The 100,951-nt window shown below is 45.0% G+C and overlaps 1 protein-coding gene and 1 pseudogene across 1 annotated transcript; both read left to right on the plus strand.

Moving 5' to 3' along the window:
* Positions 1-17,276: 17,276 nt before the first annotated feature.
* On the plus strand, positions 17,277-83,856 carry TBC1D22B (TBC1 domain family member 22B). The gene is made up of 13 exons (XM_068960494.1): positions 17,277-17,332; positions 30,197-30,253; positions 38,750-39,057; positions 41,570-41,749; positions 42,323-42,393; positions 43,757-43,885; positions 45,466-45,531; positions 49,148-49,262; positions 67,004-67,110; positions 67,693-67,768; positions 70,247-70,374; positions 70,651-70,746; positions 83,618-83,856. The coding sequence occupies exons 1-13, from the start codon at positions 17,277-17,279 to the stop codon at positions 83,744-83,746; spliced, it is 1,518 nt and encodes a 505-aa protein (XP_068816595.1). The 3' UTR covers positions 83,747-83,856.
* Positions 71,292-76,484, plus strand: LOC138069628 (lactoylglutathione lyase-like; annotated as a pseudogene).
* Positions 83,857-100,951: the final 17,095 nt, after the last annotated feature.

Raw genomic sequence — 100,951 nt, forward strand, 5'->3', positions numbered from 1 at the left:
TGAAAACATTAGGTTTTGAGGAATCACTCCTCCACTATGTATCAAAACTTGAGGAATACAAATGAAAGGTGTATTTTAAGGGAAATTTAAAACCTTAAAATAGAATAGCCTTATCATGGAAAAAGAAAAGACAATAATGAGCTAGGCATTCAACTCAGGGAGTTAGGGGGGAAAAAAATCCAAGCAATGATAAGAATAAAAAAAGACAGGAGGAAGGAAAGAAATAAAAGAACAGAAATCAATAAAAAGAAAGAAAAGATAAAGCAAAAGGACTTCTGATTGCTAATTAGTGGAGCCAACTTGCTGATTAAAAAAAAAAACCTAAAAATTGCTGGATAAAATAGTTTTTAAATAGTCTTGAAAGTACAGAAGCACTGACAAGATAGGAAGGAGGAGAAAAACAGACTATAGGACTTCAGGAGCTGGGACAGGTAAGCAAGCATGCAAGTCAGATCTGCTCTGAGGGTATTTGCCAATCTGTGTGTGCATGCTTAGTCGCTTCAGTCCTGTCCGACTCTTTGTGATCCCAGGCTTCTCTGTCCATGGAATTCTCCAGACAAGAACCCTGGAGTGGGTTGTCATGCCCTCCTCCAGGGATCTTCCCTACCCACGCATCAAACCCACATCTCTTAAGTCTCATGCATTGGCAGGCAGGTTCTTTACCGCCAGCGCCACTTGGGAAGCCCCTTTGCCAATCTGGGCAAACTTGAATTTCATTATGAGAACTCTGCAATGTAACGTGGGATGAGATTAAAGCTCAGGGTCCACCAAGGTGGGGAGTCTATTAGAAGGCCTTCCCTATATTAGTCATGGCCCCAAAGGGTTATGATTACAGTAAAGGGGAATCAGAAGCAAACTTGCCCCCATCCTCTCCCAGGAGACTCCAAGGAAACTTAACTGAACATTTCAGGAGAAAATGCTCCTTGAGACATTGTCACTGTAACTAACTTTTTACAGATTTGTAGCCCAAATTACGTGAAGTATTTAAAAAAACTTCTAAGTAATAAATCTAGTTTAAAGTAGTCCTAGGACTTCACTGGTGGTCCAGTGGTTAAGGATTTGCCTGCCAATGCAGGGCGTACAGTTTCACTCCCTGGTCTGGTAAGATCCCACATGCAGCAGAGCAACTAAGCCCTGCACCACAACTACTGAGCCAGGGCTCTATGAACAAGTACTGAAGCCTGTGTGTCCCCGAGACCGTGCTGTGCAACAAGAGAAGCCACTGCAATGAGAAGGCCCCTCTCGCCACAACTGGAGAAAGCCTGTTCACAGCAACGAAGACCCAGCGTGGCCAAAAATAAAACAAAAAATAAAGCAGTCCTAAACTGGAAGTGTCTCCAAATGCCTGGGAGAAACGAGCTCACATCCTCTTTGTGCGGGTCCTTAAAGAATTACCTTAGTAATTCTCCAGGGACAATGACTAGTACACAGTGAAAAATACCTGAGCATATAGGGAACGAGGCACTGGGAGGACCAGCAGGAGCAACAGAACGCCAAAAATACCACATTATGAAACAAGCATGGTTATGACAGTTTCTGCAATCATTTAATTATTCAAATGTTTAAATTCTATTTTTATCTGCAGTGAAAACACATAACTTAAACTCACCACCTTAACCATTTTAAAGTATAAACTGTTGTTTAGTCGCCAAGTCCTGTCTGACTCTTTTGACTCCATGGACTGTAGCCTGCCAGGCTTCTCTGTCTATGGGATTTCCCAGGCAAGACTATTGTTATTTCTGCTTAGCTTCTCCATTTACTGTGTACTTATCCTTCCCAGGCCTTGGCTTCCACATCTTTTTTTTTTCTTTTGGACTTGCTGCGCAACTTGTGGGATCTTAGTTCCTCAACTACAGGGATGGAACCTGTACCCCCTGCAATAGAAGCATGGAGGCCTAACCACTGGACCACCAGGGAACTCCCTCCACACTTTGTTTTTCTTCGGCTGTGGCACACAGCCTGTAGGATCCTAGTTCCCTAACCAGGGATTGAACCCATGCCCCCTGCAGTGGGAGCTCAGAGTCTCACCTACTGGATCACCAAGGGAAGTCCCCACATCTTTAAAATTGGGTGTACTGGTTACTTTTTTCTCTTTCTGTAACTTTACTAGTTATTATAATAAAGTATGGGCTGCCCTGGTGGCCCAGTGGTAGAGAACCTGCTTGCCAATGCAGGAGACAAAGGTTGGACCCCTAGATTGGAAAGGTCCCCTAGAGAAGGAAATGGCAACCCACTCTAGTATCATTGCCTGGGAAATACCATGGACAGAGGAGCCTGGTGGGCTGCAGTCCATGGGGTCGTCAAAGTGTCAGACAGGACTCAGCAACCAAACAACAACATAACAAATTACTCCAAAACTTAGTAGCGTAAGACAAATAAGTCACCTATTTATTATGCATGTGGATTCTGTGAGCGGAGGACTCTGGAGGTTAGCTTAACACTGTACATGATGAGGAATTTGGACGGGACACATCCAGGAGATCTTGTCACCACTCATGAATTTGGGGGACCTCTCCTTGAAGACTCATTCACATACATGTCTGACAATTGCTGCCAGCTGTCTGTTGGGGGTCTCGGTCCCTCTCCATATAGGACTTTTCATGTGGTCTCTCTGTGTGGACTCATCTGGGTTTCTTCACCTCTTGAAGAAACTGGCTGGCTTCTCCAGAGCGCATGTCCCTAGAAGAGTGAACTAGGGGAAGCTGTATCATCTTGTTTCAGCTTGGCCTTGGAAGTTGCACAGGCTTGCTTCTACTGTACTCTGTCCTTTTCTCTTTTTTTGAAGTATAGTTAATTTACAATGTTAGTTTCTGGTGTACAGCAGAGTGATTCAGTTATGTGTGTATGTGTGTATGTGTGTATATTCTCTTTCATATTCTTTTCCATTGTGGTTTATTACAGGATATTGAATAGAGTTCCCTGTGCTATACAGTAGGACCTTGTTTGTCCATCCTATATAGAATAGTTTATATCTGCTCATCCCAGACTCTCAATCCAGCTCTCCTCCTTGGCAACCACAATCTGTTCTCTGTGTTCATGAGTCTGTTTCTGTTTTGCAGCTAGGGTCATTTGTGTCATATTTTAGATTCCACACATAAGTGATATCATATGGTATTGTCTTTCTCTGTCTGACTTACTTTGCTTAGTATGATAATCTCTAGGTCTATTCATGTAGCTGCAAATGGCATCATTTCATTCTTTTTTATGGCTGAATACCATTCCATTATATATATGATATACGTGCATATATCATATATATATATATATCACATTTTCCTTAGTTAGTCAACTGTTGATGGGCATTTAGGTTGTTTCCTGGTCTTGGCTATTGTAAATAATGCTGCACTTTATTCTTGTGAGTCACCAAGGCTGGGCCATTTTCAGAGGGAGGAGAAATGGATTCTACCTTTTGCGTCAGGAGTTTTAGGGAATTTTCTGAGGTGCAGGGGATTCTTGTTATCTCAGTGGTCAAAATCCAAACTTCCACATTTGCCAGGCTGACCAGGGAAGGAAAAGTGACCATAACAAGGAAATATTCACCAATGAACTGATGTTCCCCATTTTCCCCTATCACCACAACATTCCTCTAGGCTGAAACTAAGGGTTCTATGTGTGCACCAAGCCCATCAAATCTAGTCTTTATTGTTCAGCCTCTCTCTGAGAGCCCAGTGTAAATAACTGATGACCCAAAGCAAATAATTTGCAAAGCATCATTGCGAGTCTTGCAAGATCTCATGCAGCGATTAAAAATGATGAAGAAAACTGCTCAAATTACATGAAGCCTTTAGCAATCCTGGATATGATAGAGTTAGTCCAGTGGATAACTAGAAAAGGAAAAAGTCACTAAGAACATAATAGGTACTTCAGTCAAGAATTGTTTGAAGATGAATAAACTGCTACATATTCACACAATGGGAGGTTAAGCAGTCATCAAAATGAATTACTGTAGCAACACAGAACAGTTGGAATGAATCTTACTAATGTAATAGCAAATGAAAAAGTACCAAAAGAAGATATACAGTTAAAAGCAACTATAGGTATGTTATACACACACATACACAATTTTTGGACTCTATATCTAGATGTGATAAAACTACAAAACTGTGTAAGGAAAATAAAGGAATGATGAACTTAGGATTCTAAATGACCATCACCTCGGGCCAGAGGAGGAAGTGAAATGGGTTGGGGAGATCATATAGTCATATCTGATTTACTGACAAGATCCTAATTTTACTTTGGGTAGAGGATTTGAGGGTAAATGTTACTTTATTAAAAATAACTAATAATTTTAAAGTAAATAAAGGAGTTATGCATGGATCAGTTAGGGCTATGTCATGCACCAAAGATTATGATAAGTCTAACCATGAGCATAAGAAGTATGGTAAAAAAAAAACACTAAAACAAAACAAGGATAATAACAGTATTTACCTCATAAGGTTGCTGCGAGGCTTAAACGTTAATATATTTAAAACATTCAGAACAGTGCTTGGAACATGGTAAGCATTGTACTATATACGAGTTTTTGCTATTGTCATTTTTGCTTTATGCCAAGGGGACTACTATTTATTATGTATGTAAAACTACTATTTATTAAGTTGTGTTGCAGAAGATATCAGTTTCCCTCCCAATACCCATTTCCTCTTCTTTGCTAACAGAAGTCTACTTTAGGTCAACTAAAGCTTGGACTCTGTCAACCTTGGCCCCAGTTTTATGCTGAATTCTCCTCTGCTCAAGTCCTCTCATAAATATGCATGTACCCCAAGCTTGAAACTTCCCCAATTCGCTGTTCAGGGAGACATTGCTTTGGAAAAGATCCCCAGTGTTCTTATTTGCTGCCAGTAATAATAAATCCTTCCTTCTCCCTATCTTTGGCTTGGTTGTGTCTATTGGCACCTACCAAGAAGCAAACTCAGTTTTTAGGTAACACTATCTCTACATTTTCTTTCTTCTTAGCTTGAATGTGGTATGATGCCTAGAACCTCAGCAGCTATTTTGTTACCATGAGGCAACAGGCATAGGGACAAAAGCAAATATGCTATGGCTGTCAACACTGAGAGAGCATCTTTTTGTATTTTATTGATTACTTCTAAAGTTGAATATTTTTATAAATATCAATATGTGATTTTAAAGTCTCTGTCTAGGGACTTCCCTGGTGGCTCAGTGGATAAAAATCTACCTGCCAACCGAGGGAACATGGGTTCAATCCCTGGCCCAGGAAGATTCCATATGCCACAGAGCAATTAAGGCTGTGCTCCACAATTACTGAGCCCAAACTCTAGAGCCTGTGAGCCACAGATACTGAAGCCCACACACCTAGAGCCTGGGCTCTGCATCAAGAGAAACGTTTGCATTGAGAAGCCTGTACATGACAATGAAGAGTAGCCCCCACTCGCCAAAACTGGAGAAAGCCCTTGCAAAGCAACAAAACCCCAGTGCAGCCAAAAATGAATAAATAAACAGAAAATACAAAAAAACTACATCTAAATAAGTCTGAAACTATCTTCCCTGGCAGTCCATTAGTTAAGACTCTGCGTTCCCCATATAGGGCGCATGGGTTTGATCCCTGGTCAGGGAACTAAGACCATGCAGGCTTTTGGCACAGCCAAAATAAATAAAAGATAAATAAGTCTAGAATCATTTTGATAAGTAGAAAATAAAAAAATACAAAGTGGTAAGAAAGCATGAAGGCATAATTTAATTAATAGTATTTTTCTCTCAGTGATATCTGAAATATTAATGCATCTTGCATTTGATAATATCTTAGACTTACACAATTATGGTAAGAACTTTAGTTCTTAGTTGGGGAATCTTAGTTCTTAGTTCCCCAGTTAGGGATTGAACGTTTACCCTTAGCAGTGAAAGCGCAGAGCCCTAACCACTGGGAAGCCAAGGAATGCCCTCAATATTTTTAGTTCTTTTCACAATTCAACTTGTGGTTCCAACAGAGGATGTTGCTCCCAGCTCCCTTCAGCTGGATCTCTGGCATTATTGGGTTGAGGCAGGGAAATAACTAATAGCAATGAACACATTATAAAGTAGACTTCTCTGGCAGTCCAGTGGCTAAGACTGTGCTCCCAACGCAGGGGGCCCAGATTTCATCCTTGGTCGGGGAACTAGATCCCACATGCTGCAACTAAGACCCAGTGCAGCCAAATAAATAAAAAAGAAAAAGAAGAGCCTAAGTCACCTATGTCAGTTAAAAGGTTTTGTTTTTTGACGTGAACCATTAAAAATATATTTGTTCATTTATTTAGCTGCATCAGATCTTAGCTGTGGCATCTGGAATCTTCGTTGCATCTTTCAGGGTCCTTCATTGAGACACACGGGCCCAGGAGTTGTGGGGTTCAGGCTCAGCTGCTCCAAAGCATGTGGGATCCTAGCTCCCTGACCAGGGACTGAACCTGAGTCCCCAGCACTGCGAGGATCACCAGGAAGTCCCTGTGGACCTTTTTTTTTAAAGTCTTTATTGAACTTGTTACAATAATGCTTCTGTTTTAGGTTTTGGTTTTCTGGCATGAGTCACTGGGATCTTAGCTCTGTGATCAGGGCCCAAACCTGCACACTCTGTATAGGAAGGGAAGTCCCAGAGCTATATACATAAAAACAATTGTAAAAATACTAGATGTAAGCAAAACACCAAATGCTTGCTACAAATTCACTCTCCCACCAAAAGTAAATGTACATCCCTGGTTTAGAACATAATTTGTCATAATTTTTTTTTTTTTTGGCCGTGCCATGCGGCTTGCGGGATCTTAGTTCCCCAATTGGGGAACCTTTACCCTTAGCAGTGAAAGTGCAGAGTCCTAACCACTGAGAAGCCAAGGAATTCCCTCAAGAAATTTTTTTTTAACACCTCAGTAAAAATGCCTACACCTTATGTGGAGTTTAAAACAGGGGCTGGTGGGCTTCAAGTCTCTGTTCTGTGGGTTGCACAAGGCAGCTGCCCACAGCCCTATGATGGCCGTGGGTAAGACCTTGGCTTCTGTTTCTGGCACCAGGTTCTGCCTCTGGATTCCGAGGCATCCCTGAGGGCCAGAGGAGCTCTGGTCATAATGGAGGTTGGATTTCCTCCTTGCCTGGCAGTATCAGGCCAATTTAATTGGATTTTTTAAAAATGAAAATGGATAATTCGCATATATAGGAGCTTGAGTTCTTTGAGATACATCTTCTACACTCTCTTTAAAATAAATCTATCAACTTAAAAAAAAAAAACTGCTGAGATAATTTATGAACCCTTCTCACTCCCTCTCCTTCGGCTTTGTATATATACCACAGAAGGAATTTGTACCATAATCGGACACTCTAGAGCAAGAAAGCAGGTTTATTACTATTTTTTTTTAATTATTTACTAGTTTACTTTTGGCTATGCGGCATCTTCATTGCTGCGTGGGTTCTTCTCTAGTCGCACCAAGCAGGGGCTACTCTCCAGCTGCAGAGCACAGACTTCTCATCGTGGTGGCTTCTTTGGCTGTGGACGGGCTCTAGGGCTCACAGGCTCAGCAGCTGTGGTTCCCAGGCCCTACAGCACAGGCTCGATATTTGCGGCACGCAGGCTTAGCTGCTCTGCAGCACGTGGGATCCTCCTGGACCAGGGATTGAACTCGTGTCTCTTGCACTGGCAGGCAGATTCTTTACCACTGAACTACCAGGGAAGCCCCCTCTTCTATCTTTTATTTTTAAAAAAGTAATATAAAATCGGACTCAGTCGTCTTCCTCAAGGAGTTAGGGGAAAATTCTATCTCAAAGTGTTTTTCTCTCTCCCCTTGATGGAGTCACATTGAATCCCCAGGTTCACCCAATTCTAGAATCTCACGGAAGGGCTCTGGACTTTAGGCTGTGTGGTCAGTCATGTGAGAGTGTGAGAGGCTTGATGTCCTAGCCTCAGTGGTCCCACTGCTCATAGCCCCAAAGGCTGTAGCTCACAGCTCAGTCCCCAGCCTGGGGTCCACGCAGCCAACCCATCAATCATCCTGTCGCTCCGGGGTCAAACACAGGTCCCAAGGTGGGCAGAACTAGGCACTTCTCCATTCCCCGAGGGTAGGGAAACCCCATTCACTGTAGGAGTCGGAAGTGATTCCCTGCTCGCTCATCTTTTCAGATCTATACCCCGACCCACCCACATAATCAAGATCTCTGCCTTTGAGAGCCTAGATTTTCCAAAACAAAAGTATTTTAACTCTCTAATAGGGGAAGAGATAGGCAGTCCTCTTAAACCTACAAAAGGAAGATATCCGTCATGCTTTGTGGTAAATCAGTCAACAAACAGGAAACCAGTCCCAGCTATGAATGAGGCAATTTGGACAATAAATCACACTGCTGCTTACAAAGTCCTCACCATTTGACTCCGATCCAACTTTCCAGGAACATCTCTGTGCATTCCTCCTTGTGTATATAATACTCTCATTTCCTCCAATGTCTTTCCTCCCCTTCTCCACCTGGCTCGCTCATACTCATCCCTCAAGGTCATGTGAATCCTTAAGAAGGTGCCAGGGCTCTAGTTTGGTATTTGTGATTCTCTTGACCTTTCTTTTGTGGTCAGAAGTCTCACATCAGTACCACAAGCAGGAGAGCGCCAAACTCTCCTTTGCATTTGTCTCTTTCATAGGAAGGAAACCACTTCCCAGAACCCCCAGCAGCCTTCTTTTCCTGGCCAGAGCTGGATCACATGGTCACCCAACACTGCAGGGGAGGCTGTGGAAGTCAGTTTCTGATAAGCTCAGTAGGATTGCCATAACTGGTTAAGACATATCGTGATTCATGCCAACTGGGAACACAGTTGTCCCACCTCTCCAAAAACAATGAATCCCCTTCCCAAGGAAGGAGGAAGGAAATGGCTAATAAAGTCAATCACAGAGATCCTGTTCCATTAAGTATCCCCTTTTCCTCACTGACACGGGAAGAACTATTATTATTTGTTTTCCCCTTCTTCCACAGAAGCAGGAATATACACACAGTTGGCCAGAATAAGGTTTGCCTTTCTTTCCTGGCCTCCCTGCCAGCTGATGGTAGCCATATGACCAGTTCCTGAGAATAGGTTGAAAGGGGGAGAAATGAATGGGACCAGCTTCCCTGATGGCTCAGGGGTAAAGAATCCACCTGCAATGCAGAAGACACGGGTTTGATCCCTGGGTCGGCAAGATCCCCTGGAGGAGGGCATGGCAACCCAGTATTCTTGCCTGGAGAATCCCACAGACAGAGGAACCTGGAGGGCTACGGTCCATCGAGTGGCCAAGAGTCAAACATAACTAAGCATGCACACACCACGTATTAAGGAGAAAGTCATCTTTCCTTTCCCAACAGCTGAAATGTGGATGGAGTAGGGGGAGTAGAGGGTGACCTCGGGCCAACTGGACAAGGACATGATAAACACAGAGGGTCTAGGCCTCTGAAGATTCACAGAGCAGGGCTGCCACTCTTACCCCGGCTCTTAGGTGACCGAGGGAAACTATAAACTTCTATCACGGTGATGTGTGCGTGTGCACATGTGCACGCTCAGTTGCGTCCAACTCTTTGCAACCCCATGGACTGTAGCCTGTCAGGCTCCTCTGTCCATGGAATTCTGCAGGCAAGAACATTGGAGTGGGTAACCACGCCCTCCTCCAGGGGATCTTCCCAATAAAGGGGACGAACCCTTGTCTCTTGCGTCTCCTTCATTGGCAGTGGGTTCTTTACCAGCTGAGCCACCAGGGAAGCCCTCTGTCATGGTTAAAGCACTGTTATTTTGCATCCATCCTCATGTCCTAACAAACACAACTGCCTCCAATCCTTTGCCTGTAAGCATGCCAAAGTCTCTTCCAGCTCAAACAATCTCTCCTTTGACCCTGTGTTTCTCTCTTATTTACATTCAGTCTTGGTGTCAGGGCAAGCAACAAATACTGGCTCTTGGCTGATTTAAGCAGAAAAGTCATAGCTCATAGATGTGTGCAAAGGGTCAGTTATTTATTGCCACAACAATGCTACATAAATAACCACAAAACCACAGCAGTGTGTAACAATGAACAGTACTTAGTTCACCAGTCTGTGGGGTTCAGCTTCTCTGGGGCTGGGCTGAGCTGGGCTGATTTCAGCTGGACTTACTTGATGTCTGGGGTCAACTGTTGGTTGACTAAACAGTTTTGTTGATTTTGGCTGAGTTCATTCATATGCCTGAGGGTCAACTGGCTGTTGGCTGACTTAGGATGGCCTCAGCTGGGATAACTCAGAGAGACTTGGGCTAGGTCCACGTGATTCTCATCATCCAACAGGCTAGCCTAGACATGTTGCAATGGCAGAGGCCCGCAGTGAGGGTGCTACAGACTGAATGCTTTTATCCTCCCCAAATTCATATGTTGAAAACCTAATGCCCAATGAGATGGTATTAGACGGTAGGGCCTTTGGGAATTGATTAGGTCAGGAGGGTGGAGCCTTTCTGAATGAACAAGTACCAGAGAGATCCCTTGCTCCTTCCTCTGTGTGAGGACATGGCAAGAAGTTGGCAGTTTGCAACCCAGAAGACAGCCTTTGCCAAAACCAGGCCATGCTGGCACTCTGATCTTAGACTTCCAGCCTCCAGAAATGTGAGAAATAAATATCTCTTGTTTACAAGCCACTCAGTCTGGAGAATTTTGTTATATAATCGCACACAAACTAAGCCAGAGAGCAAGTGCAGCCACATGAATGGTTTCCAAGCTTCTGCTTGTATGCCAGCATGCATGCTAAGTCACTTCAGTCGAGTTCGACTCTTTGCAACCCTATGGACTGTAGCCCGCCAGGCTCCACTGTCCATGGGAATCTCCAAGCAACAACACTGGAGTGGATTGCTATTTCCTCCTGTAGGGGATCTTACCGATCCCGGAACTGAACCCAAGTCTCTTATGTCTCCTGCACTGGCCTGCAGGTTCTTTACCACTAGTGCCACATGGGAAGCCCTCTGCTTGTATAATGCTTGCTAAAATCCCTTGATCACAGCAAGTCACAAGACTGAGTCAAGAGTTAGAATGAGAAGGTCCCACAAGATAACACAGATGCAGGGAAAGGTGAAGAATTGGGGCATTGATACCATCATCTATCACACCACATTCGGAGGTTTTGCTTACAGGATGGCAGCCAATATCATGCCACAGAGCTGGGCCGCTGAAGACTCTGCTGCTGCCAGTGATGAGCGTCTGATGCCAAAGTTACACTGAGAGGCCTTCTGGCAAAAGACTCTAGGTATTGCTGCTGCCTGAGCTTTTCCCTTAAGTTGGGTGTTGCTGTCACAACTGGTACTGCTCACCAGGAATGAGTTCTCTTGTTCTCTTTTTCCTTTGCATCATAAGCTCCTCCTGATTCAAAGTATACTTTGGGAAAGTTTCAGCCGCAGAGCCTATGACATGTGCACTTGACTTAGTTCACAAGAAAGGATGGGAAAGTAAGTAGCTGCCATTTTTAGCTGCAATACTGGTAGGTGGGCTCTGCTTCCCACAAAGTTTCATAGAGTGAAAAATTCTCCATACATGGGAAAGGCGTTTATATTATAGGCATCTAAAGAACTACAACAGAACAGCCATGATGGCAGGGAGGAAGAGGAGGAAACTAGCTTCTCAATCTCCTCACAGCTAAGCTGTTTTTCATATGTTTGTTTGTTTTTGCCATATTGCTTATGGGATCTTAGTTTCTCAACTAGGGATTGAACAAAGTCCCTAGCACTGATAATGCTGAGCCCTAACCGTGGGACTGCCAGGGAATTCCCCACAGCTAAGTTTCTTGAAAGGGTACTCCTAGCTCTCTTTCCCCTCCTACTCTTTTTCCATTTCACTCTGTACTAATCAGTTATGGCCACCTTAACGATGCAAAATCCAGTGGTTTACAACCACAAGCATCTATTTTTCTCACTATGCTTCGGGCTGCAGGTCGACCTGGAACAGTTAAATACTCATTTGTAGTAACATAGGCAAGTGGTGCTATTTATAAAATGGAATATTATACAGCAGTGAAAATGAGTGAATTACAGCCATAATCTATCAACATGGATAAATCTCAAAACCATCCTGTTGCCTAAAAGAAGCAAGCAACAGGAGAATGAATACCATACACTATCATTAAATCATTAATATAAACAATACATTATTTAAGGTTACAAAAACAGGTCAAAAATATACATACACAGAGCATGTTTAATACAAAATTCTGCACAGTGGTTACACTTGAAGGCAGGGGAATGCCCAGAGGGGAAGCAACTCCCAGGAGGCACCTAAGGTACTGGTGATGTCCTGTTGCATAGCGTGGGGAGTGGGGGACGTTCAGGGAAATGTTACTGTTATTCATCAAACTATACATATTAGTGTTATACAATCTTTTGTGTATGTGGTGTATTTAATATCTCATGAGAAAAACCTACTATAGTGAGGCTGTGAAGCAATGGTAACTCTTACCCACTGCCGTGAGGACCAGTGTAAATTGGAAAAACCATTTTGGAGAGCATTTTTCAGTATCTAGTTAAGTAGAAATTGTGCACATTCTATGATCCAGCATGTTTTTCCGGGGTATCTCTCAGCACCTTAAAGCAGTGGTTTTTTGAACTTTGTGACAACAATCTCTTACTGAGATACATGTTTTACGTTACAACCAAGTACACACATACACACATATATAAGTGCGTAAAAAGTGGAAATAAAATTTTTGCACAATAATGCCTTTTCCTATTACATGCAACACTCTGATGTTTTCTAATCCTGTCTATTCTTTTTCTTTTTTCATTGAGATATAATTGACACAACATTGTCAATTTTGTGTATCAGGTATAAATGTCCCCATTTACTCTATTTCATGAAAAGTGCCAACTTTTAAATGTATTTAAACTCACTATAATAGTTGACAAGCTGTCCTTTGAAAAACACCATACGAGAGAAAATTGTGCGCTTGGTAATGTGTAGAAGAATGTTGACTGAGCACAGCTCAAAATAGAAATAACTGGCAATGGCAATTGAGGAATATTTACATTATGGAACACAATAGGGCAGTTAAGATGAGCAAACTAGAGCTCTTTGTATCAACAGAATGCAGAGTGAAAAAAGCCAGTTGCTGAAGCATATGTACAGTGTGTTGCTATTTATAAAGTTTCAAAACATGAAAAGCATGTTGTTTATAGAGAGGCACATATATAGTAAAGAGAAGGCGATGGCACCCCACTCCAGTACTCTTGCCTGGAAAATCCCATGGGTGGAGGAGCCTGGTAGGCTGCAGTCCATGGGGTCGCAAAGAGTCGGACACGACTGAGCGTATATAGTAAAAGTGTATAACATGGAAGAGAGCGAATTGTGGTTTCCACTGGAGAGAGGGAGGGGGGTGGGACCAAGGAGGGGCAAAATGGGAACTTGGAAGTTTTTTTTTGTTTCTTAATCTTATTCTCAAATGCTATTTATTCTTTATTCTTTACTGAAGGGCTGGCAAACTGCATCCATAGCCAAATCTGGTACAGTATTTTTGCATGGTCTGTGAACTAAGAATGGTTTTTACATATTTTAATATTTGGAAAAAATTGAAAGAAGAATATTTTTTAACTTGGGAAAATCACATAGAATTCCAATTTTTGTAGTTACAAATGAAGTTTTATTGGAACACAGCCTTGATAATTTTGCAAAGCTGAAAACTGTTTACAGCCTGGCCCTTTATAGAAAAAGTCTGCCACCCTCTAACTTATTTATTTACTTACTTACTTATATTTTTTGGCCCACTATGGGGGATGTGGGATCTTAGTTCCTTGACCAGGGATCAAACCCGTACCCACGGCAGTGGAAGCACAGAGCCTTAACCACTGGACTTAACCACTGCCAAGGAAGCCTTGACACCCCCTAATTTATTCTATGACATATATTTCATAAGGATAAAAATATGGTAGCACTAGAGAAGAATTCTAGAAAGAAAAGGATGTATAATTATACTAACAAAAGTTGCTAAAATTTTCCATGTTTTCTTCTACTCTTTGATAAGAGTCAAGTATATTTTTATTGAAATCAGGCAAAGATTTTTTGCATTCTGCCTTTTCCCTGCTGGACATCACTTCATAAACCTTTTTGACGTGCTATGTAGCATGCAAATTTGCACGATTTAATGACATAGCCTGGTTCAAGTTTACAAACCACATGCCATAATTTGTATAACCATCTTCTCATGTTTAAACCTTTGTAATCTTTTGATTTTCCCCATTTGTTATTGGTTACAAGGCAAATAATACCTTTGTATACAGAGCTTTTCCCCTCCCTCTTTTTAACTGACTTTCTTAGAATAAATTCCTAGGAAAGAAATGCTTTATCTTCCTTCCACCCCTTCAGACTCTACTCTCTCTTTCTTTATTCCTATAACCTCTTGCTTCTTCAGTCTTTTTGCTTAGCCTTTTGCCTTCCCTGACATAACTGATCTCTCTCAGTTGACTCTCTCAGTGGTTGTTCAGGTGCTGAAAAAGCCCTTTTGCTGTTGGATCCCAGTTTGACCTCACCATTCCTTTGGCGGTCCAACTTTCTGCGGTGCCTTGTGAAGTCTGCTTCTTGCTCTCATTTCTTAATTCTTCTCTCAGCACAGAGTCCACTCCACTCCTACGCTGAGATTAAAGTCTGCTAGTGATCTCTGGGATTCCTTGGTGGCTCATATGGTAAAGAGTCTGCCTGCAATGTGTGAGACCTGAGTTCGATCCCTGGGTTGGGAAGATCCCCTGGAGAAGGAAATGGCAACCCACTCCAGCATGGACAAGAAACAGGCATAAAATATGGCAGGTAAGGGTAACACTTTAAAGAAAAATAGACATTTGAGGGGAAAGAATCCCAAGCAGAGGCAGTGGCTAATGCGAAAGCCTTGAGGTAGGAACATGCGTGGAGTGTTCAAGGAACAGCAAAAAGCCAGTAAGTGTGGTTGGAGCAGATTAAGCAAGGAAGAGAGTGGAACCAAACCACAGAGAGTCGTTAAGGAGCTGGAATGTTATGCCAAGTGAGACAGAGCCATTGCAGGGTACTGAGCAGAAGAGTGACATAACCTGACTGACCTTCTAACAGGCTCTCTCTCTCCCCCTCTGTGGGGGAGAATAGACTCTAATGGGACAAGAGTGGAAGAGGCCTACTAGCAGGCTGCTGTAAGGATGTGGTTGGTTTAGATTTGGTTGGTCACAGTGGTGGTGGTGGTGAAAAAAGGCTCAAGGATTTCAACTTCTCTAACAAAGACAATTTAAAAAGTTATCACTAGACAATTTTTTTTTTTTAATTGTGGATGGGAAACTGACTTAGAAAACAAAAAGTAGGAATATTAATGGCTTCTCAGGGTTGAACAATGTTAGTAGCATCCTCTGGGAATCAGTGTTATTTAACATTTCATAAATGATTAAGAAAAAGGAATATTTTGAGACTTTTCTAGGTACACAAATTATTCTCTGCTTTCCACATAGTGAAATGTCAAGTCAATTGGGAGTGCCTCTTGGAACATTTCTAAAGCTATATGAGTAGGCTGGAAAGTGGTAGATGACTTGCCATGTGGACAAGTCTAAGGCAGTTTACACAGGAGGAGACAATTCAGGGGACATCTTTAACACAATGAACTCTGAACTGTCAGCTGCCCCCAAGGAAAGGGATCAGAAGCTGCTGTAGGTTATTCCTTCAAGACATCAGTTCTTGTAAAATCCAAAATGCCAGTAAAAGTTCTGGTGGTTTTAGAATAATGACAAAAACATCAGCTTCAACAAAGACCTCAGGAACTCCCTTATGGATCTCAGTATGCAGTGTTAGTCACTGCATCCTGTGAAAAATAACAGCCAAGGAAAAGCCACTAAAATGATTAAAAGGGTAGAGGGACTTTTGTTTGATGGAGGATACATCTATAAATATGAATATCTGAGACAAAATAAGACGAACGTCTACAAAAACATGAGACATTCAGAGAAAATTAAAATAGTCCTTTTCATGCAATCTCATGATTGTGAAATTAGGGGACAAAAACAACTTAAAAATGGGGGTAATGTCTATGTAGGAAGAGGCCATTAGCGGGCCTATTTAAAAAGGTCTTTTAGAGGGAGGTGGGAGAGGGGTTCAGGATGGGGAACACACGTACAACCATTGCGGATCCATGTCAACGTATGGCAAAACCACTACAATATTGTAATTAGCCTCCAATTAAAATACATAAATTTATATTAAAAAAAAGATCCTTTAGACCTTCCAATATGTGGAAGGACTGTGATAGCAATAACCAGGAGTGACGGGTGAGGAACAATCAGCCCACTTCAAGAGTCCTTTGATGGGATAGAAATTATGTGGACTAGGGTGTGCTTCCTGCCCTCTCCCGGCCCCATCACTGTGGTACACAAGCACAGAAACTCAAAAAGGGCAAAAAACACTGACAAGACTTTCAAAGGATTCAAAATGCTAATATTAAATCTCATTCTGAGTCAAAACTAGATCGAAAATAAAGTCAAGGGTGAAGATTTATAGTAGATTAATAAGGGATTAAAGATGTCCACTGGCGGTCTGAATTGGACAGATAAAAGAAGGTTATTTCCTGAACAGTTTGTCCGCATCTAGGTTCTCTTGGTCAGAAAGTGACGGTTATTGGTTGAAACAGAGATTTGATCATCTGAATTTCAAGCATGGCACAAGTCCTTTCACGGGGATCAATTATCTGAGGAGAGAGAGGCTCTTATGAACCAACCGTTAGTCACGCGTTGTGTTGAACAGTTAGCAACTCTGGACCGTCGGGTCAGTTATTGATTTTCCTCCACCGATTGAAAGAATCAGATTCCGAACGGACCGAGGGGAGTGGCAAGGATAATAACCAGAGTGTCATTGAATTGGGAGGCCCTTATATTAGGTCAAAGATTTATATACATAAATATATATGCTCTTTTCAAAAAATATTTGACTCAATAACCTCATTACCCCCAAAGAAAACAGCACCTTCTCCTTCTTCCCATAGGTCCCTTTCTTTACCTGCTTCTTCCCCGGCCCAGGAGAAAGAACTTTCAGCCCCGCCTCCCACCTCGTCCAAGCTCCGCCCTCTCGGTTCACCTGTGTGCCCAGCCCATGACGTCACTGTTCGGCTTCAGCGGCCTGCAGGATTCTGGCTCCCGATTGGTCCGTCTCCCACAGCCTGCGCAGCCCACCAATGGCAGCGGCGCTGGGTTGGGGGGTGCCCACATCCAAGATGGCGCCCCCGGGAGCTGGGAGCGGGTGACCGGCAGCGGGGAAGCGGCCTGAGCTGGCCCTGCGATTGCGGGGTCCTGGGGGCATTTCGCTGGGTAGCCCCTGGCCCGCCTACAAAGCCTTCCCCGGGCCGGAGCAATGGCCGCCGAGAATAGCAAGCAGTTTTGGAAGAGGAGCGCCAAGCTGCCGGGGAGGTGAGCCCAGGACGCTGAGAGGAAGAGGAGATTGGATCAAACCCTTCTAAATCCTAAGCCCTAATTCCCGCGGGCCTGGGGCGCCAGCGATCCAAGAATGCTGGTTTGGAGAACCTGGGCGTGGGGCGGGGGGGAGCTGGGACTGCCTGGTGGCGGCAGGACGGCTGTCAGGCAAAGGAGTGGGCGGCGAGCTTTGGAGATGGTTGGGTGTGGGACCAGACCCGGGTCCGGGGGCGTTGGGCTCTTGAGGGGCTTCCCTCAGCCGGGAGGTGGCCGGAGTCCGCGCTTAGGGGACAGTGGAGTTGAGTGAGTAATCAGTGTCGGTTCTGGGTTTGGAAGGCTGTCCTCAGAGCTGCTTCTCACTTTAAGAAGAACTCTTTCTTGAGAGGGCAGGGGTCTTCACCACGCACAGGTGGTTGTTTGCACGAGGATGGCCCCTTCACTTGCCCCCCGCCCCTGCACGTACGAATATTTCTCCTGGACTCCTAGAGAGGTTCTGGTGGGAGCTTGAGACCGTCTGCCGGGGGGCGGGGTGGGAGGGGCGGGGGGAATAAGAAAAGTGAGGAAAATTCTTCAACTCGACCTCACTTTAAGATATCTTGAGTTGGTCCTTTCCCATTAGGAACTATTACAGGATAACTTAGAATCGAGATGATTTCTTTAGCATTTTCTAAGGATTTGTCATACCCCAGTGGCCTCTTCTCCCCTGCCTGGTAATGCGTCTTGTGCAAATGCATTAAATTCTTTCCTTCTAGAGTTGTTTAGGTGGAGAACAGATTATTTCTAAGATAATCTCCACTCCCGTCCCACCCCTTTTTGGTATACTTTGAGACTCTTTAACAATTGTCCATTCATCAGTCTACTATTGGTTTATAGTTTCAATTTGTTTGGGGGTAGTGCTGAGAAGTAAAAGGAGGAGTGTATGTTTCAATCTTAAATTTAAGATTTCGACCAGCCACAGTCTGTCTGACGATGAAATTCATGATTGATTGTACCCCATGTGCTACCCTTCCTGGCTGACTGATAAAGGGATAACCCTTTAAACCTGTAGCTTTTTTGGTTTGTTTTATCAATAGCGAGAGAGAAATCAGGGTCAGTGGTGGCTATGTGGTGGACTTATTTATTGATAGGATCCTGTTAGACAGTCAGGGATCAGTCTTTCTTAATATAGTAAAAAAATAGGGTAAGGGAATTCAGAAATAACTTCAGATTGAAATGTTGTGGAATAACAGTGTTAATACTAAAGACTTTTATGTTTTTAGATAGGCAGTACTTCCTGCCTACTGATTCCTTTTCCTTCCTGGTCTAGGGAGCTCTCCAGTCTTGCTAACTGCTGTTCTCCGGGGTTTTCCATGGTGAGATCATTAAATTTTGACATCAAAAGTTAGATCTATAGGAAAACTGTTAAATCAGGAAGCAGTATTTGATATGTGGGATATGGCATAATCTTTTTGTGCCTACCAACTGCTGATAGTTACTAACAGTTTTTATTTTCTGTATTTCCTCTTTTGGATTGTAGAAGCAGTCTTCTTTTTTGCAGAGCACTATTTTTTGTGAGATAGGAAGAGGGATCTTTTCAGTTTCTTTAAGTTTGTGGCTTCCTTTTTCATTTTGAAGAGGAATATGAAAGGATAGAGGAGAGAACATTTGAGTTCTGAAAGCTTTGGATTGTTATTGGAGTGTTATCTGTGTGATCAAGGAGAATTAATCTCTTTAAGCCTCAGTTTCCTTATCTGTGAAAAGAGGATAAAAATACTTTCTTCAAGATTCCAGTGTGGATTGAATTAAACATCCTATTTGTAAAGCACCTAAAACAATATTTATAGTTGCTCAATAAATACTAAGTATTTCTGTTATTATTAGAGAAAGTATACATTTAAAAGAATACTTCTCTGATCCTTATTCCAATAAGAGGTATTTATGTTCATTATTTATCTTAAGACATTAAAGTGTTGCCATGATTCATAATGGTGTTTAGTACCTTGCTTGTTGAAGAGAAATATTGTTCAACTATGCGCTTTTAGCAAGAAGCCCTAGGAGCCCTTGGTTATGGGAGAAAATCAAAATTCTTTTAGAGAGAAGGTGCTTTGATGTAAGGAGAATACTAGTACATTTTCTCAAGAATAGAACTTTTGCATTTGTACTCTTTCGGGTATAGCGAAGAAAAACTGTCTGGGTGGAGAAATGACACAGATAACTGTCCAGGTCCATGGCAACTTAGAAGTGAGAGTAGCTTCCCCTTTGCAAATTGAAAGGTAAAAATTCAAAACGATAGCAGATGACTTTCAGTTTCTTTGATCATGATCCAGCAACCTTAATTACAGCAAATAGGAATTTTATGTAGTAAAATATCCTCAAGTTCAAAACGAATTAAACATCCTTCTGTAAAATAACAGCTTTATTGAGATAATTCACATATCATAAAAATTCACCCTCTTGAAGTGTATAATTTGGTGGTATTTAGTACATTCATCTAGAGTATAAATGGTTTTGTGCAACCATCAACACTAATTTCAGAGTATTTTCATCACCCCAAAAGAAACCTCATATCCATTAGTAGTCACTCCCCCTCCCCACCTCCCTCTGGCCCTTGGCAACCACTGATCTTTTTGTTTATATGGATTTACCTATTCTGAACATTTTGTATAAATGGAGTGATGTAGTAAGAGGCCTTTAGTGACTGGTTTCTTTTAGGTATAGTGTTTTCAAGGCTTATTCTTGTTGTGGCATGTATCAGTATTTCATTCCTTTTACGGCTGAATAATATTTCTTGTCTGCATGTACCTCACTTTGTTTATCCATTCATTAGGTGATGGACGTTAGAGTTGTTTCCACTTTTGGGCTCTTATGAATAAAACTGTGAAATCCGTGTGCAGGTTTTTTTGTGTGAAAGTATGTGTTTTCCATTCCTTTGATTATATGTAGAATTGCTTCATGTAGTAATTTGATGGAATTAAACATCTTTATAAGTGCTCTCTGTTATTCATAAGAGCCCCATGTGCTTAATATATCAAATGGTCCTTGTGTGGATGCCTAGGAAGACAGGAGGCAGTATGTACCATGTGGTTAAAAATACAGGCTCTGGAAACTTGAAACTAGTAGATAAATAAGTTCTGGAGAGATAATGGACAGCATAGTGATTATCGTCAACAACACTGTATTATAATCTTCAAAGTTGCTAGGAGACTAGAACTTAATTGTTCTTACCACAAAGAAGAAATGTTAATTATGTGACATGATAGAAGTGTTAGCCAGTGGGACAGTAGTAATCTCACTGCAGTAGAGCTGTCCCTCAGCGTCTGGGGGGAATTGGTTCCAGGACCCCCTTGGATACCAAGATCTGCAGATGTTCAAGTCCTTTATAGGAGGTGGTGGTACAGTTGACCCTCCATATCTATGGAGTTTGTATCCATCCACAAATTCACCCAACTGTGGACCAAACTTCAGAGAGAGACTGTAAGTGTACTGAACCAACAGAATGTACGTCTTAAACTTACACAAGCTTATGTGTCAATGATATCTCCAAAAAGGGAGGAAAAATGGAAAAGAATGCAAGCTCTGGAACCTGGTTTCAAATCTCAGCTCTGCCACTTTCTGTGTGACCTTGGGCAAGTTACTTAACCTCTTGGTGCCTTAGTTTCCTCCTGTAAAATGAGGTCAGTGTGTCTACCTTATAAGGCTGTTAATCAGAATTAAATGAGGTAATTCATGGAAAGTACATAGAAGGTACTCAATAACATTAGCCATTATGAAAATGCTAGTTGTGATTACAGTAGCTTCTATTTTTATTTGTTTCTCCTTGCTCTAGTTTCAGAAACTCGAATTGAAGAACTTTGATTAGTGGTGTGTCTGGAGCCCCGCAGTGAGTCCTGGGTGGAAAAAATACTGCCTGTTGTTGATTAGGTGGAGGGTTTATGGGAGCACGTAAGAGCCTAATGCAGGGTCACTGCGACTGTCAGGGGTTCATTAGCAATGAGGAGTATGGTTTTGAGCAGTGCTTCTCAAACTTTAATGAATCACCTGGAGGGGCTCGTTAAAACATAGATTGCCAAGCCCCACTTCCGAGTTTCTAATTCCGTCCATCTGAGGTGGAACACCAGACATGGAATTTCTGAGAAGTTCCTAAAGGATACCACTCCTGCTAATCTGGGAGCTGCACTTTGAGAACCACTGAGTAGAGAGCCTTGAATTAGATTGAAAGAAACCCGATTTCTGATGCTGGATGCTTTTCCTCAGTGGATACTGAACAATTTTTTTTGGCCATATCATGTGGCCTGTAGGATCTTAGTTCCTGGATCAGGGATCAAACTTGAGCATGGAGTCTTAACCACTGCACTGCCAGGGAAATCCCTGGATACTGAACAATTAATGCATCTCTGTTTTGCTGTCTAATAGCATCTCTTACGTAACACATCCACGCAGAACTCTTGATTTCCACATTTGCCCACTCCTGCAAATCTACTCTGTCCAGTCTCACGTAAATAGTCCAGCCATTCACCAAGTCCCTCAGACCAAAAATCCTAATGTCTTTCATTGTCTTTCTCTTCCTGCTACATCCGGTTCATTTGCAGGTTCTGTGTTGGCTTTTCAGATTATATCCTGAATATGAGCAGTTCTCATCACTTCTACTCCCTACTTTCAGAATCAAACTGAGTCCTCTCTTGCCCGGACCACTGCTGTACCTCCTTCCTCATTGGTCTCCCTGCTGTGAGTGGGGGCTTCCCTTGTGGCTCAGCTGGTAAAGAATCCACCTGCAATGCGGGAGACCTGGGTTCGATCCCTGGGTTGGGCTGTGAGTGGAGTTGGTGCCCCTTACCCCCATTGTTCAAATCAGCTGTAGTTAAGAGTCTGCTGCAGTTAATACAGGGACAGGGCATGAGGTCTTCGACTAGGGTAATGACAATAAAGGACAAGTTTGGGAATACCTAGAGGACTTGGTAAATCACTGGACTTGGGAAGTAAGGGAGAAAGGGGGGCTAAAGGGATCTCACCCTGAGGTTTCTGGCTTAGGTGGTCAGGTAAGATTGTGGTGTCCCATCCTCAGAAAGAGCCACAGTTTAGGACAACACGCTAACTACTCCATGCTCAATTTCCTTATCTATGAAATGAAATCTAGATTAAGTGAGCTCTGAAGGTTCTGAAGTTGAGTGTTAAACTTGGCAACTCCAACTCATGTCACCGGATGTTTCTTTTCTGCCCTGTCAGTCACAGAGGTATGATTGATACATAAGAATAGCTTGGGGGTGGGCGGGGAGCCCTGAAGGTAAGTTTTTCTGTCTTGTGCTTTGGAAAGCGGTGAATTTCTGGCCCCACCACACGTCTGAGTGTCACGAAATTGTAGAATGTTATAATTCGACCCTGAGAGTGCTGCTGATTGAGGAAACTGAGGCCAGAGAGGGAAAGTAGCCCCAAAGCACACTGCAAATTTCTTGACTCCTGGTCCGCACTCTGCTGCTGCCTCCCCCTTCCCTCAGTCTCTGCTAAGATTAAAATAACCCTGTCCAAGCACCTCATCTGGTTCAAGGATGTAGATGCTTCCAGTGAAAGTATGGATGAGACTTGGAATAGGAGAGACAAATGTGAGCCAAAGCTGGGATAATTCCCCACAATCTCATCCCCAGTCTTTCTGGGAAGGGCTTCTCCCTCTTTTTAAGGAAAAGTGGGCTTTCCAGGTGGTGCTAGTGGTAAAGAACCTGCCTGCCAGTGCAGGAGACATAACAGATGGGTGCTCAATCCCTGAGTCAGAAGATCCCCTGGAGAAGGGCATGGCAACCGACTCCAGTATTCTTGCCTGGAGAATCCCATGGACAGAGGAGCCTGGTGGGCCACGGTCCATAAGGTCGCAAAGAGTCAGACACAACTGAAGTGACTTAGCACACACGCACGTGTGTTATTAAAGTCAAGGAGCTCTTTTAATATTCAGTGACTCTGAGAAGTGTCTGATTCCTTGAATTACTTAGGAGCCTGTAGATTTTTAACTGAAACCTTCTCTGTCATTTGGTCGTTTTTTGTAACTTTAAAGAACCTGATAGTAGACTCAGTGTAATGGTCCCAGCCTGTCTGGGCAGGTACATTACAACCTATTCTTAGCTTGGAAATGCTTTACTGATTAAGTCAGTGACTAGGAGATACTAAATTATCACCACAGCAGCGTGGATCCCCAGTTCTGGAAGACTTCCATCGAGTAAGCGTGTGACCCTGCGTTGAGTGCCAGCGTGTTTGGCTCCAAAGTGGATAGCTCTGTTCCCATGTTTGCTTTAGCTCCTCTGCCAGTGCTGAACAAACACCTGTTGATCTTTCTTCCTATCAAGCTTTTTGCACTGTTCCAGCTACGTAAACCAGCTATGCCAACACGTTCTGCGGTGTTGGTTTATTGAAGGGAACAATGGAGGTGGACCCAGACTTTTGCTTCATTTTTTCCTTTGTTGTGGCACAGCCCGTGGCCTTCTTTTCTCCGTATATGCAGTTTGGTTTCTCTGAGATATAGTGTGAATCCCTCTTCATTTTTAGGTATAGCTAGACAGGAGTCAGCTTAAACAGAGGCCTGGGTTCTTCATGGTTCCAGGCTTGACTCACGGAGTACTGTTGAGTGCCTGCTGGTGTGTGTCATGCTCTGCCAGGTGGTGAGGGGACTACAGAAAAAGACATGGCCCCACCACTGCGCTGCAGACTCTGAAAGGACTCGGCAGCTCAGCTTCCCCATGGAGAGGATGCTCAGTGTTACTGTCTTTCTGGTTTTTCCACTTAAGCATATGTTACTTTTGTAATCAGAAAAACTGGAAAGCGGAGCTGGGTGGAAACACACTGTTGAGTGAGAAAAGCAAGATGTAGACCAGTATGTATCATGTGTAGTCTTTCATGTAAAAGTTTTAAAACATAAAAAAAGATATTGCATGTTTATGGATACATGAATATATGTAAAAGTATGAAAACAGATGGGAAGGATTTTGTATCCACTTCAGGATAGTGGGTATCTCTTGGGGAGGCGGGGGAACGGGCCTGGGGACTGCAACTGGAACTTCAGAAGTCTCTTTAACACTTTATTTTCTTAAAAAAAAAGAAAAAGAAATGTGACCGGCGTTAATTATTTGTTAAGTCAGAGTGATGGGTTCGTGGTTGTTATATCTTTCTCTATACTTTTCTTTGTTTTTGAAAATGTGAGTTAAATGCCTTTTACTCTTGTGGTAAAGCAAATGTTTTTTAAATGTGTGTTGGAGAAATCAGCCAGCCAGCCATGAAATTCAGTAAGACTTAAAGTAGCATTTATGATTTAGCATCAAAGTAAGTTGTAAATACGGTGTGATGCCATTTATATGAAGTTTTTCAAACATGCAGAACAGTACTCTATATTGTTTCAGGATACATGCATAGGACATATAAAAACAAAAATGAGGATGAAAAATGCCAGACTCAGTGGTTTCCTGAGAAGGGTTGTGCTGGGGTTTCGACTCCATAATGTCTTATTTCTTACGTAGGTGTTTAGCACCCACCTGGGTATACTTTATGTTATGCTCTAAATCTAGTTTACTTTAAAAAATAGTTTATTCTTTAAAAGCAGTGTAAGCTTCAATTTCTGTGTTTTAGGGAGTCAGCAAAGGCATGGGTTAGTGGATGCTGGGGATAGATAGGCGCAGAGAAAGTCTCATGGGGCAGAGGGTGTAGAGTTTGAAGGGATGTTTCAGGATGGATAAGATTTTTAAAATGAAATGGGGAGAAGAGCCTGGCTTAGCGTTTGAGGTTAGGGTGTGTGGAGGCCGGCCTGCTCTAGAGTGGAGTTTGGGTCTAGTAGAAGCGTATCGCACAGGTTGGTAGGTGAATTGCACATGCCCGGAAGTTGAGCACCTTAATCACCAGGCTCTTTCCGTTTGTCTTCATTCAGTCATCTGGCCTTCTCTCCCTTTTCTGACTTCTTGCCTCTCCTTTTTGAGATTCAGTAAACGGATAAATTATCCAGAGTGTTCCAGGTACTGACACATTATGGTTTAGTTCAGGAATATGTTAATTAAAAATGTTAACAGATACATTATGGTTTTAGTTCAGAAACAAGTTCAGTTTAGGCTCTGATACCTTTGCTGATAAAGTCCATCATTTATCTTGGCCTTTCTGGCTATGCCAGCACTCTGGGCTGACGTCTTTGAAAAAATAGTCTACAGTGATGTTAAGGTCTTTTTCCTGGGTGATTATTGATGGCGTTTAGCTCATAAACCTGCACCATTAGGATTGCTTTTTTTCCTGCTGTATTACTGGCAGGTGGTAATACGCTCTTATGGAAAGAATCTAAGGATTCTTTCTTATTCTGCTACTGTCACCCAACCCAACCTTCCCATTAATATCTTCCTGCAGAGTTTATTCTCTGATCTTTATATTTTGCTAACATAGAAGCTTATGGACTTAGTTCAAGGGTACTCATCTTAAGAGTATTTGCAAATGCTGAAATACGAATCAGAGGCCCTTTGGGTTTTCTAGTTTGTGCTTTTTGTTTTGTCTAAGCTTTCTCTCTCTAAGCCAAACTTTCCTGTATTCTTTAATCCTTCTTTTCTCTCTTCTTTTCCTCTGCCTGGGAAACTGTAAACACATTCACGTAGCTTTGTTTGTATTTCTGTGGTAGTACATGTGATGGTTTGTTTACAAATTACTTAACAACCTTCCATGGATGTTCAGAAATCTTACCACTAAAAAGGTCAGGGCCCTACTCATAGCTAAAGATTTATACATGAATATTCCCTTTGGAATCTTAGAAATCGATGTGAAAATGATCAGATTGACTACATTTTTATTTGAAAGCAACTTTAGGGTCCCATCTTTATGTCAAAGTACTTTATGTCAGAGGTACTTGGTAAACCTACTTGTTCTGTTTTCTAAATGTTAGTAAGAAATAAATTACAAAGATCGAGGGGAGGAAGAAAACCAACATTTCTTAAGCACTGAGTGTGTGCCAGGCAGCATTTACCTCATCACCTGCTGTTATTGCTTAACTACCTGTAGGAATTGTGCTGAAGGACTTTTTACACTTTATTCCATTTAAACTTCCCAGTGCTCTTGCTGCTGCTGCTGCTGCTAAGTCGCTTCAGTCGTGTCCGACTCTGCCACCCCATAGACGGCAGCCCATGAGGCTCCCCCGTCCCTGGGATTCTCCAGGCAAGAACACTGGAGTGGGTTGCCATGTCCTTCTCCAGTGCATGAAAGTGAAAAGTGAAAGTGAAGTCGCCCAGTCGTGTCTGACTCTTAGCGACCCCATGGACTGTGGCCCACCAGGCTCCTCCATCCATGGGATTTTCCAGGCAAGAGTGCTGGAGTGGGGTGCCATTGCCTTCTCCTCCCAGTGCTCTTAAGATTGCTTGATTTATTTCTTAGACAGGTGATCATGTATACAATACTAAAGAAAGGTATAAAAAGGTTTGCACTGAAAACTTAGTCTCTGCCCCAGGGCCCTCCAATCATCGGTTCCACTTCCATACCACTGCTTCTGAGTCTTATGTGTTCTTTCAGAAATGCACTGTAAATACATAAACATAATCATATGTAAGTATGTGGATATATTTTATTTTAAAGATTTTTACACAAAATGGAGTTATTACTTTGCATATAATTCTGCATCTTTTTTTCAATGAGTGTTTCATGTCAGTGGATATAGAATTACCACATTCTTTTTAACAGATGTGCTGTAGTTGATTTTACCAGTCCCACTGATAATAATCCCTTTTCTTTTAATAGATAAGTTTGACCCATATATATTTATTGGAGTGACAGATATATTTGGTTTTAGTTCTATTTTTAATATTTTCTTTTAAAAAACTTTCACCATCAGGACTGTACTTGCTTTGGGAGGTGGGTATATTCTGGTGTAGGTTCTGATGATTTGAAAGTTATCTTTTTATTCTAGTGATTGTGTGTAACTTTATACCATGTGTCCTCAGACAGTGTCTGTTGACACCCTACCATGAGTAATGATGAAATTAGTACTATTTCCTGCCTCCTTCCCACCTGCTTTTAGTTGATTATAGTTGTTTTTCTTAGTTTCATTTTAAAATAAATATCTTTAAATATTTATTTAAATATATTTTATATTTATATTTATCTTTAAATGTTTATAAATATCTTTAAACATACCTGTATATTAGGGCATCAGAGAACAAGATGGCTGAATGGCATCACCAGTGCAAGTGGACATGAACTTGGGCAAACTTTAGGAGCTGATGAGGGACAGGGAGGCCTGGTATGCTGCAGTCCATGGGGTCACAAAGAGTCAAACATGACTGGGAGACTCAACAGCAACAACGACATACCTATATGTTACTTGAACTGCCAGTTATAAGTGTCTTTTGAGCCTTGTCAGTAAAAGATGAGGAAATTAGTCTACTTATTTCAGCCCACTTCTCCTCCATCCCACTTTAACATTTGCCAGTTACGTTATTTTTGCATTCTCTTCTGCAACCAGAAAGCCTCAAATTTAAGGCTCAGTGTTTACAAAGTTTTGAAAATTTACGTACTTATTTACTTTTGTCTGCACCGGGTCTTGGTTCTATGTGGGGGGCTGCTCTTTAGCTGTGGTGCAGGGCCTTTTGTTGCAGAGTCCAGGTTCTAGGTGGGCGGGTGGGCTCCAGTAGTTGCAGTGTGTGTGCTCAGTAGTTGGGATTCGCCAGCTCTAGAGCTTGGGCTCAGTGGTTGTGGCGCACTGGCTTCGTTGCGCTAGGGCATGGGGAAGCATGTGGAGTCTTTGCAGAACAGGGATCGAACCCATGTCGCCTACACTGGCAGGTGGATTCTTGTCCACCACTAGCCTTTTGCCATAGTGTCTCCAATTATTACATTATCAACTGAAGTTTTGCCTCTAGTCGTTTCTTCAGGAAGGAATCAAGAAAACCAGATTCCCTGAGTTCTTACATGCTGAAGCATGCTTTTCTGTTGCCTTTGTACTTAAGCCACGGTTTGGCTTAGTATACAATTATTTCAGGTCACTCTTTTTTTTCATTTTTTTAAAACTGTGAACTACTGTAGAAAAGTACAGAAGACAATTGTGAGGTATGGTAACTTGATAAACTTGATAAATAATCAGAAAGTGAACGCCCCGGAAGCCCCCGTGTCTGTTCTCAATCACACCTCTTTCCTTCTCCCCCAGGAGATAACCACATCCTTTTATGTTAATCACTCTGTGCTTCCTTTATTGTGTTACTAGTATGGATGAGCTCTAAGCGATAGAAATCATTTTTGCCAGTTTGTTAAGTATGTATAAATAGAATCATACAGTATTTACTCTTTTATTCTTTGCTTGTTTTTTTTGTTCAATGTGACACTTGTAAGATCCATTCACATTACTTGCAACCTTACTCCATTTATTTACATTGCTGTAAAGTGTTTTATTATATGGACACATGAAAGTTTTATTTCTCTGTTGATAGACAGTTGGGTTATTTCTAATTTGGAGCTAAAAGGATCGATAATGCTATCAGTTCAGTTCAGTCACTCAGTCGTGTCCAACTCTGCGACCCCATGACCTGCAGCACGTCAGGACTCCTTGTCCATCACCAGCTCTCGCAGTTTACTCAGACTCATGCCCATTGAGTCCGTAATGCCATCCAACCATCTCATCCTCTGTCATCCCCTTCTCTTTCCACCTTCAATCTTTCCCAGCATCAGGGTCTTTTCAAATGAGTGAGTTCTTCACATCAGGTGGCCAAAGTATTGGATTCAGCTTCAACATCAAAGTCTCAGCTTCAACATCAGTCCTTCCAATGAATATTCAGGACTGATTTCCTTTAGTATGGACTGGTTGGATCTCCTTGTAGTCCAAGGGACTCTCAAGAGTCTTCTCCCTCACCACAGTTCAAAAGGATCAATTCTTTTGGCGCTCAGCTTTCTTTATAGTCCAACTCTCGCATACATGCATGACTACTAGAAAAATCATAGCCTTGACTAGACTGACCTTTGTTGGCGAAGTATGTCTCTGCTTTTTAATATGCTGTCTAGATGGGTCATAGCTTTTCTTCCAAGGAGCAAACATCTTTTAATTTCATGGCTGCAGCCACCATCTGCAGTGATTTTGGAGCCTCAAAAAATAAAGTCTCTCACTGTTTCCATGGTTTCCCCATCTATTTGCCATGAAGTGATGGAATTGGATGCCATGATCTTACTTTTCTGAATGTTGGGGTTTAAGCCAGTTTTTTTGCTCTCCTCTTTCACTTTCATCAAGATGCTCTTTAGTTCTTCATTTTCTGCCATAGGGTGGTGTCATTTGCAGATCTGAGATTATGAACACTTTTATATGTGTTTCCTGATACACATATCTTTGTTTTTCTAAAGACATATATATATATATATATATATATATATATGTATCTTTAGTCTTAGGGTATGCATATTTTGTTCTTCCTCAATATAGCCAAACTTTTTCATAGTGGTTATATCAGTTTATACCCCTGCCAACAGTTGTGAGAACCCCTTGGGTCACTCTCTTGATCTGTGGTACTGCTTCCCTGTCGTGTAGTCCAAGTGGTCCTTTGGGGTAGGCGATATTCCAGTTTTGCAGATAAGAAAGCATGTTCAAAGTGGTCAGGTAATTTAGTGAAAGTTTATACTGGATGCCACAACCTGCATTTGAACTGTATTCTGTCCAACTGTAAGCCTTCCCATGCTGCCTTGACAGATAGAACTTGCTGATAATTGCATAGGGTGCTGAAACCTCACCAGGGAAGAAGATGAATTTTTTTTTTTAAGAGTAGGTTGCTGTCTTTTGGCTTGGGCATAGTTGTTCTTGGAGATCACCTGTTTCATAGAGTCCCTTCCAACATTGTGATGCAGGCGGTACTCACCCAACATATCTACCTTCCTGACAACTTGTGTCTTCCTATTTTTTCTTGCTTTTAGCATCCAGCCCGTGTATGGAGCACAGCACCCTCCTCTGGACCCTCGGCTCACCAAAAAGTAAGTCAAGATATTTTTCCTCTCATGCATGTACTTCTAAAACTGTGGAACCCTTCCCTACTTTGTAGAAGTGACAGTTTCTGCTTTGACCTTTTCTAGCTTCTCCTCTGTTCTGTTTTGGATCAGAAGATGAACAGTCTTCTTACTTCTAAGCAGTCTGTTACTAAGGGTAAAATTAAGTTACATCAGAGATCTTTTTCTTACGTTGGAAGGTGGTTTATATAGGGTTTCTCTCTGTTCTGTGAGAAGGTCTTTATTTGGTAAATATTGTCCTAAAATTGGCTGATTGATGATCTTCTGGCTTCTGAAGACCATGCTTCTGAAGATCTATAGATAGATAAATGGATAGATACACCTCCCCTCTTCCTTACTTGCTCTCTGAGAACCAGGGCAAATAGAACTTAACTATGAAGCTGTCATTCTTCAGATCCTTTTTCTCTTTGACACACTCAAGGAAACCCAGCCAGATGGTGGAGTTAAAAGATCCCTGGAGGCTATTTCTTCCAGTAAAATTCTAATAAATTATTTTCAAACACAAAAGAGCCCTAGTTAAATCCCAGATGTGTGGGTGTGTTTTCATACCCCCAGTTATCACTTTATCATACCTTTCTCTCATAGGCCATCGTTCAGTCACAGTAAGTTTAAATGATGGGTCATCTTCTCACATGTTTTAAGAACTTTGGCCTCTCTCTTTTTGCAGGTTTAATCTTAGAGTCTTACCTCTAGGAAAGCTGTCATTTGTAGTGAAAGCTGAATGATTTAAGAGGTGCAGAGACCTAGATTTCATCCTTCTGGGGCCTGTGTCATAGTAGCCACCCTTTCTTCCTTCATAGTCAGTGGGGAAGTAGAGAGAATATACATTAAAGTATTTTGAATACCTGGAAAAATACCTTACAAATATGCATTATCAATATCTTAATATTCTGTTAATAACTTAACTGAATGTGTGGTGAACTTTTCTCTAATTCCACCAACCCATTCTTTTTTCAATTTGGCCAGTATGTAGAGGGTACAGTCTTCTGAAATACTGTGAAGCATGACTGCTGTTGATTTCTGTAAAATGCAGTTTTGTTTTATCTTTTGAATCAGAACTTGCCAGTGAAGCTCTCTGAGGGCTGGGACTTTGTTTTGTTCACCAGCGTGCCTTAACACCCAGACAAGCAGAAAAGAAAATTCAGCAAATGTTACTATGAAACGTTTATTGCCCTTATTTTAGGTCCTAAGGAACTATCACATATTTATGGAAAGAAGGAATGAAATCCCTCCATTTACTTAGACAGTAGATTTTTCTCTAACGTTTCTTAGTATGTATCTTGTATTAGATCTTCTCAAGCGGATACATGTTTTCTGTGCTGTTTGCGTAATATTTCCATTAAGTATGGTGGGTTCTGTTTCCCAGTTTTACTCACAGTGGACTGTCTGGTTTGTTGGCCAGTGGGGCAGGCACTGTTAATTACCTACCCAGCCGCCTTCCTGACCCCTGCTTCGTCCTTGCTCAAGACCATAGATGCATTCAGCTCTTGAACAGGCAACAGTGTCCTTAGAGTAGGCATCTGGGTTAGTTTAAGCCTTTTGTAATAATTCCTTGGTAATACCAGTGACTAATCTGTGATGGGCTCATCTCATTGGTTCTGGCCGGTGAGCTGTAAAAGGAAAGTCTGAAGGAGGGTTTTTGGCAGGATTTTCTTTTCCAATCAGTAAGAGATGATTTTGTGAAGAAAGCCACTCTCTGCCTCCACTCACATTTCCTGCTTTTGCATGTGTTAATGTGAAAATAAGGTGCGAAAAACTCTTAACAGTTAACTTGTAACCTGAGGGAAAGACAAGAGAATTGCAGACACACCAGCTCAGTGCCCTGACATCACGGTCTTTACGGTTTAAGTGTCAGAGTTGAGTATTCTGTTCTTTTAGCCAGTTCTGTTTACAGCCAGGATTTGTCCATGTTTGTAAGGCAGTGGGGTTCACTATCCTGTTTTATGTTTGGTTCAGAGTCACCATACCTTGCCTGCACCTGTCAACAGCTGAGTTTTCCTTGAATCTGTGTTTAGAATGGGTCTTAAAATATCACCATTTCCCAAACTGCAAAGGCAAACTTTATATACTCTTGTTTTGCACCTGTTAACAATATAAAACCATGAATGTTTCCACTGGTCATTCAACAGAATTGCATTCATGTGACCAGTAGAAGTAGTTCTTTAGCTCTGCGATTTGGGAGGAATATAATTGTCACCGAATAAATTGCGTCCCCTTTTTTGTGTGTGCGCACACGGTGGTTTGGCATTAGCACTCGACAGTAAGGGGCAACATGTAGGTCTGCACTGGACCATTTTACAATTCCAGATTGTTACTATAAAACATTTATTGCCCTGATTTTAGTACCTTTGTTGGGACATTTTTATTACTTTCTATGATACATGATTATCGTTCCACTTTAGGCCATTAATTACTGAGTGGTTAATCCTCATCACGGCAGAAGCCTTAATGTTGGATCTTCAATCATCTAAACTGCACAAGCACAACCAGTTATTCCCTGTCTGTGTATATTGACTTCCATTTGCCAAATTATTGCCATTAGTGATAATACTGCCTGTAATAATTTTTTATTGCTCAGATAAAACTAGGCTTACCGCAGAGTGGCCCCATTGGCCACCTGGTGGTATGACAGGCTTCTAAATTTATTGTTTTCTGAATTGATATCCTAGTTCTAATTCTAGTTTACACGAAGCCCCTCTAGTTATTGACATGACTGGGTTTACCAAATTCCCCACTTGCTTACATCCCTTACCAGTGTCAAATAAATTTTTGTCATATTTCTACTAAATGAACAGCCATATCAGTAAAAAAAAACAGTATAGTGTTAATGCAGTCACAGAGTGAGTGATCTTTTATTTCTTAACCCCTATAACCTGTAGCCACTCTTCTCCAAAATATCCTGTGGTTTGTGTTAGCATTTAACAAGCTATCAGTCATCAAACAACTGAGTTTCTCTTAGTGGGTCAGTCATTATGTATTTGTGAGTTTAGAGTGTCACCTGGACTTCTTAAATGTCTTTTTATGCATCACTTACTAATGCCATGATCTTGGGCAAATTACTCAACCTTTCTGACCCTTAGATTCCTCATCGATGAAGTAGAAATAATAAGGCTCACCTCACAAAGTTGTTGTGAGGATGAAATGAGGTATCTGCGAAAGTGCTTTTTAATCTATAATGTGGCATACAGCTGTAAGGAGGTGTTTGTATGAGGCCAGTTTGGTTGTAACTTCGGTGTAGTTCTGTTTAAATAATTTTGGTTAAACTTGAAGCCACACTGTGGCATTATTGTGCCTTGGGTTAGTTATAGGTTAAGTTGGGACCATGTTAAAATGAGGCAGCCTGTATGCCAGAGGCATCCCCAGCTAGAATCACCTGGATTCACTTTTTACTGTGACTGCTGGGGTCAAAGGGGAAGAGAGACATTTCTCCTCCAAGAGCCACATCCCGAGATGTGGCCTCCTCCCATTCTGGCTACCAACACACACAGCCTGTTTGATGCAGAGAGGAGAGTCTTCCTGCAGAGTTAGGGCTGCCAGCCGTGGGCACGTGGAGATTATAGCTGTGGTGCAATGTGCTCAGTTTGCTTCGTAACTCCTCTTCCCAGGCTGCAGATCCTAGTCGTCCTCATCTCAATTTATCTTTTTAACCAGTTCTTCCAGGCATGGTGGTTAGAGAGTACAGGTAGACCTGGATTTGGGCCCAGACTTCGCTGCCTGCTCGTGACCGCAGGAAGCCTCAGTTTCCTCATCTGTCTGTAGGGATAATAATAATAGTACCTCCATAGGCTTAGGAATGAGCATTAGTAAGAAAAGTGGGTATATGTAAACAGTGGTGCAGAGCCTGGCACCTGGTGAACAGCCAACAAATGTTACCTACCATGTACATAAGGGCTTCCCTGCTGGCTCAGTGGTAAAGAATCTGCCTGCCACTCGGGTTTGATCCCTGGGTCAGGAAGATCCCCTGGAGAAGGAAATGGCAGCCCACTCCAGTATGCTTGCCTGGGAAATCCCGCAGACAGAGGAGCCTGGCGGGCTACAGTCCATGGTGTCGCAAAAGGAGTTGGGTACGACTTAGAGACTCAACAGCAACAGCGGAACCGTGTGTGTGTGAATTCACCTTATTCCCTGTGGAGAACAGTATTAATAAACATAGGAAAGCGTCAAAGCTTTTAAACCTTCCCATCATTGCTGCAGGCCTGTAGCTCTTTCTGCTTCCTCTGAGAGGTATCTCTTCACTGTCACGCTCCTCTTTTTTGGTTTGTTTTTGGCTGTGCTGCGTGACTTGCAGGATCTTACTTCCCCAACTGGGAGTGAACCTGAGCCCCTGTAGTGGAAAGCACAGTGTCCTAACCCCTGGACCACCAAGGAATTCCCTCCTGTTTCATTCTTGAGAGCGGTTCTTACAACCTTATTCTGTCCTCAGACTCCTTCCCCTATAGGTGATGCCAACCCCTTCCTCCATGAAGGTCTCTTTCCTAAGGACAGAGCTGACTTCTTTAACTGGCTGATGACTGAGTTTGGGCTTTTGTGAGGTAGGTATCTCTAATTTCTAGCAGACTGTAAACGGGCAGCTTGGACTCTTTCGTGTCTTCTCACCACAGGGAAAGGCAACCTTTCCTCCCTTCTCTCCTCTCCATTGTGTTGGAATAGTTCCTTCCAATGTCTATTTGCAAAGTGTTCATCTGAGTAATTCCAATTCTTATTTTACTTTACTTATTTTGAACCTTCATCTGCTTCAAAAATATAGTGAAATACTTTAAATGCATAGAAGGGTTAAAGGAAAAAGATAACAAACACTCATGTACCCACCACTCAGCTAATTTACCTTCTTCACGTGTATAGAAAGCTCAGCATCTGTCAGAACCCAATGCTCAGCATAACCCATCTCTTGGTGCCGTGTTTTAATCCGTTCCAGGGTGTCCTTATTGCTTCACTCAGTGTTAAGCTAACCGTATCCAGTCAGTTCTTTGACTTGAATCAAAATTCAGCTTGATTTTGAGCCTCTTGATTCATGGTTTATTTAAAGGATTCTTTTTGGCCCATGCAGAGCCGCTTTTAGGATCTTAGTTCCCTAACAGAGATTAGACCTGGGCCCACAGCGGTGAACAGGCCAAGTCCTAACCACTGGACTGCCAGGGAATTCCCTAAACAATTCTTTTTTTTTTTTTTAAGATTTTATTCATTTATTTATTTTTTAAATAACACCAAAAGCATTTTATATTGGGATATAGCCAGTTAACAATGTTGTGATAGTTTCAGGTGAACAATGAAGGGACTCAGCCGTACATCCCTAAAGAATCCTTAAGACTTCAAGAGGGTATTTAGGAAACATCAACCAGGAGAAAAACAGATAATAACCTTGTCCTCCCAAGCCCTTCATATCACTGTTGAATTTGTCATGCGTAGTCTTGAGGTTCACGTGGTCTCCAAGGAGGAAAACCACAGCCTCCTGTGTTTTTGTCCATTCTTTTTTGATTCCAGCTCTTTCTGACACATCTGCCTGTTTGTTCTTGACAGTGGACCCTCTGAGTTGAGTACTTCAGGCTGTGGAACTGGGTTCCCTTTCACAGAGGAGAAGCCGTCATAGTGACCAGAATGAACAGCCTCAGAGGTCTCCAGAGGAGTAATTTGCCTCTGGGTGGATTTCTGATGAGCAGGTTTTTGTGCTGCGTTGCCTCAGTTTTATTATATTTTTTCCAGTAGGTTTAGAAGTACTCTTTCTTTGGGGATTGACGAGAGCCAACAAAACAACCGTTTCCAGTGATTAATAAAAATAATATGCTCATTGTAGAAAACATGAATAATTCAGAGAAGTATAAAAATTAAGTGTCAGCTATCATTCCAGAGCCCAGAGATAAGCAGTGTTAACATTTTTGATGCGTTTTCTTCCTGGTCTTTTCTGTGCACATACTTTTTAAGAAATAATAGAGATCATAAAAAATACATAATTTTGGTTCAATTTTCACTTTATTGAGATCACTTTCTAGTGCTATTAAATAGCCTTCACGATGTGATTTTCAGTGGCATCTGGTTGCTGAACCATAGTATATTTCATCATTTGTAATTTCTAGATGTTTATGTTTGCAGTTTTTAACCAAAATGCATAATACCATTATAAACTGTTACAGATCACCTTTGTTTGACCCTCTGATTCTCTTTTTTTTTCAGACTTTAAACTTTTTATTTTGTATTGGAGTATAGCCGATTAACAATGTTGCGATAGTTTCAAGTGAACAGCAGAAGAACTCAGCCATACTTACACACCTATCCATTCTCCTGCAAACCCCCCTCCCATCCAGGCTGACACATAACACTGAGCAGGGTTCCATGTGCTACACAATAGGTCCTTGTCTGATTATTTTCTTATGGTCAGAGATTATAAGTCATTTTAAGGCTCATGGTATGTGTTTTGCTAGATTTGTTTTCCTAAAGGTGGTACGACATACACCCAACCTGTGCTATTAGAGAGCTGGTCTCACTACATCTGGGTCAGCACCGAGAGGATACGTCTTTGAATCTTTGCTAATTTAGTGGGTGGAAAATAGTTTCTCGTTTCCGTCATGTTTGAACTGTTACATCGTGTAATCTCATGTTATCTCTTGCATCTCGTGTAATACGTTTTCCTTTACTCTGTGTGAGGCCAGTGTTTGAAAATATGCCTGTCATATCTTACTCCTTTTTTGGTGTTAGTAATAGGGTCATTCCGATGAGCTGTGTGAGTTAGCAATCTGTCTTTATCAATGCTAACAACAGTTATCTTTCAGAATGACTGTTGGACATATCTTGGGAGGTGTCATAGGTATTAGACCAGCCTCCTCTACCTAAAGGGAAGAATATCTCTTGGAAATGGGGGACTTCAGCTCTTCTGGCGGAGCCTGGTTTTTAAACTAGAGTTTCCCTGCCTTGCCGAGGGAAATGGTGAGGCATTTTAATGATGTTGCATTCCAGTCCTCAGGTGTAAATTTACATGAGGCTGTATTCTTTGATTCCCTACTTGGGGTATGAAGGATGTTAGATAAGACTCAGTTATAGAAACATCCCAACCATATAGTCCCCTGGAACCAGATAAGGGCCACCAGACCTTAAGGGATTCACAGAAAGAGGATAACTTCAGGGGGACTTCCCTGGCAGTTCAGTGGTTGACTCCATGCTTCCACTGCAGGGGGTGTGGGTTCAGTCCCTGGTTGGGAAACTAAGATCCTGCATGCCGCATGGCACAGCCAAAAAAAAAAGAGGAAACGTTTAGGAAAATTGGACTCGGCTACCTGACTCTTGGGACTAGGCTGTCTTTCCTCAACAAGTTAATTGAGTATTTCCCAAACTCAAGTCATGTACCGTCTTCATGACTTTTTTTCAATACTTTATACTATTATTTATTAAATGCTCTTAAAAAAATAAACTTATGTACTCAATTAGATTTACTTTTAAAATAAATCTTACTAGTTCTGTAAGTGGAAAACCAGTATCATTTGCCCCAAATAGGAAATAACCTTAGAAATACAGTGAAACATAAAACAGTCTTATTAATTAAATTCTAAGCCAGATTGTGTTGCTTACAAAATGTTGAACCTGAGGCTGCCCTCACTTTGTTAAAAAATAATCCTAAAGATAGAGTGGGGTCAAACTCAGATCCCTCCTCAAGGGCCGCAGGACTTCAACAAAACAAAAAGAGAACAAAACTTGTGCATTTTGAAACTCAACGTTTAATAATAATAATACACGTGGGCTACCTAAAATTATCTCCTGTTCTACCAGTAGTCGATGTCCTGCACTAGAAAAGATTTTAGGGTATGTTGCCGTAACAGATTAACTCTGAAATCTCAGTGGATTGACACAACAGATGCTTATTTCTCACTCATGCTTCCAGACCAAGGGAGGGTAAAAGTGGGTGTGGAAGGCGGGCTCTGCTCCACATAGTCACCCTGTCATCCAGACTGAAGGGGGTGCCACCACCTGGAGCCTCGCCAGTTATCATGGCAGAACAAGGCTTGCGGAGAACTCACCCATAGGACTTCCCTGATGGCCCACTGCACTTCCATTGCAGGAGGCTCAGGTTCGATCCTTGGCGGGGGAGTTCTGCATGCCACATCGTTTGGCCAAAAAAAAAAAAAAAAAAAAAGGGAGAACGCACCTCTGTTCTTTACACTTTGGCTCAGAAGGGACGGCCTCACTTCTCTCCTCAGCCCGTTGGCCAGAACCAGTAGCCTCACCTAAGTGCGGGGGCTGGGACGTACAGAGGAGCACGTGGAATATTTGGAGAGTGATGCTCTCTTTGTTTCATCTGGTTCTGCAGCATAGTGCTGCTCTAGACGCTTCTAGATAAGGAGTGGATGTGGATATTTTCTATTTGAAGAGGGTAATGATTGTGTATGAGATAATTTGTAATACTATTGATAATCTGTTAAGAGAAAGTGGCTGGATATGTCAGACTGTTCCTTGGTAACAGCGTCTCCTTTCTTAAAGCTTCATTAAAGAACGGTCAAAAGTCAGCACAGTTCCTCTGAAAAATAAGAAGGCCTCCAGTTTTCACGAGTTTGCCCGGAACACCAGTGATGCTTGGGACATTGGTGATGATGAGGAAGAGGACTTTTCGTCCCCTGCTTTCCAAACTCTGAACTCAAAAGTTGCCTTGGCGACTGCTGCCCAAGTGCTGGAAAACCACAGCAAGCTGAGGGTGAAACCAGAACGGTCCCAGTCAGCAACATCCGATGTACCTGCCAGCTACAAGGTCATAAAGTCCAGCAGTGACGCCCAGCTGTCCAGAAATTCCAGTAAGTCCGTCCAGTTCCCCGCCATAGGCTCAGCCTTTTCAGCAGAACGCACTTTAAATAAAAATCGGTTCTGGTGGGGGCATCCCTTAGATTGTCCACTGGATGATAAATAAGTGAGCTGGAGCCTGAGGGCCCTCAGGGGGCCTCACTGGTCAGGAGCTGTGCTTGCTCCTCCTGCCTGGATGGCTGCCTGGCCCTGGCATCCTGGGCTTCACTTCGGACACCCCTGTGTTGCCTGCCCTTCTCTCCTTCCTTTCCCTGTGCTGGGGTCCAGAATGCTTATGGCGTGGCTGCTTCACATTTCTTTGGGCCTGGTCAGGTTGAAGTGTGTTGACAAAATGTAGTTGAAGTTGTTAGTGGCTGAATTTCAAACATGTCTGGTACCGTTCCTCTGTTCTGGGGAAGAGCCCCTAGCAGCAAGTCGTTTCTCTGCTCTTCCTCAGGACCGGGGTCCCTGTCACAGCTCCCTGCCTGCCAGGTCTGGGTGGGGCGGGAGGAGAGCCCACCTTCTCTTCAGGAAACTGGCCCCACTAACCGGTTGAGATGATGGTGGTTTTATGAGATGCTTGGAGACACTCAGTTCCATTGCTATGTCTGCTGCTGCTGCTAAGTCACTACAGTTGTGTCCGACTCTGTGCCACCCCATAGACGGCAGCCCACCAGGCTCCCCCGTCCCTGGGATTCTCCAGGCAAGAACACAGGAGTGGGTTGCCATGTCCTTCTTCAATGCATGAAAGTGAAAAGTGAAAGTGAAGTCGCCCAGTCGTGTCTGACTCTTAGCGACCCCATGGACTGTGGCCCACCAGGCTCCTCCGTCCATGGGATTTTCCAGGCAAGAGCACTGGAGTGGGCTCCCACTGCCTTCTCATTGCTATGTCTGATGTTGCCCTAAAGCGTTTTATGGGAGTCAGTCGTTCTGAGCTGGAGGGGGAAGTGCCCTCATGCTAGTGAGAGTTGAAACAGCTGACTGTGGTAGAGGGTGAAAAGGAAGTGGGATGTCGGAGCGTGGCGCGTGTCCTGGCTCCCGTTCTCGGAGAACTTCTTTTACGGTTTCAGACAAGGATGTGCTCCGGAAATGAGGCTGTAAAGCCTGGAAAATCATTCCACAGTCACTTCACATCTCTGATTTGGGCCCCAGTGACATGCCCAGACAGGCATTCAGTGCCCACTGGCCAGGTGACCACAGCTCCTGGCTGTGGAAAGTATCTTCACATGAGACCGAGGGTCTTCAGAGGGTCCCACTGTGAGGGAAGGCCCCACCATGATCCCTGACGAGCTGCCCTTGTGCAGCCAGGACCACCCAGAGCACTCCCGTTACAGGGTTCCCTCCTGTGAGCGTCGGTCAGCCAGTCACTGATAACTGGAAGCGGCCTTCAGTCTCAGCTCTGTAGCGTGTGGTCTGCATTTTCTCAGCCCCATGTCGCACTAGGCATCCAGACCAAGTACCCTGTGAAAGTCTGTAAACCTCCTAGTGCTGGTTGATAAGGATTCCCTGTTTAGTTCTTGTGCTGACTACTTACTTGTTAAGGCCCAAATATGTAAAGAATGTGAAACAGTCATGAAAGGATGGTCAGAATTTAAAACTGAGTTTTGTGTGGGGGAGTAAAATAAATAAGGGTTTTGGCGTCAGACAGACCCAAGATAACTCAGCTCTCCCTTGCAAATTTCTTAACCTCTCTGAGCTGTAGTTCCCTCAAAATCGGGATAAATTCCTGCTGTAGCATGTTGTAAGGGTCAAGTGAGAGGACATAGGTAACTGTGACCAGCTCAGTGCCTTAGTAAGCAGTCAGTAAATGTTAGCGCTCTCCTGCTCATTTCTGCTAGCTACCATCTTGTTCAGAAGTGTCTAGAACCAGATAGAGAGTTCAGCTTGGTATGCCTGTTATTTCAGTCATATCCCAGCAGAACTAAAAGCCGGTTCATTTTGGTGAGAAATGTCAAAGCACAGAGGACCCACCTTAGGTCAGAGCCTCTCACGTGTGAGCCGAAAACAGGTGAGAGCTGTGCGAGGAATACTGGCCCTCTTAGCCCTCGGGGCAGCCAGCTGGGGCCTTGGTCTTCGGGAGAGCAGCCATCACCTTTCTTTTCGCAATGTGCCTTTGCAGTCATTTTCTATATGCTCTGAGAGGAGGAAAGGAAAGGCAAATACTGCCTTTGACTACATTGCCCCCACCCCCAAACTCGCTATTAGACACCCAAGAAAAGTTCCAGGTTGGGATAAAAAGAAAGCAATAGATTTTCCCTCTGAAGTCACACAAAATTTGTCAGATTTGCTGCAGTAGCTGTAGTCTCTGCGCAGAAGGTGCCTTGGTATGTATGATAAACACGCAGCCCTTCCCCTGAGCGAACAGAGGGCGGCTGGGTTTCCACCCACTGGCTGGCGGCCTCGCCCTGGGCAACCTGGCAGCCGCGGCTGTGGAGGAGCCCCATGCCCAGCAGTCAGGTCTAAGGTGTCTCTGGATCTGTGCTCATCACACAGCCTGTCCTCTTTCTCTTTCAAACGACCCCTCAGGTGACTCATGCTTGAGGAACCCGCTCCACAAACAGCAGTCACTCCCTCTCCGACCCGTCATCCCGCTTGTTGCCCGCATCTCAGACCAGAACGCTTCTGGGGCTCCCCCGATGACCGTCCGGGAGAAAACCCGCCTGGAAAAGTTCCGTCAGCTTCTCTCCAGCCACAACACTGACCTGGGTGAGTACCGCAACCCCCCCGCCCCGCCCCCCTGAGCCGCCCCGCCCCCGTGAGCCCTGGGCAAGCCCGGACCTCTCGGTGACTGGAATTCTCAGAGACCCGGAAGCTACTGCTCTTTATTCTTCCTTCTTTTACTTTTCCAGCATCTCCTGATCTGGTGCCCACTGAAGTGACACGCAGGTATCACAGTTAGAAACATGTTAACTAGAAATCAGGGGCCAACTTAGGCGGGACTGGACTCCGTGGCCTGTAGAGCCTAGTGCACCAGTGGCTTTGGTCTCCTCTACCTCCATGCGATTCCTCCTGAAATCCACACCTCCTGGTCTTCCTCCTCCCTCTAACTCTAACCTCTGAGCTGACTGGATCACTGCTGCAGAGCTATGACCTTGGCTGCTCAGGGCTGTTGTTTTGGGCTTTTCACCCACGCTTGTCGGTAGCTGGCGGTGGTGGCGGCAGTGGCGATGGCGGTCATCCTCCTGAAACGCTGGGGGGCACCAGGCAGCACTGGCTGAGGCTCGTTTCAGGGCACCCACGGGAAGGACTAAGTCCAACCACACCTTCATCTTTTTGCAGATGAACTGAGGAAGTGTAGCTGGCCGGGGGTTCCCAGGGAGGTTCGGCCTGTAACCTGGAGACTCCTGTCGGTGAGTTCTGCCCCCTGGGTAGAGAAGTGCAAGCCTCACACGGCCCCGCCTGCCTGCGGTGGGTGGTCTGGGGACATCAGTCTTGCCCTGTAGACTTCTCTGGTCAGACCCGATATGGGACTGAAGTCCTGTCTCTGCATAAAGAATCACATCCTCGAGAGTTTGTTCCCACTCTTGTAGAAGAGCGTAGGTTTGTGTGGATAGTCCCGATCTTGCCTTCTGAGCACCAAGGAGGAGTACAGTGAGGCTGGGTGAGCCAGCTCTCCTGTGGGCAGGTCCCACTTTCCTTGTGCTTCCCTCCTTTCTCAGTAGGAATGACTAAGGGGGTTGAAACCCACTTCCCAACTGTGAAGAGTTGATAAACGGGCCTCCCTCAGAAGCCTGCTCTCGTCCCACGCTCACTAAGTCACAGAGCCCTGTGCCAGCCGCTGTGGTAGGAACACTTTGATCTCCTGAGCCTGTAAAATCCATTCATTCATAAGGATTTATTGAGGGCAAGCTGTTTACCGGGCACGATGCCAGGTGCTGTAAGGATGCATAGAGGTGGGCCCAGCACAACTTCGGCCCGCCAGGCGCTTGCTCGCTCTGTGGACGTGTCCCTTCCCTTCCTGTGAGAGGATGACAATTGCTCCTAATCGGCCCCCACCCCCGACTCTCATAGCCGTGGAGTCACTGCCCCTGCTCCTTCTAAGAAGTCCAGATGCTATTAGAAGTAGCTGCAGTGAGAATGGAAGGGGAACAAGAGATGTCAGAATTGAGAGTGGGATCTAGACCAGGGGTGGCCCGGAGCTGGGGCCAGGAGCGAGGGGCTGCTGCCAGAAGTTCTGTGTCTGGACGTTGCAGCTGCTGGGTCACAGATTCCATTCAGCCTCCTAAGCTGGTAATTCTCAACATTACTGCGGGAAAGAATTATGTAACTAGCGCAGGCTCACACGGCATGCCACTAAGATGCGCCGTGGAGGCGGCCACCTCTCCGTGACCCTGGGAAGGATTGCCTTGCACACACGCAGCCCCAGGAGTCCTGACTTGGGTCCAGTTCCCTCCCACTGACCTACATTTGCTGCTCTACTGTGCCAAGCCTGGAGCTCTGCAGTGCTCCCCAGCAGGATCCGCGCCCAGGGCTGCAGGAGTACATGACCCCGAGAAACCCGGCTGGGCTTCATCTGCCCACACGTGTGTCTCATTGAATGAGGACAGGGCAAACCCTGGGTGGCCAAAACCAAAAAGGGATTTACCCTTGTCCTCTTGGCAGCTTTCTTTCCCTTCCTTTGAAAGTTTCAAAGCCACTGTTGAGGCTAAAATACAAGTTAAGGATTCATCCAACCAGTGCCTGTCCCCATCTGACAAGCGGTCCTGTCTACAGGGTTATCTCCCGGCAAACACGGAGAGGAGGAAGCTGACCTTGCAGCGGAAGCGGGAGGAGTACTTTGGCTTCATTGAACAGTATTACGACTCTCGAAATGAGGAACATCACCAGGATACCTACAGGCAGGTACGTCATCACCTGCTGCCCTTTTGCCCACTAGTCATAATCTTCAGCTGCGGCTCCTGGAAGTGCTCTCGGGGTACAGGTTTGCCAAGTCTTCAGGCTGTTGTGGTTAGGAATTAAATTTATTCCCAGAACTACCTCCTTTCTTTCTAATTCAGTAGCTCTGATTTTAGCCTTCTTTTCTTTTTGACTGTGCTACATGGCGTGTGAGATCTTAGTCCACCAACCAGGGATCAAACCCACGCAGCGGAAGCATGGAGTCTTAACCGTAAAATCGCCACGGAAGTCCCTAGACATTTTCAATAGATAGATTTTGGGGGGGGTCCCTGGTCAGGAGCAGTGCTTCTTGGACTTTAATATGCATAGAAATCACCCAGGATTTTGATAAAATTCCAACTCGGGATTATGGTAAAATGCAGATTCTTATTCAGGAGATCTGGGGTGAGCCCTTGGCTTCCAGCGAGCTCCCAGTCGATGCCAGCGCTGCTGGTCCACCGATGACCCTTGTGAATAGGGTGGTGGGACACAAGATGAAGAGTGGGTCCGCTCAGTGAGCCCACCCCTCTGGCCTGTGACAGCAGTGTGTCCTTCTGACAGCTGCAGTGCCTCTTTGGCTTGTGTGTCTGTCTGTTGGAGCGATAGCCATCAGCAGCCTTAGCCGGGAGAGCCCTGCCATCGCCCATAGTGGTCCACACCGCGGTGGAAAGGTGGAGGGTGTGTAAAGGAGCCTGATGGTTGCAGAGGGGAAGATACTGGGTGCGCGCAGCTGTCTGCAACAGGCCCCAAGAGCAGAAGTAGCTTCAGGTGCTGCTGAGACAGTCCTTAGGGTTGTTGCTGTTGTTTAGTCCCTCAGTCGTGTCCCCGACTCTTTGCGACCCCATGGACTGTAGCCCAACAGGCTCCTCCGTCCATGGGATTTTCCAGGCGAAGATACTGGAGTGAGTTGCCATCTCCTTCTCCAGGAGATCTTCCCAACCCAGGAATTGAACTTGTGTCTCCTGCATTGGCAGGCAAGTTCTTTACCCGCTGAGTCACCAGGGAAGCCTGGTGGGTTATTAGACATTGGTAAATCCCAAGGCCAAAACCAGTCATCGTGACATCTTTGGTAATAGAAACCAGAACTCTCAGTGCCAGGCATTCAACGCCAGCTCCTTCTGGTTCCCTCTCCTGGTACAGTTTTGGAGCTTTCCGAGCTCTTTTAGTTCTTACGGACTGTTGAGGATTAAGAATCTGAAAGAGGCGTACACATTTTGATCCTACCTGTTAAATTTAAGTACAGGCCCAGAGTAAAACACATGGTAGGCAACAGGGAAAGCAGCTGGTTCTCCTAAGTTGTGAAGCCTGTTGCTGTTTGGTGTTAAGTGGTTTGTTTGGGGAGGTTTCATTACTGTTCAGTTAGCTGTTGCTGTCACGGGAATGTATTCCACATGGACAGGTAGGTTTCTAAAGCCTTCTAAAGTTCTTTCCAAAGATAAAATTTGACTCTCATTCTTACTCCCTTTGATTCCCATATCCTAAGAAAATGGCTTCTCAAAAGAACAAACTGGCATTTGTGTTTTTGGATAATGGCTTCTCTTTTTCAGATACACATTGACATTCCAAGGACGAATCCTCTCATTCCATTGTTCCAGCAGCCACTTGTACAGGAGGTGAGAGAAGTGCTTAACGCTGTCGGCCCTTCCCCTAACCCCCACACACCTCTGCAGCACTGTCCTTGTGGGTGAGTGCTTGGCCCCATCTCCAACCTCGGGCAGGTTTATGGCTAATCATGATGGTACCTTGCGTTCGCAGATGGAGCTTTGGTTTTTCAGAGCACTTTCTTGTGGGTTCTCATTCTGTCCTCATAACAAACCTGTGGGCTGAGTAGCACTTTTAGGGGTTAAGGGACTTGCCCAGAGTCAGAGTCCACCTGGAGACTGAATGAAGACTGGAAGCTGCTAGAATTCCTAGTCCTGTGTTTGCTGTACTTGATAAAGCTGGGAGTAGTGATTTGTATGTGTGGGGGGGGTGGGGGAGGGTAACGATACATAACATAAAATTTACTGTTGTAACCATTTTTAAGCGTATAGTTCGGTGGCATTAAGTACATTCATATTGTTCAGTCATCACCATCATTCATCTCTACAACACTTTTTCGTCTTCCTAAACTGAAGCTATGTACCCATGATGCAATAATTTTCCATTCCCCAGCAGCTGCCATTCTACTTCCTGTGTCTATGAGTTTGACTATTCTAGGTACCGCAAATAAATGGGATCATGCAGTAATTGTCCCTTTGTGACTGGCTTATTTCACTTAGCGTAATACCTTCGGGGTTCGTTCATGTTGTCAGAATTTCCTTCCTTTTCAAAACGAACTTGTATTCCATTCTATGTATGTAAGACACTGTTGATCTGCTGTTTGTCAGCGGAAACTTGCGTTGCTTCCACCTTTTGGGTATTGTGAGTAGTGCTGCTGTGAATGTGGGTGTGCAAGTATCTGAGTCCTTATTTTAAGTTCTTTTCAGATACATACCCAGAAGTCAAATTAGTAGTGATACGTTGAGACCTAACAGTTTAGTAGTTAGCAAAACACATAAAAGGTTTCAGAGGGACTGTTATCTTTTGATCAAGCAAGAGGTGTAAACTCCTCGAGATTAGGGATTTCCTTTACAGCTTAATAGTAGCTAGGACTCTGGGTGGAAGTGCTCCTTGAATTATGTTTTCACTCATCCTCATAGTAAAGAATGTGATTTAAAATGCTCAAAATAATTTCTTTTTGACTTTAGATTATATTCAGAATTCTGTTTAAATATAGATGTGTCTAATGACGGGATCCCTCGTAACCTACCAGTAGCGTAAAGAAGGTTTTGAGGGTCATGCCGTTGTTTTGCCTGTAAGAATCAGCTCAAAGGAAGGTAAAAACCCACTCAGGATATCTTTGTGTCTCCCTTTCAGTTTCCCTTGGCTCAGCCCTACTTATTCCTCATTTTAACTTGAAGATGTTCAGATCTTTCACCTGTGCATGCTTCCTTTAAATTTGGAGATAGGGCAAAGTACTTCATTTAAAAGGATTCTCCAGGCAGTGGAACCAGCAGACAGAGAAAGAAACTCAAACTGCGATCTTCTCAGTTTTCCTTGAATCACCTTTCCACCTAGCAGAGTCATCCTAAACAGAATAAATTGCCAACCAGGGAGCAGAGAATTAAGTAACACTGAACATTGAGAGACTTGGTTTACAAACCTGAAAGATACTTGAGAATTGAGAAGAGAGAGAATTACCCACACTAGTAGCAGAGGTGTCTCGGAGGTAGAGAGCCCTGTCCCAGCCTTTTTCTGTAGTGAAGATTCTGTGGTCTCCCCAGGTCACCAGGCGTGGTGCTCTCCCATTTCCATCTCTGGCATTTCCACTTGCATGGCGTGAGTATGTCTGCTTGTCCCATCCTTACTAGAGAGGGATTACTGCAGGTCTCCTGCTTCTGAATGGCTAGCTTCCCTGCCCTTACTCACCAGGGATGTGTGTATTTACGAGGAACTGATAGTTTGAAATAGAAGCGCTGATAAGTCCTTCAGAAGGGCTGACCTGGAGGAGGCGTCCAGTCAGACACAGGCCACTGGAGGTGTGAGGAGACAGAGTGGGCAGGGAACTCCTGAGAGCTTCCTGAACATGGTGGGTCTAGCTTGAGCCCTAGTTTCAAGGGAGGGAGGAGGGCGTTTAGCAGCAGGGGAAAGAATGTCAGAGGGGCCCCATGGAATGCTGGGCCTGACTCAAATGAGGATGCCACGCCCTTCCCCTCAGCCCCAGGGAGCAGGCAGGCCCTCTAGGGGAGGCAGAGGGGCCAGCTCCTCCCAGACAGGGCGCTGCTCACACTGCCTGCTAGGACAGGGGTGTTGAAGATGGGAGTGATTGTCGGCTGGCTCGGCCAGCTAGAAGGCAGACCCAGCACGGGATTTGGGCTGGGAAACATCCTTTCTTGTGTCTCTAGATTCTCCACGTTTCTCCTACACTAGCTAACCAACTCCAAAACCATACAACCATCTCTTTTTCACTTTTCTCCGTGGGAAGTTTCTGCTCCCTCACGCCTGACCTCCGGAGGCCTCTTCAGTCTGCCCGTAGAGCTGACTGATGGGGCTCCGCAGAGTACAGGTGCGGTGGAGGCCCCCGCATCTCCTGTCCCCCTGCACCTGGTCATTGTCACCTATCATCCCTCTGGTGTGGTCCAGAGACAGGAAGCAGTCCAGTCAGAGCCAGTCTGAGGGATATGTTGGGCCCAGGAGCTGTGGTCAGCAGGCTGAAGCCAGGACGAGTACCAGCAGGCAGAGAGGAGACAGGAAGCCCTGAGGGTCTAGTGCAAGTGGAGAGGAGAGTCAGAGAAAGGAACTGTCGGTGGGGACTCTGTAAAGGGACCCTAAGGGTCTTTTCCTTCTCTCCAGACTAAGCCTCTGGCCTCTTGTGGCTAATATACTTAACCCCAGAGGCTTTCCCAGCTGTAGGATTTGGTTCATTTGACTTCCTATCCCCAGCAAACGTCCGAGTTGCATCCTGATGTGTGAAACGACTTCCTGAATGTACTGTCTGTCACTGGTTCCTCGTCAGGCTGAGTAAATCCAGATCTAGATCTCGTTCCATCTCAGCGGGGAGACAGAAGAGGGTGGTAGAGAAGAGATTTCCTCTCTAGGTACTGTAATGAGCAAAAGAGATTTGGAAAATGTTTCAGAACTTAGATATTCCAGTATCTTGCTCCTGGAAATAGAGAAATAGCATTTATAAATGAGCACAGTGGCCTGAATTAATGACATCCATAGCAACCCTTTCCCTAAGCCACCCATGTCACTGTCCTTTCTGTTTCCCAGGTTTATATCACGATGACTAGATACTAGAAAGAGAAGTAAAGGGCAAGAAGTACCTGTTGTTGTGGTGGTGTTGTTTTTTAGTTGCTAAGTCATGTCCGACTCTTTAGCAACCCCATGGACTATAGCCTCGCAGGCTCCTCTGTCCATGGGATTTCCCAGGCAAGAATACTGCAGTGGGTTGCCATTCCCTTCTCCAGGGATCAAACCTGCATCTCCTGCATTGGTGTTTGGATTCTTTACCAATCCTTGTTTAAAAGCGATTTGTATCTTAGAAACTTTCTGTATTTACAGACTTTCTTTGTCCCACAGTAATTTTTAAATTTTTCCTACAAATTCTGCGGCAGTGCTGAGTTAAACTGTGAGGGAGGTAAACGGAGGGAGGGAGAGTATCCCTATGATTTAACGTCATGACATCTTTCTTTCTCATTTTCCTAGATCTTCGAAAGAATTCTATTTATTTGGGCCATCCGACACCCTGCCAGTGGGTATGTCCAGGGAATTAATGACCTGGTCACTCCGTTCTTTGTCGTCTTCCTCTCAGAATATGTGGGTAAGAAGCATGAGTACCAAGTTGAACAAGCTATTGCTCTTTTTTTATCTGTGGTCTGTTTGTTTTTCCCAAGAGTGCAGCCAGTGGGCACATCTTTCTAAAAAAAGAGGTAGTGGCTTTAGAATACACAGTTGAACCTGTTTTAACAGCAACAGCAGCCTGGAATTTATCTCCCGAGATGGTCACAGATCTCACCTAAAAGACCTGCTTTGCCACAAGAATGGCCAAGTTGACATATTTCTGTTCCACCATAAACAGATGGTTTGATGCTTTATCTGAGGTTCTTTTAGGATTATTTTGAACTTGGCTGTAACACAGGCCTGCATCTGTGAATGCTGGGATTTCAGATTATACATCAGGCCTCCATGCCTTACTTCTCATGCCGTATGTTAGAGCAGGGTATGGGCCTGCAGAGGAGGCAGGGTGGTGCCAGGTTCCAGCTTATGTGGGCGGTGATGAAATGGGCCAAGGAGAGCTCCAGGACCTCGGTTTCTCCCACTTCCTTCTTCGCCCCTTACCTCACTGTGTTCTTGTCACTTTTTTTTTTTTTTTTAAGGAAGATAGTTCTTTTTAAAAGTTCATTCATTTATGGCTGCACTGGGTCTGCATTGCTGCTTGTGAGCTTTCTCTAGTTGCAGCAAGTGGGGGCTACTGTCCAGTTGCAATGCACAGTCTTCTCATTTCAGAAGCTTGTAGAGCACGAGCTCTCGAGCACGAGGGGCTTCGGTAGTTGTGGCGTCAGCATGCAGCTCGTGGGCTCTAGAGCGCAGGCTCAGTAGTTGTGGCACATGGGCTGAGTTGCCCCATGGCACGTGGAATCTTCCTGGACCAGGAATCAAATGTATGTCCCCTGCAGTGGCAGGTAGATTCTTAACTGCTGGACCATCAAGGAAGTCCCCAGCAGTTAGGTTTTCTTACAGTGCCAGCCACACTACTCCAGCCAGGCCTGAATCAGGCAGTCTCAAAAGGCATTGAGGATTCTCCGCTTCTCCTATCGGGTCCCTTAATCTCTTGTTGTTTTGCAGAGAGTTTTCACTTTTGTCTCAGGTTTAAAGGATTTGTTAACAAAAGAAGCCACGTGTTATATTCAAATAAACAATATCAGTATTTATTAGGTTTCCCTGGTAGCTCAGCTGGTAAAGCATCCCCCTGCAATGCTGGAGACCCCAGTTTGATTCCTGGGTCAGGAAGATCCCCTGGAGAAGGGTTAGGCTACCTACACAAGTATTCTTGGACTTCCCTGGTGGTTCAGCTGGTAAAGAATCCACCTGCAATGAGGGAGGCCTGGGTTCAATCCCTGGGTTGGGAAGATACCCTGGAGAAGGGAACGGTTACCCACTCCAGTATTCTGGCCTGGAGAATTCCATGAACTGTATAGTCCATGGGGTCGCAAAGAGTCAGACACGACTGAGTGCTTTTCACTTTGAATATTTGTTAGAGAATTATGTCACTTACTTTCAATATTCTAACATTAAAAGAGAAATAGAAACAGCAGAGGATACATCATCAAATTGGGTTTTGACCAACATCCATAAACTCAAACAGCCCTGGAAGTCCTGTGTCACAGCACATCTGGAGTCCCAGTTGGGCAAAGGTCCAGGCAGCGTATCCCCTCCACGGTGAGACTTCAAGAATTGCAATTCGGGGTTCCGCTTGTAATCCCAGGATGGAAACTGATGTCATCATCATTCTGTGAGCAAATTGCAGCTCTTATTTCATTTTAATGCTGTTTGTTTTGTCATGTAAAACTTGGGATGTCATTAAGCCTGGGGCTTGGTTGGCCAGGCCCCTTCCAGGGGCTCAACAGTCTCAAAATTCAGCCCCTATCTTATCTGTGGTGCTGCCAGGCTTGCACTCACAGCAAGCAGTCAGGGCAGTGTCCAGGCAGGATAGACGCAAGGTCAGAGGCCTGCTCTGCTTTGTCTCTGAAGCCAAACAATACTGTTTAATTTCCCTAACACTTGTGCTTTGAGATTCACAGGAAAACCCATCTGTCATATGGCCTGATGTTTTTGTTCTCTTAGACGGTCAAAGAGAAGTTCATGTGGGAATCAGAACGTGGGAAAGGATTTTAGGGAACTATCCGTCTCCTCTGCCCCTTTTCTTGCCTCATTAGTGGCAGGGCTGGGACTAGAACCCTTCTCTCCAGGCCCTGGGGGTGGTAGGTAATAAGATGATGCCATCGCAGGGGGTAGGTCAGTCATGAGAAGGGGGCTGGCGTGGAGCCCCTTGGAGTGGGGGGCACGAGAGATGTCTCTCTTGATCCTTCCCTTGCAGGTTTTCTGGTGGGACCAAAGGGATGGTGTTTTGGTCTTTCATGAGGCAGTTTTTTTTTCTTTTTTTTTTTAAATGACTCGAAAAGGAAGGCAACCAAATAATATCATTCCTCCTTCCCCTTAAGTGACAGCAACCAGAACTGGGAGTAAGGGTGGAAAGTCACACTCTTGTCCGCGCTGTCAAGTGACCCTAAGCAAAAGCATATAAATAAAGCTTTCGCTGGAGAACGTTTATTTTCCCCTCTTATCAATTGACCAGTTTTTGCAAGTGCCTTCATTCTGTGTGTTTAACTTAATTATAAAGAGCAGTGCAGCTGATGCTTTGGGATTTGATTCTTGCAGGAGTTCTTTTCTGAAATGGTATTAAAGGATGCGCCTTGTTGTTGTTTAGTTGCTAAGTCGTGTCCGGACTCCTTTGTGACCCCATGGATTGTAGCTCACCAGGCTCTTCTGTCCATGGGATTTTCTACTGGAGTGGGTTGCCATTTCCTTCTCCAGGGGATCTCCCCGACCCAGGGATTGAACCCAGGTCTCCTGCACTGGCGGATGGAGTCTTCACCACTCAACCACCAGGGGAGCCCAAGGATGAGCCCAGGAAGATACTGTTAATCCATTCATTAATCTACATTTGAGGTCTAGATGCTGGCGTGCAGCACTGCCAGTTGTTGTGCCAGGTTAGGAAATCCTCGGCAGCTGCTGTTCTAGTTGGCTGTGAATGATCTTGTGAGCTGTCCTTTGCCTTTTGTCCCCGATTTTCCTCCACCTTCTGTAGGCACCCATCCCATTACTACCCTAACGCCGTCAGCCCCACCGTGGGCTGTGCCTTTCTCTGATCCATAGGACTGCATTCTGATCTGGGTGTTTGGTTTGTCAGCCCCACCTGCTGACCGTTGCTCGCCCGCAGCATTTACACAGCAAAGTGTGGGCTTCTCCGCCCCTCCTCAGCAAGGAGGCCTTTCTGAGTAAGGCTGCAGTCAGCCTCACCTCTGCAGCAGCCTTCAGATGGGTCTTTGGTACCTCCTCCCAGAGCTAGGAAAGCATTTCCTAGGTAGGCCCATTCATGTTTTATGAAAGTTTTAATTATGTTACATTTCTAAACATATGTAAAAGTAGAAAAAAATAATACCATAAATCCTCATACACTTGCCACCCAACTTCACACCTCTGTCAATTCTTCACTCGCTCATCTTTGTGAGTAAGCAGATCTCAGTGTCTAGCAGTGTATAATTTCATCCATAAATATTTCCATATGTGTCACTTGAAGATCATGATTAAAGAAACTCACAGCCATAATGTAATTATTATATCTAAGAAGTTATAATAGTTCCTTAATATAGTCTGATATACAGCAGTATTCAAATTTTCTTGATTCCCATAAATATATTTAACATTTTGTTTGAATCAAGCTTCAGATCAGGTCCATACACTCTATTGGTTTGTTGATATGTCTCTTAAGTCTCAATCTGTCAATTCCCATCCATCTTTCTTATTTTGCCAGTTTTCAAACTGGGACTTTGCCATGCCAACCAGTAATATTACCATAATTTTTAAAACACTTGACCATTTGCCAAGTACTTTGACCTGATTTCCTTTCGTAGCCCCCAGTATCTCTTTAAAGTAGATATATGAACCCATTTTACAAGTGAGAAACCGAAGACTCAGAGATTCAATGAGCTTCCCGAACTCAAACCTCCATCTTTTGACCTGAATGCTTGTGCTCTCTGGGCTTCCCTTGAGGCTCAGCGGTAAAGAATCTGCCTGCAACGCTGGAGACGTGGGTTCCATCCCTAGGTTGGGAAGATCCCCTGGAGAAGGGAAAGGCTAGCCACTCTAGTATTCTGGCCTGGAGAATTCCAAGGACTCTATAGTCCGTGGGGTTGCAAAGTCAGACACAACTGAGCGACTTTCACTTTCGCTTGTGTTCTTTATATGACTTGGTGGTATCGCAGTTTAGATGCATCTTCTCCATTCTCTGCTGCACAGCACGTGGCACATTTCTTGTTACTCCTTGCCTCAAACAAAAAAACAAAATAAGCAAAAAATTACAGTAGAAGTACTTGCTTGTTTAAAAAACAAGATCAAAACAATAAAGAAGTGTTATTACCTCACCCCTACTGTCCACCACAAGAGATAACACCCTTTGATGTGTATTTTTCCAACCCTTTTCCTGTGTGAGAACAGACCTGCGTATGTTATTTTTCTTTGTTTTGCCCAGAAAAATAGAATCAGACTATCCATACTTTTCTCAATCTTTCTTGCTTTCACTCACAAGTATCTGGCCAGCTTTCCAGGTTCAGACATACAGGTCTGCGTCGTCATTTTCAGCAATTCCATCTGTTTTCATTTAGCTTTACTATAATGTAGTGAACAGTTCTTTTATAGTAGGGCATTTAAATGGTCTATAATTTTTAGCCATTATAGATAACATTTTAATGACTATCCTTATGCATATTTTCTTATACCTTTGTCTTGAAATACATGATTTTCTGAAAGAGCGTCCATAGAAGTGAAACTGCTAGTCCTAAAAGCATGCCAAATAGACACCACTAACTTACACTGCAGAGAGCTTTATGGCAGTTTGTGCTCCAGCCACTAATGCTTAGGTGCACTTTTCTTCACATCCTTGTTAGCAAGTCTAATTGTGTTTCACCAGTCTGGCAGACAAACCGCGGTTTGTTGTCAGTTTTATTGCCACTTACTGGTCAGCGAGGTGGTTTATCTTTTCTTTTGTGTATTAGCATTTGTTTCTTTTGTCATCTGCTTGTTCAGATATTTACACTTTTTTTTTCCTTCTGTGGTACTGTTGGTCTTGTTTTTTAAGAGCTTTATGTGGATTTGATAATACTCATTTTTCATCTGTTATGTGTTGCTAGCATTCAACCTTTTTTGACACACCCACTCCGTGGAAATTCTTTATGGTTCAACCTAGTATTTTTTCTCTCCCAGATCATCATTTATCTTTTCAACTTTTATTATGTCTCCTTATATAGCTTTTCCTAATTTTTATGTAGTCAAATCTGTCCATTCAACAGGTGTTTACTGAGCTCCTACTCTATGCCAGAGGATAGAGTGAATAAGGTAACAGGTGTGGGCCCTGCCCCCTTGTGGAGCATCCCATCTAGTGGGGAGTTGAGGGGTTCACAAAGGAGTAAGTCATTGCCAAGCATGACAGAAAGGAAACACCTCCTCCTCTGTGGTTTCTAGATTTGGTATGTTGCTTAGGAAGTTTTACCTTCCCCGCCTCAATGTTATAAAGATACTCTTTCATGTTTTCTTTTAGTACTCTTGTGGCTCTGATTTTGCATTTAGATTTTTAAATTCTATTCGTAAAGTTTATTTTCTTTTACAGTGGGGTTGATGTTTAAAGTTAGTATTCCAACTGGGTACTTGGTTATTTATCACTGTTTATATATAGTACATACTTTCTTCACTGGTGTGAAATCTCTCTTCATAATATAATATCAGTTCAGTTCAGTTCAGTCGCTCAGTCGTGTCCGACTCTTTGCGACCCCATGAATCGCAGCACGCCAGGCCTCCCTGTCCATCACCATCTCCCGGAGTTCACTCAGACTCACTTCCATCGAGTCCGTGACGCCATCCAGCCATCTCATCCTCGGTTTTCCCCTTCTCCTCCTGCCCCCAATCCCTCCCAGCATGAGTCTTTTCCAATAAGTCAACTCTTTGCATGAGGTGGCCAAAGTACTGGAGCTTCAGCTTTAGCATCATTCCTTCCAAAGAAATCCCAGGGATGATCTCCTTCAGAATGGACTGGTTGGATCTCCTTGCAGTCCAAGGGACTCTAAAGAGTCTTCTCCAACACCACACTTCAAAAGCATCGATTCTTCGGCGCTCAGCCTTCTTCACAGTCCAACTCTCACATCCATACATGACCACAGGCAAAACCATAGCCTTGACTAGACGGACCTTAGTCGGCAAAGTAATGCCTCTGCTTTTGAATATGCTATCTAGGTTGGTCATAAATTTTCTTCCAAGGAGTAAGCATCTTTTAATTTCATGGCTCCAGTCACCATCTGCAGTGATTTTGGAGCCCCCCAAAATAAAGTCTGACACTGTTTCCACTGTTTCCCCATCTATTTCCTATGAAGTGATGGGACCAGATGCCATGATCTTCATTTTCTGAATGTTGAGCTTTAAGCCAACTTTTTCGCTCTCTTTCACTTTCATCAAGGGGCTGTCCCATGGAATTTTTCAGGCAAGAATATCGGAGTGGGTTGCAATTTCCTACTCCAGGGGATAGGAATAGATTCAGGTTCAATCCCTGAGTCAGGAAGATCCCCTGGAGTAGGAAATTGCAACCCACTCTGATATTCTTGCCTGAAAAATTCCATGGACAGCTGATGCGCTGCAGTCTATGGGGTCACAAAGAGAGACACGACTGAGCGTGTGTGCGCGCGTGCATACACACACACACACACACACACACATACTATGCATGTACCACACAACTTGGATCTTTGAGCTTTAGAGGGTGTTTTATTATTATTTCAGGGCTGGTCTCTTTCATCATCGTTTTTAAAAAATTGTCTTGACTCTTGTTCCTGATGAACTTGCCAAGTTCAGGAAGTAGGGAACCTGCCTACTTCAGGAAGTAAGAATTTTTATTGGAGGTGCAGTAATTTTACAAATTAGTTTTGTGGGTTTTTATTTTTTGATAGCAGCTTACTGAGATGTCATTCATATATCATATAATTCACCCATTTAACATGTACAATTCAATAATTTTTAGTATATTTATAGAGTTGTATAACCATCACCACAGTCAATTTTAGAATATTTTCATCAACCCCCAAAGAAACTCTGTACCCTATATCCATCAGTACCAAGCCCCCCGACCCCTTCTTCTCCTGCTGCTGCTGCTAAGTCACTTCAGTCGTGTCCGACTCTGTGTGACCCCATAGACGGCAGCCCACCAGGCTCCCCCGTCCCTGGGATTCTCCAGGCAAGAACACTGGAGTGGGTTGCCATTTCCTTCTCCAGTGGATGAAAGTGAAAAGTGAAAGTGAAGTCGCTCGGTCGTGTCTGCCTCCTAGCAACCCCATGGACTGCAGCCCACCAGGCTCCTCCATCCATGGGATTTTCCAGGCAAGAGTACTGGAGTGGGGTTCCCATTGCCTTCTCCACCCTCTTCTCCTACCCGCTCTTAACTTTCTGTCTCTATGGATTTGCCTTTTCTGGACATTTCATACAAATGGAATCCTATGATATGTGATCTTTTATGTCTAGTTTCTCTCATTTAGCTTGCTCTTGAGATTCATCCAGGTTGTAGCCGTGTCAGTGCTTCACTCCTTATTTATGGTCAAATAAGTATCCCATTGTATGAACATACCACATTTTATTTATCGGTTCATCAGTTGCTGGATATAAATTAAGCTTCAAAGAAACAAGGCATACAGACTTCTCTCCAGCCTCAAGGCCTTTCCTGAACACAGACTCAACATTGTTTGTGGCCTCCAAGAACAGTTCTCCTGTCTGAGTAGTAATGCTGCTTTTCTCCCTTTCTCTAAGAGTGCCGTATCCTAGGAAGGCTGCTGCTGTGAGAGGAGTTTTGTTAGGACTGTCCCTACTACGGGAGGCCTCCAGATCCTTCACCCAGGGAACAGGCCAGGCAGGTGTCCCCAGGCAGTGTCGCCCACCGCCTCATCTCCCTGAGCCATAGCGCGGAGGATGCGCCCTAGTAGAGCCGTGGGACCCACAGGACCTTGTTTGGCCTCTCTCCCATCTCCTCCACTATCTGTTCTCTATTACTTAAAAAAAACCATTTTTAAAAAATATGTATTTATTTATTTTTTGCTGCATCGGGCTCTAGAGCACACAGGCTCCATAATTGAGGCGCGCGGGCTTAGTTGCCCGTGACACGTGGAATCTTAGTTCCCTGACCAGGGATCACCCTCATCCCCTGCGCTGAAAGGCAGATTTTTAACCACTGGACCACAAGGGAAGGCCCTATTCTCCATCACTTTTATAAAGTAGCACCTGAGCTTGCTTCATGCCTCGTGTCCTGTTTGTTGTAAAATCTCGGAAAATGGGGAGATCCGGTGACTCCCCACTGTTGAGAGAATTTTTCTGTATCTAACTTGGTACTCTGTACCTAACTCAGTTCCTGCCTTTTTTTTTTTTTTTTCGCTGAAACCCGCAGCTCACATTGAAGTGGGTCCTCTGTGGATAAGCCAGCTGTGTCTTGGTCCAGCAGTGACAGTGCTGGAGGGTCACCCTTGGGGAAATACAGTCTCCTGACTGTGACCCCTGAGACAGTGAAATACCTCCAGACTCTCCAAAACCCTTTCGGACTTAGATGGCACTATTGATCTAATTCAGAACATAATGTAATTGATAATAAGCTGCATAACAGCAACTGTGTACGTGATGTGAATGAGGAGTTGTCTGGAAGAGAGGGACCCATGGCATGTCCTGTTTTCAAAAGAAGAGCGATGCCTGGTGATTTCTTTCATTGCAAAATGGAACACTAACAAATAACTCTCCCCCTTCTCCTCTGCATGAAGTAGTACAGCAGGATTTTCATTTCAGGTTTTACTAAGAAGCGCAGTAGCAATTGAAGTCCCAGAAGGGAAGTCTTAAAATCTCTGACTCATGTTCCCTGCATGACATTTATGCTCAGATATGTCACAGGTAACACTCGAAACCCTTCAAGCCAGTCTTCAACAGTACGTGAACTGAGGACTTCCAGATGTACAAGCTGGATTTAGAAAACGCAGAGGAACCAGAGATCACATTGCCAGCATCTATTGGAACATAGAAAAAGCAAGGGGATTCCAAATAAACATTTGCTTCATTGCCTATACTAAACCCTTTGACTATGTGGATCACAAAAAAATGTGGAAATCTTAAAGAGATGGAAATACCAGACCACCTTACCTGTCTCCTGAGAAACTTGTATTCAGGTCAAGAAGCAGCAGTTAGAACCAGACATGGATCGGCAGACTGGTTCAAAATTGGGAAAGGAGTACAACTAGGCTATATATTATCACCCTGCTTATTTAACTTCTGTGCAGAATATATCATGCAAAATGCTGGGCTGGAAGACTCACAACCTAGAATCAAGATTACTGGGAGAGAGATCAGTAACCTCAGATGTGCAGATGATACCACCCTAATGGCAGAAAGCAAAGAGGAACTAAAGAGCCTCTTGATGAGGGCGGAATAGGAGAGTGAAAATAACTGGCTTGAAATTCAACATTAAAAAACTAAGATCATGGCATCCAATCCCATCACTTCATGAGAAATAGATGGAGATAAAGTGGAAAAAGTAACAGATTTTATTTTCTTGGGCTCCAAAATCACTGTGGATGGTGACTGCAGCCACAAAATGGAAAGATCCTTGCTCCTTAGAAGAAAAGCTATGACAAACCTGAACAGCGTATTAAAAAGTAGAGACATCTCTTTGCCTACAGAGCTCAAAGCTATGGTTAATCAAAGCTATGATTTTTCTAGGAGTTATGTACAGATGTTAAGTATTGGACCATAAAGAAGGCTGAACTGTGGTGTTGGAGGAGACTCTTGAGAGTCCCTTGGACTGCAAGGAGATCAAACTAGTCCATCCTAAAGGAAATCAGTCCTGAATATTTATTGGAAGGACTGATGCTGAAGCTAAAGCTCCAGTACTTTGGCCACCTGATGCGAAGAATGATCTCATTGGAAAAGACCCTGATGCTGGGAAAGGTTGAGGGCCAGAGAAAGGGGACGACAGAAGATGAGAAAGTTGGATGGCATCACTCATTCAATGGACATGAGTTTGAGCAAACTCTGGGAAATAGGGAAACCTGGTGTGCCATATAGTTCATGGGGTCACAAAGAGTCAGACACGACTTAGTGACTGAACAACAATGACATGTCATAAATGACCGATTAGGATTAGCTTGGCTACTTTGACAGGGAGCCCCAAGTACCAGTACTGTAAGCAAGAGAGAGAAGTTTATTTCTCGCACATCACAAGTCAGGAGGTGAGCAGTCCAAGGCTCCATGATCTCAGGGATTCAGCCTCTCTCTGTTGTCCTGCCATTCCCAGCGTTTGTTTTCCCACTCACAATCCAAGATAGCTGCTTGTTCTCTAGCCATCACATCTATATCCCAGCCAGTATGGAGGGGGAAAGGAAGAAAGACATACTCTTTCCATCGAAAGACACTTCCCAAGTACGTAACACTTGGTTTTGAATCTCTCATCTGAATTTGGACTTATGGCGATTCCGATCTGCAAGTGAGCCTGGAAAACACAGTCTGTATCCCAGGTGACCAGTACCCTTAAGGGTTCTTTCATCGAGGAGGAAGTGGTAGTAGCTATTTATGGACAACAACGGTCTTTGCTATCCTTTGGCTCCTCAAACTCAGTGTTTGACTAATTCCTCTTCTCCCTATGCCCAGCCACTCTTTTCTCTCAGTCACCAACATTTCCTGTCTTTTAAGTCAGAAATGCTAAGTGTGTGTGTGCAGAGTCAGTCGTGTCCAACCCTTTGCAACCCCATGGACTGTAGCCTGCCAGACTCAATCCTTGGAATTTTCCAGGCAAGAATACTGGAGTGGGTTGCCATTTCCCACTCCAGGGGATCTTCCCCACCCAGGGACCAAGCGCGCATTTCTCGTGTCTCCTGCATTGGCAGGCAGGGTCTTCACCACCAGCGCTGCCTGGGAAGTCCACAAATGCTAAGACTTGTTTGTATTAGTAATTCTTTTTTCTCATTCTTTCATATCCGATCAGTTACAAAGCTCTGATGGTTTCATGTTCTAACTATTTCTTGAATCGCTTTCTCTCTCCATTCCTCCTATGACTCCTCTAGCTCAGGCCTCCTGGATTGCTGAAATGGCCAAGTATGTTTTCCCATCTCTGGTTTTTATCCCCTTCAAAACCATCTTTCAGACCATTTAAACCCCTCTGCTTCAGTCCCTTTACTAGCATCTCATCACCTTCAGTTTAAAATGTCCGGATTCTCGGGAGTTCCCTGGTGGCCTAGTGGTTAGGATTCTAGGTTTTCACTGCCATGGCCTGGGTTCAGTCCCTGGTCAGGGAACCAAGATCCCCACAAGCCACACAGCACAGACAAAAAAAGCCCACATTCTGTAGCTTGTTGTCCAAGACGCTGTGTTCTCTTACTTCTTCCTCACCTCTTAAAGGCGGAAATCCAAAATCGACGTCTTTAACCTAAAGCCTTGTCCTGTACCACTGCTTTATCCCTGGGCTAATCCATGTGCATTCCTTAAGGCTCCCCTCCCTCCTGGAAGCCTGCCCTGAGGCCTCCTCCCTCCCTCCTCCCGGCACCGCCCACTGGCACTCTCTCCATAACTCTCTGCATTTCTTCTTTGAAGGACTCGATGACACCAACTACTGCATGTTTCCGTCCTACCATCTGCCACTGGTCTTTATGATCCTTTGAGGCCAGAGACTATTTGAAACATCTTAACATTCCCTGTGCTTCCATTTTGGTGTCCATAAATTCCATATGTGTCTAGATGAAGAGTGAGTGCTGACTGCAGCCCCATGGACTATAGCCCACCAGGCTTCCATGTCCATGGAATTTCCAGGAAGGAATACTGGAGCGAGTTGCCATTCCCTACTCCAGGGGATCTTCCCGACCCAGGGATCAAGCCCGCGTCTCTAGTGTCTCCTGCATTGGCAGGCAAATTCTTTAGCACTGAATGAATGAGAGAATGAAAATGTCATAGTGGTTTAAGATATTCAGGAAATAGTACAGCTTTGCTGGCCTTGGCCACTGGAGGGCAGTGAATCACAGCATTTTGATACTGTGCTGATTTAGTCAAAAGTTCTTTCTTGTCTCTTTTTCATAAGGGATAGAGATGGAGCACCATCACTTATTCAGCAGTTACTTATTGATTCTTACACCGTACCAGGCACTGCTGTAGTCACAGGGGATACGACCATAAACAAAGTGGACAGAAATCCCTGCCTATCACTTTTAGATGTTTATTCACAGAAAATAAAAGCATATAGTCCATCTCACCCACACAAGGGTAACTATGGATGTTTTACTGACTTCTGACACCTCAGTTAGTTTTGCCTATCTCTAAACTTTATATAAATTGAGTCATTAGAATAAGAAGATTCCACCTTTCATTCTCCTGCTCTGGGTTTGGAGGGAATTGGGGAGTGGGGCTGATGCTGAATTTTTAGCCCTCACCCTGTCTGGCACTTTACCCCTTTCCTCAAGGTGCCTCCTGGCCCCATCTTCATAGACGAAGCAGCCTCGTACATGCTAAGAAATTTGAGGAATATTTGAGGCTGTTTCCAGCAACAGACATATGTGGAAACGCCCAGTCAGAGTGTTGAGCAGGGTACTTTCAGCGGGCAGTTGAGAGCAGTGTGTGCATTTGGTGGGATGTCCAGGGCTGGATTTCCTCCCCTGTAGAGGTAAGCTCTCCAAGGGCAGGCTGTGGCTTGCCATCTCCCTGGCGGTGAGCCAAGTGGCGCGTGCATGCTCACTTGCTGTCTCTTTTATCTCACCGAAGCATAAGTGAGGCACTGTGACAGAGGAGAAATTGAGGCGGCCAACATAGTCAAGATGTTTGAGCCTAGATGAGGAACCTGTGGGCAGCTGACCTCCAGCTCCGGGGACCCTGGACTTCCCAGGGCCTGTTGGGGGATGCACTGCCTGGCTCTGTGTGTGGTCTTTGGGCGGGTCCTAGAAGGTGAAGGCAGAGTGTGTGCTGGACCTGCCCCCTCGCTTGCCCCTCTAACACGAACACTCATACAGTTTGGGTTCCTGCAGTCCGGGCACCAAGAGGCTGATTTAACCAGCACCCATTAGTGTTCATTAAATAAAAGTAGAAGTAATACAGGAACCTCAGGAAAGTAGAGTTGGTTTGGTGGTGCGTTGGTTTTTAAAATACGTTTTAGCCAGGTGCCCCATGCTGAGCAGTGGATGGCCAGAGATGGTTCTGCGTTCGTGTTTACCTTTTAGCCGCTGCCCTGATTGACCGGCACTGTTTCGGGGAGGGCTCTGTGGTCAGCTGCTGCTCTCTGTCTTGGAAACAGCGTGTCTCCTCACAGTCTGGAACAGGGTTCTCATGAAACAGACCCTCCCGCTCCTGTGGGTTTCTGCTCTGTAGAAACCTCTTGCCTCTCCTCACTGTCCTTTGTCAAGTGGTTTGACTTTGCTGGGTTAACCGAGGGGTCCCTCCACCTTGTCCATCCTCGGCTCTGGTGGCCTTGTCACAGATACTTGCCTGAAAAATGCCAAATGAGTAATACCCAACAAGTTTCTATAGCACTTGAACCCCTTTAAAATTATTGCATTCAGGTGATCGGATGAATTCCTTGGAACTCTTCTTAAAACTGTGTTTTTCTGGATGAAAGATTTAATTCCTATTTTATGAGGTTCTTTAGATGTATGGCTGAAAAGATTTATTTTTTTCCTTTTCTCAAGCAGCTTACTTTTGTGGTCAGAAAATATTATGTAAGCTCTTCTCATGAGTCCAGTTAAACAGACAGGAATCAGGTAAGCCAGAGGCTTTGGAAAATAGAAGGGCTGTCTGTAGTCTGGTGCCTTGAATCTTCTTGTGTCTGCGGGTCAGGCTGGTTGATTCTGACCCAACAGATCACAAAATCTAGCAATTGCCCTGCGATCACAGATGCTTTCTGGGAAATGCCTTGAGCACTGAGTGGACAAGTTACTCTTTCCAGTTTTAGCAAAACCAGTTCTTCCCGAAGCTGTTGGGGAGTGTTTGAGGCACAGGTGAGGCTAGTTTTAGGCCCGAGATCTGGAGTTCTAAGAAAAACGAACACTTCACTGGGGCCACCACTCAGGTACGTTTATCGTGTAATAATGCTGGGCTTGACAGCATGTTCTTGTCAAGCCTAGAGTGGGCAATTTGATTTTTATAAAGAGCTGTTGGGTTTCCTCTTTTTGGATGCTTTGCCTCTTAAAACAGCCATAAAATATCCCTTAAAAATCTCATTCCCTCCAGTCCAAGTCCTGGCTGCTGAATGCTCCATAATGACAACCAGAGACGGCTGCCCTCATCTGAGACGGCATTGCTGGCATGGCTTTCCATTCCAGCTTCAATTATATGTTGAATTTTCTCAAGTGGGATGTTTAATGATCCTTCTGAACAGACTGTTGATGCTGAATGAAGCCCTTCCCGAGAGCATGTGGGCCTCCCTTTCTCTGCTGCTTTTTGCTGGTACACTTAGCTCACAGTTTTTGACTGAATGTGTGAATTTTATCGTCCCAGCAGGCAGAACACTAGAACTAAACCCTCCTCCCACTCTCTGAAGTGCTGGTGAGCTCCCCTACTGTGTGAAAGCCAAGAGCTAGCAGGCAGGCGGGGCGTGAGGGCAGAACATGGGGAAAGGACAGCTCCTAATTCGCAAGGCCCCAAGAGAGGATTCAGTGTCCTCTGCTGACCCCCTTCTCCCCAGGACAGCTAAGGTTGGGAACTGGCGCAGTTACTGAGAGCAGATTCTTATCCACTTGAACCTCATGTTGTTCGATTTTCTTCCTTAAGAGTCAAAGGTGGAAATGGAAAGCTTTGAAATTTGTCTTTTCTTTTTAAGGTACGTTTGGAATTAGGTTAGGTTTCGCTGCAAATAGCAGAGATCTAAAAGACAGAGGCTTTAATAACAGTAATACTTAACATTTGCGTAATGCTTATTTTATCCCAGGCACTGTTCGTACTTTTCATGTATTGACTTGTTTAATCCTTACAGTGTGCCCCACTGGTGGTAGGATGTTACCACCTTCAGAGAGGAAGCACTGAGGCTCAGGAAGCAAAGTCATTTGCCCAGAGTCACAGAGCTTGTGAGTGACAGGGCCAGGATTTTAGCTGCACAATCTGCCTTCAGAGTCTATGCTCCTGACCGCTGACTGTTCTGTCTGACAAAAAAGCCGCCGGTCACCAGGGCTCATGTGGCAGCCTGCTCCCCATCGTACTCAGGGAGCCTGGCTCTCTCTCCCAGTTACTCTGCTGTGTGTGGTTTCCGTTCCCAGTGACATTTCTGCTGCAGTGTTCTGGAATGCCCAGGTAGGACAAGACCCTTCAGATTACCGTGGAGCTCGGGATCCTCATTTGTGAAACACGTACAAGTAGTGGGAGAGCTTTTATCTTGAGCCTTCGTTATGGGCTTCATTTTTTTTCCTTACAGAGGAAGGGAAGCTACTGCCCAGGCTGGCTAGTGTGCTCCGCCACACCCCCTAGAGGGGAGAGCCCGCGCGGTTCCCAGCACACCGCTGGGGGTCTGCTCCTGGAGAGCGGTCTGCTGGCACCCGGGGTTAGGTCCTTCGGCCCACAGCAGTTCCCGTATGGTTCCTCCAGCCATTATCTGTGCTAGTGCGTATTGGAGGCCCCTGGGTATCCATCCTTGGCAGGGAACAGACAGGTAAAGAGGTGGTGGCCTGTGTGGGGCAGTGAACTAGAGGTCTGAACAGCCACACAGAGGGAACTTAGAAACGTAAGCTGAAGCAACAAGAAAAAGGCAGATTCTGAGCTGGGTCTTGGAGCCCAGTATCACTTGATTAAATTAATAGTATACATATTAACATATTAATAGTATACATATTAAGCAACCTCCCACTCTGGCAAAACACCCACTACACATAAATGGTTAAGTTAGAAAAAAAAGAAAGATGGTATCCGTGGAAGGATTTTTTGGTGTGGTTTCTCAAATAGACCTTTATATATATATTATCTGAAGTCTTCATTTCTGCGGGCTTAGTGTTGTTTTAAAAAATCTTGCTCGCTTTTTGGTAGTAAAAGGCAGATGCGGTCCATGGTAGCTCCTTTTTGCTAGAATTGTGCATTTTTTCTTGACTTAAAGTTATACTTACTGTAGAAATTTTGAATAGTTAGGCTTAAGGAAAATAAAAATTCTTTATCCCTACTCCCTTGGGAATAAGCACTGTAAACCCTTGTGATATATTTTGTTTTTCCTCTGTGCTTATACAAACACATAAATATTGTATGTACAGTAGTTGAGAGTAGACCATAAATAACTTTGTACTTTACTCCTTTCCCTCAATGCTGTGACATGCTTCCCCACGTCATTACAAATTCCTAATAAACCTCACCTAAAATTAACTATGTCGTGCCTACCGTGTGCCAGGGTCTGTTGTCGATGCTTTGCTTGTATTAACCGTGGACTTTTTACACTGTTGCCAGGCTCATAGTTTTTCTGACAAAGCACCCCGCCCTCCCCAAAAGGGTTTTTACAGCCCTTGAGGTCCATTAGGAAAACACTGTTACATAGGGTGAGAATCGGAGAGTTGTTCCACAGCATCCTGAGAAGGTCCAGTTGTAAGTCTTGATAGAGTGATGATTCTCGTAAAGGAAAGGTCTGGATTCTGAATACATTCTGTCATATACCTGTGTCTCTGCGGCACCAGGGACTGCAGTGAACATGCCATTTTCAAACAGGGCTCCAAGGAGAGAAGCTGCCTTTGACACTGAGCGCAAGGGCCCGAACGTCTCCATGTGTGGCCTCTGACGGGCACGCAGGGGCCTGTGGGTTGAGGTGGCCTGTCTTGTCCACCTTGTCTCCCGCAGGAAGGAAACATCACACATTCCTTCTTTTAGAAGACTCCTGTGTTCTCTCTTCTTGTGTCTCAGACCAGTTGGACAGCCTCTCATTCTTGTAACTTAGTATGGGGTTTCCAAGACACGCTCACAGGCAGGACTCTTTAAAAGAGGTGCCAAGGCTAAAGAAACTGGGGAAACGCTGAGTAAGCCAGATGAAGGAGATTTTCTTAACGCAGAATTCCTAATAACTTCTCGAATCCTTTTATGAATCTCCAAGATGAGGATATATAATGCAGCGTTTCTCTGCTGTGTTTGTCCAAGGAACCTTTTTTACTTGAGTATCCTATAGGATGGAGGTTTTTGCAGAACCCAGCTTGATAACTGCCAGCTTGGTTGACATGAAATCCTGGAAGCTTTCATGGGTTTGGGCCATCTTCCATTACACAACTCATCCTGACTTCTGAGGCATGAGGCTCTGGGTCTGCCTGGTCAGAATAGGGGGATTCTGTCTTTAAAAGGACCTGTAGGGGCTCCCTGATCCCAGCTGTTCTCACTGCCCGTAAGAGTGAGTGTGTTAGTTTACTGAATTTCTGAAATCAAAGAATTTTTCCAGACTGTCTCCATGGGACTGGATATAGCTCATTGAACATGAAGCCTGAAGTTTTTTTTTTTTTCCCCCTCAAACTAAATGAAAAATGCAGTGGAAGAGAAAGATGTGTTGGACCCAGCCAACCCGGTGTGAGAAATGGCCTGTGCAGTGTTGTCACGAGATTCTTGAGCGCCTTCCTGGGACATGCCTGCCCACCTGGCAAGGGGACGGGGGTGGGCAGGCCCCTGTTCCTTGGCCTCACATGAGCTTGGCTCCCTCTGGGCCTTAAGGACCCCATTGAAGATACTAGACTCTGTCTTTCTCTGCCCATTTTTTTAGAGAAAACCTCTGGACTTTCTTCACCTTTTGTTTTGTAGAAGAGGACGTGGAGAACTTTGACGTGACCAATTTGTCTCAGGACATGCTGCGAAGCATAGAAGCCGATAGCTTTTGGTGCATGAGCAAACTGCTGGACGGGATCCAGGTGAGCGACTCTTCCCCTTTCGGGATGCCCTGCTTGGGGCTCCCTTTGGGTTCCTTGTTGCTCTTCCGCATCAGACAGCCCCCTGAGTCCGGCCCCAGCATTGCTCCTCCCCTTTTGGCCATCCATCTTTACTTCGTTCATTAGCTTTACAGCTTTCAAAAGGCAGTGATCCTAGACGACTTCCCTGGCAGCCCAGTGGTTAGGACTCTGTGTTTTCACTCCTGAGGACATGGGTTTGATCCCTAGTTGGGGAACTAAATCCCGCAAGTTGTGCTGTGCAGCAAAAAAAAAAAGGCAATGGTCTAGTGTCCCCTGGGGTCTAGGGGAGTCTCCAGGTTGCTCTGCCTTTCTCATTAGGCCCTGTCCCCCCATTCTGCTGTGCTCCCAGCCACGCAGTTTGCCTCCAAAGCACATGCCTTTCCCCCACTCTGCTGTTCTGTGAGACTCCTTTGTTCCCCACAACACTGGCAGCAGCTTTGGAGAAACAGCTTGCGCTTTGAAACATGTTTCACTGACCGTAGGGGAGGGGTGGCCCGATGGTGTGGCATTCACTGCTCGGCCTGAGTTCTGTGTCGTTTGCAGGATAATTACACCTTTGCACAACCAGGGATCCAGAAGAAGGTCAAGGCGCTGGAAGAGCTTGTCAGTCGGATCGATGGTAGGTTCAGAGGAAGAGCTCTCTAGCAGTGTGATTCTGACACAAGTGTGAATCACACACAGTGTGATTATGCTGGTGCGGGGCGGGTGGGGGGCGTCTCCTCGGCCCCTGTCCTGGCCGTGACCCCTTCCAGTTCACTCGGTGCTGCTGGCAACGCTGACATCCATCCGCATCTCACCGGGAAGGTGAGGCCAGAACTCTGCTGTTAGGTCACGTTCTCTTCTCGCCTTTGTTTCCGGCCAGGTTCTGCCAGCCCTCCGTCAGCATCTCTCCTCAAATTCACCCTTTTGTTCTTCATGGCCCTAGCCACCGCTCTGGTCCAGCCATGCTTGAGTTTCTGCAGCTTCCTCCTAGAAGCGCTCTCCTCCTCCGTCCTCATCCCTCTTGCACACGTCTTTCACACACCTCCGTCTTTCCAGAGCTCTGTTCCGGTCACATCCCGCTTCTGCCCCGAACCTGCCTGTGTTCTCTGTTGCTTTTAGCATCAAGGCTCTAGTCTGACCTCGTCCTTCCCGCTGTGATGTGACTTAGGATTTCTGGGCTCCATGCAGTGTCCTCAGGTGTGCCTGATGCCCCAGCAGGACATCCCGTAGCTCCCTGGGACCCGTCTGGGTGGGGGACAGGAGTCGTGGCCTCCCGAAGCAGAGTGTCTTTGAGGAACAGGAGCTCTGCAGTAAGTCTTTGGCCCCACCGTGGGGTCCTGGAGTGTTAGAGCAGGAGGCAAGTCTGGAAGCCCTGCTGTTGACTAGTGAGGAAACTAAGGCCCGGGGAGAGAAGTTGAAATTAAGTTTCATGAAGATCGTGTACAAGTCTAACAGCAAGGTCTTCTGTTCAGTGGAATGTCCAGCACCAGTTAATTCTATCAGTTGCTACACAACTAATAAGTCCCATTAACTGGTTTTCCATCATGGATTTTTCTGCTTCACCAGTGCATTCTTCATCCCTCCCTCCCCCTTCCCCCCATATGGAGATTGCATATCTTTCTCCTTTCCCAGACTTTCTTCCCTTGAAAACCTTCCCTGATTTGTTCCACTCACTCCAGCTCCCTTTTACAACTTAGGGTTTCAGTCCCTAGAGTTTATTTGATTATGCTTTTAGCTCTCTGCCTCATTGCCTGGCCCAGCCGTCAGCGCCAGGCCGAGCCCACACCCAGCACTCCTGCCTCCCTCGCTTGGCTCCTGGGACGGGGCCAGTGCTGAGCTGTCTGACGGGCCGGCTTCCAGAGGGCCTGTGCTGTAGTTGTTTCCACTGTCTGGTCTGGCCTTTTTTTTTCCTCTTCTAACATCAAAAATATCTGATTAAAAAAAAAGGCATAGCATGTTAGAATATAGTGTATTTTTAAATGTATATGTCTTAGTGTTTGAATTATAGAAGTAATACTCACTACAAAAATTTAGACAATTCCAAAAAACTCCAAAAGTAAAAATCCTCCCCTTCTTTAAATTCTGCTCCCTAGATATAACCATTATTGATAGTTACTCTTTCAAAAGCTGTAGTATTTTCCACGAGAGTGCTGTTATAGACACTTTTCTCATTTTATTCGCCCCCAGACTAACTGAGGTTTGAATAAGTATCCCCATTTATAGATTAGGAAACTGAGGAGGATAGTGATTAAAAAAAAAATAAAATCCTATCAAGCAGTATCTGAAGGGCTGCCATACAGAACAGGGGTCAGGCGTGTTTGGGTTGCTCCAAAACACCACGCCCACACCACGGGGTGGGAGTTGGCGGGGGAGCTGGTGTCTGTTGAATGTGGTGAAGCACTTTCCGGCGAATCACTTAATCAGTGGGAGAGGCTGCCCTTGAGTGGAGTCGGTGAGCCTCTTTCCCCGGCTGTTTAAGTCCCTGCTGGCTGCCATCTGTCAGAGAGGCTGAAGAGGAATCCTCACTGGTGGGAGGATGGCCAAGGTGACCCGCACAGTTCTTTTCCATTGCATCTCCTTCTGTGACGCGTAACAAGGTCAAGCAGCCAAGTGAGCCTTATGTCTGCCCCGCTTGATGGCTCTAGCAGCCCTGCAAAGGAAGAAAGGCCCCCAGAATGTCACTGTGGGATGTTCAAATAGTTCTCCTACGTGCGGGGCTGAGCTAACCAAGCAGCGCTGCTGTGAGGTGGTGGGATCCAGCCCCGGACGGTCAGGTGCAGGTTTGGCCCCTCTATGCTGGGCTTCCCCAGGGGGAGGAGCTGAAAAGAAATGGAAACTGGAACTTCCCTGGTGGTCTGGTGGTTAAGAATCCGCCTTGGAATGCAAGGGACATGGGTTCAGTCCCTGGTCGGGGAAGTAAGATCCCTCATGCTACAGAGCAACCAATCCTAAGCGCCACGACGAAAGATCCCATGTGACGCAGTGAAAATCCAACACAGCTTTATAAACAAATTAAAAAAAAAGAGGGAAACAGGAACTACCTTTTTGGTTTATGTGAGTCAGGGTCTGATCCCCTAGGTGGCACTCAGGGGGCCAATGACCCTTTCTGTTTTAGAGCAGGTACATAATCACTTCAGGAGGTACGAGGTGGAATACCTACAGTTTGCCTTCCGTTGGATGAACAACCTGCTGATGCGGGAGCTTCCCCTTCGCTGCACCATCCGCCTGTGGGACACGTACCAGGTATGGGGAGACCTCCCCCCCAACAAACACACACGCCAGGCTGTCCCTGAGGCGCCTGGCTCCCTGCCTCCTGCAGCCGCTCGGAAGTCCTCCCCACCTCCTTTCTGCCTCTTTGTCTGCCTTGTCCTCAAGGGCAGGGCCTCTGTGCACCCAGCCACGGAGGGGGTGCTGCTCTGCTTGCCTCCCCCACAGAAGGGTGGGTCTGAGAGGCCTGGAGCCAGCTTCTCATCAGGGCTTGGAAACCTAACTCTTTCTGGTTTTTTTCCCCCTTCCCAGTCTGAACCAGAAGGGTTCTCCCACTTTCATCTCTACGTGTGTGCAGCTTTCTTGATCAAGTGGAGGAAGGAGATCCTGGATGAGGAGGACTTTCAGGTGAGGGGCCTGAGCTCAGCCTACACTGGGGATGAGCATCAGAGTGGGCATTACCCCGCTCGTGGGACTGTGCAGGGAAAAGGTGCCCCAGCAGGTACCTGGCTGGGAAGAGGAAAGGTGAGGGGATATTCAGAAGAGGGTGCCCCTCCCAGGTAGCAGGATGCTCTGGGGGCTCAGAGTTCTTCAGTGTGAAAGGGTCTTAGCACTGGAAAGGCTGCAAAGCACCTGGGCAGGTCTAAGAGGCCTTCCTGTCATTGGCTGACAGGCGTTTATTGAATGCCTGCAGTGTGCTCAGCGCCACTGAGGGAGTAAGACATATAGAATATAGAACAGAGAGCTCTATTCTTGTAGAGCTTACGTTCTAGCTGGGGAGAGACATAGTAAACAAAAGCAGTGTAAATTAAAAATAATATTAGAACGTGATAAATTTTTTTTAAATAGATTTTTTTTTTTTTTAAAGGATAAAGGGATTACTAGGTGGTATGGAAGGAACAGGTTGCAGTTTCAAATAAAGTAGTCAGGGACAGGCTCACTGAGAAGGCGATATGAGCAAAGGCTGGGAGAAGGTGAGGGAGCCACGTGGACATCTGGGAATATGTGGGGAGAGCGTCCAGGCAGCAGGAGCAGCCATGCAGAGGCAGTTAGGTTGCAGTGTGCCTGAGCTGTCTGTGGAACTGTGATGGTGGTCAGTGTGGCCTGGAGCAGAGTGGCCCATGGAAAGAGTTAGAAAGAGGCCCGAGAAGTCACAGGGGACTCAGATCACAGCAGCTTGTAGCCAGAGTCAGGACTTTGGCGTTTACTCCGAGTGGAAGAGGATCCAGGAGAGGGTCTTGTGCAGAAGAGGCGCATCATCTGACTTACAGTTTCAGGGGACCCTGCTAGTGTGGACTTGAGGTGGGGCCAGCGGACGCTGGGGCCCCCCCCGGAGGCTACACGAGGGTGGCCTGGCCCTGGATGGGGGAGTGGAGATGTGACAAGTGGCCAGGTCTTGGATGTACTTTGTAAGCAGAGCCAACAGGAATTCCTGAGAAAGCAGGTATAGAGTATACCAAAGGGATGAGTCAGGGTGACTGCACAGTTTGCGAGAAGGCTATAGGAGGAGCGGGTTTATGGAGGAAGATCAGGAGTTCATTTGGGGGCCATGAGGAATTTTCAACACCGTTACACATCCAACTGGAGAGGTAGAGTAGGGAGATAAGCCCTGGGCTTGAAGAGAGGAGTCCGGACTGGACCTGTGTGTTCAGGAGCCTCTGGCTAGATGATCCTTGAAGCCAGGCTCCTGGATGAAATCCAGAGGAGGTGGGAGTGAACAGAGGAGACACGAGAGCCAGGCCTGAGCCCGGCTTCCCCCTCACGGGAGGTCGAGGAGAGGTGGTCGGGCAAGGAGAGAGAGGGGGTGGCCAGTGGGAGTCCAGTGTCCTGGAACCCAGGGTGGGGATGCGAGGAAGACCGAAGAGGTGGTGGAAGCCCGCCAGCTGCTGCAGGGGCCCAGGAGCAGGGGACGGGGCGTGGGGACTGAGGGGAGAGGCTGCCAGGCTCTGCTCTCTGCAGAGAGGAGGGCCGGGGGGCACTTGACGATCATAATCTCTCAGGGCAGCGGCAGTGGGCTTTTGTTTTTCTGCTTTGTACGTTGCTGAACTGAGAGGTTTGGGGATGTTTTTGTTTTAATGAGCATATATTCCTTTTAAAAATGCGAGGAGGGGGAAAGCCAGAGAAGGTTGGGTATTTTTCTAAGTTCTAACTAATACCATGGGCGTTCTCAGGAACAGCAGCCTCTCCACGTGACCCCCAGGCAGGCCCACTCTGTAATTGGTGTTAGGTGGTTAAAGCACAAGAAACCTGCCCCACAAATAGGTGGGAAGACAGGACCCAACTTGCCCAAGGAAGGGCTTTGGGAGAGAAAGGGAGGAGTGGGCCTCTGCAGGTAGGTGCCAGGGCGGCAGGCAAAGCACTGAGGCTTCTGCCAGCCAGAAGCATGTGCGGCGCCCGGGATGAACAGGGGCTGGGCTGGGCACGCGCTGGGTGAGCTGTCAGTTTTGATACGGTGGTTGAGGTGGCGCAGCTATCGGGAGCCCGCAGTCTGATTTGGTTTATCATGAGCCAGGCTTGGAGGGCCTTGTCACATGCAATAGAAGCGCTTCCCAGATTAGCTCAGGGGGAGTGGAGATGACTCCTGGAATGGTGCGTAGCAATTCACAACATCGACAGTATAGGGCCATAGTCTGCGACTTTAAAACTATGTTAGACATGGAGATGTTCTGTGCTGGGCCGCACATGCGATTATCTGATGGATCTGAGGCCTTGCTGCAGTAACCCACAGAATGACAATGGGCTTTTTGTTGACTCATTAACACGTCAGCTGGTCCTCCTCAGTAGAGGAATCTCCCCTCTTTCCTTGAGACAAAACGGAATGGGTGATTAAACGATAATCTGCAGAGCTCCCCGCAACTCCACAGATCTATAATTCTATGAATAATGAAAGAAGAAGGGCGCCTGGCTGTGCTTGGGTAGGCCACCGGTGTCCCTTAGGAGACTCAGCAAGGGCAGGAGAACATCGTGTGATGTTGGGAGACACGGGCCCGTGACCTCTGCAGAGAAAGACGGCGCACCCTGCCCAACTACTAACAGACGGCCTGCAGCTAAAACACTGCAGAAGAGGCTCTGTCCATGAACACAGGTGTCCCAGAGAGCCTCACATGCCCAGCCCACGGGAGAGAAGGTTTTAGGGCTAAAAGCTGAGTGACTCAAAGAAGAACCAGGTGAAGCAGCTGCAGAAATAAATGAGTTTGTGGCATTTTCAGCAGACCAGGCATTTATCACCCTTAAAGAGCAGGGAAGGGGAGCCAGCTGTAAAGGGAGCCAGTGGAGCATATATCAGGGGAACCAGCGAGCCCCGCCCCCTTCTAAAGTTGGGGCGCACGCAGAAGAGTCCAGGGGTTAAGCTGCAGTCTCTGGAACCTGTCTGCCTGCGGTCAAATCCTAGCTGCCATTTCTCTAGGTCTGCAACCTTCATCTGACTAACTTGGCCCTGTAAGCTTTCTTACCTGTGAAATGGGATGAGAGCACTTACCTTCTAGAGCAGTTATTGAGGATTATACAAATTGCTGCCCTTGAAGCTGTCAGAATGGTATACTTAGCCTGTGGCCTTCAAAGCAGTGAGCTTATTAACCCTCATATTACTAGGTCCTGTCATGTACTCTGAGTCTGGGAAGCAGTGAAATGAAGACAGCTTCAGGAACCCAAGTCTTTCAGTGACTTTTAACTTACCTGAGTAACCCCTGATAAGCTAATCCTAGGTAAGACCAAGCTGGATGACCAAATGCGGCTGGAGAGGAGGTGTTCAGAGGGTGCAGGGGCAAAGCACCCGGCCATGGTGAGCCCCCAGAAGGAAGGACACCCGCTTCTCCCTGGCCGAGCAGTTGTCTGGGGTCACGCTGCCTGGGGTGGAGGACTGAAAGCGGACACAGGAGGATCACTCCAAGAGGTTTCCTTGCTGAGACCTCTGAGCAAGGGGACCTCAGGCGTGTCCCTGCACAGGGGCTGTAGGGGCAGAATGGCCTGGTCCTCTGGGCTGCTTGAAACCGGGCCTTCCGGCAGAGCTGGGCCAAGGCCCTTTCCTGGTAGAAGGGACCTCAGCAATTCTGGCCCTCAGCCTGGGCTGGCTGAATAGAATAATGATGATAATGTCCAGTTGCATTTTATGAAATTGTCTGTAGGTCACACAGTCAAGTATTGGCGGTTTAATAACGTTCAATCTAATAATAGCGACTTCCCAGCACTTCTGATGTAGCAGGCACTATCCTGAGTGCTTCTCTGTGTTAGCTCATTGCAGCCATCCCACAAGAAAAGTTGTAATAACTACCCCTATTTCACAAATGGGGAAACTGAGTCATAGTGAGTATGACTTCGGTGTGTGCCTAGTCACACCTGAGATGAAGTGACTAAGCCAGGGTCACCCGGGGGAGTCAAGTACTGGCTTGACTCAAATGGTGGAGACCCGGAGGCTGGGCTCTGGGCGTGGACTGTGCGTCCTGCGGCTCCCTTGGGGCCTGGCCGGGGACCTCCTGGGCCACTGGAGCTGTTTACCTCCTCCTCCCCCTCCTCCGTTATTATGGAGGTAATGATTTCCTAGATACATTATTTAATGTAAGTCAGAGAGTACAGGCATTTGAGCAAATGCCTGGTCACACGTAACCTAAAAATCCCCCTCGGGGAAAAGCAGCATCTCTGGGAGTCAAGGAGAGCACGGGACCCCACAGAGATGTCAGGGCAGGTGCCGACAAGCCCTCAGATGGCTCAGAAGTGATCTTCAGAGGCCCCGTGCAGGGAGCTCCAAGACTAATAACCAGAGTTCCTTTAAATACCTAAAAAGGGAACTGGCAGAGGAGTTGGTGGGACCTGCTGATGATTCTCAAACCAGAGGAACAGCTGGTCTCAATCCTTCACTTTCATAGAAGAAAACCTTGGAGAGATTCCCACCCTGAAAGTGACTTTTGCAGGAGACAGGTCAGAGTTATTAAATGAAATAGTGCTAAGCCCGTGGGCTGTTTCAGGCCTGGATACCCAACTAAGAGTAAATAAAGCCCTTGAACCAGATGGCATCCACCCACCACTTATGTGGGAACTCAAGGGTGGGATTGTGGAACATTGCCCAAACAAAGGCCCCACTTTCAGAGACATCCAGTTTGAATCATCCCCAGAAAGTGCCCAGATTTTAGTACCCTGGGAACTAAAGATCTTCCACCCAGAGCAGGCCGGTATGAGAAAGGACACGATCCCTCGACATAGAAACAAAACAAACATCGGAGGGGGACTCAGCTTTCTCTGGGGGGAGTCTTATACTAACTGTCCTAGGTACTTTTGACGCCGGGAAACCTATGAATGAGTGTGATGCTGAAAAAGTTTACATAGCAAGGACATGTCTTTGGAAGTTTTTATTGAGACCAAGGGAATTGTTGGTCTGATTCTCAAAACAAGAGGGATTCGTTTCAGAACACTTACTTAGGGAGCCGGATGAGTGTGGGTGGCTCCTAGGGACCTCGATACAGCAGTGTGGCCCCGGCAGAACCACAGCCGGCACCCGGCGGCCTCACTGACAAGGCCACCCTCAGCTGCTGCTGTTACCTGGATCCCCGCAGGGAGGATTTCCTGCAAATTGGGGATCCTAAGAAGTCATTGGATTTTTGTGCTAGAATTCTTGGAATGAGACTACCCCCAGAATTAGGTTTTCCCACTAGGAAATTTTCACTGTTCCTTGGCTTAGGAAGGTAAAAACGACACCCAGAAGATGAGATGAAAGGGCTTCCCTGGTGGCCCAGTGGCAAAGGTTCCACGCTTCCACTGCTGGAGGCATGGGCTTGATCCCTGGTTGGGGAAGTTCCACACGCTACGTGGTGTGGCCAGAAATAAAAGCTGCGTCATGGGCCATCTCCGGAAAAGCTGCCCTTGAACTGACGCGCAGTTGGAGCGCTGAAGACACTGGGACCAGTTACCACAGTGGCGATTCAGGCCCTCGGGGATTTGGTCACATTGAAATTGCTGTTCCTGACGTTCACGGGGCTTGTGAAAGGTTTGAAAAGCTGGGAGTCCAGTGTGTAAAGAAACCTGATGGTAAAATGAAAGGCCTGGCATTTATTCACAGTCCTGATGGCTTCTGGAATGAAAGTTTGCATCCTAACAAAATTTACTTCTGTAAGAATGCTGATTTGAGATTTCAGCAAAGGCATTGTGGAAGGTAAAACAGGAAACCCTGTGATTCAAGATATTCAGGTAACAGATGCATCCAGGACTGATGGATCCTTGTCCCAACTCAGATTTTTCTTAAGTCCGTTTCCCTTTCCTATTTCAGCTGTTTTTCAGTCATCCTGGTTTTAAAGTAATGCTTTGTCTTATGTCCTTGAATGTAGTTGTATAACTCTACTTTTTAAGGCAATAATTGTAACAGTTCCCTTCAGAGGCTGCATGTTCCTTCTGTCTCCTTACGAGCTACAGGTCTACAAGTCTGCCTTTGAGTCACCATTTTCAGAAAAAGGAAAAAAAGCACGGAACGCGTTTATGTCATGGTTACCTTCTGGGGTTTCAGTTCCTCAGATGTCATTTTTCACAGTGAGAAGTAAAGAACCCTGAGCGCGCACACACACAGAAAACTTATGTGACTAGGAAAGTATTTGTACATGCCTGAATACACTTAACGTTTGCAAAGAATGTTCCAGTGTTCCTGGGAGATTCTGCCCAGTGTCATATTTAATAGTGTATATTTTCTGTGACCTTTAAGTTCTCTGTTATTATTTCACGTCTTACTTGGTTGTCCTTGGTCCTTATTACCAAGAAAAATTAATCAGCTCTTGCAGATTTCCTTCAAACAGCTGCTTCTGCAGCTTCTCTTTTCATTCCTTCTGCATCGTGCCCCACTTCTCTTCTTGTTTCAGGCACACAGTATTTGGCATAGTGGTTATAAGCGCAATCCCTAGAACCAGAGGAGTCTGGTGTTAGTCACTCAGCCGTGTCGACTCTGCGACCCCGTGGACTGTAGCCCACCAGGCTCCTCTGTCCATTGGATTCTCCAGGCAAGAATACTGGGGTGGGTTGCTATTCCCTTCTCCAGGAGATCTTCCCGACACAGGGATCGAAGCCCGGTCTTCCACATCGCAGGCAGATTCTTTACTGTCTGAGCCACCAGGGAGGCCCAGAACCAGATTACCCAGGTTCAAATCCTAGCCCAGCACTGCTCTGTGATCCTATGCAAGTTCCTTAACTCCTCACCCTCGCTTTTTTCATATGGGAAGTGGGCATAATAAGATGGGCCTCATAGAGTTGATACGGGGCTTAAATGTGCTGGAGTACATGTGAAGACCCCCATCTGGTGAGTAGCAAGGGCTCAATACGCAGTAATTACCACTTCGATGGTGATTATCCTTGATGGTCCCCCTCTCGTTCTTTAATTCTTCCATCTGTTGAACATTCTCTAACGAGTTTCCCCTGCACGTTTTCTTACCAAGGACTCTGCTTATTACCCGATACCCCTTCTCCTTCGACTCCCCCCTTGTTGTCTTCCCCTGACCCCCTCACACATGACTCATTCTTCCTCTGGAATCTGGATTTTCAGCAGGTACATTTCCCAGCCATTTCAAGCTTTTCTTCTCTGAGAGCCATTGCCTCTTCTCGTTCGCTTGGAATCACTCTCAGCTGCTTGCCCCATAAGCTGTCTTCTCACACCTGTAGTGTTTCACCTGACTGTATTAATGCTTGGTACTCCCATGAGCTGGCTTTGTAACACATATTCAGTTGTTCCCCACTCCACCAATGTATCTTCTCTACCCCCTTGATTAACGTACCTGATTTGTAATTGACAGCGTCTTTTCCCACCCGTGATAATTCAGTTTCTACTTTATCCTTGATTAATCTATCAATGCATGGACAGAGTTCCCATTTTTACGGCGCTGTTTGTGGGAGGTGCAGTTCCCGGCTACGGCCACCAGGTGGCAGAATGGTTCCTCCCACCTAATCCTCGACTGTTGGTGGGAGAGGTAGTAGGAAGCTGACACGTTCAAGGGTAGAATTATTTCAGGGCTTCTGGGAGGTTTCTAGCAAGACTAGAAAAACTGGAAATTACAAGTGGATTCTCTCCTAGAAAAAAATATTCTCCGCTAGGCACATCAACTGTTGGTTGTTTTTGCTTATGAGTTATTCAAGTGTATGAAACCATTAAAGAATCTGCCTGCAGTGCGGGAGACCCAGGTTTAATTCCTGGGTCAGGAAGATCCCCTGGAGAAGGGCATGGATACCCACTCCAGTATTCTCGCTTGGAGAATTCCACGGACTAAGGAGCCTGGTGGGGTCCTCCTGGTGGAGTCCACGGGATCGCAGAGTCAGACACACTGAACGACTAACAGAAACCATTATAGAAAAATTAGGAAATACCAATAAGGAAAAAGAAGGTACTTGAAATCTTACCATGCAAAGGTGATATATCTCCTTCCAGACATTTTGCCATGCAGATCTATGTGAATAAATACATACTGTCTGTACATAACCCTTAATGGAAATATTCTGTATATTGGGTTGGCCAGAAAGTTTGTTTGGATTTTCCTCTTTTTTTTTGAGGTTTTTGTTTATTTACTTATTTGACGTGTACACACCGCTGTATTTCATTGATTTATTTTTGGCTGTGCTGGGTCTTGCTGCACTCGCGGCTCTAGTTCTGGAGGGCGGGAGCAGCTCTGGTCGCTGTGCACAGGCTTCTGACTGTGGTGCCTTCTCTTGCTGCGGAGCACAGGCCCTAGGCGCAGGGCTTCAGCAGGTGCAGCTCAGGGCCCATCACTGGTGGCTCGCGGGTCCTGGAGCACAGGCTTCAGCAGTTGTGGCGTTCAGGTTTAGTTGGCTCCGCAGCATGTGGAATCTCTTTCTGGAACAGGGATCAAACCCATGTCCCCTGCACTGGCAGGCGGATTCTCATCATCCACTGCGCCACCAGGGAAGTCCTGTTCAGGTTTTTCTATATGATGTTGTGAAATATGTTGTTTTTGTAACCTCTTTTTATCATTGGTACAAAATATAGTAGATGTTCCATAATGTCAGAATGCATAAATGTGTATAATTTTTCCCATTTTTCTATTTTTCACACATTACATGAGTACATGCTCATACAAAAACTGTGAAAGCATTAGTAACTTGAGTGCAAGGTATTCCATTTTACAGATTTATCTTTGTTTTTTGCCTTTTTTTTTTTTTGTCACACTGTGCAGCTTGCTCTATCTGATCAGTTCTCTGATCAGGGATCAAACCTGTGCACTCAACAGCTGAAGCATAAAGTCCTCACCACTGGATTGCCATGGAATTCCCTTGACTTGTGGGTTTCAGTTCGATTCTCAGGCTTGGAAATCCAGGGACAGCGTTTACAGTTAGCCAAGTTTGTTGAATGAGAGTCTTAAGCCCTGGTAGAGATCCAGGGACATGAGCATTTTTTTCTGGATGAGTCTTCAGTTCAGTTCAGTTCAGTCGCTCAGTCGTGTCCGACTCTTTGCGACCCTATGAATTGCAGCACGCCAGACCTCCCTGTCCATCACCAACTCCCGGAGTTCCTGCAAACTCATGTCCATCAAGTCAGTGATGCCATCCAGCCATCTCATCCTCTGTCGTCCCCTTCTCCTCCTGCCCCCAATCCCTCCCAGCATCAGAGTCTTTTCCAGTGAGTCAACTCTTTGCATGAGGTGGCCAAAGTATTGGAGTTTCAGCTTTAGCATCATTCCTTCCAAAGAAATCCCAGGGTTGATCTCCTTCAGAATGGACTGGTTGGATCTCCTTGCAGTCCAAGGGACTCTCAGGAGTCTTCCCCAACACCACAGTTCAAAAGCATCAATTCTTCGGCACTCAGCCTTCTTCACAGTTCAACTCTCGCATCCATACATGACCACTGGAAAAACCAGAGCCTTGACTAGATGGACCTTAGTCTGCAAAGTAATGTCTCTGCTTTTGAATATGCTGTCTAGGTTGGTCATAACTTTCCTTCCAAGGAGTAAGCATCTTTTAATTTCATGGCTGCAGTCACCATCTGCAGTGATTTTGGAGCCCCCAAAAATAAAGTCTGACACTGTTACCACTGTTTCCCCATCTATTTCCCATGAAGTGATGGGACCAGATGCCATGATCTTCGTTTTCTGAATGTTGAGCTTTAAGCCAACTTTTTCACTCCCCTCTTTCACTTTCATCAAGAGATTTTTTAGTTCCTCTTCACTTTCTGCCATAAGGGTGGTGTCATCTGCATATCTGAGGTTATTGATATTTCTCCCGGCAATCTTGATTCCAGCTTGTGCTTCTTCCAGCCCAGCATTTCTCATGATGTACTCTGCATATAAGTTAAATAAGCAGGGTGACAATATACAGCCTTGATGTACTCCTTTTCCTATTGGGAACCAGTCTGTTGTTCCATGTCCAGTCCTAACTGTTGCTTCCTGACCTTAGGTACCTTTAAAGTGTTCATGCCCTTTGACACAGTAATTTTCATTCCTAGAAATTTAGCCCAAGGAAATAATCTAAAATATGGCTTTATGCACAAGCCTGTTCATTATAATTTCATTATAGTGAAAAACCAGAAATTATTAAAAGCTCAAAACAGGAAGATACTGAGTAAATTAGGGTACTTCTGCATCATGGAAAATTCTTTGACCATTGAAAATGTCTAAAAGGAGTTTTTAATATTAGAGGAAATGCTTATGTTAAGTGCTAAACAGGTTCAAGTATTTAGAGAAAATGTTTCATCTGTGTAAAAATGTGCAGAAAAAGGACTGAAAGGAAATATGCCAAAATGTTTAAAAGTAGCTTCCTCTTGATTATGAAGTTACGGGTGGTTTATTTTGTGCTCTATTACTTTCAACAAAGTAAACAAACTTCCAGGAAAATGTGTATTACTAGGGGGAAAATGTTCTGTAACGTAAGTAATATCCAAAGACTTGATTGTAATAATTGAAAATGAGGAGAAATATAATGAGAGAAAGCAAAGGTTCTCGCATCCCCAAAGGTAACTAGTGTTAACAGTTTCACCACCTAGCCTTTTAAAAATTTTACATACATACATGCACATACAAACTTATAGTTGTATTTTCTCTTTTACCTAAGTGGGATCATAACTGTTTTTCTGTAACTTACTTGTTTTCGCCCCTAAAAATGTCTTTGATATCTTTTTACCTTGACACATGTAGTCCTGCTTCTTTTTATAGGTGCTGCTTGTATTTCATAATTTGGAAAGTTGTCTCTAAGTTCCCGGTACTGACAGGCACCTCGTTCATGTCCTTTTCCCCATTATTTGAAGCAATGGTGTGGTGCTGCCCCTTGTACAGGAGTGCAGATGTTTTCCAAGAAGTACTAAGCAGTTAAGTTGCTGGATCAGTGACCATGTGTGTTTCTGGGCTTATTTTTTTCCTCTTTGTTTTTTTGTTCTGTTTTGTGGGAGAGGTGTATTGTTTGGTTGTTTGGGTTTTTTTTTTTGGCCACACTGTGCTCTTGCAGGATCTTAGTTCCCCAACCAGGGCTGGAACCCAGGCCCTGGCGGTGTAAGCACTGAGTCTAACCACTGGGATGCCAGGGAAGTCCCTGCATCTCTAGTTTTGACAGATGTGGCCCAAGTTTGTTAAGATGATATAAACTTGTCTCCTGAAACCAAGACCAGAGAATAACAGTGGCTTAAGACGAAGTAGTTGTTTGCTTCTCTTCCGTTAAGAGGCTGAGTGTGAGAGTCCAGGGCTTACGTGGCTCCAGGGTGGCAAGGACTTGGATTTCTTCTCTCCTGTTGCTCTGCCATCTTCCACTCATAGCTTTATTCTTAGGGTCTAAGATGACTGCCTCAAACTCCTCCATTCATCACAGTTTTCTAGGAAGGGGCGGAGTAGTTGAGGGCAGAACCCAGGAGTTACACTGCCCCCCCCACCCAGATTGGCCAGAACTTATCATACTGGCCATACACAGCAGTGATGTTCCCATGTATCTCTGTGCCCAGCTAAACTTCTGTTACTAAAGGAAGAAATGTTGTAAAAGATACGTAAGACCTCTTCACTAAGAATTACGAAACATTGCTAGAGGGCACACATCGGCCGATGGCAGGGTTACAGCATGTTGATGGGCCATTGGCATTTTGCATCCGTTTTTTTTCCATTTAGTGGTTTTCCTTTTCATCTTACTGATTTGTAGGTACTTCCTTTTTATTGCAGATATTAACCTTTTGTCTTTTATAAGTGTTATCAATATTTTCCTGTAGTCAATTTTCTTGTATTTCAACCTTGTTTTTGTGCCTTGACGTAATGAGGTTTCAAAACTGTATCAAATCTGTCAGTCTCTTTCTGGGTTTTGTCTTGCTACTGTTTCTCTTATAATCAGAAAAATAAGATCCAGTTCAGAAAAGAGAGGTGGAGAAAGAACACAAAGTGGCAGCAAAGGCAAGGGTAACTAAATTATAGAGATAACCTAAAATTTCACATTCATTCTTTATTCTAATATCCTCTTTAATAGGCCGCCTCCGAGGAGCTGACTGAGGGACCTGGGCTTTGAAAACTGAATAGGATTTAGATAGGTAGAGGAGAAAGAGAGGAGGTGTTCCAAGCAAGAGGAACAACCTAAATTAAACCCTGGAGGCACAGGTAAATGTGGCCGACGTGGACCCGGCCGGATGAGGCTCATACCTTGGGAACAGTGGGAAGTAAGCTGACAGGTAGGTTGAGGACAGTCTTTGGGGAACAGAGCAGAGGATGAATACAGTGATTAACGAACAAACATTAGGATCAGGAGAAAGATTGTCCAATGCAGAACGGTTCCTAGCAGTCTTCCCCATGAAGGTATTTTGTTTTTTTTTTCCTTAAAGGAAATAAATGAAGTATCTAATAAAAGGGAAATGTTTTAGTAAATTAGAGTATAGCCACATGATGGAGTACTAACATTGAGAATCTTTTTTTGAAGGCTGTGCGGAAAAACACAAAAATTACAGTAAAAAAGGATGATTAAAACGCATGTAAAATCATAATTATGATTACAGCTATTTCAGAAATGTGCATGTGAAAAAAAGACAGGAATACTTGGAAATTAAGAGAGGTATATTTGGATGAGTGATTATTTTTCTCCTTTAAAGACGCTTATTTATTGTTGTCATCCTCTATTTATAATATTTCTACAGAGGCAGGTGTTAGTGGATCAGAGACTCAACAGAGGCTTTTCAAGGTTTCCTGAAGGAGAACTAGGGCCAACGGCTGTGTGCTGCATGGGAGGAGGGAGGCCAGAGCCTGGGATGGATGACCCGGGAGGAAGGGGCTCCATGCCACGGCCTGCAGGTCCCTTGGTCAGTAGTGCCGCAGCGATCAGACGATAAAAGTTCCTTCTTGCATTCCAGGGTCTCCTCATGCTGCTGCAGAACCTGCCTACGATCCACTGGGGCAACGAAGAGATTGGGCTGCTCCTCGCCGAGGCCTATAGACTCAAGTACATGTTCGCGGACGCCCCCAATCACTACCGCCGATAGGTGCTGTCTCCCCAGGGGGACCCAGACTGCCCCCCATCTCTGATGGCAGTCTGATCACTGTGGCCACTGTGCGAGCCGTGGACTCCGGCCAGGAACCACTCCTGCTGTAAAAAGCTCACATCCGCCGCCCAGGTCTTAACTTTCTGGCGTGCCTGTCCACCACTCCATGTCTCTGGACGCCTCCTGGACCACTATCAGTATTCCATGACACGTGGATGGGCTCAGCTCTGGGAGAGGACAGAAAGGGAGGTACAGGGTTGTCTGCCCCTTTAAGAGAAACCGGAGGGAAGAAGGGGAAGGCTCAGGGTCTCAACTCACGTTGCCCTACGTGGACTGGCTGTCTCTTGCCTCCCAGCCCCAACTGACACCGTTGCTTTTTTGTGACATAGTTTGATTTGATCATAGGTCAAAAATGCCTTATGTTTTCAAAAGACTCCTGTCCCTTCCCCTCTACCCCCAACTCCTAGCCCTTCCCCTTCTGCCCAAGTCTGAGCCAGTGAGGGGCAGCTTCCTAGGAGCTTTGTTCTCAGTCGGAGGAGGCACTGACGCTTATAACTCTGGGGAGAGACCTACACCCAAGGGCTAGGAATTTTATTTTTCCTTTTCTCACACAGATGTCTGTATGTGTGCCTGCGTCTGTGTGTGTATGTGGGTGTACACACCCATCAGCATTTAGTTACATGTCCGAATGTCCAAATGTGTCCAGACCAGCCCCGTCAAACAGCCAGCTGGGAAGGGCCCCAGTGACCAAGCATACACGCATCCCTTGAGAAGGATCAGGTCAGGGGAGGGAGAAGGGGCTTATTACCTCTCCGAACCCCCCGCTTTTTCCGTGATGACCCACTCCAAGATATTATTATGTGTAAATTGTGTTATTATGTATATGGGTAAAGATGTATAAATATGTCTTCTTTGTAGCAGATATGATTTTTATATTTATAACGTGCATCAACACGTGAAAGCAATCTAGGTCACTAGCACAGATGAAGTTGCCAGGCAGGTGGCTTCAGCGCCTCCAGGTGGATTCCTAGGCGCCCCTCCTGTGGGGGAAGTGAACAGGCGTCGGCCAGAGTGAGCACAGCCGACAGACAGAGCTGCTCTGATGAGCATCAGTGTCTCCGAGTTTTTCCTCTCCCCCTCCCGCCCCCCAGGCCCAGGCCTCGTGGTGCATTGGCCCTGTTCCTTCCCCGTCTTCAGCAGTCAGAGCTCCCCTCCCTTCACCGCAGCCGCTCCCCCCAGGGACAGGGCTGCAGAGGCAGAAGCCCCTCTGCAGGTTTCTGGCCCCCCGCCTTTCCCCTGGAACAGGGGGAGGGCTTTGGTTTTCCCGTTTTTTACAAGGCAGCATGGTATTCGAGATAAGCTGTGACTGACTGTCAGTGCCAAGGGAGAGGGGTTTCCCGTGTGTTGCTGGGGCCTGGGGCTCTTCCCAGAGAGAGGCATTTGGCGTCCCCCCCACTGTCACCATCACACCCCACGCAGCTCACCAGACGGCTGGCCTGTGTTGGATGCCGGGTGCTCAGCAGCGAAGAGGTGGAGGGGGAGGCGGCAGGCAGCTGGCACCCTCTGGGGAAGCCGGTCGCTGTCCCCTGTGGGGGAGGCCCTGAGTCTCCCAGTGGCGCCCACGGTGCCGGCATCTTACATTTCTCACCGGGAGCCGTTTCTCAGGCATTCTTTCCGGCCCTCTCCTGCTCCCCGTCCGTGTGCCTCAATAGCCTCCTTCACAGAGTGAGAGGGCTGTGGTCCTCCCTCGACCGGACTAATTAAAGAAAGACACTTGTGTTCCCAAGTGGTGGTTTTATTTTTTTAGTTTTTATGTTTGTATGGGAAATTGTGGATAAAGTGAAAGAACTGTAAATAAATAGTGTATTTCCTCCTCCACTGCTGATTTTTCTGCCATGGATTTGCGTAACCCCGAACCTAGAGTCTCCTTTTCTCAGGCTCTTCATGCTGATGCCTGTAAGCATGGGGGACGAGCTTTCTGTAGGGCAGGCACGGGATCGACAGGAGGGCAGGAGGCAACCTCAGAGGATATCGATAAACACGAGCACCTCCTCTGTGCGGATACTGTGGACACAAGTAACGTGATTTATGAGTCTTCATCGCTCATGTGTATAGGGCACCTTGTCATGTGCAAAGCACTGTGAAAAGTACTTGAGGTTTATTTCATTTATGCAAAAGGAGTATATAATCTAATGGAGGTTAGAAAATGGACTGGAAGTTCAGCACTAGATGAAAGCCTGGAGACATCTAGTTCAACACCCTCATTGTTCACAGAGGAAAACCCAACCCAGGCCAAGGCCAAGGCCAAGGCCAAGGAGGGGTCATCAAGAGCAAGAACTAGAGGACAGGCCTTCCACAGACTGGCCCTTCACTTAGGTTTTGGTTTGAGGTTATTTTGTTTGGGTTTGGGTTTTTTGAGGTTTCGGTGGTGGTAGTTAGTTTTTCTCTTAGTAACCTTACTGTGAAATGTCTTAAGAAAGGCAGTTGACTGCATTTTTCTTCTACAAAGAATGGACTGGAATGATAGTTTCTCCACTGAGAACATCTCCCTAGGATCTGTTGGAGAGTGTTTCTTGGTTTCAGTCATTAGGAGCTATATTAGGATCAAATTCAGCTACATATAACAGAAACCAAAAATAACAGCTGGGTTCACACAGCATGGGGATTTCCTTCTCACTACCATGAGTGTCCAAAAGTAGGCAACTCAGGGCTGGTATGATGAGTCTGTTTCACAAAGTCTTTAGGAACTTGGACTCCTCCAGGTCTTCTTGGCCAAGGTGGTAGCTAGCACTCCAGCTACTACATCCATTTTCCAAGCGACAAGATGGATTAAAGAAAGGAGACAAGAAAAAGTGCAGGGAATGTGTGAGCAGTATTTTATATACGGTTCCTGAAGGCCGCTCCATAATATCTCCTCTTACAGCTCACAGGCTAGGACTTAGTCCTGAGGTTGGGGGATTAGTCTATTCCAGGACACCATATGCCTGGCTCAGAATCAGGATTTGAAACCATGGAGGAAGGGAAGAACAGATAATAGGATTTGAGTGGCATTATTTACAATACGAACTTTTGAAAATGGAGACCAGACTTTCTGATGAGCATATGGGAGTAGGGGATGGATCTGACTGAAATTCAAGTGATTGTTCATGCTCAGACTTAGAATTTAACTTTTTTCATAAAACATGGACAGTATTTCTATATGATATTATTTGGACTGAGGTCATTCATTGTTCCTGAGGCTGGTAGAGAAAAAACTGACTTAGACTTGGCTTCATTCAAAAATTCTGTTTTTCATTTATGTAGAAAGTTAAGCATTTTCTGAAATATGTTTAATCATGATTAGGGAGAAGGCAATGGCACCCCACTCCAGTACTCTTGCCTGGAAAATCCCATGGATGGAGGAGCCTGGTGGGCTGCAGTCCATGGGGTCGCTAAGAGTCGGACACGACTGAGCGACTTCCCTTTCACTTATCACTTTCATGCATTTGGAGAAGGAAATGGCAACCCACTCCAGTGTTCTTGCCTGGAGGATCCCAGGGACGGGGGAGCCTCATGGGCTGCCGTCTATGGGGTCGCACAGAGTCGGACACGACTGAAGCGACTTAGCAGCAGCAGCAGCAGCAGCAGGAAATTGGTGAAAACTTTTCAGACAAATCTTGGCATGCTCTGACCTGCAGTTCATCTGTTCTCTCTGCAATCAGAACCTCTACTGTTCTACTTAACTAGGCCCTATTTTTGTTTTTATTCATCCATGAGGGGAGAGGGGCACAGATTCCTCAGCTAGTGACCTTGTTGCTCCTAGAGGCGTGAATCTTGTGTTGAGAGTTTGGCTTGTCTCGGATTGGACTTTGCACGTCAGATACAGCTTTGTAAAACTTCAAGGATTGGAGTCAGAACCTAAGGCCCGGTAACTGAGCCCTTCATACCTCTTCTCAGGACTTCCAGTTCTCCCTTCCTGGTTGGAGACCATTTTGAAAGCTGCTGCAGACACCAAAAGTCAATTTATTAGACTCACGATGAGAAAGGTGAGATTCACACAGGATCAAAGAACATCCAGCACGTTGTACGTGACCACACTCTTCCGAGCCTGTGCCAACTGGCCAGGATAGCCGCAGCTAGAGCCGATCAGAGCATCTCCTCATTTTGGCAAAGGCTGAATTAGAATCCTTAGAAGCAAGGAGAATCCATGTCGATTTTGATTCAGCAGGTACTCTGTGAGCTATGGCTTCTGAGTGATGAATATGAAAGTCCCCTCTTGAACTGAATAGCTGGAGGTGGGGAATCTGGAAGCCAGACCCCAAGGCCCCGCTACTTGCTCTGAGGATACCAAGCCTGTCTCTATAGTGACCCTGACTCACCTGTCCTACCCCACCCAGCTGTCCGAGAAAGGAGAACCCAGACCTTCTCTTCAAGCCACTGGTCTCCATCCTTCTCCATCCCTTTAAACCTGTACTTAATGTGGGATTCTTAGAGGCAGGATATAGTTGGGCCTGGATCTGCAGTGCACTCTGACAGTCTTAGTTTGATGCATTTGGGCCATTTACAAACCATGCTGATGTGCTTGGCTTTGGGTCTACCATTGTATTGCTTTCTGTTTGTTCTCTTTGTTTTTCTGTTTCTCTCCCCTTTCCTGCCACTTTTGGGTTATTTGAATATTTTTTAGTATTTCATTGTAATATGTCTATTCACTTTTGGTTATATCTCTGTATTTTAAGCCATTGCTCTCAGGATTATAATACACAAATCTAACTCCCTACAGTTAATATTTTATCACTTCGAGTAAAATGTAGCTGCCTCTCAACCATATATTCTCCCCCTTTTACGTTAGAGTTGTTATGTAAATTATGTCAGGATACATTGAAGACCTTACCAGACACTATTACAGTTTTTGCTTTTAATAGTCACACATATTTTAAAGAACTTAAGAGGAGACATTTACCATTTCTGTTCCTCCTTGATTCCTTCTGTTCCAAGTTTCCCTCTGCTATAATTTCCCTTCAGCCTGAAAAACTCCCTTGAGCACTTCTCTTAGAAGAAGTATGTAGTCCTCTTAGTTTTCCTTCATCTGAAAATTGGCTTTATTTTGCTTTCATTCCTGAATTTGTTCTCTCTAGATACAGTTATTTCAGCACTTTAGCGATGCCCCACTGTCTTCTCACTTGCACAGTTTCTGATGAGAAATCCATAGCAATTGAAATCACTGTTCTATATCTAAATAACCGTTTTTATCAGACTGTTTTTTTTAAATTATAGCAAAAGGTACATACACATATTATAAAATTTGCCATCTTAATCATTTCTGGGGAATGAGCCGGCAGTCTAGCAGTTAAAACTGCCAGGACCCGGGTTCAATCCCTGGTCAGGGAACTAAGATCCTACAAACCACACAGCATGGCTATATATATATAGTATTGTTGTTTAGTCACTAAGTCTTGTCTAAGTCTTTGCAACCCCATGGACTGTAACCCACCAGGCTCCTCTGTCCTGGGATTTCCCAGGCAGGCAAGAGTACTGGAGTGGGTTGCCATGTCCTTCTCCAGGTGTGTGTGTGTATGTATGTGTGTGTATTGTAGTGTTAAACACATTCACACTGTTGCACGATCATCACCATCATCCGCCTCCAGAACTCTCTTCATCTTGCAGAACTGAGACTGACTAATAGCTCCGTATTTACCCCTCCACCCGGCCCCTAGCAACCACCATTCTACTTTCTGTCTCTGTGAATCTGACCACTTTAGGTGCATCATGTAAGTGGAATCATACGGCACTTGTCTCTTTGTGACTGGGTTATTTCGCTTAACATAAGGTCCTCAAGGTTCATTCATGTTGTAGCATATGTTGCTGCTGCTGTTGCTGCTGCTGCTGCTGCTGCTGCTAAGTCGCTTCAGTCGTGTCTGACTCTGTGCGACCCCATAGATGGCAGCCCACCAAGCTCCCCCGTCCCTGGGATTCTCCGGGCAAGAACACTGGAGTGGATTGCCATTTCCTTCTCCAGTGCGTGAAAGTGAAAAGTGAAAGGGAAGTTGCTCAGTCGTGTCCGACTCTTAGCGACCCCATGGACTGCAGCCCGCCAGGCTCCTCTGTCCATGGGATTTTCCAGGCAAGAGTACTAGAGTGGGGTGCCATCGCCTTCTCTGACCACATGTTAGGCTTCCGTTTTTAAGGCTGAGTAGTCCATTGTATGCATATATTTTGTTTTTCCACTCATCACCAGTTGGCTTGCTTCCTTTTTTGTGTGTGGCTATTGTGAATATTCTGCTATGAATATGAGTATATAAATATCTCTTTGAGACCCTGCTTTCAATTATTTGGGGTATATACCCAGAAGTAGAATTGACAGATCATATGGTAATTCCATTTTTAATTATCTGAGGAACCGGCATATTGTTTTGTTTCTGAGAGTGCTTTTAAGATATTTTTTCTTTTCTTTGGGTTTAAGTATGTGTCTGACTGGGTCATTTTGTTTCTTTGGTTTTTGGAGGGTTGGTTTGTTTGGTTGGCATTTGTCCAGTTTGGGATTCACTGAATTTCTTGAATCTGTACCTTTTTTTTCCCCCCTAATTTTTGCCACACCATGTTGCATGCAAGATCTTCGTTCCCTGACCAGGGATTGAACCTGTGCCCCTTGTAGTGGAAGCACAGAGTTTTAACCACTGGACCTCCAAGGAAGTCCCAAGAATCTGTAATCTTGTCTTTCACCAAAATTGAGAATCTTTCAGCTACATCTTCAATTTTTTTTTTTTCTGCCCCAGTCTCTTACCCATCCCCTGGGATTCTAAAGAATGTTGGACCCAGTCCCTAACACTCTTATTCAGTAGGTTCTTTTAATCTTTGTTTCCTCCTTTCTGTTCTTTAGACTGGATAGTTTCTCTTCATCTATCTTCAAGTTCATGACTCCTCTTCTCTCACCTCCATTCTGCTATTAAACCCATACAGTGACTATTAATTTCAGATATTGTGGTTTTGGGTTCTAACACTTCTTAATTTTCTTTTTTTTTATGTTGAGCAATTTTGGATTGTATCCTGGACGTTTTGAGTACCGTGTATGAGACTCTGTTATTGTCATTAGTCACTAAGTCGTGTCCAATTCCTTGCCCGCCAGACTCTTTGTCCATGGGATTTCCCAGACAAGAATACTGGAGTGGTTGCCATTTCCTTCTCCAGGGGATCTTCCCAACCCAAGGACTGAACCCACGTCTCCTGCACTGCAGGCAGACTCTTTACTGCTGAGCTACTGAATGAGACTCTGGGTCTTATTAAAAACCCAGCTCTCCTCCTGTTTTGTTCTTTATTGTTTTTGGCTGCACTGCGAGGCTTTTGAAATCTTAGTTCCCAGACCAGGGATTAAACCTGGTGAAAAATGCAGAGTCCTAATCACTGGACCACAGGGGAGTTCCCTCCTCCTGTTTTTATAAGTAAAGTTTTGTTGGAACACAACCCTGCCTGTTTGTTTACATATTACCTATGGCTGCTTTGGCATAGCAACAGCAGAGTTGAGTAGTTGTGATAGACTGTACGATTCACAAAGCCTAAACTATGTAATATCTGTCCCTTTATGGAAAAAGCGTGCTGACCCCTGCTCTAGAAAATGTTGATTTTGTTTTGTTTTAGCAGGCACTCAATCTAGGTAGGTTCACACTGCAAGTTCTGTCTCTTTTTCTGTGGGCTGTCGTTCCAGTGTCATCTCAGTTTTTCAGAAGCTTTGCTCGGCTGTTTGCAAAAGTTGTGCCAGTTCACGCACAGAATTAGGGGAGCCCCCTTCTCTAGCTGGCCCCTCTCTGGGACTCTCCCTATCCTCTTCGGTTCACCAAGGCTTCGTTTCCCAGTCAGTTAACCAGAAGGACAGTGTTGCTGTTGAAATTTCAGCTGCCCATACTGCTGCCACCACTGCTCCAGAATCGAGGGCTACCCTTGGGGCCGGTCCAGGAAAGAGAGAGAAAAGTTTCAATGAGAACTCTGACTTGGAACGACCCTTTTCCCAAGTCTGGTCAGAGAGATGGGGTTTGTGAAAGAAATACGTATTTGGTCTCTGCCACAGAGCTCCTAAAGTCATTTAATTTTTTGAGAGATAGGGGTGCTTATAGTCAAGGCTATGGTTTTTCTACTAGTCATTTATGGATGTGAGAGTTGGACCATAAAGAAGACTGAACCCAAAGAATTGATGCTTTCGAACTGTGTTGCTGGAGAAGACTCTTGAGAGTCCCTTAGACAGCAAGATCAAACCAGTCAATCCTAAAGGAAATCAACCCTGAATATTCATTGGAAGGACTGATGCTGAAGCTGAAGCTCTAATACTTTGGCCACCTGATGAGCTGACTCATTGGAAAATACCCTAATGCTGGGAAAGATTGAAGGCAAAAGGAGAAGGGGATGACAGAGGATGAGATGGTTATTGGATAGCGTCACTGACTCAATGGACATGAATTTGAGCAAACTCTGTGAGATAGTAGAGGACTGAGGAGTCTGTAAGGCTATAGTCCATTGGGTCTCAATGAATCAGACATGACTTAGCAACCCAAAAACAAAGGGTGCTAGGATTATCTTTTTTCCTGACATTTGATCTTGACCTCCTAGTTTCTGATACAGATCTCCTAAAAATCCCTTGGGATTTCCTGAGTGGTAAGAGCATCTTTTGTTCTAATGAGGTGACTCTTGGTGGGCTTCTGAATAGATTCAGGATGGGGGCCTGGTCATAAGAAAGGTTATATCATGATTAGAAGCTTGGAAATTTTCAGCCTCACCATCCATCCTCTGGGGAAGAGAGGAAGATTGGGGATTTAATTAATGATCAATTATGATGGCTCATGAAATTAAAAGACGCTTACTCCTTGGAAGAAAAGTTATGACCAACCTAGGTAGCATATTCAAAAGCAGAGACATTACTTTGCAGACTAAGGTCCGTCTCGTCAAGGCTATGGTTTTTCCAGTAGTCATGTATGGATGTGAGAGTTGGACTGTGAAGAAGGCTGAGCGCCGAAGAATTGATGCTTTTGAACTGTGGTGTTGGAGAAGACTCTTGAGAGTCCCTTGGACTGCAAGGAGGTCAACCCTGGGATTTCTTTGGAAGGAATGATGCTAAAGCTGAAACTCCAGTACTCTGACCACCTCATGCGAAGAGTTGACTCATTGGAGAACACTTTGATGCTGGGAGGGATTGGTGTCAGGAGGAGAAGGGGACGACCGAGGATGAGATGGCTGGATGGCATCACTGACTCGATGTATGCGACTGAGTGAACTCTGGGAGTTGGTGATGGACAGGGAGGCCTGGCGTGCTGCGATTCATGGGGTCGCAAAGAGTCGGACACAACTGAGCAACTGAACTGAACTGAACTGATGATGGCTCAGAGGTTAAAGCATCTGCCTGCAGTGTGGGAGACCTGGGTTCGATACCTGGGTTGGGAAGATCCCCTGGAGAAGGAAATGGCGACCCACTCCAGTATTCTTGCCGGGACAATCCCATGGACAGAGGAGCCTGGTAGGCTGCAGTCCATGGGGTCGCAAAAAGTGGGACACGACTGAGCAACTTCACTTTAACTTTCACTATGCCTATGTGATAAAGCCTTCATAAAAAATCCTTACCAAAGAGGATCAGAGAAATTCTAGTTGAACACATCCATGTGCTGGTAGAGTGGTGCTCCCCAACTTCGCAGGAACAGAAATTGCTCCATTCAGCTCCCTTCCTTTCAGACTTCCATTTATCTACCTCTTCATCTGGCTGTTACTTTATAATAAACCAGTAAAGGTAAGTAAGTATTTCCTTGAGTTCTGTTTTCTTGAGTTTCTGATATAGCAAATTATCAAACCTGAGGAAGAGGTGGGTTATGGGAACCCCTGATTGGTAGCTCGTTATTCAGAAGTAAAGATGGTATCCTGAGATGTGTGACTGGCATCTGAAATGGACAACCTTGTGGAAATGAGCCCTGAATCCTTGAGGTCTGCACTAATTCCAGGTAGTTAGTGTCAACTGAACTGCAGGACACCCAGTTGGTGTTCGGAGAGTTAAGAGAAATGGTTAGTGTGGGAAAAAACCCACACACGTCTGGTGTCAGAAGTAAAGCTGTGAGAAGAGTAGAAGAAACAAGAGTTGTTTTCTGGTAGGTTTCTCTTGAAGCTTTTGCTGACATCTGCTACTGTGAACTCCCCTACAGGGGGCCTACTCTCTGGTCAAAGCTGTGAAAGAACAAAGGAAAAAAATTTTGAGACATCCAATACAGATAGCTTCTCCAAGCTCCCTAATTTGCCTGCTTGTTTACTTTGCAGAGTTCTCAGGTAGTTGTATTTTGTCCAGAATATTTAGTTGTAACTGTTGGCAGAGAGACTACAGTGGGCTTATTCCATCTTGTCCAGAACCAAAAAACCTTCCAACCTTTAGTGGAAAAAAAAAAAAAACCGACAACACATTTTACGTTAAGACCCATATAGATAATACACAAATATGAGCAACATTTCACAAACAGCACCTGCCCTCACAGTTTGTGACAGCCTCTGACCTGTTCTATTGTATTCCATTTTTCCAAAATAGTGGTCAAGAGTCTTTGTTGTTCCGTCACCTAGTCCGGTCCGGCTCTTTGAAACCCCATGGACTACAGCACACCAGGCCTCCTTGTCTCTCACCATCTCCCGAAGTTTGCCCAAGTTCATGTCCGTTCATGTGATGCCATCCAGCCATCTCATCCTCTGATGCCCTTTTCACCTTCTGCCCTCAATCCTTCCCAGCCTCAGGGACTTTTCCAGTGAGTCAGCTGTTTGCATCAGATGACCAAAATACTGGAGCTTCAGCATCAGTCCTTCCAATGAGTATCCAGGGTTGATTTCCCTCAAGATTGACTGGTTTGACCTTGCTGTCCAAGGGACAGGAGTCTTCTCCAGCACCACAGTTCAAAGGCATGAATTCTTTGGCGCTCTGCCTTCTTTGAGGTCCAGCTTTCACAACAACACATGACCACTGGGAAGACCATAGCCTTGACTGTGTGGATCTTTGTCGGCAGAGTAATGTCTTTACTTTTCAACACTCTGTCTAGGTTTGTCATAGCTTTCCTGCCAAGAAGCAATCGTCTTCTGATTTCATGGCTGCAGTCACCATCCACAGTGATTTTAGAACCCAAGAAGAGGAAATCTGTCACTACGTCCATCTTTTCCCCCTCTACTTGGCCATGAAGTAATGGGGCTGGATGCCATAATCTTTAGTTAATACTTAGTTTTAAAAGATTCATTACTGAGTGTTAACCTGTTTGAAAAACACAACTCCAAATATTATGGAAATAGAGAAGTCTGCTACTAGCTGTAATAAATGTAACCACATTTCAATAAGTCCTGAATAATAAATACTAGAGCTGAGAGTGCAATAAATTTATGAGTCCAAAAACATGTGATGAAAATTGCATTATTACCTTGGTTTGTAGAACTCAAGCTTCTGCAAATGATGAACAGCCCCACTCTTGCCCATTTTCCCCAACCCTGGACAAAGGTGCACTAAGTTACGAGTCTTTGTGATTTTTGTAGTCCCAGCATAGCCAACTTACAGTGATCTGATTCAACTGTAAGTCATCCCAGGCCTGATTTTATATTAGATGCTTGATACCATGTATTACTTCCAAAAATAAACAGTCTGAAGCCAACTCTGCAATGAGAGGAAAACAAGGCAGTAATTATTGATACCTGATTCTCACTGCCTTCTTTCCTTCTCTCTTGACTACCTCCTCACTCCCCTTTAATAGAATCAGATGGGTAATAAATATTTGAACCAGGTTGTAGATGCTTAAAGAAACAGCCAGGGCCCCAACAAAAAAGGAAGAAGTTCATTTCCTACAGTACTAATTTCAAGTACCTCCAAATCATCCACCCTAATTACTGATTACAGATAACTGCAGAATATAATAAATTCAATGACTCCTGAGTACTTCCAAAATATAATAAACTTGATTAAAGGTTTCAGAAATATAACTATACTTGAAACCCCGTGTTTACATAAAATAGCACTTAATAAACAAGCCATCCAACGCAGATGGTCCCTTTCCCCTCGCCTACTTCAGGTTTTCTAAAAAGTTTCCTTTCAAAAATAAAAGACATCTTTCCTTGATTCTTTCAGCACTTGAGTCTTCCATTTTTGAGATGGGCAGAGAAGAGATGATGGGAGGATAAATGAATAAGAAAAAAGTAGAATGAAAGAGAATGTAGAGCTGTCAGCCCCACCTCTCCACCCCTGCCCCCCTACCCCCAGAGACAAAGGCTGAATCACCCCATCTGGGGCCTTATCTCTCCAACAGTCACTCACCCTGAATTTCCCCAAGTCTAGGAGACCCAGCTGTGCATTCACTGCTCACCCCATCCCCAAGGTGACTAAATGTAGCAGTCTATTGAAAAATTGACCTGTGATCTCAAGGTTCCGTTCAGTTCAGTCACTCAGTCATGTCCGACTCTTTGTGACCCCATGAATCGCAGCACGCCAGGCCTCCCTGTCCATCACCAACTCCTGGAGTTCACTCAGATTCACGTACATCGAGTCCGTGATGCCATCCAGCCATCTCATCCTCTGTCGTCCCCTTCTCCTGCCTCCAATCCCTCCAAACATCGGAGTCTTTTCCAATGAGTCAACTCTTCGCATGAGGTGGCCAGAGTACTGGAGTTTCAGCTTTAGCATCATTCCTTCCAAAGAAATCCCAGGGCTGATCTCCTTCAGAATGGACTGGTTGGATCTCCTTGCAGTCCAAGGGACTCTCAAGAGTCTTCTCCAACACCACAGTTCAAAAGCATCAATTCTTCGGCGATCAGCCTTCTTCACAGTCCAACTCTCACACCCATACATGACCACTGGAAAAACCAGAGCCTTGACTAGAGGAGAGAGAGTCCTTAAAGAGAAACACAGGACCTCACTTCAGATGCTACATCAAGACACCTTTCTTCTCCACTCTATCTTTTGAAAACGCAATGAAAAAGTCCCACCTCACCCTTACTGAACCTCTCAAGGGAGAAGCATGCTTCAAATCAGTTGGCAGAGCTATGCCCCCAAAATGGATCAACCCCTGCTCACAGAGGGAACTCTGGTTTAGACATTTAAAAAACCTGTCATGCTGGAGATGGGTAATAAAAGAGCCTAAAATTGATTGGATTTCTATGTTATAACTTGCCAATTAGAAGAAAACATCTTGTTTTCATGTCTGGACAAGGGAGCATAGAAAAGGTGTAGGGAGATAAAGTTTTTACCTGCAGGGGGTGGGTTCTGCAGAAACTGACCATTCTTCTGTGGCTCAATCATGTTCAACTCTTTGCGACCCCAAAGACGGCAGCCCACCAGGCTCCTCTGCCCATGGGATTTCCCAGGCAACAATACCGGAGAGGGCTGCCATTTCCTTCTCCAGAGGAACTTCCTAACGCAGGGATCAAACCTGAGTCTCTTGCATCTCCAGCATTGGCAGGCAGATTCTTTACCAGTGAGTCACCTGGGAAGCCCGTCTTCAACAGCAACAGTTAACAATTATTGGTACTTACTCTGTACCAAGCATAATTATCTTACGGGTATTAACCAAATCAAATCTGGGACTTCCCTGGTGGTCCAGGGGTTAAGACTCCACACTTCCACTGCAAGAGGCACAGCCAAAAACAATTCAATTCTCACAACAACCCTGTAAGTTTAATGCTATCGTTTTCATAACCCTCATCTTATAAATGGGGAATGTGAGGCTTGGAGAGGTCAAGTGACTTACTCATAATCTCACATCTAATAAGTAGCAGAACTGGGATTTGAACCCAGACAACTTGGCTCCAGACTCCACACACCTCACTACCATGCTGTAGTAGCCTTTGGTTTACCAAGGAATTGAAGAAGGAAATGGCAATCCACTCCACTATTCTTGCCTGGAGAATCCCATGGATGGAGGAGCTTGGTGGGCTACAGTCCTCAGGGTGGCAAAGAGTTGGACACGACTGAGCGACTTCACTTTTGCTGTCACTTTGGCCTCACGAAAAAACACAGAACAAAAGGCAATCACTTACACTCCATTCTTTTCAGTTCAGTTCAGTTCAGTCGCTCAGTCGTGTCCAATTCTTTGCGACCCCATGAATCACAGCATGCCAGGCCTCCCTGTCCATCACCAACTCCTGGAGTTCACTCAGACTAACATCCGTCGAGTCAGTGATGCCATCCAGCTATCTCATCCTCTGTCGTCCCCTCCTCCTCCTGCCCCCAATCCCTCCCAGCATCATTTTCCAATGAGTCAACTCTTCGCATGAGGTGGCCAAAGTACTGGAGCTTCAGCTTTAGCATCATTCCTTCCAAAGAAATCCCAGGGTTGATCTCCTTCAGAATGGACTGGTTGGATCTCCTTGCAGTCCAAGGGACTCTCAAGAGTCTTCTCCAACACTGCAGCTCAAAAGTATCAATTCTTCGGCACTCAGCCTTCTTCACAGTCCAACTCTCACATCCATACATGACCACAGGAAAAACCATAGCCTTGACTAGATGGACCTTAGTCGGCAAAGTAATGTCTCTGCTTTTGAATATGCTATCTAGGTTGGTCATAACTTTTCTTCCAAGGAGCAAGCGTCTTTTTATTTCATGGCTGCAGTCACCATCTGCAGTGATTTTGGAGCCCAGAAAAATAAAATCTGACACTGTTTCCACTGTTTCTCCACCTATTTTCCGTGGAGTGATGGGACCAGATGCCATGATCTTCATTTTCTGAATGTTGAGCTTTAAGCCAACTTTTTCACTCTCCTCTTTCACTTTCATCAAGAGGCTTTTTAGTTCCTCTTCACTTTCTGCCATAAGGGTGGTGTCATCTGCATATCTGAGGTTATTGCTATTTCTCCCGGCAATCTTGATTCCAGCTTGTGCTTCTTCCAGTCCAGCGTTTCTCATGATGTACTCTGCATAGAAGTTAAATAAGCAGGGTGACAATATACAGCCTTGACGTACTCCTTTTCCTATTTGGAACCAGTCTGTTATTCCATGTCCAGTTCTAACTGTTGCTTCCTGACCTGCATACATTTTTCTTAAGAGGCAGGTCAGGTGGTCTGGTATTCCCATCTCTTTCAGAATTATCCACAGTTGATTGTGATCCACACAGTCAAAGGCTTTGGCATAGTCAATACAGCAGAAATAGATGTTTTTCTGGAACTCTCTTGCTTTTTCCATGATCCAGCGGATGTTGGCAATTTGATCTCTGGTTCCTCTGCCTTTTCTAAAGCCAGCTTAAACATCAGGAAGTTCACAGTTCATGCATTGCTGAAGCCTGGCTTGGAGAATTTTGAGCATTACTTTACTAGTGTGTGAGATGAGTGCAATTGTACAGTAGTTGGAGCATTCTTTGGCATTGCCTTTCTTTGGAATTGGAATGAAAACACCTTTTCCAGTCCTGTGGCCACTGCTGAGTTTTCCAAATTTGCTGGCATATTGAGTGCAGCACTTTCACAGCAGCATCTTTCAGGATTTGAAACAGCTCAACTGGAATTCCATCACCTCCACTAGCTTTGTTTGTAGTGATGCTTTCTAAGGCCCACTTGACTTCACATTCCAGGATGTCTGGCTCTAGGTAAGTGATCACACCATTGTGATTATCCGGGTCGTGAAGATCCTTTTTGTACAGTTCTTCTGTGTATTCTTGCCACCTCTTCTTAATATCTTCTGCTTCTGTTAGGTCCACACCATTTCTGTCCTTTATTGAGCCCATCTTTGCATGAAATGTTCCCTTGGTATCTCTAATTTTCTTGAAGAGATCTCTAGTCTTTCCCATTCTGTTGCTTTCCTCTATTTCTTTGCATTGATCACTGAAGAAGGCTTTCTTATATCTTCTTGCTATTCTTTGGAACTCTGCATTCAGATGCTTATATCTTTCCTTTTTTCTTTGCTTTTCGCCTCTCTTCTTTTCACAGCTATTTGTAAGGCCTCCCCAGATAGCCATTTTGGTTTTTTGCATTTCTTTTCCATGGGGATGGTCTTGATCCCTGTCTCCTGTACAATGTCACGAACCTCATTCCGTAGTTCATCAGGCACTCTATCTATCAGATCTAGGCCCTTAAATCTATTTCTCACTTCCACTGTATAATCATAAGGGATTTGATTTAGGTCATACCTGAATGGTCTAGTGGTTTTCCCTGTTGTCTTCAATTTGAGTCTGAATTTGGTAATAAGGAGTTCATGATCTGAGCCACAGTCAGCTCCTGGTCTTGTTTTTGTTGACTGTATAGAGCTTCTCCAACTTTTGCTGCAGAGAATGTAATCAATCTGGTTTCGGTGTTGACCATCTGGTGATGTCGATGTGTAGAGTCTTCTCTTGTGTTGTTGGAAGAGGGTGTTTGCTGTGACCAGTGCATTTTCTTGACAAAACTTTATTAGTCTTTGTCCTGCCTCATTCTGCATTCCAAGGCCAAATTTGCCTGTTACTCCAGGTGTTTCTTGACTTCCTACTTTTGCATTCCAGTCCCCTATAATGAAAAGGACATCTTTTTTGGGTGTTAATTCTAAACGCTCTTGTAGGTCTTCATAGAACCATTCAACTTCAGCTTCTTCAGCATTACTGGTTGGGGCATAGACTTGATTACCGTGATATTGAATGGTTTGCCTTGGAGATGAACAGAGATCATTCTGTCATTTTTGAGATTGCATCCAAGTACTGCATTTTGGACTCTTGTTGACCATGATGGCTACTCCATTTCTTCTAAGGGATTCCTGCCCGCAGTAGCAGATATAATGGTCATCTGAGTTAAATTCACCCATCCCAGTCCATTTTAGTTCACTGATTCCTAGAATGTCGACGTTCACTCTTGCCATCTCCTGTTTGACCACTTCCAATTTGCCTTGATTCATGGACCTGACATTCCAGGTTCCTATGCTCTTTACAGCATTGGACATTGCTTCTATTACCAGTCACACCCACAGTTGGGTATTATTTTTGCTTTGGCTCCATCCCTTCATTCTTTCTGGAGTTATTTCTGCACTGACCTCCAGTAGTATACTGGGCACCTACCGACCTGGGGAGTTCCTCTTTCAGTATCTTATCATTTTGCCTTTTCATTCTGTCCATTCTTTTATACCACCTCTATTCCAGGGAGGTGTCTGGACTCTTTGCGACCCCATGGACTGTATTCTTGTCCATGGGATTTTCCAGGCAAGAGTACTGGAGTGTTCATTGGAAGGACTGATGTTGAAGCTGAAACTCCAATACTTTGGCCAAATACCTTGATGTTGGACAAGATTGAAGGCAGGAG

Source organism: Capricornis sumatraensis, chromosome 22, assembly GCF_032405125.1.
Source record: "Capricornis sumatraensis isolate serow.1 chromosome 22, serow.2, whole genome shotgun sequence".
Lineage (NCBI taxonomy): Eukaryota > Metazoa > Chordata > Mammalia > Artiodactyla > Bovidae > Capricornis > Capricornis sumatraensis.

Coding starts and splice junctions, on each gene's coding strand:
- TBC1D22B (XM_068960494.1), top strand. CDS start 17,277: ATGGCCGCCGAGAATAGCAAGCAGTTTTGGAAGAGGAGCGCCAAGCTG. Junction 39,058..41,569: donor CCAGCTGTCCAGAAATTCCA/GTAAGTCCGTCC, acceptor ACGACCCCTCAG/GTGACTCATGCTTGAGGAAC. Junction 45,532..49,147: donor AGCAGCCACTTGTACAGGAG/GTGAGAGAAGTG, acceptor TCATTTTCCTAG/ATCTTCGAAAGAATTCTATT.